The sequence below is a fragment of the Microtus pennsylvanicus genome, chromosome 5 (assembly GCF_037038515.1).
Source record: "Microtus pennsylvanicus isolate mMicPen1 chromosome 5, mMicPen1.hap1, whole genome shotgun sequence".
In the NCBI taxonomy this organism is placed as follows: Eukaryota; Metazoa; Chordata; class Mammalia; order Rodentia; family Cricetidae; genus Microtus; species Microtus pennsylvanicus.
In genome coordinates this window covers 50,713,120-50,849,981 of record NC_134583.1, presented here as the reverse complement: position 1 = coordinate 50,849,981, position 136,862 = coordinate 50,713,120, and the positions used below count along the sequence as shown (strand labels likewise).

The 136,862-nt window shown below is 42.3% G+C and overlaps 2 protein-coding genes, 1 non-coding gene and 1 pseudogene across 7 annotated transcripts; all 4 read right to left on the bottom strand.

Annotated features, from left to right (window-relative positions):
• Positions 1-26,865: 26,865 nt before the first annotated feature.
• On the bottom strand, positions 26,866-67,071 carry Znf143 (zinc finger protein 143). 5 transcript variants are annotated; one of them, XM_075971864.1, is made up of 16 exons: positions 66,982-67,069; positions 56,136-56,254; positions 55,732-55,824; positions 54,870-54,953; positions 54,157-54,237; positions 50,227-50,423; positions 48,298-48,372; positions 47,001-47,120; positions 43,259-43,334; positions 41,658-41,783; positions 40,036-40,215; positions 37,421-37,648; positions 34,667-34,815; positions 30,809-30,970; positions 28,861-29,007; positions 26,866-27,568 (listed from the first exon to the last, which is right to left on the bottom strand). In XM_075971864.1, the coding sequence occupies exons 2-16, from the start codon at positions 56,245-56,247 to the stop codon at positions 27,485-27,487; spliced, it is 1,914 nt and encodes a 637-aa protein (XP_075827979.1). In that variant the 5' UTR covers positions 56,248-56,254; positions 66,982-67,069; the 3' UTR covers positions 26,866-27,484. The 5 variants fall into 5 exon arrangements, with proteins under 5 accessions (XP_075827979.1, XP_075827978.1, XP_075827976.1 ...); XM_075971863.1 differs by having other exon boundaries at positions 27,347-27,568; positions 54,157-54,240; positions 66,982-67,071; XM_075971861.1 differs by having other exon boundaries at positions 27,347-27,568; positions 54,157-54,240; positions 56,136-56,250; positions 66,982-67,052.
• Positions 67,072-72,275: 5,204 nt separating this feature from the next.
• On the bottom strand, positions 72,276-114,210 carry Ipo7 (importin 7). Its single transcript, XM_075971859.1, has 25 exons — positions 113,973-114,210; positions 105,827-105,908; positions 102,856-103,009; positions 101,316-101,474; positions 96,298-96,454; positions 94,839-94,928; positions 92,878-92,972; positions 92,684-92,768; positions 89,977-90,111; positions 89,200-89,299; positions 88,620-88,696; positions 88,350-88,466; positions 86,122-86,211; positions 85,571-85,736; positions 85,255-85,415; positions 84,283-84,411; positions 82,472-82,538; positions 82,267-82,392; positions 81,678-81,775; positions 80,553-80,648; positions 79,851-80,071; positions 79,555-79,760; positions 77,364-77,570; positions 74,752-74,868; positions 72,276-74,145 (listed from the first exon to the last, which is right to left on the bottom strand). Exons 1-25 carry the CDS (start codon positions 114,054-114,056, stop codon positions 74,048-74,050), a joined length of 3,117 nt encoding a protein of 1,038 aa, XP_075827974.1. The 5' UTR covers positions 114,057-114,210; the 3' UTR covers positions 72,276-74,047.
• LOC142851456 (small nucleolar RNA SNORA23) lies at positions 85,821-86,004 on the bottom strand. Its single transcript, XR_012910775.1, has one exon. It is a non-coding gene; the product is annotated as a small nucleolar RNA SNORA23 (small nucleolar RNA).
• An 18,055-nt stretch (positions 114,211-132,265) lies between the features above and the next one.
• Positions 132,266-132,403, bottom strand: LOC142851487 (U1 spliceosomal RNA; annotated as a pseudogene).
• Positions 132,404-136,862: the final 4,459 nt, after the last annotated feature.

Below are 136,862 nucleotides of genomic sequence, written 5' to 3'. Positions count from 1 at the left end.
GCTCTGTAATGGTGCTGTAAAAATAATTGCAGGAAATACCGGGCGGTGATGGCGCACGCCTTTAATTCCGGCCCTGGGCAGGCTGAGGCAGGCGGATCTCTGCAACTTGGAGGCCAGCCTGGTCTACAGAGCAAGTTCCAGGAAAACGGGCTGTTACACAAAGAAACCCTATCTCTAAAAGCAAAAAAAATTCAGGAAAAATAAAATTTCCCACTATCTTGTCAAACCGTAATTTAATCTGTCTCTTAGTATAAATACACATACACACGTGTGTACTTAATTTGTATGCTCTCATTATTATGACTTATTTTAGGGCTTTTGTTATTTTGTTTTACCATTCATTGCTGGAGTGGGAATCATCAAGACCAGATTGTCCTACAGAAAAGTAATTTTCTTTTTTGCTAACAATTAGAGCTAGTAAAATTGAGGATATCTGTAGAAAATTTAATGTTTCCTGATTAGATTTACACTGTCTAGATAATAGCTGTTCATACTTATTTCTATTGTCTTTTATTGCATTATGAGAATTAGCTTTTGTGATATTGTGTATGCTGTTTTAACACTTCAGAGGCTGAAAACCCAACTGATTTAATTTGTTTTGTTTTTGAAGCCGGACTTTGCCTTGTAGCCCAGATTAATTGAACTCCTGGCAAGTCTCCTCCCTACCTCCACCTCCAGAGTGCTGGGATTCTAGCACACCCTGCCAGGCCACGGTGATTGGTTGGTTGGTTGACTGGCCATTTTTTACAAGATAAGAGTTTCATTGTGTAGCCCTGGCCTCTAACTCACAGGAATCCATCTGACTCCCAAGTGCTGGCTGGATCGGTTCTGTTAGATCAGGACTGATCAAGTGATCTGAAAATAATAAAGACGGACCTCAATAGAAGCAGATTGTCCTGTCTTCAGAACAACGAAGGCCAGCCGAGTCTCCTCAGGAGTGGAGACTGCATCCGTGGAGCAGGGGATTTTAGGGTTGCTTAGGACAGAAAAAGGAACTTCTGCGTGGAAGTTTCCATCTGCACATCTGTTCTGCTCAAATTGTCTCAAGGTTGTAAATACCAAAGGAGGTTGTTGGTATGTTGACCTTGTGGGCAAAATTTATCATCTTGTCAACTCCTCTGCTGCAGTATCTCAGCTCACATGAAGCTTTTGGGGCATTTTGTAATCCTTCAATTACAAGTGTGAGGCATCAGGCTCAGCTTCCAAGCTAAATTTTTAAATTATTATTATTGGCAGGTTGGGTGGCACGCACTTTTAATTCCAGCACTTAGGAGGTGGAGGCAGGCAGATCCCTGTGATTCCAGACCTATGCAGTAAGAGCCCATCTCAGAAATGAATTATCAGTGTGTATGTGCACATGAAAGCATGCTGTGGTGTGGACATGGGGGTCATGAACCTTTGCATGAATTATCAGTGTGTTTGTAAACATGCCACCATGCAAGTGTGTTGTGGTACATGAGGGTCATCAACCTTTGCATGAATTCCGGTGTGTTTGTACACATGCTACCATGCAAGTGTGTTGTGGTACATGAGGGTCATCGACCTTTGCATGAATTCCGGGGAACAAATTCAGGTTTGTCAGGTTTACATTACAAAGACCTTCGCCGGGCGGTGGTGGCGCACGCCTTTAATCCCAGCACTCGGGAGGCAGAGGCAGGCGGATCTCTGTGAGTTCGAGACCAGCCTGGTCTACAAGAGCTAGTTCCAGGACAGGCTCCAAAGCCACAGAGAAACCCTGTCTCGAAAAACAAAAAAAACAAAAACAAAAAAAAAAAAAAAAAAATACAAAGACCTTCACCCTCTGAGCCCTCTCAAGCCCTGATAGGCTGCATTTTTAATAGCAGCCCATTTTAACTAATACCCAGCATGGGGGACTTCCTGAGATCCCAGCTGGTGCTGTGAACCAGAGCTGTCTGATGTGTCTTCTCATATACTAGCCCAAACTGTAACTACACTGTGATAGCGGAGTGCGGTCCCCGTCCTTCTGCCTCTGCCTGTGGAGTATTGGGATTATGGCGTACACCACACCTGGATCACACACCTTTAGTTCTGCGTAGGATAAGAATTTTACACTGGTCTGTTTCAGTGAGAGGAATTATCCCATCTACCATGGCCAGAGCCCTGGAGGTGATTTCCATCACCCTCCTTTTCTTACCTCCCTTCCTCTATTTTTTGCTATGGATTGTAGCATGAATTCTAATTGGACTTAATAATAAAAAACTTGAGTCAGATGTAGGGGTTAAAGCTGAAAGATCAGAGAAGCAGAGCAGCCAGCCACTAGTTCTTACCTCTATTGAATCCTCAGACCAAGGCGATCCTTCCCCTTTGAATCCTCAGACTGAATGCTCTGAGCTCCTGCCTCCTCCGCCTTTTATTCCTCTCTCCACCCAGCTTTATCTCTCCTGTCACCGCCTCCCAAGAGCTGGGATTAAAGGTGTGGGATCCCAAGTGCTGGGATCACCTTTGTGTGAGCTGTTTTTTTAGACTGATTCAATTTCGCCTAGCCCAGGATGGTCTTGAACTCACCTGCCTCTGTCTCCCTAGTGCTGGGATTAAAGGTGTGTGCCACCCTGGCCTCTATGTCCTACTAGTGTGGTTAGCTCCACATCTGATCTTTAGCCAGCTTTATCTGTTACAGCACAAACAAATTATCACCACCGTGGAAGCTGATAGTTTCTCATTATGTGGTATATAAATAAAAGTAACTTTAGAAAACTGCTTTTAGGCCGGACAGTGGTGGCGCACGCCTTTAATCCCAGCACTTCAGGAGGCAGATGCAGGCAGATCTCTGTGAGTTCAAGACCAGCATGGTCTACATGAACTAGTTGCATGCACTGGCACAGGAGACCACTTCCTAGATATAATCCTAGCAGCACAGACGCTGAGAGAAACAATTAATAAATGGGACCTCCTGAAACTGAAAAGCTTCTGTAAAGCAAAAAACATGGTCAACAAGACAAAACGGCAGCCTATGGAATGGGAAAAGATCTTTACCAAACCCACATCGGACAGAGGGCTGATCTCCAAAATATACAAAGAACTCAAGAAATTGGTCATTAAAGGAACAAATAATCCAATAAAAAATGGGGTACAGACCTAAACAGAGAACTCTCAACAGAGGAATCTAGAATGGTTGAAAGACATTTAAGGAAATGTTCAACATCCTTAGTCATCAGAGAAATGCAAATCAAAACAACTCTGAGATTCCATCTTACACCTGTAAGAATGGCTAAGATCAAAAACACTGATGACAACTTATGCTGGAAAGATGTGAGTTAAAGGGAACACTTCTGCATTGCTGGTGGGAATGCAAACTTGTATAATCCCTCTGGATGTCAGTGTGGTGATTTCTCAGAGAATTAGGAAATAACCTTCCTCAAGACCCAGTAATACCATCGTGTCACAAGGACATGTGCTCAACTATGTTCATAGCAGCATTGTTTGTCATAGCCAGAGTCTGGAAACAACCTAAACGCTCCTTGACCAAAGAATGGATAAGGAAAATGTGGTACATTTACACAATGGAGTACTACACAGCAGAAAAAAAACAATGACTTCTTGAAATTTGTGAGCACATGGATGAGTCTATAAAACATTATATTGAGTGAGGCAACCCAGACACAAAAAGACAGATATCATATATACTCACTCATAAGTGACTTTCAGACATAAAACAAAGGAAAAATCAACCTACAGTTCATAATCCCAGAGAACCTAGACAACAAAGAGGCTCCTAAGAGAGACATACATAGATCCAATCTACATGGGAAGTAGAAAAAGACAAGATCTCCTGAGTAAATTGGGAGCATGGGAACCATGGGAGAGGGTAGGAGGGAAGTGGAGAAAAATATATAGCTCAATAAAAACAATAAAAAAAATCTTAATTTACTATTGCAGTAATAAAGCTGTGTAGAAAGAAATTTCAAATTGTAGACACTTTAGAGAAATCTGTTTTAGTTTTTTGTTCTTGTTTTTTTTTTTTTTTTGCTTATAAGCGTATGTTATTTGTTTATTTATTTATTTAAAGACAAGGTTTCTCTGTAGCTTTGGTGCCTGTCCTGGAACTAGCTCTTATAGACCAGGCTGGCCTCTAACTCACAGAGATCTGCCTGCCTCTGCCTCCCAAGTGCTGGGATTAAAGGCGTGCGCCACCACCGCCCGGCTAAGAAGAGTATGTCATTTAAACTACTGATGCTTGAAACGGTGATATCATTTTTCCTCTGATTAAAAAGCATGCTAATATTTGTTCAGTGAGTTGGAGTCAAATCCTGTTTAGAAGTGTGCCGTGGGAACTCCTTCAGCCAATAGCCTTTAAGATACCAGCCCACTTGGGCGTGGTCTGGTAAAGCGTGCCTCATTCTCTGCTGCTGAATTCGGTTGCTGTTCCCCTGTGATCTGTGAATCTACCCCTGAATAAGGAACACTTTATTAGAATAAATAAATAAATAAATAGTTCTAGGACAGGCTCCAAAGCCACAGAGAAACCCTGTCTCAAAAAACCAAAATAAGGAAACTGCTTTTAATTGAGCTTTGAGCTATATCTTAAATAGTGCTTTTCAGGTAAAGGGAGACATTAAAACTCCCTAACTTCCTGTTCGCAATTAAGCAGAAGCTTCTGAACCCCTTCTGTAGAAGAATTTTGTGCCCAGGCAGCAATGGCTCAACTGGTAAACCGAGGAACCTGCCACCAATCTGCCACCCTGAACCTGAGCTTGGTCCCCAGGACCCATGTGCTGGAAGGAGAGAACCAAGCTCCACAGGTTGTCCTTTGGCTTCCGCATGTACACTCTGGTACATGTATTTTAAATATATGAATACTAAATGTTCTGGAAACCCTGTCTTTAAAAAAATGAGGGCTTGGGGATTCAACTCTGGTGACAGCACTTACTTGCCAGCAAGCTCAAGGCCCTGGGTCCCATCCTCAGTTGGGGAGGGGAACAAAATAACAAAAAGAAAAAAGAAAGAACAGAACAGAACTCTGCTGTGCAAACTCACAGGCCCCACCCTCCACTTTAGCATACTGTTGTGTTTTTTTTTCTCCTGTTTCTGTTTTATTTTGTTTACAGTTACAGAGAGCTGACTCACAGCATGCAAAGACGCAGGGACATGCACAGAATCCAGGGACGGCCAGCCTCCCCCAGCACCAGGAAAGAGCAGGGAACAGAGTCCCCCTCAGAACCCTACAAAGCAACCAACCTGCCGACTTCTTCCTTTTCCATGTCCAGGCTCAGAACTGTGAGCTGGGAAGTTTCTGTTGTTTTAAGCCACCCAGCTTGTAGCAGCACACGTTTTATAGCCTCTGCGTGTTACTATCCCCCTCAGGGACTAAATGGTTTCTATCTAGTTTACTGCAATGTTCTCTTTGTGGCTTTGGTGTTCAATATCTTTTAACTGATAAAAGAGTCCTTAATTAAAATGTTTGATGGTTTGTTTCAAGTAAACTTGCCTATTTAGGATTTTGAAAAGAAGATTACTATAACAGACATTATCGTTAAGTCTGGAGCGCAGCCCCAGCTCCTGGCATCCATCCCAGCCCCCTGGCCTGGGGTTGCATTGCTCTGGACTCCAAATCCCAGCATACCAAGGAGGGGTCAGGACCACTCCCACGGGGTATTTAAGTGGGCTCCCAGCGGAGGAACACGTGGCTCCAGGTTTGCATTTGCTCCCTGCTTTCTGTCTTCCCGCCATGCGCTCAGCGCCGCATTTAATAAAACGATGGGCATTTTAATTCGGTTTGATCTGACCTATTGGATTTCTTTACGCCTGTGGAGCCGCCCATGTTAGGATTTTTTCCTAACAATTATACCATTTATCTTCCTCCACAGGCCCCTGCCCCTTCTTTCAAATAATAGAATTTTAAGTGGTTCAGAAATCTCCAAGCTCTCCCTTTCATTCCCAGCCCAATTTCCCTTCCTGAAGCTAATACTGTTAATGGTGTTTGTTTTGATTTGATTTCGTACTTTGCCACCTGCTTACTTCCCTAGGCTGGGAGACCCTCAAAGCAGGGCTTGATGGCCCAAAGAACATTGATTTCAAATAGAAAGAACTCTTGGTCCATAGACCTAGGATTTGGATTCTCAGGTCCTCAGGAAGAACAGGAGAGGTCAGTTCCCAAACCTTGTATGGCATGAGAGTAAGGAAGTTAAAAATACCTGCCTGTCTGGCAGTGACATGGATCAGCAGTTACAGAGGCTGGCAGTCAAGCCCAACCATCTGGGTTCTGTACCCAGAGCCTACATACGTGGTGGAAGAAAAGAACCAGCTCACAGAAGTTGTCCTCTAACTTCCCACATTGGCTCTCAGGCAAAATGAAAAACAAGACTCGGTGACTCGTACCTATCTGTCATCCTAGCCCTTGGGAGTCTGGAATGGGAGGAGAGGCCATCCTGGGCCAAGAGTGAGACCCTGTCTAAAAAAGCCAAAACAAGGGACTGGGGATGTAGCTCAGTTACGGAAATGCTTGTGTAACATGTATGTTGCTTTGGATCTACTCCCTGGTACCCCGGAACCTGAATGTGGGGGCATCTACCTGTATTCCCCGCACCTGGACCGCCAGCACTCGGGAGGCAGAGGCAGGGGGCGGATCTTTGTGAGTGCAGGCCAGCCTGGTCTAGAAAGCGAGCTAGTTCTCAGACAGCTAGGGTTCTCACACAGAGAAACCCTGTCTCAAAAAGCAAAAAAAATAAAAATAAAATAATTAAAAAAAAGAGAATATGAGACCAGCATGGGTTATATAAGAGTCTGTCTTTAAAAAAATAAATGTTGAGGCAGAGGCAGGTGGATCTTTGTGAGTTCGAGGCCAGCCTGGTCTACAAGAGCTAGTTCCAGGACAGGCTCCAAAGCTACAGAGAAACCCTGTCTCAAAAAACAAAAAATAATAATAATAATAATAATTAATTTAAAAAAGAGAATATGAGACCAGGGGATCTTTCCCTTTTGTCTACATATACTGCAAGCATTTATTTTGTTCACTTGTCTCTCTTCTCTCCTTCCCGGGGCTAAACCAAGTTTTGTTTCTGCAGTTCCATTGACCACCACCCTGCCTCTAATCCTTGGACGTTATTGAAGGAAAACTATCTTTGTGACAGAAGTCCCCAAACGACTAAGACACCCAGGCTCCACCCCCTCCGGCGAAGCACAAGGCATGATGTTATGGTTTAATTACTGCAGCGTCCTAACTGAAATTTTTGGTGACTATTCTGGTTTTTTTTAATTTCACGTTCTAAGTACGGTCTGTGCTGACCTAGACGGAAGGGTTCCACCCACTTGCTTTGGGACTGAAGAAGTCAAATTTCTAGTTCTTTCCCCACCCAGTGTTGTTCTTAATTGTACTGTTGCCTGGCAACTTCTGTAGAATCACTCCGGAGTACTGTTAGCCGAAGGGGGGGGAGAGGGAATCTTGTCTCTAGCAGTAGGGAGAACAACCTATTTATCCTCCTTAGTCCAGTGACTCAGCAAATGAGAGCCTCGAGTACCTGCTACTGGACCATTCTCCTTCCTTATCAGCAAAGCAGGATTTTAGTTGAGCCTCCTAAGACAGCCGAGGGTGCCAGAGTTCTCATTAACATCAACTCTGCTCTAGGCAAAGTTCTTCAGAACTAAGAACTATTTTTTCCTCAGAGGAACATTTCGGGAAGCCACTGGGGCTTTCCCAAAGCAGAGTCTTTTCTAGTTTGTGTTTAGAACTCTGAAGTTCACCTAAGGTAGATTTCTGGATTTTGGTTTGGTTTGGTTTTTAACTTTTCCTTAGGGACTGGGGAGATGGCTCAGCAGATTAAAGTGCTCTCAGGTCTAAGTTCAAGGCCCAGAACTCAGAGAAAGGAAAGAAGCAACTCCCAAAAGCTGTCCTCTGGCTCCACAGGGGCACTGTGCCCAGCCAAGTGCACACTCAACAAAACACAGCAGTGCAGGGCCTGCGAGCCGCTCAGCCCTCACAGGGGTGTACTTCCCAATCCAACGACCGGAGCTCCACCTTCAGTGCTGCTTGATGGAAGGAAAGAACTAACTCCGCAGCTTGTCTTGTAATGGTTTAAGGAAAATGCTGCAGGTCCCTGAGCCGTGGCAGTGGGCAGCTCGCCCTGAGACCACGGCAGGCCACGAAGGCAGCCGGGTCCCAGGCAAGAAGCTGCCTGGTGGGTGAGAGACCAAGACAGATAGGCACGCCATGCAGAGAAAGTGGGTATTTATTTAGTGGGTTATGGAAGGGAAGGAAAGGGGGGGAGAAGGGAGAAGAGCAGAGAGAGGCAGAGAGAGAGAAAAAAAAGAGAAAGGAGGGATGAAAGGGAGAAGTAGGAAGAAAGGAAAAAAGACAGAAACTGCCTCTGAGAGAGACACAGACAGACAGAAAAGGAGAAGACTCAGGCTGAAAGCTGAAAGTCAGCTGGGGGGGGGGTGGCTTGTCTCTTAAAGGGCCAGGACAGAACATTACGTGTCTGACTTTCACACACGCACCTTGGCTTGTGCCACACACATATACAAACAAATGAGAAAAAAATTAATTAATATGAATTTTCCTTAAAGAATCATTAGTCAAAACTCACACTGGCACAAATGTGCTGGACCTGGAGAGATGGCTCAGTAATTGAACACTGGCTGCCCTTCCAGAGGACCTAGGTTCATTTCCTAGCACCCTCACCGCAGCTCGCAGCCGTCTGTAACCCCAGTTCCTGGCCTCCATGTGGCTCACAGACATACATTCAGGCCAAACGCCTGCACGCATAGAGTAAAATAATAGTATTTTTTTGAGAAAATGTGTTAAGTAGTTCAACTCTCTTCCTTATCATCTGTATCTTTTGTCTTCTGCCATTCCTCCATCCCTTAACAAAACTTACATCACCTCAGCTCTAACTGCTACCAACTGCCACTCAGCCCCAGGAACTCGGATCCCAGGCTAGAGTGAGGCCAACCCTAGAGCTGTTCTGGGTCAACTCCCCAGGTAAATGAGATTTCTTCACTTCTCACCCCCTCGATACCCTCCACTGAATATGGGAGCAGCTCAGAGTATAATCAGATTAATTCTTCTGAAGTTATTCAGCATATTAAATGTAGCAGTTATCCTTTGCAAGGGACATTCCAGAAACACTATGTGCGCCTTAACTATAGCAATGTTGTTTGAGAACAATGTCTGTCTTAAAGTCACTTAAATACAACATGTGATTTCTGATGCCCCCCCCACAAAAGATATTTAATACTTACAAGCAGTTGAGTTGTGCACAACCAGCTGAGATAATGAGAACAAAGTATGCATACAATATGAACGGGAAGAGTCTAATGAGCAAGGGGAGAGCTTGTAGTTTAATACGTATTAGTTTTTATTGTCGTGTCTAGTTAGTCTCTAGGGGCTATTAGACACTGATGTCTGTTTACCTTTCTAATGTTTGAATAAGATCAGTCAAGGGCAGATGACAGCATATCCTTTAGATATGAACTTTTATGGATGCTATACAGAAGCTTTGAAGATCTAATATTCTTCATATTTTCTTAGGGTCTGAAGGTAGGAGAGCGACCACGCTAGGGTAGTCACAACAAGTGGTGTCTGTCCACGCACAAACCTTGGCAGAAGTGCCAGTGAGATGGCTCGATGGATCAGATACTTCTCCCACAACCCTGGAGGCCTGAGTTTGAGCACAGGCACCCAGCTAAGAGTGGAAAGACAGAAATGACTCTGCACAGCTGCCAGACCGTCACACACACCAAGGCATGAACATGCTCCAAGCTGCTTCGCTCTCATTGGTTTTTGAAATTATTACAGTGAGGGTCTTCTCTCTTGGTCTCTCTTTTCTCTCTCTCACGAATATCATGCATACACACAATAATAGTAAGTTAAAAACAAAATATCAGAATGGTCTCCAACAAATAATGACACATCTTAGGATCTTGGAAAAATAAGAAAAAACATGAAATTGGGTTTAGCACTTAAGAGCACTGGCTGCTCTTCCAGAGGACTTGGGTTCAGTTCCTGGCACCTATGTGCTGACTCCCAGTGTCTGTAACTCCAGTTCCAGAGGATCTGATGCCCTCTCCTGGCTTCCATTAGCACAAAACACATACATCGTGTGCAGACATACATGCAGGCAAAACACTCATAAAAGTAAAAAGAGGCCAAAATCGCTGGACGGTGGTGGCGCGCACCTTTAATCCTAGCACTCGGGAGGCAGAGGCAGAGGCAGGCTGATCTCTGTGAGTTCGAGGCCAGCCTGGTCTACAAGAGCTAGTTCCAGGACAGGCTCCAAAGCTACAGAAAAACCCTGTCTCGAAAAACAAACAAGCAGAAAAAAAAATCAGGATGTTGTAATGGGGAGGCGGAGGAGAAGGGGCAGGTGGGTGGGAGGGAAATGAGACCCCACCCAACATGGACATTGACAGTACCCTGGTCTAATAGGGGAAGGAGTCCTCCAATCTGTTCCCAGTTATCCCTGCAGTTCTCAGCTGTGTACAGGCCCCAGCCTAGGAAGACTTGACAGCCTCCTGCCACCAGTAAGGAAGTCCTTTCTCAAGGGAAAATGCAGATGCCCCAGCCCCCACCCCGCAAGTCACATCATCGCGACATAAGAGTAGTCTCAAGTAGCATATTTCAGACTCGCAACTCCGAGGCATCCAACCAAAGCAACACGGAGTGTTTCCTACTTGCTTTCTGCTTTTAGTTTTTCTCTTTTTTGGGGGCGGGAGGTACATTTCAAGACAGAGTTCCTCTGTGTAGTCTTGGCTGTTCAGGAACTCGCTCTGTAGACCACCAGGCTGGCTGGCCTCCAACTCACGGAGATCCTTCTGCTTCTGCCTTCTGAGTGCTGGGATTACAGGCATGCACTATCATCAACTGTGTTAATTTTCACTTTTTACTGCAGTCCTGGGGATGAGACTCAGAGCCTGCTAGGCAAATACTCTGTCTCTGTGTCTGTGCTTCCAGCCTGTTAGTTGGAATTGTGTAACCCCCTTCTCTGACTGACGATATAGTGCAGGAGAACGTGAGGCTGACATCAAAGCTCAGGGTTCAGTCCTGGAACTTCACTCTTTACAGAGGCCTAACGAGCTGCTTTTTGGTTTTTAAGTAAAAAGTCACTTCACTTCAGAAACAAAGAATCCCGGTCCGGAACAGAAGGCTAAACCACTGGGAAAGCAGGTGATTGAGTGGTTGCTAGTCCCCGGGGTTTGTGACACATACAGGAAATGATCCCGGTGACCACCAGGCTCAACAAGGACAACTCCTTGTTGGCTGATCACCCTGTAATGAGTTGAGCAGATTTTGTTGGAATCAGGGTGGAACAAAAGATGTGGTGACTTCTCCAGTGACTCAGAGAGGTTGTGGGGAGGGGGAGGGGAGAGAAGGCAGCCTCCCCACCTCCTATGCCGGTTTTTAGTCATCAACTGAACAGTGTTTAGGTGCTGATGACTCAGTGGAGAGTCAGTTTTAAAGTTCTGTAAAGGCCTGGCTTCACCTCAGATAGGATCAAAACAAACTCACCAGGACCTAGCTGAAGGACGCCCAGCTGTGTGACGTGATCAAACTGGGAGCACAGCTGCACACACAGAGGAAAAATGTCGCTTTCCAAGTGCAGCAAGCAAGTCCCCTTCTGTCGTGTTTAAACACCAGCCTACCAACCACACACTGTCCTAAGAGAGGCCAGAACAGGGACTCATCCCACACGCTACAGGAAGTGCTTTGGAGGAGCTGCGAGGGCAGAGAACATTCAAGGGGCAGCTAAGGAAAGGCAGTCCTCTTACCTCCGTGTGTGCTGTGGCATGCAGTCCCCGCCCACACAGAAAAGAAATACATTTAGTATTAAAAATATTTTTTATTGGGGCTGGAGAGATGGCTCAGCGGTTAAGAGCATTGCCTGCTCTTCCAAAGGTCCTGAGTTCAATTCCCGGCAACCACATGGTGGCTCACAACCATCTGTAATGAGGTCTGGTGCCCTCTTCTGGCCTGTAGGAATACACACAGACAGAATATTGTATACATAATAAATAAATAAATATTTAAAAAAATATTTTTTATTGAAAAATGTTGTTGTTGTTGTTTTTCCAAGATGGGTTTCTCTGTAGCTTTGGAGCCTCCCCTAGAGCTCGCTCTGTAGACCAGGCTGGCTTCGAACTCACAGAGATCCGCCTGTTTCTGCCTCCCCAATGTTGGGATTCAAGGCATGCGCCACCACCACCCAGCTGTTAAAAATGTTTTTAAAGACTGTTTTAGTAATTTATGAAGTAAGGTAAATATTTATCTTACTTTGCCCAGAGGACTTATTGAAACAGCTCTACAGATTTGCAAAACACAGGGTACATACAAAAGAAAGACTATCGCATTATTAGTTCTTTTAGTAAATCCATAATAAGATTTGTCTGCAGACCAGACACCCTGTGTTTGTTGAGAGAAAGGTTGGTGACAAGTGTCCTCTTGCCACAGCCTTCCGAGCACCAGGACTACAGGTGTGAGGCTCGAGACTCCATCTGCTGCGTCCCTTTCCACGTCATCACTGCTGCTCTCCTAGGAGCGGTCAGGTAACAGGCTCCCACACTGGGAGTCCAGCACTGCCTCTCTGTCTCCTTCCGTCTGCAGTCTCTTTTGCCATAGACACGAAGAATAAAAGCTTCGGTAAATTACACCCTGACTGCATTGAGAGAGTACTATTAGTCAGCTACTTCACAAGCAGTGGATCCTGCCTCTCCAGAGCCACCAGCCGATGGGATGAGATTTTGTTTGTGTTGTAACAAATAAAGCTGCCTGAAGATCAGAGTAGGGAGCTAACCTAAAAACAAAACAAAACAAAACAAAAAACAAACAAAAAAAAAACCAGTTAGAATTCACACTACAAGGCTGGAGAGATGGCTCGGAGGTTAAGAGCACTGACTGTTCTTCCAGAGGACCTGAGTTCAATTCCCAGTAACCACATGGTGGCTCATGGCCATCTATAATGAGATCTGATGCCAACATTGTATACATAATAAATAAATAAGTAAATTTTAAAAAATTATTTTATTTTGTTTTTAGTTTTTTGAGACAGGGTTTCTCTGTGGCTTTGGAGCCTGTCCTGGAACTAGCTCTGTAGACCAGGCTGGCCTTGAACTCACAGAGATCCGCGTGCCTCTGCCTCCCGAGTGCTGGGATTAAAAAGTGTGTGCTACCACTGCCTGGCCAAATCTTTAAAAATTATTAAAAAAGAAAAAAAGAATTCACACTACAAGCCAGGACCGTGGCACGAGGAAGGTTCTTCTCGGCCACCCGGCTAGCTTAGCCCCCGAAGTAAGCACACAGAAACTGTATTCATTAATGCTTGGCCATTAGCTCTAGCTTCTTATTGACTAACTCTTACATCTTAATTTAACCCATTTCTATTTATCTGTGTTAGGCCACGTGACTGTGGCTTACTGGCATGATTCTAACCAGTGTCCATCTCAGGCAGAGAAGATCCATGGCATCTCCCACTCTGCCCTTCTTCCCAGCATTCAGTTCTGTCTTCTCCGCCTACCTAAGTTCTGCCCTATCAGGCCAAGCAGTTTCTTTCACATGAACAGAAGAACTCCTACACCACAAGACCATCCCACATAGGCCTGCAGGAGTGTCAGGCAGCATGAATCCCACCGCTTCTGTGCAGAATTGTCTTTTAAGCTAGTTCCAAACTGCCACCGTTATCCTTGACATGATGCTTCCATGAGTGAGGGTATATCGTGAGGACATATAACTAGGAACACATGCAAAAACACAACAAACAGACACCAAGAAGAACTATTGACTCCTGACTTGTTGTTCAGTTCCTTTTCTGTCTCTGTAAGAGATTAACACAGTAACACAGACTAGGCCATTTATAGAGTAAGGTATTGCAACATATACCTGTAATCTAGGCTCTTGAAGGCAAGGCAGGAGGATCAAGGCCAGCCTTAGCTACGTTAGGCTGTTTAATATACACACACACACACACATACACATACACACACACACACACATATGCTGGGCAATGGTGGCACATGCCTTTAATCCCAGCACTCAGGAGGCAGAAGCAGGCAGATCTCTGTGAGTTCCAGGACAATCGAGGCTGTTATACAGAGAAACCTTGTATCACAAAACAAAAACAAAAAACAAAACAAAACAACAACAAAAATATGTGTGTGTGTGTCTCAAAAGGTAGCATTTGGGAGACAAAAGCTGGCAGATCTCTGATTTCGAGACCAACCTGGTCTACTGAGTAGATTTCAGGACAGCCAGGACTGCATGGAGAAACCCTTTCATGAACCCTCCCCTCAAAAGAAGGAAAGAAAGAAAGAAAGAAGGAAGGAAGAAAGAAAACAAACCATTGAGCCACACCCTAATTTGCATAATTAGTTTCAGGCCAGACAGGACTACATAGTGAGACACTGTTTAAAAAAAAATCTCATAGTTCTATATACTGGGATGTCCAATTTTATGCTAAAGATCTCATCTCTTTTAAAAACAACAAACAAAAAAACATAGCTCCTGTAGCCCTTCCTGCCTCGGTTTCCTGAGTGCTGGGGTTACAGGAATTAGTCGTCATATCCATATATCCTTTTATTTCCTCAGACTAAATTTTTCCAAAAAAGATTTATTTTTATTATTTTAAATTGTGTATACATGGGGCTGGAGAGATAGTTCACAGGGTAAGAGCACTGACTGCTCTTCCAGAAGTTTTGAGTTCAATTCCCAGCAACCACATGGTGGCTCACAACCATCTGTAATAAGATCTGGTGCCCTCTTCTGACCTGCAGGCATATATGAAGGCAGAACACTGTATACATAATAAATATATATTTTTAAATTATGTATACATGTCTGTGTCTTCATGTGCACAAAAGTGCAGAAGTCTGAGGAAGAGACCTCAGATCCCGTGGAGCTGGAGTTACAGGCAGCTGTGAGCCACTGGGAACCGAAATCAGAACCTCTGGAAGAGAAGCCAGTGATCATAATTGCTTAGCAGTATCTCCAGTCTCCAGACTCAGTGCTGAACCTTCAGGGAACACAGGGAAGTTTCTTTAGCTCTTAGAAAGGTTAGATGGACTCTATTCCTATCATGCCAAAGCCAAAAAAAAAAAAAAAAAAAAACCAAACCAAAAACACAAAACACAAAACACTTCCCAGCACTAGCGGGGCTGTAGAGTGCTGCCTGCTCCTCACAGTGCGTCCTGCAGCTCAGTGCGTCCTGCACCTCAGTGCGTCCTGCAGCTCAGTGCGTCGTGCACCTCAGTGCGTCCTGCAGCTCAGTGCGTCCTGCACCTCAGTGCGTCCTGCACCTCAGTGCGTCCTGCACCTCAGTGCGTCCTGCACCTCAGTGCGTCCTGCACCTCAGTGCGTCCTGCACCTCAGTGCGTCCTGCAGCTTACATAGTGTCCTGCAACTCACAAGGCATCCTGTACCTCTTCCTGCACCTTCCAGTGCGTCCTGCACCTCCCAGTGCCTCCTGCACCTTCCTGTGCCTCCTGCACCTCCCAGTGCCTTCTGAAGCTCCCAGTGTATCCTACAGCTCCCAGTGCATCCTGCAGTTCCCAGTGCGTCCTGCAGTTCCCAGTGCATCCTGCAGCTTCTAGTGCATCCTGCAGCTCCCAGTGCCTCCTGCAGCTCCCAGTGTCTCCTGGAGCTCCCAGTGTGTCCTGCGGCTCACAGGGCATCCTGCAGTTCCCAGTGCGTCCTGCAGCTCCCAGTGCCTCCTGCAGCTCCCAGTGTCTCCTGCAGCTTTCACTCTATCCTGCGGCTCACAGTGCCTCCTGCAGCTCCCAGTGCCTTCTGAAGAACACAGTGCGTCCTCCAGCTCCCAGTGTGTCCTGCAGCTCCCAGTGTCTTCTGAAGATCACAGTGCCTTCTGAAGCTCCCAGTGCATCCTGCACCTTCCAGTGTGTCCTGCAGCTCACATTGCCTCCCGCAGCTCCCAGTGTCTTCTGCACCTCCCAGTACGTCCTGCAGCTTCCAATGCCTTCTGAAGATCATCGTGCATCCTGCAGCTCCCAGTGCCTTCTGAAACTCCCAGTGCGTCCTGCAGCTCCCAGTGCCTTCTGAAGTTCCCAGTGCGTCCTGCAGCTCCCAGTGCATCCTGCACCTCACAGTGCTTTCTGAAGCTCCCAGTGCGTCCTGCAGCTCCCAGTGCCTTCTGAAGTTCCCAGTGCGTCCTGCAGCTCCCAGTGCATCCTGAACCTCACAGTGCTTTCTAAAGCTCCCAGTGCGTCCTGCAGCTGCCAGTGTGTCCTGAGGCTCCCAGTGCCTCCTGCAGCTTCCAGTGCCTTCTGAAGCTCCCAGTGCATCTTGTACCTCCCATTGTGTCCTGCAGCTTCCAGTGCCTTCTGAAGCTCCCACTGCATCCTACACCTCCCAGTGCGTCCTCCAGCTCCCAGTGTGTCCTCCAGCTCCCAGTGCCTTCTGAAGATCACAGTGTATCCTGCAGCTCCCAGTGTGTCCTGCACCTCCCAGTGCATACTGCAGCTCCAAGCGTGTCCTCAGCTCCCAGTGCGTCCTGCACCTCACAGTACGTCCTGCAGCTCCCAGTGCTTTCTGCAGCTCCCAGTGCCTTCTGAAGCCCCCAGTGCATCCTGCAGCTCCCAGTGTCTCCTGCAGCTCCCAGTGCCTCCTGCAGCTCCCAGTGCCTTCTGAAGATCACAGTGTATCCTGCAGCTCCCAGTGTGTCCTGCACCTCCCAGTGCATACTGCAGCTCCAAGCGTGTCCTCAGCTCCCAGTGCGTCCTGCACCTCACAGTACGTCCTGCAGCTCCCAGTGCTTTCTGCAGCTCCCAGTGCCTTCTGAAGCCCCCAGTGCATCCTGCAGCTCCCAGTGTCTCCTGCAGCTCCCAGTGCCTCCTGCAGCTCCCAGTGCCTTCTGAAGATCACAGTGCGTCCAACAGCTCCCAATGCGTCCCGAAGTTCCCAGTGCATGCTGCAGCCCCCAGTGCATCCTGCACCTCACAATAATTCTGCACTTCACGGTGCGTCCTGTAGCTTCAAGTGCGTCCTGTAGCTTCAAGTGCGTCCTGCAGCTCACAGTGTGTCCTGCAGCTCACAGTGCCTTCTTCAGCTCATAGTGCCTCCTGCACATCCCAGTGCATTCTGCAACTCCCAGCACGTCTTGCAGCTCCTAGTGCGTCCTGCAGCTCACAGTGCGTCCTGCAGCTCACAGTGCCTCCTGCAGCTCACAGTGCGTCCTGCAGCTCACAGTGCGTCCTGCAGCTCACAGTGCGTCCTGCAGCTCACAGTGCCTTCTTCAGCTGATAGTGCCTCCTGCACCTCCCAGTGCATTCTGCAACTCCCAGCACGTCTTGCAGCTCCTAGTGCGTCCTGCAGCTCACAGTACGTCCTGCACCTCATAGTGTGTCTTCTGATGGCTGGGGCAGCACCTGCCTGGCCTTTCTTTTCAGCTTTGAAGAACAGCTGGATTCCACTAGCTTACAACAGCAAAGCCCACTTATGCAGTAGAGGAAAGTCTTTTTTTTTTTTTTTTTTTTTTTGGTAGCTGCTGCTTTCTGGTTAAAAATAGCAACAGAGAAGCAGTTTGTGGCAGTTAGAAAAGCCTGGAGGAAGAGGGAAACCCGTCTGAGCAGTTTTACCGGGTGAGCTGTTACCTCTGTCCTCCAAGGGTCCTAGGGCACAAAAGTTACTGGTGTGAAGCAACGGTTTCCTGTTTTAAAAGATAAGATAGGCACAGAAACCTCCAGGACACCAAGATTTTAACTTATTCATTTTCCCTTAGAAACTGCTGAGATGGTTCTGCAGTTAAGAGCACTCACTGGCTGCTCTTCCAGAGGACAAGGGGTCAATTCCCAGCATCCACATGGTAGCTCACAACTGTTTGTAACTTCAGTCTGACACTCACACACAGGCAAAACACCAATGCATATAAAAATAAAAAATAAAAAGTTTTTTTTCTTCCCTGAAACAGGGTTTCTCTGTAGTTTGGAGTTCGTCCTGGAACTCACTCTGTAGACCAGGCTGACCTTAAACTCAAAGATTCACCTGCCTCTGCCTCATGAGTGCTGGGATTAAAGGTGTGCACCACCATCACAAGCACCCCCCCCCCCTTTTTAAAGAAAAGATTTATTATTATTTACAGTGTTCTGCCTGCATGTATGCCTGCAGGCCAGAAGAAGGCACCAGATCTCATTACAGATGGTTGTGAGCCACCTTGCGGTTGCTAGGAATTAAACTCAGGACCTCTGAAAGAGCAGTCAGTACTCTTAACTGTTGAGCCATCTCTCCAGACCCAATAAATAAATTATTTTAAAAAAGAAAAAAGAAAAGAAACTGCAGGGTTTCTGTGGCAGATTTGAGTCTGTAACTCACCGTGGAGCTGTTTACTTCTTTAGCACCTTGGGGCTTTGGGGCAGGGTTCTGGGTGCCCACAAGTTCTGGGATTATCAGAGAACCCTACAAAAGGTGAAACCATCAGGGACAAGTGTGAGGATTGAAACTAGGGTGGTGGAGCCTGACGGTGGTGGCGCACACCTTTAATTCCAGCACTTGGGAGGCAGAGGCAAGTGGATCTCTGGGAGTTCAAGGCCAGCCTGGTCTACAAGAGCTACTTCTAGGACAGGCTCCAAAGCTACAGAGAAACCCTGTCTTGAAAAACCAAAAAAAAAAAAAAAAAAAAAAACAAGAAAGAAAGAAAGAAAAAGAAAAAGAAACTAGGGCCGTGGTTCTCAACCTTCCTAATGTTGTGACCATTTAATCCACTTTCTCATGTTGTGATGACCCCCAACCATAAAATTATTTTTGTTGCTGCTCCATAACTGTAGATTTGCCTCTGTTATGAATTATAATGTAAATATTGAAGCATAATTAATAAAAACTCAGAGAGAGAAATTGGGGTTCAACCTGAAGATCTGAAACGCAAAGCAGCCAGCCGCCGGCTCTTACCTTGATGTTGGTCCAAAATGGCGATCTTGCCTCCAGGAATCTCAGACTGACTCTGTGTGCTGAGAGCTGTTTCCTCCTGTTTTATAACCTCTCTAGGGCTAGGACTAAAGGTGTGTACCACTGGAATTAAAGGCATGCACCACCCAATTTCTAGGGCAAAGTAGTGTGGCTTCTGGGATTCAGGGTGTGTGCTACCACTGCCTGGTCTGTAAGGCTGACCAGTGGGGCTGTTTTACTCTCAGATCTTCAGGCAAGCTTTATTTATTAGAATACAATTGAAATGCCCCTGCAGAATGTTTCTGGAGACAGAGGTTTGTCAAAGGGGTCACAACCCGCAGCCTGCAAAGCACTGATTTAGGGCCTTGAGGGTGGTGAACAAGCCCTGTGCCACTGAGTTACACCTCAGCTCTGAGATGACTTTCAAGACAGATCTTACATCCGTTTTTGTTCTCTTCACTTGAATGCAGAAAAGAGTTTAAAAATGCTTTTGTTAACCAGGTAGCGACGGCATATGACTTTAATCCCAGCTCCCAAAAGGCAGAGGCAGGCGGATCTCTGTGAGTCGAGGCCAGCCTGGTCTACAGAGTGAGTTCCAGGACAGTCAGAACTGCACAGAGAAACCCTGTCTTGAAAAACAAAATGAACAAAGAAAAAGCTTTTATTAGTTTTTATTAATAAGTGAGTTTAGAGTAGAGGGACCAACTAGAGACCACCCGTACACCTTCTCTAAGAAAGTCTGTGGAGATGGCTCGGTGTGTAAAGGCATTTGCCACCAAACATGATCATCTGAGTTCCATCCTGGGGACGGAAATGGGAGAGGAAGAGGATCAGCTTCCACACAAATACACAGGGACACACGCTCACACAATGAATAGGACAGAAACTGTCTTTAAAACCCCACAAAGATGAATAGATATGTTAAGTGAAATACAACGCGAGCAACACATATTTCCAAAACCCAGGCTGCACGTTCACAGCATGAACACAGGGACTGAGACAGGCGTACTCCTAGAGAAGCAGGACTAAAACGTGAGTCCTCTTTGTGTAAAGGGGGAAAAAGCAAAAAAGTCTGGTGTGAGTCGTCTACAGGAGTAGAATCCATAGAAGCGGAAAATGCGATTGCCGCAGCAGTGGAGAAGGGAGGAGCAGGGCGCTAACCTCCAATTTGGGGTGATGGGAGATGAGAGACTGATGCGGGTTACGTACCACATAAATATACTTCATCCTGGGGCTGGAGAGATGGCTCAGTGGTTAAGAGGAGATACTGCTGTTGCAGAGGACCCGAGTTGGAATCCCAGCACTCACATCAGGAGGCTCACAACTGCCTATAACTCCAGCTCCAGGGGATCGGACACACCTGGTCACCTAAGGCACCTACATTCATGTGCACACACCCTACACTAACAACTTTTTAAAAGAACGTTTTTATTATTTTATTTATTTGTTTGTTTGTTTATTTTTGAGACAGTATTTCTCTGTGTAGCCCTGGTTGTCCTGGAACTCACTTTGTAGATGAGATGGGCCTTGGACTCACAGAGATCTGCCTACTTCTATCTCCTGAGGATTGGGATTAAAGCTGTGCACCACTGCGCCTGGCTGCTAAAAACATCTCTAAAGATTATTTATATTTTAAAATTGTGTGTATGTGGATATGTGAGTGCTAGTGCCTAAACAGTCCAGAAGAGATCGTTAGACCTTTGGAAGAGCAGGCAATGCTCTTAACTGCTGAGCCATCTCTCCAGACCGCCAGTCAGTTTCTTTATTAAACAATCACAGTGACATATATTCTCACAGTGGAAAGGAATAATCTATAGCAGAAACCCTGTCTCAATAAAAACAAACGCCGGGCGATGGTGGCGCACACCTTTAATCCCAGCACTCGGGAGGCAGAGGCAGGCGGATCTCTGTGAGTTCGAGACCAGCCTGGTCTACCGAGCTAGCTCCAGGACAGGCTCCAAAGCCGCAGAGAAACCCTGTCTCAAAAAACCAAAAAAAAATAAAAAAATAAAAACAAACATCTTTAAAATTTTTTATGTGTATGAATCTCCATGTGTACCTCAAATGTCACTACTGCTAAAGAGGGCCGGAAAAGGGTTTCAGATCCAGTGGAACTGGAGTTACAGATGGTTAGGAGCCGACCATGTGAGTGCTGGGAATTGAATCTAGGTCCTCTGGAAGACAGTCAGTGCTCTTAATCACTCCAGCACCCAAGATTCCTTTTAGTATCTCCCCTAATTCTTTAACAAAACACACGCCTTTTGTATCCCAGACTGAAATGACAAGGTTAACATATAAAGACTCTGGACTGTTTCCTCTACCCTTGTTCACAATAGACTGCTTATTATCAGGGTCGTTTGGTTTTGTGCCCAGATCTGGTAGAACTGTAAGGCTATGTAATTCTTAGACTCTTAGGGGACTAACAAGAAGATGTGTAAAGACTCTTTAACTGGTCCAAGAACAGTCCAGGACGCCTGAGATCTCCCATAGGTCAAACTGTACAGCTTAATAATGTCAACAGGCAGTTTGAGCTTGTTACATTCTGCCATGATTATAACTTAGATTTAACTCTCTTTTAAGAAATTGGTAAATTTGTTTGTCATGTTGCTCTATGTTAGGACTTGAGAAAAAGGGAACCAGTAAGAAAGAAAAATGTGAACCTGGCATGGTAGTTCATGCCTTTAATCCCAAGGAGACAGAGGCAGGCAGATTTCTGTGAGTCTGGGCCAGCTAGCTTGCAAGCCAACCAGGGATACATAGTGAGACTCATCTCAAAAACGAAAAAATAAATAAATAAAAAGAAAGGAAGGAAGCAAAGTGTGAGGCTAGATGGCTTGGCGGTTGAGAGGGTGCTCTTCTGGCTGGGTTTCCAGAGCCATTAGTTCAGTTCCCAGCAATAACACGGTGCCTCATGACCCCCGGAACTCTAGGCCCAGCCACGGCACTGTCTTCTGGCTCCAGGCACACACGTGTTCTTGCCCCTGCGCCATCTCTATATCCGGAACTCTAGGTCCAGCCACTGCACTGTCTTCTGGCTCCAGGCACACACGTGTTCTTGCCCCTGAGCCATCTCTATAGTCTTCACTCTTAGTGTTCTTTGGCTGCAGCCAAAAAAGGCCCCAATCCATTTTGCGACATTTATTCTACACCTGATCCTCCAGAGAGGTTAATTTTTTTTTTTAGTTTCATTTTTTTTTCATTTTATGTGCATTAGTGTTCTGTCTGCATGCATGTCTGTGTGAGGGTGTTGGGTCCCCTGGAACTCTTTACTTATTTATTATGTATACAATATTCTGTCTGTGTGTATGCCTGCAGACCAGAGGAGAGCACTAGACCCCATTACAGATGGTTGTGAGCCACCATGTGGTTGCTGGGAATTGAACTCAGGATCTTTGGAAGAGCAGGCAATGCTCTTAACCTCTGAGCCATCTCTCCAGCACCTCCCTCCCCGGAACTCTTATAGACAGCTGTGAGCTGCCATGTGAGTGCTGGGAATTGAACCTAGGTCCTCAGGAAGGGCAGTCAGTGCTCCCAACCACTGAGCCCCCTGAGAGGCTTCTGAAACTATCTAGACTGAGGCCCTTAAGCTCCAATGGTATTGTTTCAGGTTTAGCTACATTACCATTGGCGTTTATGTCTGCCTCCACCTCTGAGGACCTTCTGATGATCTCTCAACAGACACCCCCCTTTTCTGGAGAACCCCTCCAGACTACGCTCTGTCACATGACAGAATGCCACCACTAAGCAATACTCCTTTTCCTCCAATATTCCCACTTAGCTCTGAACTAGCTAGAAGATCACCTCTGTCCTCTGAGGTGATTTGACCCTGTACTAATCTGTGTGGGGAGTGTGGATGCCACTCTGTGGTGAAGCAGCTAATCTAAGTGCTAAACTATACACCTCTCCCCAAGACTGCTTCGGCCTCAGGTCAGGCTGGGCTCGAGAGTAAGGCCCCTGCTGCCTCCAAGCAGGATCCAAAGGAGTTACTCTTTAACAAGGCCTGGCTGTAGTCTGTCTTCGGGCACCCTGACACTACTCTAGCAGATGAGCAGGCTTTGAGCCCTCCTGACCTTCGCTATGCACAATAAGCCCGCCCCGAGGAGAAACAATCCACACTGTATTTGTTCATCAGCAAATACCAAGGTGCTGCCCGATCATCCGGACATGAGCACCACACAGGTGTCTCAAAGAACTACAACCCTGGACCCCACCACATGGAATACTGCCTGGCTGACCACACAGACTTTACCCCTCCCAGCCAAAGGGGGGAAAGTTTGTGCAATTCCCCTCTACTGTCTTACCTGCTGGGGCTGTCGTGCAGTACATCTAATAAACCTAGTGCTTTATGTTCTTGTCTTGTTGAATTCTTTCACTGCCTGCACTTCACCAGCCTGTCATTGTGTTCCCGGACATGGTACCAAGTGCATGTCCCATTGTTGCATGGAACTTCATAGATAAGTTTGTAAGAACTTTAAAGGTGGGCTGGAGTGATGGCTCAGTGATTGTGTCTTCTAGAGGCCCCAAGTTCAGTTCCTAGCACCCACTCCAGCTGGGGGAATCCAATGTCTTCTTTTCTGCTAGGGCATGCACTACACTCATGTGCACAAACTCACGATAGGCACACACACACAATTTAAAACAATACAAACTCACATAAACATAATTTAAAACAATACAAATTTGGGATTGGGAAGTTAAGTGCACTGGCTTCTCTTCCAGAGGTCCTGAGTTCAATTCCCAGCAACCACATGATGGCTCATAACTATCTGTAATGAGGTCTGGTGCCCTTTTCTAACAGGGAGGTGTACATGCAGGAGAAACATTGTATACATAGTAAATAAACTCGCACTCAGACACACACATACACATAATTAAAACAGTACAAAGTTTGCCAGCAGCCGGGCGATGGTGGCGCACGCCTTTAATCCCAGCACTCGCGAGGCAGAGGCAGGCAGTTCTCTGGGAGTTCGAGGCCAGCCTGGTCTACAAGAGCTAGTTCCAAGATGGGCATGAAAGCTACAGAGAAACCTGTCTTGAAAAACCAAAAAAAAAAAAAAAAGTTTGCCAGGCAGTGGTGGTGCACACATTTAATTCTAGCACTCTGGAGGCAGAGGCAGGCAGAACTTTGAGTTGGAGGTCAGCCTGGTCTACAGAGCAAGTTCCAGGACAGACAACTAAGGCTACACAGAGAAACCCTGTCTTGAGAAACCAAACCAAACAAACAAACAAAAATCCAAACCAAACTAAACCAAAACCTAAAATAATGCGAAGTAAAAAAATAAAAAAAAAAAGAAAGCACTATGGGGACTGGAGAGACAGCTCAGTGGTTAAGAGCAGTGGTTGCTCTTCCAGAGACCTGGGTTCAATTCCCAGGACCCACATGACAGCTCACAACCGTCTGTCTGTAACTCTAGTTCCAGGGGATCCAATGCCCTCTCTGGCTTCTGGAGGCACCAAGCACACATGCAGTGCACATAACCCATTCATATAAAACAACAAAAAGAATCACAAGTATTTGTGTGCACACACATATGTGTGTGTGTGTGTGTGTGTGTGTGTGTGTGTGTGTGGTGCCTGTCAGAGGACAACTTTGCAGAGTTAGTTTTCTCCTTCCAGCTTCCAGGGTTTGCGAGATTGAGGTCAGGTTTCACAGTAGTGCTTTTACCCTCTGGGCTATCTTCCTGGGGCTTGCAACAGGTTTTATTGGGGCCTCAAGCCACTTCAGGGTAGAGCTGGCTGTTCTTCCTGGATCTTATCACACCGGCTGATAGTCAACCTGCTGTTTGCTGACATGAACTTGTTGATTTTTGGGAGGATTCCTTTGCACTACTTTTGCGGAGACCCACAGCACTATACCTTGAGGAGCACGCTAGCTTGCTAGACACTAGATGGGCTGGGGACAAAGAATGGCATCCTGTGTCCCATTTTCTCTGGGTACCAACAGGAAGGCCTTTTCTTTCTTGTTTTAAACCTCCGGATAACAGGGCTTACCAGAACTCTCTAGGTAAGTGCTGCCCTACCCTGCTGGCATGGGGCCTGGGCTGGCATGAAGCGCCCTAGAGTCTGAGCATAGGTGGATATAAAGGCTCAGAGAGGCCCCCGGCTTAGGTTTTCATGCTGGCCTACCCTGAAACCTCACATTTTCTCCAGTTTGCCCTCCACACCTCAGATGGGTACTCTACAGATGTGTACACAACACCATCGTGAATGACGGCTGGCTAGGGAATAACTAGCACCCTGACATGAAAGATAATCAACCAGCCCTGGAGGGCTCCTCTAAATGACTGGCCTCAGGAGATCAGAGAACTTGATAAAAAAAAAAAAACACATTAAATCAAACAGCGTTTCCCCTTCAAAGTATACAGCCCTACAGGAAAAACAGCCTAGGTAGCCACAGTAGGGCTCTGATACCCCAAGCTAGGTGAGAGGTAGTTTACGAGTATTGGCTGGAGGGCACCTTTCAGCCTTCTCTGTTTATTTTTGATTTTTCGAGACTGGGTTTCTCTGCAGCTTTTGGAGCCTGTCCTGGAACTAACTTTTGTAGACCAGGCTGGCCTCGAACTCAGAGAGATCCGCCTGCCTCTGCCTCCCGAGTGCTGGGATTAAAGGCGTGCGCCACCACCACCGGCTGCACCTTCTCCTTTTAAACTCTCAACATTAGACAATGGTATGGTGAATTTTGCCTGCAATCCTAGCACAGATGGAAGATGGAAGATGGAAGTTTCAGGTCAAGCAGGGCTATAGAGTGAGACCCTGTCTCAAAAAGACAAAACAGAACAAAAACCACGGGAGAGATGGTTTTGCTGTAAAGAGCTCTAGCTACTCTTGCAGAGGATCTGAGTTCAGCTCCCAGCACCCACATTAGTCCACAACCATCTGTAACTCCAATTTCAAGGGATCTGATGCCCTCTTCAGATCTCCATGGGTACTGCACACATACAGTACAGACATACATGTAAACAAAAGACCCATACAAAATAAAAATTTTTGTAATTTTTCTTTTTTTTATTCATTGGTGTTTTGTCTGCATGTACGTCCATGTGAGGGTGTCAGAAGCCCTGGAACTTTACAGACAGTTGTGAGTTACCATGTGGGTGTTGGAAATTGAACCTGGGTCCTCTGGAAGATCAGTTGAGTGCTCTTAATTGTGGAATCATCTCTCTGCCACCTCAAATATTTTTTAAAAAGGCTTTCAACTCTTGTTATTGAGCAAGCAGAAGTTATCAAACAAAAGCCATCTTGATGTCCCCTGCTACAGTGACTTTGTCATTCCAGGCTACAGTATAGTATAAATATACTATACTGTATACTTATATATATATATACTTTATACTGAAGTGCAGTATAAAACCCATACCAGACAAGGGGGTAGAAGGCCAGAGCTGTCCAATCTTGACCTGCCTTGCCTTTTAGGACTATCAGGCCTGAGTAATTTGGAGACAACAAGACTGTTGAGTAGACAGTAATACACAGGGAAGTGTTTGTTCTCTGCCTGTCCAGGATACACTCTTGGCCTGTGTATACAGGGTCATGCTGTTACACTGTGGATGCTTGTGCAACATTCCCCAACACCAGACCAATTTAATAAAGCAAACAAAAAGCATTGTTTTAAAAACTGCTGTATTCAAAAATCAATAATAATAAACTTTAGGTTAAATAAGCTTTGAAACAAAAGCTTGAGAGCAAAAATAAATAATTTTACACAACTCACTAACCCAGTTTCTTTTGGTAAATCTATCCCCAGCTGTAGGACTCTAAGCCTACGACAGACCTGTGGGAAATTCTCGTGTTGATTATCATAAAAAAAAACAGTAGAAAAACTGAGAAGCCTGAGTAGAACCTTAACAAGCCCAGCACTGTTTTCTTTGTTTTTGAGGAAGTATTTACTCTGTAGTCCAGAACGGCCTGGAATTCACCACATAGCCCAGGTCACTCTCAAGTTTACGGTAATCCTGACTCAACTTCCTCAACACTGGGATTTCAGGCACAGGCTACCATGCCTAGCTTCAAACACTGGACTTAATGTTTTACTTTAAAACAACCAAACTTTTTAATTTTATACACAATCCAATGTAATGCCAAAATAATTAGTATTTTAGTTTGAAAAAGTGTTATTTAACAGGGTGGGACACTATAAATGAGGTCTTCGATTCTTGAAATGAAAATGGGTGTGGAGTGGACAAAAAATCCAGACACTACTGGAGGAACATCTGAAGGCTTGCATCCTTTATTTTCTGTGATGGCTTTGAAGTTATGATTGTTTGACATGTAGAACCTTCGGCACATTAGATACAGCCTTTATTTTTTTTTTTCACAGTAAGTTAAAATCTCATCTTGACTCTGTATAGACCTGGATGGTCTTGTGGGCGGGTCCAGACGTCTGCTGTGTGGTAAGAGTGACGGAAGAATTGCTGCGGCGCTCTCATTTCATACTTCCTTGTACACAATGAATCACTTTGGGAATTTATTCCAGGGGCTATGTACACAAAAGTGTCAAGAAGAAAATGTTCTCCACTCTTGCATAAAAACGTGTACAGTGCTTCAGGATTGGAACCTCTGCTCTGCTGGGCCGGGCCTCAGGGAGTTCTGTAGCCAGAAGATGAAAGGCTCCTTTCCTTCCTCCTGCTTTATTGCTCCGTGGTTCTGGTATTAATCATCCAACCCTGGTGTTTCTCCTTGTTGGATCCTAGATGCTATCCTGATGGCTTCTTCCAGAGATGGCTGTTCTCCAAGCTGAAACCAGAACACACATCAGACATCAATAATCCAAAGCCCTGATTTAGGTAACGCCAGAGAATTGGTAAATGGTAGAGATGTAATTTCTCTCAGTAATTCTGATGGTTAGGGTTGCTAAAACATTAGTTAGCTTGATCACTAAAGCATAAAATCAAAACTTCTACACATCTAGTGACATGCTCACTTTGGGGCTGTATGGAGACTGTTAGAGAAATCACTGAGGGTCTGTTCACAGCAAGTTCACCTCCAAGGAGTAGCTCCAACGTGTTTTATTAAAACCCCACCTTGCTAGATTCCATCTTAACAATGAACACGGCTGTCTGGGTACACACAAGGACACACGCCTGACAATTTTTCTCTTGCTATGAATTCCCCAAGAACATGCAAAGCAAAGGTAGTAAAGAACACTCTTAGTTTATGTTTTGATTAAGGCCTCATATAGCTTAGGCCATTGGCCTTCATTCAACTTCTGATCTTCCTGTCTCCACTTCTTGAGTGCTCAGATCAGGTCTGGGCTACCATGCCTAGTTTATGTGGTCCTGGGGATAGACCCCAAGGTTTTATGAATTTTAAACAAGCACTCCACCAATTAAGCCACACAGGGATGGGGGTAAAGGTGTCTGAGAAAGGGTCTCTCTATATAGCCCTGGCTGTTCTGGAGCTATGTAAACCAAGCTGGCCTTGAACTCACAGACATCAGCTTGCCTATGCCTCCTGGGTGCTGGGACTAAAGGTGCATGCCTCCATTGTGTGGTTTCTGGTCATTTTCAGATCACCGCATTATATTAGTTGTCTTAAAGCAAGTTGGGCACCCAGATGATTTTGTGCACAGCATAGACACAGGAAAGTCACACATAGACCCAGAGTCCCAGGCTGAGAACTATGTACTGCTGCTGTTCACCTAACCTAGATGATGTGGGATTTCCTTCTGTACGCTGTGAATATGTTTTATTACCATTGGTTAATAAATAAGTTTAGGGCAGAATATAGCCAGGCAGGAAATCCAAAAAGAGATATGGAGAGAACAGGCAGAGTCAGGGAGACGCCATATAGCTGCTGAAGGAGAAAGAAGATAGAACTTTACTGGTAAGCCACAATCTAATGGCAATATACAGATTAACAGAAATGGGTTAATTTAAGATATAAGAAATACATCTACCCCACTGGCTAAGCAGTGTTATAGTTAATATAGTAATATAGTAATATAGTTAATATAGTAATCTGTGTGATTACTCGGGTCTGGGCGGCTGGGAAATGAATGAGCACTCTCCACCTATACCTGCACTCACCTGAACTGCAATCTGGGTGCCATTGGATGTTGCCACTAAGGTCAGAGGTCTGGTTTCCGTGGTTACTAAATGATGGCTATGTTGCTGGTGTCCCATTTCTGAAGAGGCTGTATGGAATGCTGCCAGATCTTGAGCCACAATTGCAACCTTAAGTGAAACAAAATGAATAAAACACACATGAAAAAAATTTATCTATGAGTCATTAGGTTAAAGTCTACTCTGTGGGAAGGACCAAAGATGTGTAAGCTGGACAGAGACTTTATGCACTGCCTAGGATGGACTCTTTCATTTGAGGAAATTAAGTCTCCCTCAGAAGGGATTCACCTATGACCGTGAAGTAAGTCGATGGCCAAACGGGTAGAGAGTACTGGAGAAATGGATGTGCCATGTCTAACTTCACTGGCTAGGGGGATGAGGCTGTCCCTAGGTTCTGCTGTCCTAAGGATGCTGATGTCTATTTACTCCAGTGTGTGGACTGGATTATTTTCTCCTTTTGTATTTATAATTAGACTTCCACTTAACTGAGGACCTGGAAGGACTGGTGACATGACTGATCAACAGCAACATCTCCTTAGATACCTGAGACTCATGATCCTTGCAGTATCTCCTGAAGCCTCTTGTTTGTTTATTTATTTATTTGTATGGGTGTTTTGCCTGTATGTGTACATCTGTGTACCACTTGTGTGCCAGGTGCTGGAAGAGGCCAGAAGAGGGCATCAGATCCCTTGGGACTGGAGTTACAGATGTTTATGAGCTGCCATGTGGGTGTTTGGACTTGAACCAGGTTCTCTTGAAGAACAGCCTGTGTTCTTTACTACTGAGTCACTTCTCTAGCTTTGTTCTGGTGATGTTTTTGTTTGTTTGTTTATTTTTTCCTTTTGGTTTTTTGAGACAGGGTATCTCTGTATAACAATAGCCCTAGCTGTCCTGGAACTAGCTCTTATAGACCAGGCTGGCATCAAACTCACAGAGATCCGCATGCCTCTGCCTCACAAGTGAAGGGATTAAAGGTGGTGCCACCACCACCCGGCTACTTATTTTTGAGACAGAGTCTCACTATGTAGCCTTGGCTGGCCTAGAAACTGCTCTGAACACCAGGTAAGACTCAAATTCAAAGATCTCCCAAGTGCTAGGACTAAAGGCATGTACTTGTATGCCTAGCTGTATGTGTTTTTTTTTTTATTGTTTTGTCCTCTTGTTGTTTTTTGAGATAGGGTTTCTCTGAATACCTTTAGAGTCTGTCCTAGAACTTGCTCTGTAGACCAGGCTGACCTTGAACTCACAGAGATCTACCTGCCTCTGCCTCCCAAGTGCTGGGATTAAAGGTGTGTGCCATCACTGCTTGGCACTGTGAAAACATGGGTGTTTTTAAATTTTAATTTTAATGTGTTTATGTCTATGGAAGTATATATGCTATGTGTGTGTACTACATATTTGGAGGCCGGCTGAAGTTACAGGCAGTAGTAAGACCCTTAATGTGGCTGGGGATGGTGGCACAACGCCTTTAATACCAGCATTTGGGAAGAGGAGGCAGGCAGATCTCTGTGAGTTCAAAGCCAACCTGGTTTACACAGCTAGTTCCAAGACAGCCAGGGTTACACAGAGAAACCCTGTCTTGAAAAAAAAAAAAAAGCCTAATATGGAAACTGGGAACTGAATTTGGGTCCTCTGGAAGAGTAGTAGGCGCTCTCTTTTAACCACTGAACTGTCTCTCCAGTTCCCTCATTTCTTTCAGCCTACCGTGAACTTTATGAGGCTGATGTAAATATCACTCCTATTTTACAGATAGAGAAAAAAAATCAGCTTCAAAGACTAATTGACTAAAAGATGTTATAAAACTGGGAAATAGCTTGAAGTTCATATGCCTAAATAGGAGCATACAGCACAGCTTCTGTGCAGGTTTTGACAGTGATGTATGTGTTGACTAACAGTGAACAAAAGTAGTTACCTGCTGCCCTTCTGTGCCCTCGGCGGTGACCATAGCAACAGAGTGTGTTCCTGCTGAGGAGATGACTGCATCATGAGTAGGGACCGTGATGGGTGTGCCATCCTGTGTTACCATGGTGATGGTGTTGCCAATGGCCTGCATGTCAGCTTGAGATATGTTGACCTGCAAACAGTGTATTTTACGAGTCAGTCAATATCTCTTGTTACATCTGGCAATCTTAACTAAGGAAAGAGCCTAATCCTTACTCTGTGGGAGCAAATAAACTTTTTACAATGATATAAACTCTAACTCATCAGACAAGTCAACGTTTTGTTTTTTGTTTGTTTTTTTGGGGGGGGGGTTTCGAGACAGGGTTTCTCTGTGGTTTTGGAGCCTGTCCTGGAACTAGCTCTGTAGACCAGGCTGGTCTCGAACTCACAGAGATCCGCCTGTCTCTGCCTCCCGAGTGCTGGGATCAAAGGTGTGCGCCACCATTAGTTTTTTTAGACAGGGTTTTGTTCCACTGCCTGGAATACTGCAGTTATCTTCCTGCCTCAGCTTTCTGCTTACTGGGATTATGTTTATGAGCTACCATGCCCAGTTTAGACCCTTACTTCTGCCATAATCTAATATTCTTACAGGTATTGGGCCCAACTCTTCCTGCTCTGGCCATCTCTACCTTGACACCTTCATCCTGCTCAAACCTCTATTTCCTAGGGTCTAGAATTCCTGCATGCACTTTTACCTGTTGACTTTTTCTTTCTTTTTTTTTTAAAATTTCATTTGCATTGGTGTTTTGTCTGCATGTTTGCGGGTGTCAGAACCCCTGGAACTGGAGTTATAGACAGTTGTGAGCTGCCATGTGGGTACTAGGAATTGAACCTGGATCTTTGGGAAGAGCAGTCAGTGCTCTCAACCACTGAGTCATCTCTCCAGCCCCACTTTTCAACTTCTTTACAAATGTTCTTATCCCCAATTTCTATCACCTCAAATCTGCATCTGACACCCCAGCCACTACTAACCATCTGTAGCCCCAGAAAGGGGCACACCTTGTCACATTTTCATGGCTTTGCCTGGCAAACTCATGAAAATCCTTCAATCCCCACTGAAGGATGTTCTATGAGAAGATCATTCTAAGATTTCTTGAAGGTCAATCATTTATTCTCTCCTAGTCTGTCAAAGTAGTTCATATATCCTTCACATATATACCCCGATCATGAGAAATTACCAACTGACTACGTTAGAAAGGCCTCTCTTTCTAGATTGTGACACCCACCACCTTTTTGCGCTAGCCAAACTACCTTAAAAAAAAAGTCTTCATGGGCCAGGCAGTAGTGGTGCACACCTTTAATCCCAGCACTCAGGAGGCAGAGGCAGGCCAGTCTCAGTGAGTCAAGGCCAGCCTGTTCTACAAACCAAGTTTTAGGATAGCCAGGACCCACACGAAAACCTGTCTTGAAAAACTAAAAAAGTCATCATGGAATAGAAACCCAAAAATATCTGAGTGACTCAGAGAATGAAATAAAATTCCTAAATAAAAATAAAATAAAAAAAGAAATGGAGAGACTAAGTTTAGAGAGAAAAACGTTGGGATGAGGATGACAGTTTTGGGATAGATAGCCGTACTCTGAAGGGTCTGAGAGAGCCATGAATGAACAGTACAGAGGTGGGTGCCCTATAAACCCTAGAGCTACTCAACACTGTTACTGGCTGTCCGAAAGAGAAACTTACATCATCACACCTCACTAGAGGCTGTTTTGAAGTTGCTTCAGAAGAAACCGCTCCTGAGAGGAGCAAAGCTAGGTCAGACAACTACCTGTGATAAACTACCTGTTTTACAAAGTGTCAGGACAGAAAATGAACAAACACTGGGTTAAGCAAATGTGGTCAATCTTGCCTGTTAGTCAGTGGACAGAGTCCTCTGTGGAACCACACGACAAAGGTAGGAGACGTGGGAGCATGGGACGGTATGAATGCTTTGGCATTTCTCAGTCCTGAATGTTCTGCCTCCTAGCTAGTATCAACAAGTTAACAGTTAAAAACCAGGACAGGAGTGGTGTGCACAATTGTCATCTCAACACTTGGAAGATGAAAAGCAGAAGACTGGGAGATCCAGGTCAGCCACATAGAGAATTCCAGGCCAACCTGAGTTACATGAAACCCTGTTTTAAAAACAAAAGTTATAAAAATAAATAAATAAAAAACAAAAGCTATCAAAAACAAAGAAAGGTGGGGTATGGTGGCACACAACTATAACCTCAGACCTTGGGTCGGGGGGTAAGACAGGGATTTCTGTAAATTCAAGTCCTGATCTACATAGAGTTCTAAGCCAGCGAGGGCTGCATAGTAAAACCCTGTGTCAAGCCACCAAACCAAACCATTCCCCAAAACAAACAAGCAAAACAAAACAAAAAGCAAAGGGTATACAGACTGCAGGAGGCAGATTCTAATACAGAAGGGCAGGAAGAGAGCTCTCCATGGAAGACAGAACACAGGAGAATAAAGAACCCCTATAGTCCATCTGCTTGTGTTTTGTTTCACCAAACTAAGACAACTCTAGCAGGCTCAGTGGTTAAGAGCATTGCCTGCTATTCCAAAGGTCCTGAGTTCAATTCCCAGCAACCACATGGTGGCTCACAACCATCTTTAATAAGGTCTGGTGCCCTCTTCTGGCCTGCAGGAATACATGTAGACAAAATATTGTATACATAATAAATAAATAAATATTTTTTAAAAAAAGACTTGTTTGGTTAAAAAAAAAAATCACATCAAGACAGGCAGGCTGTGGTGGAGTTCCAGGATAGCCAGGCTCCAAAGCTACAGAGAAACCCTGCCTCGACACCCCCTGCCCCCAAAACCATGGCAGGTTTGGCTCTCAGAGCACACCCATCTCATTACTCATATTTCCCCCTGGCTGTCTTGGAACTAGCACTGGGTTCCTAGGTGTTGGGATTAAAGGCATGCACTGTATCCACCCAGAACTTTTTTATTTTTCTTTTTTTTTAAAGAAAAGGATTTATTTACTTATGCATTTTGCATATTTGAGTACTTTGTCTATATATATGTCTGCACATCAGAAGACAGCATCAGATTCCATTATAGGCAGTTGTGAGCTGCATGTATGTTCTGAGAACTGAATTTAGAACCCCTGGAAGAGAAGCCAGTGCTCTGAGCCATCTCTTCAGCTCAGACCCACTAGTTTTGAAGCTCACAGTCTCCTTGTGATTCTGATCTTTGCCATTTCACTTTGAGCCACACCAGCCAACACTATTTGGATTCTACATATACTATTATTACTTAGTACTATCTTTTTAAAAAAAATATTTATTTATTATGTATACAATGTTCTGTCTCTGTGTATGCCTGAAGGCCAGAAGAGGGCACCAGATCTCATTACAGATGGTTATGAGCCACCATGTGGTTGCTGGGAATTGAACTCAGGACCTTTGGAAGAGCAGGCAATGATCTCAACCACTGAGCCATCTCTCCAGCCCCTCATACCACCTTTTCCAGCAGACTATGGAGATCTACAATGCCTAGAGTCGTGGTTCTTGACTCCTTGGGCAATCAAATAACTGTCTTACAGAGATCTCCTTAACACCACCAGAAAACATAGATACTTATATTATGATTCAAAACAACAACAAAATTACAGTTATGAAGTAGCAATAAAAACAAGTGTAGTTGAGGGTCACTACAACATGAGGAGTTGCATTAACGGGTCGTAGCATTAAAAAGGTTGAGAACCACTGGCCTACAGGCAGGAATCCAAACTTCATGCTTTGCTACTCAGGGATTTCCTCCACTGGGACTCAGCCTGCCTTTCAATCCCAGGTGCAGAGAAATACTTAACTTTCTTGGCTTTTAGTAGATACTTACATGTTGAGTCCCATCCTGGGATATAAGTGTAACTTGCTGACTCAACCCAGACTGGGTTACTGTGGCTACCTGTGTAGATACAATGTCCTCTCCTTCTACACCTGTAACATATGTGATCTGGGACCCTTTAAGAACATCATCACCTTGACCTGTTGAAAATAAATGAATAATTTATTTGACCAACAAACCAATTTATTTAGACAACATTAGAGATTCTAACTATGTAACTATGAAACAAAAAAACCGAATAGAGAGCCAGGCATGGTAGTGCCTGACTGTCATTCTAGCACTTAGGAAGTGGAGGCCGTTCAAGATAGTTCATTCAAGGCCAATCCGGGTCATATAAAACCTTGTCTAAAAACGAAACAAAACAAAAAGCCCAAAAAACTAAAGCTTACTTTTATATTTTAAACCATGAAAATAGTTTTCAAGACCTCTTCTTAATTCTTCTGTCTTCACTTCTGAGAGGCCAAGTCAAAGTGAACCCTATCCATGAACTTTAAGTGTTCTGATTTGAGGAGACCTCTCCTTTACACTTAGATGGAATGATTATGTGCCACTGTGCACAGCATACTGGGGACACAAAGGGAGGAATTATACACAAAGATAGACTTGCCGCTCCCAGAAGGGCAAGTCTATACCAAGTTCCTGAAGTCACTTAAGATTCATGAAGGTAATAAAAGGTCTCTATAAACATTAACCACAAAACCAGAACGGCTTGTACACACAATCTACTATCTTAGTCTTTTACACACGTGATTGACAGCAAGCTATTGGTACACAATGACATCACTGTGTAAAGACTATGCAATGGCATGTTATCTCGGCTGAGGTTAATCATTTAATAAGTAACAGAACAGGAACTCCAGTCCAGTTCTTTTTTCACAAAGAATCAGCAAAAGAACCATGCAGAAATCCTGTCTCAACAACCACCCTCCCCCCACTCCCCAAAAAGAATCAGAAAGCGAAGGATGATTTAACATCCAGAACTGCTAGACTGGGCAATCAGGATGACTGACCTTCCCTTCTCTCAGTATGGGCCAGCTCTCATGGAGCAAAAAGAAAGTCCCTCTTCAAAGAGAAACTTCATACTCTGCAGTACTAACCTAAGAATACTAGTATATCAAGGATTTTAGTATGCAAATCTATCTAGTGTGTGTTCAGATGGCGACAATGAGGTGTAATGTTCTCACATACATTACTTTGCGCCTTTTCTTTTCAGTTGTTTATTATTTTATTCCAAGTGTTACCCAGGGAAAGGAGCACAAATCTGTATTTTTTGAAAAGCAATCATAGTTGTTTTTGTTTGTTTGTTTTGAGACAGGGTTTCTCTGTATAGCCCTGGTTGTACTGGAACTCACTCTGGAGATCAGGCAGGCCTCAAACTCAGAGATTCACCTGCCTCTGCTTCCCAAGTGCTGGGATTAAAGGCGTGCACCACCACCACTTGTCCTACATTTAACATTACTAAAGCTTGCTTTCTTCCCAGGTGTATGTGGGTGGTGTGCATGCATGGAGGCTGGAGGCTGACATGAACTCCACTTTATTTATCAAGGTAGAATCTCTCAATCGAAGCCAGAGTTCACTGACATAGCTACCTACCTACCTATAGTATATACATCTCAGCAGCTCAGGGAGCCTGTCCTAACTTCTAGGCACTGGAATCACAGGCAGGACTCCACAGCACGTGTGTGGGTTCTGGGCCCTAACTCTGGTCCTCACACCAGCACAGCACTTTTAACAGCTGAGTCATCTCCCCATCCCACAAAGCCTTTTTTTTTTTAATTAAGAGGAATTAGCAGTTACATCTTTCTCGCTTCTTTCAAGTATAAAGTATGTTATTATTAACATTAGTCAGCACGCTGTACAATGTTTCCAAGACTTACAACTTCCATTGATCCTCCCATTAGCTAGGAGTGGTGGCTCATGCATATAAACCCAGCATGTGGGAAGCTGTAGCAGGCTAGCCTAGTAACAGTAAAACTCTGCTAGACGTGTGTTTGTGTGTGTGTAAGAAGGGAATGAGAGGAATAAATTGTACATACTCCTGGGTGTCAAAATATTCAACTATACACATGGGATTTTGGCTAGAAAGCAATATGGAAACATTTAAGTGATGAAGTTTTTCTATCAACTTTTGTTTTTATTTTTTGAGACAAGGTTTCTCTGTGTATCTCTGGCTGTACTGGAACTCACGCTATAGACCAGGCTGGCCTTGAACTCAAGCAATCTGCCTGCCTCTGTCTCCCGAATGCTGGGATTAAAGGTGTGCGTCACCACTGCCCAGTCCTATCTAACTTTTTAAACTTAAATGTTTCTGTACATTTCACTCCAGTGTTGAGAATGAGAGAAGAAGTCTCCGCTCTTCCCAGGCAGAACTGCCATACTGGTCAGGCTTCTTCCAAAGTCTCCAAGTTGCTTTCCTCTCACCAGTACTCAGCCTTTTCCTTTGCCATCTGTCTGCAAGTCCCCTTGCCTTACGTCTGTTCCCTTCCCTTTCCCCAGGCCTTGCTTCTTTGCTCCTTTAACCCCCTGCACCCTCAGAATCTTTCCAAGAACACTTCTTCAGGAAGCTTCTCTCCTCTTGGGAGATACCAAGTCCCCCTTCCACAACCTGGAGCCCCCATGTCCTTCCGCAGCACTAGCCACAGCTGGAAATCCGGTGTGTGAGTGATCACAGAAACGAAACAGAAGCATGGCTCATGCTCATAACTGATTCTCAAACTCAAAACATACAACTGTCAAAGTTCTCACCTGGGGGAGGCTCGAAGAAGGCTTCCTGCTCCTCCTCAATGGGCTCTGTGTCATTGTGAGCTGTCCGTTTGTGCATAGCCAGCGTGGAGATCTGTTTGTATGTCTTCCCACAGTGGTTACAGTTGTATGGTTTCGAGTGAGTATGAACGACATGGTGTTTATACAAACTGGAATATTCTGTAAACCTTTTGTCACAACCAGGAACTGTACAGACATATGGCTTTTCTCCTAAAAGAAGAAGATACACAAAAAGGTCATTTTTACAGAGATACTTACTCCACAACTGCAAAGTGGGACTTCTAAAATAAACAGCCAAGTTATCTGTCACTATATAACTCATTGTTAGAGCGCTTGAGTTCAATTTCCAGCACCAGGGAGGTATTTGTGAGGGGTGTCCCTCTTCATCTTGAAATGAAATAGCACACTAGAAAAAAATTCCCTATGGTTTGACTCAGCTCAAAAACAGCCATAGTCCCAGCACGTAGGAGGCAGAGGCAGGTGGATCTCTCTGAGTTCTAGGCCAGCCAGGTCTATATAGCAAATTCCAAGTCAGTGTGATATATGTACCACCAGGCCTGACTCCATTTCTTACTGAATCTGGAACTCAATGATTTGACCAGATTGGCTGAACTTCTGTCTTTGTCTCCCAGAGATAAAATACAGGTACATTGTGATGTTCAGCTTTTCTGCGGGTGCAGGGGATCAGAACTCAGATTCTCATGCTTGCATGGCAAGTGTTTATATCAAATGAGGTGTTTCTGCACCCCATTACAGAATCTGTACTGTAGCATTTGACTGTTGCTTTCGGTTTTGGGCTAGGTGCCAGGAAGGATTACAAACTAGTCCTTAACTCTTCTTTTTTTTTCTTTTTTTGGTTTTTCGAGACAGGGTTTCTCTGTGGCTTTGGAGCCTGTCCTGGAACTAGCTCTGTAGACCAGGCTGGTCTCGAACTCACAGAGATCCGCCTGCCTCTGCCTCCCGAGTGCTGGGATTAAAGGCGTGCGCCACCACCGCCCGGCTAACTCTTCTTATAAATTAAGAAAATAAGTGTATATGTGTGTCTCTGTGTGTGTGTGCACGCACAGGTACTCAAAGCAGTCAAGAGAGGCATCAGATCCCCTTGTGCTAGGTTGTCAGGCTGTCTGGTTAGAGAGATGGCTCGGCCTTTAGAGGCTAGGCTCACAACCCAAAACAGAAGAGTTACAGGCAGGTGTAAGCCACCTGACACCATGTGTGTTAGAAACCAAACTCAAATTCTCTGCAGGAGCAGTACTTGCTCTTAACTGCTGAGCCATATCTTCAGCCCTTTATAAATTAAAATAAAAAAAAAGCAACAAAGGTTTTGTTTGTGTGTGAGAGACAGGGTTTTTCTATGTAGCCCTGGCTGTCCTAGAACTTGGTATGTACACCAGACTAGCCTCTAATTCAGAGATCCACCTGCCTCTGCCTCCTGAGTGTTGGTATTAAAGGCATGTACCACCAAGCCCAGCTATTTATTTAATTTTATGTGTATGGGTATTTTTATTTTTCTTGCTCATCTATTGTGTTTTTCATACACACACACACGTCCATGTACCAATGGTGTGCAGTGCCCAAGGCGACCAAAGAGGGCATAATTTTCTCTAAAAGTGGAATTACAGATGGTTTTAAGCTCTCATGTAGGTTCTGGAAAGCAGCAGTGCTTTTAACTACTAAGCCATCTCTCCAGCCAATTTTTGTAAGCTTTTAAAAATTATATTCACAGACTGGAGAGATGGCTCAGAGGTTGAGAGCACTGGCAGATGACGCCTAACAGGAAATGGTTGCCAATCACCACTTGGCGTAGCAGTCCCGCTGTCTAGGCTGAAGCAGGAATACCAACACTAGGTGGCACCAAACAGTCAAAAAGGGAACAGACTGGACTGGAAGCTTTTTCTTTTTTTCAGGGGGGGTTGGGTGTGTGTCTTTGTTTTTAAGTGTCCATGTAGCTTAGGCTGGCCTCACACTCATTATATAGCCAAAGATGACGCTGAACTTCTGATCCTGCTCTCTCCCTCTGTCAAGTGCTGGGATTACGGGTGTGCAGCAGCATTCCTCCTTCACAAGCTTCTGAGTTCCTACTGTTGGCTGTACCAACTTACCTGATCAGCCCTCTTCCTTTGTGTAGTGCCTGGATCAAAAACAGACCCTTACACATGCAAGCACTCAAGCACTGAGACAGTTACATGCCTGCCTCTGGCTCTGCCTTCCCAGTACTGGGAAAAAAGGCATGTACCACCACCTATGTTGGCTCAATAAAGAAATTTTGAAGCTGCTAATCTCTTCTCACTACCTGAACTGGGAGTGATGGGGAAGTTCAGCCAATCATATTTTCTTTAGGGTGTGTCCCCCTGAGGCCAAGAAAAAAAGATAAAAACACCCAGGTGCCCTTGCCAGCTCTCTTTGTTCTCTGCGCTCCTGGTGTTCGCTGGATCCCTGGTTGTGTGCGTTTCCCTTTTTTCCGCTTATTAAAACTAAATCTATTATATTGAGCTGGTCTGGTTAATTTTAGCTTATCGATCGACCGCACACATCATGGGAGGAAGAGACTAGTTGGAAGCCTTGAAAGACAGGGCCAAGACATCAGCAATCATTACCTGTGTGTATCCTCACATGGTTTTTATAATTAGTTGCGCTAGCAAATGCCCTCCCACATCCTGGTTCTGTGCAATAGTATGGTCGTTCTCCTGTGTGCGTCCTGATGTGCACTTTTCTGATATTTGATGTTGTAAAGGACCGACCACAGCCTTCAATAGGACACTTAAAGGGCCTTTCTCCTGAAGATACAAAAGGAAATAAATTAAACGATGCAGGAAATAAAATACATAGAGAATGGAAATGTCTCATCATGTGGTTCTGCCCAGTGCCTTGTCGCAGTCTGCTTGCTCTGAATTTCCCTTCTAAGCTCTGTTGTGTCTCTGGAGTATGCTTCTTCCACTCCAAACTTGGGCTGACACAAGAAAACTGAATGGCATGCAACACTCATCAGTGACTGTGACTTTCCAAGCTATAACCATCAACTGAAAACTGAGCTGAGGAAAGCATAGACCAAAATGTCAGAGAAAGGTTAAAAGAAAAACAGAGTAAGGACTAAGATTCAGCAAGATGTCTCCATGGGCATAAATGCTTGTTGCCAAAACAAACTGCCTGAGTGGCATCCCTGGAACCTAAAGGATAGAAGAATAATCAATTCCTGAAAAACAATTCAGCCCGCATCGTGTGCTATGGTGCATATATATATAGTATATATATATAGTATATATATATAGTGTATATATATAGTATAATACAACTTAATTTAAAAAAAGAATTAAGTTCAAATTATAGGATTTCCTAATGCTTATTTCTTATTTATTCTATAATACCACAAAAAAAAATAATTTCTGGGGTTGTGAGATGGCTCGGTAGGTGGTAGCTAAAACACGTGCTACCAGCTTTACTAACAGCTTGACTTCTATCCCTGAGAACTACAGAGCAGAAAGTGAGAGCCAACTTCTGTAGGCTGTCTTCTAACCTCCACGTACACAGCATAGTGGATGCACCCATATTTGTTTAATAGCAATTAAAAGAAAATAATTTGCTATTTCTTTAATCTAGTACCTCCCACAAAACACATAAAAATATCTACATATGTATGTTTATTTATTTATTAGAGAGAATTGTTTTTTCTTTTTTGGTTTTTCCAGGCAGGGTTTCTCTGTGTAGCCCTGGCTATCCTGGAACTAGTTCTGTAGACCAGACTACTCTGTAACTCAGAGACCCGCCTGCCTCTGCCTCCACTTACTGGAACTACCATACTTGACATCGGATATTTCCTTTAGCAGCAGGAGAGGAATTCTGCACCTTAGGGTCTGTTTTCAATTCAGCTACTTATCAAATGTGCAATCTAGGAAAACAAGCTTGTCGTTCAGATAATTTCTGAAAGCCGAAAGGGCTGTGATCTAGGGCTACCACCGCATTTCTGGGACGCCACCTTGGAAAGAGGTACACATGCACAAACAGCAAACTGGATGGAATTTTACCAGTTTCCAATTTTTTCACAGACATCATCCTCACCCCCACAGATTAAGAATACCTAGTTTAGTCTAATAGTACTAGCTTGTAATTCCAGAACTGAAGAAACTGATGCAGAAGCATCATCACAAATTCAACATCAGCCTGAGCTACAGTCAAAAAAGCAATTCCTGGTCTAGCTGTGCTACTCTGTTTGTACTGGTACCTGTGTGGGTTCTGATGTGCTTCTGTAGATCTCCTGAAGTTTTGAAAGATTTTGTACAATTATCTTCTGAACACCGATATGGCTTTTCTCCAGTATGAGTTCTGAAATGACTTTTTAATCCATAACCTTTAAAAAAAAATTTAAAAGAAATTTAGTGCCAGGCAGTGGTGGCACACACCTTTAATACCAGCACTCAGGAGGCAGAGACAGGAGGATCTATGTGAGTTTTAGGTCAGCCTGGTCAACAGAGTGAGTTCCTGGACAACCAGGATTACTCAAAGAAATGTGGTCTCAAAAAAATAAAAAAAAGAGAGAAAAAGAAATTTATCAATACAATACTCTTCTAAACAAATATTAGGAGATTAACTTACGGAAATGTACAGCAAATAACCAGGATAAAATACTAGCTATATACAAGAGGATGACTATTAAATATACATGGGACAAGTTAGGGTGGTAGCTCACACCTGTAATTCCCAGAATGTGGGAAGCTGACACAGGAGGACTGTCATCAGTATGAGGCAAGTCTGGGATACCACGTGAGATGACGCCTCAAAACACAGACAAACTAGGGGCTGGAAAGATTGTTTAGCAGTTAAGAGCACTGGCTGCTCTCCCAGAGGTCCTGAGTTCAATTCTCAGCATGATGGCTTACAATCATCTATAATGAGATCTGGTGCCCTCTTCTGGCCTGTAGGCATACAGAACACTGTATAATAAATAAACAAACAAACAAACAAATAAATAAATATCAAAAAACAAAAGCTAATAAACTAATCAGCAAAACCCTAATGTTAAAAAAGGATGGGGCTTGAGAGTCGGCTCAGTGATTCAGGGCACTTGTTCTTGTAGAGGATCTGGGCTGGAGTCCCAGCACCTCCATGACAGACGGCTCAGTTCTGTGGATCTCTAGACCTGTACAATTACATCTTAAGTCAGCATTTTATGGTGGAGTGGGGGTGGGGGAGGGATAGGCAGGGTCTTACTACGTAGCTTTGGCTGGCCTGGAACACATTAGATAGACCAGTCTGGGCTCAAACTCAGAGATCTGCCTGCCTCTGCCTCCTCAGTGCTGGGATTAAAATTGTCTACTGGCATATCTGGCTTTTAACCCACGGCTTTTATTTTTCCTGGTAGAAGAAAATAGAGGATGGAATGAGTAACAGTAAATACGTAGTCAGAGCGAGATCTCTGGAGAAAAATGGTAACACAGAGGAGGTCCAAAGCGAGCAGGCCAAGAGGCAGTTAGGAAAGACGATGGAGGGTTGAACAGACGGCTCAGCAGTTCAGACTGCATACACACTGCTGGAGCAGAGGACAGAAGTTTGGGTTCCCAGCACCTGCATCATGTGGCTCACAACTGCCTCTAACTCCAGTTCCAGGGGATCTAATCACCTCTTTTGGCTTATAGGGGCACCTGCACATACATGGTACACATAAATTCATGCAGGAACACATATACACAAATATTTTAAAAAGCATAAAAGTAAAAAACTGATCATGTACTTCTGTGGTTTCAGAAAACAGAAGGGGTTCTGCCTCTGGCTTGCCCTGGGCAATATCCCATTGGACTAAGAAGCAAAGAAAATTTATGTTTTTACCTGTCGCAAATGCTTTCCCACAGCCTGAATGCTCACACTGATAAGGCCGGTCTCCTGTGTGCGAGCGCTCATGGACCTGTTATTAAAACACAAACAAGATTCTGTTCCTTTTACGTGTTCTATGAGTAAGATGTTCTCAAGCTCAATCTTACTTTTCCTCTATTTGTTTTATGCGTTTCCCTCCTTCTTCTCTTTTACAGTACTGGGCATTGAACTCTGGACCTCGGATATGAGATGCAACAGCTATCACTGAGCTATATCACTATTCTTATTGTGATATACTTTAAAAAACAAAACAAAAAAATAAAAAATAAAAACCTTTTCCACAAAAACTATACCCAGTAATTCTCAATGCACACCCATATGTTACATAGAAACAAGGCCTCTTAAAATGAGAAACGGTATCATTTGAGTGCTTTTGGAGTGGTCACAGGAACTCCTATGACACACATGCATGATGAGAATGAGGAAGAGAGCGTCAGGCTTCTCAAAGGGAACAGCGGCATGCAACCTGTGCTAGAAAGTCATGAATCTGAAATCGAAAGCAAGGCTACACTACAGCCTAGAGGAGTGGTCTTGGGTACCCGTTTTTCTCTCTGTCTCTCTCTCCCCAACTATTTACATATCTATTCTCTCTATCTGAGCTGGGGTCTCAGGCATTCCACAATGGTCTCACTCTACTTGTCTACTCTAAGTATACGAGGATGACCTGTGCTCTTGATCTTTCTGAGTCCTGGGATCACAGGTATGCACCACCATGCCTGGTTTATGGGTGCTAGAGATAGATCTTAGTCATGCTAGTCAAGCACCCTTCTATTGAGTGCAAAGACGTGTTATATTTGTTTCATTATGTAAAGGTGTGTCACTATTTTACCTTGCCTACTTAAGGCATCTGATTGGTCTAATTAAAAGCTGAATGGCCAATACCAAGGGAGGAGGTATAGGTAGAACTTCCAGGCAGGGAGAGTAAACAGGAATAGAAATTGAGGCTTGAGGAAGAAAAAAAAGGATACAACAGGGAGATTCCAGGGCCAGTGAGTAGCCAGATACAGAGGAAGCAGAAAAGTAGGGCATAAAAGAAAGGTAAAAAGCTCCAAGGGAGAGATAGTTCAGCGGTTAAGAGTACTGCCTGCTGTTCCAGAGGTCCTGCGTTCAATTCCCAGCAACCACATGGTGGCTCACACCCATCTGTAGTAAGATCTGGTGCCCTCTTCAGACCTGCAGAACACTGTATATATCATGAATAAATAAATCTTAAAAAAAAAAAGCCCCAAGGCAAAACATGGATGATTATAAACGGGTTAAACTAAGTTAAAGAGCTAGTGGGACAAGCCTAAGCTAAGGCGAGCATTCATAATTAATAATAAGTCTCTGTGCCTTTATTTGTGTGCTGGTTGGCAGTCCAAAGAAAATTCTAACTACACTCTATTAACTGAGCTACAATCTCCAACTCTGTGCCTGCCTTTCTAAGCCTCAAGATCCTCTCTGTAAAGTGAAATAAAATATGAGTACTTATGCTAATGCCCAACATGCCCCAAAACTTTAATGGACTCATTCTTTTTAGTGACTTATATGAACAGTATTAACTTATTTAATTTTCACATCATTTCTGTAAGACAATGATAAGTTATAAACAGGGTCTCATCAGTCCCATCCTGGATTTGCAGTGAGGGTGACCTTAATCTTCTGAGGCACCTGTCTCCACCTCTCGAGCATTGATTAAGAGCATGTGCCACCATGACCAGTTTATGTGGGGCTGGAGAATAAACCCAGGACCCAGCAAGTACTCTAGTGAGCGAGTGACATTCCCAGCCTGAGATAACCAGTTTTTGTTTTTGTTTCTTAAGACAGGGTTCTGGTTGTCCTGGAACTTTATTTATAGACCAGGTTGGCTTAATCCCAGCACTTAGGAGGCAGAGGCAGGCGAGTCTCTGTGAGTTCGAGACCAGCCTGGTCTACAAGAGCTAGTTCCAGGACAGGCTCCAAAACCACAGAGAAACCCTGTCTCGAAAAAAAAAAAAAGTAGACCAGGTTGGCCTCAAAGTCATAGAAGTCTGCCTAGCTCTGCCTTCTGAGTGCTGGGTTTAAAGGTATGTGCCACCATTGCCAGGCAAACAGCTTTACAGATAGGGAAAATTAGGTACCAAGAGGTCACTTAACATGCTAAAGTCACATTAATAAGTACAAGATCACTGCTCTAAGGCCACTGTTCCAAATATATACTTCCCTGTACAAGCTAAGTTATTCACTAAATCTGAATTGTTAAAAATCATGGCATAGTTTTTTGTGTTTTGTTGCAATTAAAATAAAAATATTGAGGCTTGGTGTAATGAGAGGGCCAGGGAGCCAGACCAGAACCATGACAGATTCTGCTAGCAGCCCTCCCAGAGACTAGGCCTTAGTTGAGCAAATAATTTTCAGGAAAACCACAACTCAAGAGCAACCAATCAGCAGGCACCCCACAGCCTTCTGCTAGCTCAGCAGATGCCCCATAGACTCTTGGTAGCTAAAGATAGATTTTCCTACCCTGTTGCTGGAAAGTCCTTAACCACTAGGGACACCCACCAATCAGCCCTCATACTAATCTCTCTTCACTGGGATTCCCCTAACCCAGCTTTAAAGGGGCCCAAGAGCCTCTCTTGTCACCGCCATTTGCCACCCAACATGTTGGCAGTTTGGGTTTTTAATAAACACTCTTGCTGACTGCAAATGTGACTAGTGGTCTTTTAGGGGACTTCTCACGGGCCCTGACAGTAGTAGCATACACCTTAAAAATAGCCCTCCAGTGAATTAATATTGCTGGGTGTGGTGGCACATGCCTACAACCCCAGAAATTAGAGGGCAGAGGAGGACGGACAGAACTTGAAGGTCAATCTGAGCCACACAGTGAGACACTGTCTCAAAAAAACAAGGGCTGGAGACATAGGACAATGGTAGAACACTGGCCTGGCAAATGTAAGACCTGGATTCTTTTTTTGTTTCATTGTGGGGACAGGGTTTCTCTGTGTAAAAGCCTAGCAATCCTGGAACTCACTTTGTAAACCTGGCTAGCTTTGAACTCACAGAGATCCACCTGCCTCTGCCGCACAAGGGCTGGGATTAAAGGTGTGCACCCCAACAGGCAAGATGTCAGATCCTCAGAGAAAAATAAGCGATGAGAGTGCTTGGGTCAATGTTTGTGAAGTCTTTTCCTCCCTCCATGCTGAGGACTGAACCCAATAGACAACTGCTCCATCACTGAGCCACATCACCAACCGCTGCCAGACTGCACTGAATCACTACCACTGTAGTGACGAAACAGACTCTGGAAGCAGAGGTAAACGGATCTCTGTGAGTTCGAGGCCAGCCTGATCTACATGGTGAGTTCAAGGACAGCCAGGGCTGTATAGAGAAACCCTATCTCAAAAATGAAAAGAAAGAAAGAAATAAAGAAAGAGAGAGAGAGAGAGAAAGAAAATTATGTAAGTTCCATAAATGAAATGTACTTATTATATTGAATTTAATATATAGTTTCTGCCAGGAAATATGCGGGAATTAGGGATATAGAGATAAATCATCCAAGTTATCAGAGAACAGACATTTGCTGAGTCTGTCCATGTTCTTGTGTGTGTTAGTGTGAGTGTGTGTCAATAACTTTTGAATGCAAGAGAACAGGGATGTCTAACATGTAACACGGATGACCGTGTCACTAGTCAGTGCAGGCCATAGTGTGCTTGTGACTAGCTACTTCTCTCTTATGTACCTTAAGATGATGAGCCGTTGTATAGAGTTTTCCACATCCATCGTATTTACACCGAAATGCCTTTTCTCCACTCTGTTGAGATTTAGGAGTTACTCTTGTAGCATGTCCTTGTAAGACAATCTAGAAAAAAAATACAACTTATGTACTTATACAGAAATATAGTAGATGAAATTACTGTTTTCACAATAAACGGAAAGAGAAACTGGGAGGAAGAATCTAGACTCATGGATTCTTCCAGGCAGACACGGAGAGGAAATGGGAGGCGCAAGATGGAAGAAAGAACACCACGTGGTAGAACGTAGATGTCGTATTCTGTGAGCTGGCAGCCCAAAGAAAAATCCGACTATATAACCGTAAACCATGTTATAAGCTATAAATCAGTATCATTTTTACTAGCTATAAATCAGTATCATTTTGCTAGCACCTAGCCCTTCAAACTCCAAAGACTCACTCCATCCAACGCTGAAGTCAGTGCTCTGGAACAGCCAAAAGGGGCCTCTCAGGGCACAGCTGGAGCTCAAGATCCATTTCCACCTAGAAAACCTCCAGGATGCTCGTCACTCTTGTGACACATGCCTGACGTCCCAGAAATTAGGATGCTGAGGCAGGAGGATCATGAGATTAACGCTGAGTTATATAGTGAGAATCTACCCAAAAATACCCAAAGTAAATAAGACTTCCATTCCATTGTACCTTGCTATTTCTTGACATACTCAACGGATCCATCTCAACAGTCATACTTTTTTTTTTTTAAAGGAAATGGAATCTTAAGACAATGTCAAGCAATGACAGGTCATTTGAATCCCTCTTAAGAGATAGAATCCATGTGATCCTAATCTACACTTAGATTCAGCAGAGAGTCATTTTTCTGGATGCCACACCATAAAAATTTAAACAATAGCACTTCCTTTAAGGTATTTCTTTGAAAGCTGACTATTTCAGAAACTATGACACCAAGGATTAGATCTTACCTAGCAAGTATGAGCCCTAAATTCAATCCTTAGTACTGCCAACAAAACAAAACAAACCCCAAAAATTCTAAAACCATAAAAATTGCAAATAGCGACCAGAGGAGCCAAGTTCAATTCCCATCATGTCAGGCAGTTCATAACCACCTTTAACTTCAACTCCAAAGAAACCACATACCCCTAAGCTACATGGGCACCAGTGCTCATAGGTACCTGCACACAGACATCTACATGTGCAAGTACATACACGCACGCACGCACACACACACACACACAACCAATTTAAAATAATAATTAAAAAACCTTTAACATGACTCAGCTCTACATACCTGCATCTTTTTGTCTTGCTCGTTTTCTCCAATCAGTCCTGTACTTGTTACACTTTCACTCCCATCAATGGACACCTAAAAGAATAAAAGAAAGCTTTAAAAGGCTTAATTTATTTATTTGCAGAGCTGGGGATTGAACCTAAGACCTCACATACATTAGACAAGCAATGTAGAGCCATACCTCCAGCCCCAGGTTTTATATTTTGATAATGGTTTAGGCTGGATCACATGCAGAGATTTCTCTGTGTAACAGTCCTAACTGTCCTGGAACTAGCTCTTGTAGAGTAGGCTGTTCTCGAACTCACAGAGATCTGCCTGCCTCTGCCTCCTGACTGCTAGGATTAAAGGTGTGCACAGCCTGTCTTAAACTTGTTTATTTTATGTGCACTGGTGTTTTGTCATGGATTTTGGGTCCCCTGGAACTACGGGCAGTGGTGAGCTACTATGTGGGTGCTGGGAATTGAACTGGAAAAGCAGTCAGTGTTCTTAACTGCTGAGTCATCTGTCAAGCCCTCCTTCACTTTTCTCTAATCTACAATTTCACTCTGCCTCCCGAGTGCTGGGATTAAAGGCATGCGCCACCATCGCCCGGCTTATTTATTTTTTAAAGCTTACATCATTGTTATTCTTCCTCAATTAGTTCTTTTTTCTAATTTTTAAATTTTATTTTATGGGTATGTTACCTTCATGTATTAGTATACCAAATGAATTGCAGTGCCTGGTGCTTGCAGAGTTCAGAAGAGGATTTTAGAGCCCCTAAAATTGGAATTTTGGATGGGTTTTAGGAGTCAAACCGGAGTCATATGCAAGAGCAGTAAATGTTTTTTTTTGTTGTTGTTGTTACTGGCTTTTGAGACAAAGTTTCTCTGTGGAGCACTGGCTGTCCTGGAACCCACTTGTGTAGACCACACTGGTCTCAAACTCGCCTACCCCTACCTCCCAAGTGCTGGGATTAAAGATGTACATGATCATTGCCTAACACAACAGTGTTTTGTTTTGTTTTTTTTTTCTTTCAGTTTTTTAAGACATGGTTTTTCTGTGTAGCTTTGGAGCTTGTCCTGAAACTCATTCTGTAGACCAGGCTGGCCTCGAACTCATAGAGATCTGCCTGCCTCTGCCTCCCAAGTACTGGGATTAAAGGCATGTGCCACCACTACCCGACCACAAGTGTTCTTAACTGAGCCATCTCACCAGCCCTCTTTCTGCATTTAATTGTCGTTGAGACAGGATCTCACTATGCAGCCCAAGTTTGTCTTTGAACCTGTGATCATCTATAAGCATGCACTATATTCCTGGCATTCACTTATTTGAAAATAAATGTTGAATTCTTTAGTACTGACACATATTTGTTTTAAATTGCTAGCTTTTGCTTTATTTTATTTTAAAATATTTTATTTATTATGTATATAGTATACTGTCTGTATGTCTGCAGGTCAGAAGAGGGCGCCAGATGCATTACAGATGGCTGTGAGCCACCACGTGGTTGCTGGGAATTAAACTCAGGACCTCAGGAGGAGCAGACAGTGCTCTTAACCTCTGAGCCATCTCTCCAGTCCGCTTCTTTTTTTTAACAATTTATTTATTTTTATTTTATGTGCATCGTGTCTTGCCTAAAAGTATGTCTCTTTGAGGGTATCAGATCTTGGGAGTTACAGATAGTTAGTTGTCATGTGGGTGCTGAGTCTTCTCCCCAGTACTGCTTCTTCTTTTTGGTGGTGTTTTATTGTTTGTTTTGTGTTTGAGACACGGTCTCACTATCCCAGGCTGGCCTTCAACTTGTTAGGTCAAGTGCTGGAGCTGTCGGTGAGCGCCGCCAGTGAGTGCCGCCAGTGCTAGTGCTGACTTAGGGTTCTGTGCATGTCACAGCAAACACTCTAACAACTAAATACACCGTGGCCAGGATGGTACTGAAGTTGCAAAATGCCATACCTTTGCTGCATACTGCTCCAAAGCACTAATGGTATCTGGATCAATTGTGGCATCCCCAGTGTGCAGCCCGGCCACTGTCCCATCAGCCTGAATTGCCAAGATGGTATCAGACTGTGGGACTTGCACTGCATGGTGAATGTAAGCTGTTGTGCCATCTTCCAGTTGAACTGCCTGAAGTGAGCTCTGGTCATAACTATCTGGGGGATGGGAAAGAGAGGCATTACATTAAAAGCATCACAGTAGTCCATCAACCCTCTCGGCTTTCCCTTATAGCTCATCTTCATTCCTCTGTGTCAGTCACTAATCCATAAAATCCTTTCTACCATGGACCCACAGTGGCCAAGAGTGGGCTAAGATGTAGGTAGGTGATTTTACTATACTTCCTGCCCCCCATTCTGATCTCTTACTCTTCCCTCTACTGCAGACTGCCTACAGGAGTCCCTCCTCCCCGCCATCTCCCTTCCCTGGGGATTCTGCCTCCTGGTGCAGATCTAGGGCCTCCCTAGCTCTTTCATTCTTATTTCTTTAGCCGTATTCTTTCTCCTATGTGCAGGAGCCCCTCTTCCCACTCTACCTTTACTCTCTAGGAACTCTGCCTCTTGGTGCAGGCCCTAGTCCCCCTTGCTCTTTCTCACGGCTGCATCAGTCTTTCTTCCTAGCCTATCTCCAATCCTTTTTGGCACTGGTCCACCCACAGAAGCACTCTCCACTAGGACCCCATCGCTATCACACTTGTATAAGACCTAGAGAGCGCAACAGCTATCAAAGAATGGAACACCCACCTAACAAAGACAAGACCAGATGTCCACACCAAAAACACCTCAAATATCATAGCTCCAGATGCCTAGATCCAGCACAAAAATACAAACAGCCAGAAGCCAATAACACCTATTGTAACAGACCCCAAGAAATGCAATTTAGCTGAAGCACACACAAAACAAAGACTTTGGCTAAGAGGTGGTGGCGCACGCCTTTAATCAGAGTACTTGGGAGGCAGAGGCAGGTGGATCTCTGTGAATTCAAAGCCAGCCTGGCCTACAGAGTGAATTCCAGGACAGCCAGGGTTACACAGGGAAATCTGTCTCGAAAACAAACAAACAAAAAAACCAAACAACAAAAAAAAATCAAAGACATCAAAACAGCAATTATGAATATGTTCAAGGACCTTAAAGAAGATATGAATAAATGCCTTAATAAAGACTCTGAAAACATAAACAGCTAAATGAAATAACGAAAACAGCTCAAGATATGAAAATACAAATAGAATTTATTTTTAATAAATCATAGAGTTGGGCAGTGGTGGTGAAGCCTTTAATCCCAGCACTTGGAAGGCAGAGGAAGGCACATCTCTGAGTTCAAGGCCAGCCTGGCCTTCAGAGCAAGTTTCAGGACAGCCAGGGCTACACAGAGAAACCCTGTCTCAAAGGGAGAAAAAGAAAAAGAAACTTCCCCAATCTAAAGAAGGATGCACCTATAAAGGTATAAGAAGCACACTGAACATCGGGCAGTGGTGGTGCACGCCTTTAATCCCAGCACTTGGGAGGTAGAGGCAGGTGGATTTCTGTTAGTTCGAGGCCAGCTGGTCTTTAAGAGCTAATTCCAGGATAGACCCCAAAGCTACAGAGAAACCCTGTCTAGAAAAACCAAAACAAACAAAAAAAGCAGTAAACACCAAATAGGACCAGAAAAGAAATTCCCTATGTCACATAATAAAACACTAAACATACAGAACAAAGAATATTAAAACCTGCAAGGGAAAAAGACCAAGTCAAATATAAAGACAGGCCTATTAGAATAACACCCGAACTAATGGAGACTCTAGAAGTCAGAAGGGCCCGGGCAGATGCTCTACAAACTCTGTGAGATCACAGGTGCCCAGAACTACTATACCCAGCAACACTACCAATCACAATTGGAGAAAAAATCCACAATAAAATAAAAATAAAGTAATATCCATCTACCAACCCAGTTTTACAGAAGGCACAAGAAGGGAAGGGAAGGGAAGGGAAGGGAAGGGAAGGGAAGGGAAGGGAAGGGAAAGGAAGGGAGGACAGGATCCATCTTTCCGCTACATCCAAGAAATATACTTCACCATCAAAGTCAAACAAACATTGTCTCGGGGTAAATGGATGGATGGATATTCCAAGCAATTAGACTAAGAAGCAAGCAGGTGTAGCCATCATTTAATAACAAAGTAGACTCCAAACCAAAACTAACCGGAAAAGATAGGGAAGTATAGAAGGACACACACTCAAAAAGGAAAAATCCACCAAGACGATATTGCAATTGTAAACACTTCTGCACCAAATACACAGGTGCCCAAGTTCATAAAAGAAACACTATGACACATATTGAACCCACAGAGAAATGCTGGCGTTAAATGTTATAAGTCAAACAGACCTAACAGAACATTCTACCGAAACACTTAAGAATACACTTTTCTGGGTATGGAGAGATGGCTCAGTGGCCTGCTCTTCCAAAGGTCCTGAATGCAATTCCCAGCAACCACATGGTGGCTCACAACCATCTGTAAGGAGTTCTGGCGCCCTCTTCTGGTCGTCGGGCATACACACAGACAGAATATTGTATACATAATAAAATAAATATTTTTTTAAAAAAGAATACACTTTTCTTCACAGCAGCCACTTTCTGCAAAATTGATCACACACTTGAACAAAAGCAAGTCTCAACACACATAAGAAAATTGAAATAACTCCCTGCGTTCTATCTGACAATCATGGATTAAAGCTGATTATCAACAACAGAAACAGTAGAAAGTATATAAATTTATGAAAATTGAGCAACTCACTACTGAATGAAAAACGGGTCAAGACATATCAAGAAGAAAATGAAAAACTTTTTAGAACTGAATGAGAATGAAAACACAACATATCCAAACTTATGGGACACAATGAAGGTGATTCTAAAAAGCAAGTTCACAGCACTAAGTGCCTACATAAAAAATGGGAGAGTTCTCATAGTCTTCTCCATCAGAAAGAAATGTGGTTTACAAAGGGAAAGGAGCAGAGCTGAAGTGAAAGACTCTTCAAATCAAGGGACTAGATTGTGACACACATACAGACACACACACACACAGAAGCATCATTTTATATTTAAAGCAAAAGAGAAATGAACTTTTTTTTTGAGTAGTTACTATGAGCATTGTACTATGCAATTTATTTACTTTTGTTTTGTCTGTAGCCTAGGCTGTCCTGGTACCCACTATGGAGGCAACACTATGTTTTGGTTTTTTGGGTTTTTTTCGAGACAGGGTTTCTCTGTGGTTTTGGAGCCTGTCCTGGAACTAGCTCTGTAGACCAGGCTGGTCTCGAACTCACAGAGATCCGCCTGCCTCTGCCTCTGAGTGCTGGGATTAAAGGCGTGCGCCACCACCGCCCAGCGAGAGGCTACACTATGTTTAAAGGTACAGTGATCTTCCTGTTGCTGTTTCCCAAATGCTCGGATTACAGGCACAGGCTCCCATATCTATACTGACTATATGTCTTATACTCATTTATTCTGTACAGAAGTATTGTGAGGCAGAATTCAATCTCTACTGTATAGATAGGAACCTGAGGTTTGGGACATTAAAGTCACTTTCCTTAGGAACATTTAAAAACAGGGGGAGGGGCTCAATATTTACTGTAACATTTAACCTAAAAGAATAACATACTCATTTTGAGTACAAACAGAGAAACCAAACTTTGGACTCATGTCAGTTCCTGGTACTCAAACAGCTGGCTCCAGTCTGCTCTCTGCTGTGATAAGCTGTTCCTGGACAGCTCAAACTGCCACACGGTTCTTCCTTAAACAACACCCCGACCAGCTGCTTTGTACTTCAAGGAATAAATAGTTGTTTCCCATGGACAACACTCACAGCCAAAGACAGTTAGTTCTTCTGTTCCCCACACACCCACGGAACTATCGTACCTTTAGAAGTATGGTGGATAAACGCAGTCGTTCCGTCTTCTAGCTGCACGGCTTGCCCGTCCTCCAGCCGCAAACTGTCCCCTGCTCAAGAGCAATGCTTACATTTAGCCCCCCATTTTCAGCATGTCCCAGCTAAGTCACACAGCAGCAGCAGAGTCAGACGAATGCATCTACCTGCTCTAGGAATCACTGGACATTTAGTAATCTCAGTAAAGCTGTTTCGAGAAACTATTTCAAGGAAAAGAGCATTTTGAGACTCCAGGGATGAGGAGAATTGAAAGAAGGAGAATAAAAGAAAATGAGTGATATGGGATTCAGCTCCAACATAGCCATGTTTCCTAGGGTTACTGTCTATCAATCTCCCAGGTTCAGCGCAGCAATGTCTCTGTCATTATCTTTTAGAGGAGTCTTGGTTAAGTTTGATCCTCAGTCTGGTATCTATTGACCTTTCTTCTGAAAAAGACTAGACATCAGACCAAATTTAGGTAGTAAGACAAGCTGGAGGCAGCAAGTTCTGAAGTCTGAGAGTCAGGGCAGGATTCTGTGTGCTTGCTTGCTTATTTATTTATTTATTTATTTATTTATTTATTTAACAAATGGTCTCATTGTGTAACCCTGGATAGCCTGCACTACACAGACCTGCCCGCCCACTCTGAGTGCTGGAATTAAAAGCATGTGCTACCATGCCTGGCTGTTGTGTCTTAAATACTTACTACTTTTAGGTATAGGGACATGTTGAACATAGGCAGCAGAACCATCTTCCAACTGAATGACCTGGCCATCAATGAGTCTCCCATCTAGAATAAAATATTCAAGCCCATAAATTAGCAGCAAAAAAATTAAAACTTTATACAATTTCAAAATAATATCAACTATAAAAACATACACTACTTAAGCTCATGTTCATCTTGGTTCTTCCCTCAATGTTCTGAGGCAATTCAATATCACATCCAGTGATCCTACAGAAAGCAGAAAATCCTCCCTCAGCCATCCTTCCTCCCTCCAATTTCCAATCAGATAAATTCAAGAGGAAGAGTGGCTCATCACAGTAAGCTACATGCATTAAATCTCTGCGTTCTTCTCAGAGCCATTTAGTACCAAAGACCCTGACCACAGAGAAGCTAAACAGACATGTCAGTGTATATGAATTCAGTTGACACTCTCACCCCTGGGAGCTGTGTATACCTTTGTCCACGTACACATGGCAGTTTTTCATACAAAAAAGGAGTTTTAGAACTGGGTTATTTCCTGAAGCAAACTAAATGTCAATTCAGAGACAATGTCATTTTAAGAAAACCAAATACATTCTTTACATGTTTTGTAAACACACTGAATTACAACCTAGACTAAAAAGTAAAAAATGTCTTACTCTTCATCCCCTTCCCTTTTAGTTCCCCAGAATATCTTTCAGCTATCTCAAAGGGTAGCCCAAAATGATCAAAGCCAAACTTCAGATAGGCTGGACCAACTTCCAGCATCATATGCAATGCAGCATCCTAAGGAGGCTGGGATGGAGGTCTAGTGGGTGAGGGCTCTGAGTCATCATTCACCAGTGGCCACACAGGATGCACATACCTTTAGAGTTGTGCTGTATGTAAGCAGTAGAGCCATCTGCAAGTGTTACAGCTTGCAAACTCACACCTTCCATATTCTCTAAATTGTCACCATCTATGAAAAAACAAAATTATTTTTCAGATAGCTACATATATTCATGCTAATGACATTAAATTATTTTCTATAAAATGAAAAACAAGGTAAAAAGCAAGTTAAACAACTTCTTAAAGAGACTCAAGTAGAATCTTTTTATAGAATTTCCAAAATATGATCTGGCCAAATTGAAGATGTCAGCGAATGAGAGGGGTCAAGGTATCATCAAGATACAGTGGATACATGTATGGGATTCTTTTCAAAAATTAAAAAAAAAGTTCATTAATTGCAACTTCCATACTTCCCTGATCCTTTCTAGCAAGACTGCTTACCTGCCACGGTTACTGCCTCTGTCAGGCATAGGGTAACATGCTGAGCCTCCATTCCTCCTCCAGGAAATTCTGTCATTCCCTGAGAATCCCGATTTATTTGCGCTAACAACATTTTCTACCTTGAAGAAAAATATGAACACTTGAGAACAAGAAAAGATGCACATAAAATAAATCTAAGGTGGTAAAGGCACTCACTTTTAAGTTTGATGACCTGAGTTGCATCCCCAGAATTCCCTTAGAGGAAAGAGAGAGCTGGCTTCTGCAGGTCCACCTACACACACACCAGTGAGCACACTAAATACTCCAATGTAAAGCCTTGGCCGGACATGGTGTAATTCCAGCACTCAGAAGGCGGAGGCAGCCTGGCACACAGTGAATTCTACAACAGTCAGAGCTACGCAGTGAGACCTTTCTCAAAAAGCGAAACAAACAAAAAAACCCTTTATTTGAAAAAAAGCTGCAAATAATCCTTGTGAATCACACACACACAAAAGTTAAAGATATGAATGGTGCTTAACAGAAGATAAAATTTCACTTAATATGCAGGGTAGGGTTATTAAAACTAACGTCTCTTAAAACTCCAGCAAGACATACGAATGGCATAGCTAAAGGGAACATCTATATAGCACAGTTTGGCAAACATACCCAGGCTTATTTTCTGCAGTTCTGAGAAACTTATTGGTAGGGTGTTAAGTGCACACCTTTAACCACAGCACTCCAGAAGTAGGGTCCCTGGGAATCTGAGGCTAGTCTGATCTATACAGTTCTAGGCCAGCAAGGGCTACACAGTGAGACCCTATCTCAAAACAATAACATAAACCACACCACCTCAAAATTACAGTGCCAATTGCACTTCATTTCTCCCGTTTGCTACACTTCTCAACCTCTCCTCCTCAAGTAGCTCAGGGGCCTTGTGTGAATGCTATAACTACCCCAATTCCTTAGCATCAGCATCCATCCATTTACCTGTATCCGAGAAAGTGTAAAGAAAGCAAGCCAAATACCACGCCTATCCCAGCTATTACATTCTCCTTGTCACAACTACTGTTCATTTTCAAGCCAAGAACACTTTCTGAAGACTGAGGGTGTAACTCATTGTTCAAGACCCACTACACACACACACACACACACACACAGACAAATGCGCACACACACACACACACACACACAGACAAATGCGCACACACACACACACACACACACACACACACACAGACAAATGCGCACACACACACACACACAGTGAGGGAGCATACTTAATGATTTCTCATTATCTGCTAGTGTGTACCTTTAATTTTTTTGTAAATCCTCTGTAGATACAGTGATCTTTAAAATGAAACTGAAACTATTCCTAGAATCTACCCAAAAGAAATAAAAACTACCTACCAAAGACTTCCTTTTTAAAAATTTATTTATTTATTTATTTCATGTGCATTGTTGTTTTGCCTGCATGTATATCAGTGCGAGGATGTCAGATTCCCTGGAACTAGAGTTACAGACAGCTGTGAACTGCCACATAGGTGCTGGGAACAGAATCTGGGTCCTCTGGAACAACAGCCAGTGCTAACTGCTAAGCCAACTCTCCAGCCCCACAAAAGACTTCTATAAGAATATTTATATGGAGGCTGGAGAGATTTAGAAAGGATTTAAATGTCCATTCATAAAAGAGAGGGTAAACAAGAGGCAATGAATCCTGGAGAGAAAATTACACAGCAACAGGGAAAGACCTACTATATATGCAAAAACACTGATGAAGCCTGCAATCCTAGCCATTAAGAGGCAGAGGTATCTTGGGTTAATTTGTTTTTCACCTGTAGTAAGTAAAATGTTTAACCATGCAAGGGAGATGGAAGACATGCTGTCTTTACTGTCTTCTATTCACTGCACTCATTCACTTGAAAAACCGAATGTAACCATGTTGTAATTCCTATATTGCCTGAAAAACTTGGAATATATAAGCTGTAGAAAAAAATATAAAGCAGAAAGAACACAAAAAGAGGAAGAACATAGAAAAAACACGAGAGAACAGAGAATAAAGAAGGAAGTCATCAGGGTTGGAAAGATGGCTCAGGAGCTGGGCGGTGGTGGCGCACGCCTTTAATCCCAGCACTCGGGAGGCAGAGGCAGGCGGATCTCTGTGAGTTCGAGACCAGCCTGGTCTACAAGAGCTAGTTCCAGGACAGGAACCAAAAGCTATAGAGAAACCCTGTCTCGAAAAATCAAAAAAAAAAAAAAAAAAAAAAAAAAAAAAAAAAAAAAAAAAAAAGATGGCTCAGCAGTTAAGAGCATTGGTTGCTATTCCAGGGGACCCTGGTTCAATTCCCAGCACCCACATGGCAGCTCACAACTGTCTATAATTCAAATATCTGACACCCTCATACAGGCAAAATACCAAATGCACAATAAAATAAATATAAAAAAATATTTTTTAAAAAAGGAAGCTCCCCCCTCCCCCCCAAAAAAGAGGCAGAGGTAGGGGAATCACTGCAAGTTAAAGACCAGCCTGGGCTACATAATGAGACTTTGCCTCTGGAGGTGGCTGCTATCTCTTACGCCATATTTTAAATGAATTCTGGTGAAGCCCAAGATGAATTTTATGCAGCATCAGTCAGATCCGTAGGGCAAAATTAAGCTTAACTGTCAAAAGCCCCAGAGGTTACTGGTGGGAGCATGTGTTGAAGATTCAAGGCCCGAACCCTGATGCCCAACACTGGTTGTGGGAGCCACAAGCACACAAGCACGTGCTGGTTCCTGATATGCAACCAACTTTACTGTGCTGAAACCTCTGACAGCAGAGGAAATGAACAGACAATTCACATGCACATTTCCTTCATGCTTAAATAAAACCACAAAAAAAAAAGGGAAGGAAAAAGGAAGAATAAATTAAAATATCCCTTGTCTTTTTAATGAAGCCTTTTGTGGTGCTGGGGAAGAATCTTATACAAAATGCTAGGCAAGAGCACAACCCCAGCCCTGTCCCTCAGCCTAAGATTCAAGAAAAAGCCCGAAAAACAGCTGGGTAGTCTCCTGGGAGTAGATTATCTTGCACTCCTTTGAAATCAAATATATTCTCAGGGGGCTGGAGAGATGGCTCAGAGGTTAAGAGCATTGCCTGCTCTTCCAAAGGTCCTGAGTTCAATTCCTGGCAACTACATGTTGGCTCACAACCATCTGTATTGAAGTCTGGTACCCTCTTCTGGCATTCAGGCATATACACAGGCAAAATATTGTATACATAATAAATAAATAAATATATTCTCAGAATAAACACCTCCCAATACACACACCCCACTAAGGCTGCCAATTCCTCTTTATGCTCTGATAGGTTTGTCATCTGTACTTGCCTATTTCCAGCACAGACAGTCACGGTAAAACTTCTCAAGGCCCCTGTGACTAAACTGTTTTCTTACAATTACAACAGTGTAGTCATGAATTGCCATGATTTTTACCCCTCTAAACTTTTCTTTTTCAAAGCTGGGTGTGGTGGTATACACCTTTAATCCCTTGGGAGGCAAAGGCAAAAAGATCTCTGTGACTTTGAGGCCAGGATGGTCTATAGACCTAGTGCCAGGGCAGGCACAAAGAAACCTTATCTCAAAACACCAACCAACCAAACAAAAAAAATTTCTTTTTCAGGGCTACAGAGACGGCTCATTCATTAAGAGTGCTTACTGCTCTTGTAGAAGACCTGGGTTTGGTTCCCAGCACCCACATGGCAGTTCACAACCACCTGTAGTTCCAGTTTTAGGGGATCCAACATGTTCTTCTGGCCTCTGCAATCACCAAGTACACAGTAGTACATGCAAGCAAACTCTGAATACACTGAACAAAACGTAAATAAAATCCCCTGGCAGTGGTGGTGCAAGCCTTTAATCTCAGCACTTGGGAGGCAGAGGCAGACAGAATCTCTTGAGTTTGAGGCCAGCCTGGCTAAATAGTGAGATTCAGTCCAGCCAGGGCAACATAGAGAAACCCTGTCCCAATATCCTCCAAAAATAATCTTTTTTTTTTTTTCCTTCAAGACAGGGTTCCTGTGTAGCCCTGGCTATCCTGAAACTTGCTATGTAGATCAGGCTGGCCTTAAACTCCCAGATCTCTGCCTGCTTCTACTTTCCAGTGCTGGGATTAGGAGTGCACCACATGCTCATGCCCAATTACTTTGTTTTCTACACTACTACATTTTTCTTATAATATTGTAATATAAAATTTAAAGTTAAGAAAAATTATTTTCCCCAGCACTCAAAAGGCAGAGGCAGGTAGATCTCTGAGTTTGAGGCCAGCCTGGTCTACAGAGCAAGTTCTAGGACAACCAGAGCCACAGAGAAACTGTCTTGAAGAAAAAAAAGAAAGGAAGAAAGAAAGGGAGGGAGGAAAAGAGAGAAAGAGATGATTCTTACTTAACAAATCAAATCCCTTCTCTTTTATTCTCTATTGCTTGCTGTCCATTTTCACACTTATATTTTAGTGGCGTTATTAGAGATAACACTGTATTCACTGAGGTTTTTCTTTTTTTTTTTTCTTTATATCAAGGCATCTTTTTGTGTGTATGGTGCTGAAGCTTTTCCAGGTCTTAGACATGCTAAGACAACTGCTCTTCCATTGAGCTAGATTCCCTAGCCCACTTTTCTTTCTTTTTTGGTTCTCTGAGACAGAAAGAATTTCTCTGTGTAGCCCCTGACTGTCCTGGAACTACTTTATAGACCAGCCTGGTCTTGATTTCAAACATCCACCTGCCTCTGTCTCCGGAGTGCTGGGATTAAAGGGGTGTGCCACCACTGCCTTGAAGCAGGCCCTGGTGCAGACGAAGACTTTAAAGCTGAGCTAGAGAGACGATGGATCAGTGGGAGAGTGCAGTCACCTACAGCATAACCGGCCCAGTTTCTAATAAACTATAGAAATGATCTCTAAAATTATACTCTACAGCATTTTTCACTTCTGTAAATTTTTATTAGGCCAAAATTTATTCATAGCAACTATTCTTCACTGACATAAAAGTTTGGGGAGGTGGGCTGTTACTTTTCTAGCAAATTATGAGCACAGGGTATTGAGTTCACATGACTAAATGCTTACTATACACACTACTCTGGGTTCAGTTCCTAACACCAAACAAGACAAATCTTTTGCTTCCACACCATTTACCATTTTTATTATGTACTAGGCATATATTGTTTTCTCATTAAAAACAATCACTCAGGCCAAGCAGTGATGGGGGTGCATGCCTTTAATTCCAGGGAGGCAGAGGCAGGTGAGTTCAAGGCCAGCATGGTCTACAGAGTTCCAGGACGGCCACAGCTGTTACACAGAAAAACCTGTCTCAAAAAACAAAAACAAAACAAACAAAAAAATCAAGGACCAGTATGATCACTATTGGGTATCTGCCATCAAACCCTACAATTTGAGTTTAATTCCTAAGACCCATATGATAGATAGGAAAGAACCAATTCCCCTGACCTTCACGTAAGTGCTATTGCCTCTCTCTCTCTCTCTCTCTTCCTCACACACACACAAACACACACACTGTTTCAAAAAACAAACAAAAAATAAATAAATAAAGTTTCGAGGATTAAAACTGTTGAACAAAAAAGTACAAAGGTTTCTCTGTGTAACAGTCCTGGCTCACAGAGATCCGCCTGTACAACATTTCATAGCTACCCCGTGCTGTCAGGATCCAAGAAGACACTCCTGGTTGTATAGTCCTTCTTGCCTGACTCCCAAGAGCTGAGACTATAGTCTGTCCTGCATCCTGTCCCCTACCCCATGTTTTCTTTAGACAGTATCTCATAGAGCCTATGCTGGTCTTGAACCTGTTACAGAGTCAATGACCTTGACTGAACTTCTGGTTCACCTGCTTCTACCTCTTCAGTGCTGGAATTACAGGTATGCAATGCCATATTGGATAAATAAAACCAGGGCCTCATCCATGTTAGGCAAACACTCTATTAACTCAGAAAAAAAAAAGTTAAAAAGATTCCTCAAAAATATTCTAGGGGAGCCGGGCTGTGGTGGCGCACGCCTTTAATCCCAGTACTCGGGAGGCAGAGGCAAGCGGATCTCTGTGAGTTCGAGGCCAGCCTGGTCTAGAAGAGCTAGTTCCAGGACAGGAACCAAAAAAGCTACGGAGAAACCCTGTCTCGAAAAAAAAAGAAAAAAAAATTCTAGAGGGAGCTGGAAAGATGGCTCAGTGGACTAAGAGAGCACTGGTTGTTCTTCCAGAGGACCCAGGCTCAGCTCCCAGCAACCATGTACGCGGCAGCTCACAACTGCCTGTAACTTAGTTCAAAGGGTCCTGGCACCTGCACACAGACATATACATATATGCAAAGCACCAATGCACATAAAAATAAATCTTTAAAAAAACATTCTTAGCTGGGTGGTGGTGGCACATGCCTTTAATCTCAGCACTAGGGGGAGTCAGAGGCAGGTGGAACTCTGTGAGTTCAAAGTCAGCCCTGTAGACAGAGCTGGTTCCAGGAAAATCCTGTCTTTAAAATAAAGGGGGGCCAGACGGTGGTGGCGCACGCCTTTAATCCCAGCACTCGGGAGGCAGAGGCAGAAGGATCTCTGTGAGTTTGAGGCCAGCCTGGTCTACAAAAGCTAGTTCCAGGACAGGCTCCAAAGCTACAGAGAAATCCTGTCTCAAAAAATGAGGGGGGCCCTCATTTCAGAGCTAAACATGATGAAAACTGGACACTGAATTACAGTGTGGAGGTTAAAAAAATTCACACTGTAATCGGACAACTTGGTACTAATTATTAAAAAGATATATGAAGGCCAAAGAGAAGGCTCAGCCATTAAGAAAAGTACAAAGTGCTCTTGGAAAATACCCAAGTTCAATTGTCAGCACCCACATCAGGCAGCTCACAATTGCTTGTAATTATAGCTCCAGAGGATCTGATGCCTCTGGCCTCCACAGGCATCCCTGGACAACACTCATATAAAGACCCATAGATATACACATAATTAAAACAACGAATCTTTTTGTTTGTTTCGCTTTTTTGAGATACAGCCTCACTATGCAACCCTGGCTGGCCTGAACTCAGATATCCCCCTTCCTCTGTCTCTCAAGTGCCAAAACTAAAGGCATGCGATATCACGTCCAACCACAGAATAAACAAACACAAAGATATCCAACCACTAATGACCTGATGACCTGAATCGGATCTCTGGGACCTACAGAGGGGACGGAGAAAGATCCCCTCAAGTTTTCCTCTGACCTCCACCCAGGCACTGCAACAAATGCATGGCCTTCCTCAAATAAATAACACTCAACATTATTTGCATTTTGAGAATTCTTTCATGAAAGGTAGTGTTGAAAGTAGTTAAGATTATTGTCCTATGGAACTGACATACATTCCAGAGAGGCAACTCAGCAATATAATATTATATATTAGTTATATGATCCCATACCTATTTATCAACAATCTAAAAGTCCATCAAAAAGACATGTTAAATATGCTACCAATAATGAAGCATGAGAGAGTAAAAGGAAACCACCTCTCATGGCACAGCTCTGCTCTAGAGCTCCTGGCTACCATCTGCAGGACTGCGGGCTTGATCTCTAGCCAGCAGTTAAAAAGAGAGATCTTCATAAAATGGTGAGAAATGTGTCCAAAGTATATAGGGAAGAAAAAAGCAAGTGGCTGCAGAGTATGCCTGGTATGTAATAACAAAGCAAGCATGTGTATAAAATCAAAATTTCTTCCTAGGAATAGGAAGGACTAAGATAATGTAGAAGAAGAGACTTTCAATATTCCATCCCATCACTGTCTCCCCCCACTCCACTGCAGAGGATCCATCCAGGATAAGCACATAAGTGTTCTACCATTGAGCTGTAGCCAAGTCTAACAACCTGAGTTCAAGTCCAGGCCTCACGCAGTGGAAGGAGAAAACTGATTATCACAACTTGTCCTTTAACAAACATGAGCACCCAAATTCATATTCTCTCTCTCTCTCTCTCTCTCTCTCTCTCTCTCTCTCTCTCTCTCTCTCACACATACACTAAACTTAAAAAAAAAGTACATAATCAAGCTTCATAACTCACCACATAATCTAACTTCTTAGTTGTGAGCCTTAGCCTTTAATATCTGAGCTATCTCTCTAGCCCTAACCCAATTTTTAAATAGGGAAAGGATACAGACATTTCTTCTAAGATCAACAAATGATCAACTTCACTAGCAATTGGAGAAATTCAAACCAAACCCACAGAGATGTCACTACTCCATACGCAATAGGTTGGTGATGATAAAACAGAATGTCATTGTGCATGTGGTGGCATACAGACGGTCAGGCAGGATGCTAAGTTTAAGTGCATCATGGACCACATAGCATAATTTGTCTCAGAAGAAAACATAACAAAAGACTGTAGTAATAAGAACTGGCAAAGAAGGCTGGGCATTAATTCAAGCACTTGGGAGGCAGAGGCAGGAGGATCTCTGCCTAGCCTACAAAACAGAATAGCTAGGACTAAATGAAACATCTCAAAAACAAAAACAAAAAAACCCCAAACAAAAGTTGCAAAAATGAAGAACTCAGAACCCCTATACCTGCAGTTAGCAGTGTAAATGTGCAAATGGTACAGGCAACCTCATTCTTTCCCCCTTTCTGGAGGAAAGGTCTTTCTATGTAGCCCTGCTAACTAGCCTGGAACTCATTATAAAACCCAGGCTGGCCTTGAGCCTGCAGCATTCTTCTGTTGCCCACTTGCTGAGATTATATATGGGTACCACCCAGCTGTGAACACAGTTCCATGACTAGGACATTACACCTGAGCCATAAAACCCTGTGACTGGAGGGCCAGCACAATGACTTATGGGAAAGGTGCCTGCTGCCAAGCCTTGGAGAGTTAACTCCCTGGGACCCACATGGTGGAGGGAGAGAACAGACTCCATCCAAATGTCCTCTAACCTCCACATGTACAGTGTGGCACACACACATGCACGGAGAAAATAGAAATGTCTATTTAGAGGGCTGGAAAGATGGCTCTGTGGTTAAGATCATTGGCTGTTATTCCAGAGGACCTGGGTTTGGTTCCCAGCACCCATGTGGAAGCAGACAATCACTATAACTCCAGCTCCAGGGGACCTGACACCTTCTTCTGGTCTCCTTGTTCTCCATGCCAGACAAGTTATTTATAATAATTTTCTTTCTGAGTCAGGGTTTCTCTGAGTAGCCCTGACTTTGAACTCAGAGATCCATCTGCCTCCTGAGTGTTGCTGGGATTAAAGGAATGCACTGCCTTTCCAGGCTAGCAGTTGGCTTTTTTTCCTTTTTTCCTCCCTGAGATAAGCTGTAGTGTAACCATGGCTGGCTATACTTGAACTCAATGTGTAGCCAAGAATGACCTCAAACTCCTGACCACCCTGTCTCTACTCTCAAGTATTGGCATGGCGACTTCATCTGCAGTCTCGGGGGCTAAGTTTAAGGCCTTCTACCTCGCAGATTAAGTATTCCACCACTGTGCTACATTCCCAACCCACTTTTTACTTTTCTGAGATAGGGCCTCACTATTGGGTTGCTCAGGGTGGCCTTAAACTCAGTCTGTAGTCAAGGAAGGCCTTGAATTTATAATTTTTCCTATCTCAGTTTTGGGAGTGAAGATTACAAAGTTTAACTTCTAGGCCTAGTTTTGATTATATTTTGGAAGGTGAATTTGAAGGTATGTGAATTGTCAAAAACTTCCTAATTCATTTGAGATAGTACCTTACAGTGTGTACCTAGCTGTAACTATGCAATAATGGATAGCCTTGAATTGGTGTACTCCTCCAGTCTCAGACTCCCTGAATGTTGGGATTATATACAAAGCCACTAAGTCCAGATAAAATTATTCAAAATAAAAGGAAAGAGAATATTTGTAGAGTTGATTAAACCTCCAAATAGTCAAAACGTCAGGATTAAATTTATGCTTCTTGATGATTTGTAGTCAACACTTCGCAATGAGTTTAACATATACTTAGAATAAACAAGTGTTACACAGGTTTTTTGTCTACTACAGAACACATCTTTCCTAGGAAAATTAAGAACCAAACTGAATACAATGAAACTTGCAATTTTTAGCATTTCCAACGGACTATGCCAGCTGATTTGGATATTTCAAAAGGGAAGGCAAAGCTTGATTCTAAACAAATAATAGGTGGACAGTGGTATTCTTTTCTATTCATTACGTGTAATGAAAGGGAAAAAGTTAATAAAAGAGTGAACAAAAGTCCTACTATAAACCATTTTTTCCTTTGGCCAAAAGAAAAGCAAACGGAAATGACAAATGGCTATTTTTGAATATTCGATGTTAGGTCTCAGACGCCTTTAAAGAAAAATTGTGAAAAAGAACAACTATGCCCACGATCAGAAAAGGAAGAAACCCGGGTACGATGTGCGGGCGGTGTCCCCAGCCGCGGGGCCCGCGTCCCTGCTGGTCCTTGCGGTGAACTGAGGCCCGGAGGCCCAGCCAGACAAGCTCCGCCGCGGCGCGCCTGGGGACGCTCTCCGCTCGGAAGGTCAGACCGAGCTAAGCCGCCCGGCTCCCGAGAGCTCCACCCTCCCCTCTCGCTCTCCCTCCCCTTAGTGGCCCCCGGAGGGGAGCAGGCGTGGCGCGGCGTGAGGGGGGGGGGAGGTGGCGTCCTCAGCGAGACGAGCTCCGCCGCCCCAGAGTGGCGGCCTTGGGTTATTAATAAACTCCGCTTTTGCCCAGGCTGCGCTCCGAAGGCGGCCGTGGGCTCGGCTGGGCCTCAGGCCCGGCGGGAGCAGAGCTGGAGGGAGAGCCGGGGCCCGAGTGGGCCCGCGCCGTCGCGCTGAGGGCGGCGGCCGGGCGGAGAATAATGCACACTGGGTAAAAACACATTTATATACGAACCTCCGAGAAAATTTTCCAACAATTCCTTCGTCCGACCACCATGCACCAGGACAGGAAACAGCCGCCCGGCCCCCAGGCCCCGCAACCCGCATAGCAATTCTGGAGCCCGCCCCTGGCCTCCATTGGGCTGTCATTACGTCACTCACCGGGAGACTCTTGCTCTCTATTGGTCCAAACGTCGTGACGGGCAGGAAGGCGCCACCGACCACGCCCACGGTCCGTGCGTCATCGCAGCCCGGTCTTCCGTCCCGCGCCGGAGTGGCTGGCGCCGAGGGCAGCAGCAGAGATTCCGTGTCTGAGTGGCTGGGGGAACCGCCCGTCCCCGACCACTCCACCCGGCCGACGAGGGAGTTATGCCGAGTCCGGGGCCCCAGCGGGAGGCGCCATTTTGTAGCGAGGGAGGGAGGCCGGTCCTTTTGATTGCCCGGGAGGGAAATGGGGTGATGGGCGCCATTTTCCCTACAGGACGGAGGTGGCGGCTGTGGATCCCGTGGGCTTTCGGAGCGCTCGCTGGGAGGCCGGATGGGCCTCGCCGTGCGATTGGCGACTGTGACTCCGTCGGGAGGGTGGGCGGCGGGGCCCACGCGTCCCCCTGGGGCTCTGGGCTGGCCGAAGCCTTCGCTCTTTGGTTCTTCTGTCCCTGTCGCCGATGGCGGCACCGGGCTCCGAACCTGCCTGCCCTTTCTCCGTCCCAGGGCGCGGCCGTGCGGGGGAAGTTTGCGCTTTCCGCTGCTTCTGCAATTCCGGCGGAGCCGCGCTTCCGCTGGGAGACTGTGTCCGTGAACTTGTCGACCTACTTGGCGTCCCTGTCGTGTCCGAACTGAAGGATAGAGAAAGCATCCGTCGTGCTCTAAGTCTATTGAGACATTAGTTGTGGCGTGTGTGGTATGATGTTTATTGGTGCTCTCGACCCAATCCTTTTAAAAATCATTTTAAATATGAGGAATTTCAGGCTGTGTTCGGTGAAGATGACGTGAGCTGCAGTGTACGTAGTTAAACCGAGGCGGCAGTTTTTATTCCAATAGGATAGGGAGGATAACCAGCAGCAGCAGATTTTATTCAGTTTGTTGCATTTCAGGTAAGGATGGAATAGATAAAAGAATAAGTAAAAATATGTTAAAGACAAGTAGAAACTATTTGCATTTGTAACTGAATCTAGTTGAAACTTGAGTGTTACATACTCTTACCAGACCCCGTTTTTGAGACTGAGCTCTGCAGTATAGGCCATGCTGTGAACTTGGTCATCCTGCTTCAGCACTCCAAGAGTGCTAGGAGTACAAGTCCACCAGACCCAACATCATTCCACTTGGATATGTCGTTTCAGTTAGGTAGGCATAATGACATAATTGATACGCAAATGCCATTTAGAAGGGAATAGAACTTGGAGCTTTTAAACATAACCTTTTTTTTTCTTTTTTGACTCGAGAGGTCTCCTGGCTCAGATTTGCTATGTAGTGGGTGATAGCGACCCTGAAAGAATGATCCACCAGGCACCAACTCCCAAATCCTGGCATGATAGGTGTATGTCACCTTTTTTGTCCTTAGATGGGTCACCATCTAATTATAGGCATGTGTCACCATCCTTGGTTCTGAACGATATTCTTGACAGCAGCGGTGCTCGGCCTTCCTAAGGCTGCAGTCCTTTAATAGTTTATGTTGTAGTGACCCCAACCATAAAATGATTCTCGTTACTACTTCATTACTGTAATTCTGCTAGTCGTGAATTGTCACATGAATACCCAATATGCAACCACTGGGAAAGGCAGTCCGACCCAATAAGGGGTCACGGCCCACAGGTTGAGAACCCTGCTTTAGAAGTACTTGGAATTGCAATATACCTGGGTTTTCTTCACAGGAATGCAAAGTAAAGTTGTGATTACTCGTTAGCCCTTGAGGAAAATGGTACATGACACTGGATTAGGCTACCTTATTTAAATTTATTAGATTTATCAGTCCTGTACTAAAAAATACACTTTCTGTACCTATAGATGGTATGATTTTTGAATCAAATCTTTCTGAACATGAAGTTTAGCGAATTCTATACTCTAGGTTACTAAAAAAAACCTAAGAATGGTGAGTCTGTACTATTTTAATATAAACGACTGTCCATTTTGACTCCTTGTGCATCCATGTGATACTAGAGATCAGATCCTCATACATAGATATGCCAGGCAAGTGCACCGCTATTAAGACATGTCTCCCTCCCCCTTGCCTGTTTAAAACTGGCTTGTACTGGTAAAGATTGGGTGATGCAAAAAAAAAAAAAAAAAGAAAGAAAAGGGCTGGAGAGATGGCTCAGCGGTTAAGAGCATTGCCTGCTCTTCCAAAGGTCCTGAGTTCAATTCCCAGCAACCACATGGTGGCTCACAACCATCTGTAATGAGGTCTGGGGTTCTCTTCTGGCCTGCAGGCATACACAGACAGAATATTGTATACTAAATAAATAAATTTAAAAAAAAATTGGGTGATGCTAGATTACATTTAGAGCCTCCCACTAGAGTTTTCCTGTTTTGGAGCCCATCAGATTTGTGATGTACCAGTATATTCTTGGTTAGCTTTTCAAAATAATGTTGGTATCAGACTTACTGGTACTATAAGAACAAAATTCTCTAAGGAATAAAATTAAGACAAAAAACTTGCTAAGCAGCTGAGGCTGTGCCAGATTTATAATCTTGTACATATATCACATGACTGGCAAACCCATAAAACTTTAGTTGTCTAATTGTTTCTGCTTTCTCAAATCTAAAATTATCTCTAGAGATTAGAGATCTTTGATTCGTTTAATTTTGGGATATGTGAGCTGAGAGACCTTTGCATATAAGTATTTGCATCATGGCTGTTTATTAATTCTTCTTTTGTGGCTCTTTTCTTTGACCAAAACCAGTACCACTATACTGTCATTAATAAATCTTTTTAAAGCTTGTTTCAGATATTCTGGTCCCTTGGTGGGGGGCAAAAAATGAATTTAAGGTGGTATCAGGAGTGCGTGTAGATCAACTTAGGAGTACATTGTAGTATTAACAGGTATAGGAAGTTCTTTTTTTTTTCCAGTTTGCTTGGTTTAAAAGAACCCAATTTTTAAGACATCCTGGTTGACATCTTTTGACATGGTGATACGAGAGTAAATTCTGGTCTTTTATGAACGTGTAGCTCTTTTGAAATACACCTCATCACATATGATTTATTCAGTGTATGAATATGAAGTTGCCTTGTTCACATACCATACTGCACTCAAATGTAAGGAGCCTCTTGTCACTAACTTATTACTTTTATCAGTTATTTAAGAATTTATGAACCTATGTTCTGCAGCTGGAGATGGATCAGTTTAAAAGCTGGCTTCAATTCTCAGCACCCACATTGTCAATTGAGTTCCTCTTTGGACACCCTCTTCTCATTTCTTTGGGCACTGTTGTAGGAGGGGCATAGACATATATATAGCCAACCCCCCCACAAATTTAAGAAAATCTTGAGGTGAGAGAAATGGCTTAGTTGGTAAGAACACAAATTGTTCTTCCAGGGAGCCAGAATTTGATTCCTGGCAACTACATCATGGAGCTCACAGCTGCCTGAACTCCAGCTTCATAGAGCTCAGAGCTGCCTGAACTCCAGCTTCAGGGAGCTGACACTTGTGGTATATTCCTTTATGCTGTGTGATGACGTGTCACTGACTGGCTTAATAAAGAGCCAAATGGCCAACAGCTAGGCAGAGAGATTGGATAGGACTTCTGGAGACAGGAAGAAAGGTGCAAACACAGCATGGGCAGCACAACAGAAAATAACTAAGTCAGGAAAGCTAGTGAGAGGTATAAGCTGAGGCCAACCTTTATAGTCTGGTCATTATTTGGGAGCAGGTACACCTCTCACTGACCTTGCTGGGTATATAGTTACACACATACAAGTAAATCATAAAAATTTAAGAGATTACTTCTAAAACCAAAAAACCTTTCTTTTTTGTAATATAATCTCTATAAGTTTTTAATTTGTTAGGATGTGCAATTATTTAAATAGTGTGCAAGTGATTTAAATTTCTAGGTGATCACCCCCCCATCATTAAAATCATGGGTGGGTATTTTTGTTTGAGACAGGGTCGATGTGTAACTCTTGCTTCCTGTAACTTACAGGCTGGCTTTGAACTCTATGCCTCCCTAGTAGGGCGTTAAACACATGTGTCTCCAAGCCCTGCAAAAGTATATTCCTTGTAAATTTCTTTTTTTTTTTTTTAAAAGATTTATTTATTTATTATGCATACAACATTCTGCCTCCATGTATGCCCACATGCCAGAGGAGGGCACCAGATCTCATTATAGATGGTTGTGAGCCACCATGTGGTTGCTGGGAATTGAACTCATGACCTCTGGAAGAGCAGCCAGTGCTCTTAACCTCTGAGCCATCTCTCCAGCCCCTCCTTGTAAATTTCTATTTGAGGCGTACATGTGGTTTTGCCTCCAAGTGCATGCAGTGCCCAATGGGGCCAGAAGAGGGAGCCAGATACCCTGGAACTGGAGTTAAGGTGCTTGTGAGTCGTGTGGCTTCTGAGAATTGAACCTGCCTGGGTCCTGTGGAAAAGCAGCCGATATACTTAACCTTCTTCAGAGACCCAGTTCTTGTAATTTGTGTATAAAGCACAGTATACATCATATTATACCAAGGGTGACCAATACTCTACCTTGTAGTATATCGCGGTTTAAGGCAGGACAGAAGACAACATTAGAGTCACCCTGAGACTGGAATGAGGGACGGCTGTGAGCCACCCTGGAGGTCCTCTGCAAGAACATGTACTTTTTTTCCGGGATGGGGGGGTAGGGAGGTGGAGACAGGTTTTCTCCATGTTAACAGTTCTGACCTTCAGCAAAAAGCTGTCTGGCTCTACTTTCAGAGTACTAACTTGATGGCTTGACAGCAAATGCCTCCCCCGCCCCTTGGCTTTTCGAGATAGGGTTTGTAGCTTGGAGCCTGTCGTGGAACTAACTCTTCTGGACCAGGCTGGCCTCGAACTCAGAGATCCACCTGCCTCTGCCTCCTGAGTGCTGGGATTAAAGGCGTGTGCCACCACCGCCTGGCCTGACAGTAAATGTTCTTTATATGCCAGTACATCTTCTTGAAATAAAAGCCTCGCCGAATGAGAATTTTCATTCTGTGTATGGGACTAACTAAAACCTTTATTAGATATGGTTTTCCGGTAACCTGGATCAATTCAAAGATCAGTGAAGTCTGAAAATTTAAAAAGAATAGATATTAGGGTGCAAAACATAAAAGACAATGTTAATATTCAGTATCTTCCCCTGTATTCAATGTTGCATAAATGTAACTACTCCATTTTTATTTTATTGATTTTATAGAATAGTGACATTTCTTTAAGCAACCTAGGGTATACACTTGGTGCCCAACTATGAGACAGTAATAGAAGCACACTTGAATAAGTTTGTACCGACACATTTAGACATCTTTTTCTGTTGGCCAAGACTTTAGTATTAAATTAAAAAATACATTCACTCCTTCAGAGTTAAAATAGAAAACCTAACAGTGCCAACGTTAGTGGCTTAAATATTGGTATACAAGAAAAACACAACACCAAAGGGTTTTCTTAATTATGCATTTTAAATATCAATATGTGCATTTCATTTGTACAGTTTATAAATTTTGTTTTAGACAACAGTATGTAGTAGTTTTGAATCCACTGAGATGTTGCTTTCAATTTGAAATATTGTGTATACATGTATATAAAAAATAATCCAATGTATGAGTCATCTGACAGATGTTTAAGATCAATAAAGGCTTATCTTTGAACATGCATTTAGGAAGAGAGGGGAGAAGCCCACCTCGCCACCCTGTTGTTGCTGGCTTGTTTCTGCAGTGGTATCAATAGTGGTTTTTAGAGGGAACCATGTGCCTTCTGTCTACAGTTAGGATAAAGATACCATAATCAAGACAGATAGAAGAGATGAGGAAAGGGGAATGGGCAGGTATTATTAGTATTAAGTACATTTTGCACTCTTTCTGGTGCAGGATAAAAACAGGTCAATGGGGACAGGATTAATTAGGAATAAATTGCAATCAGATCAAGACATAATTGCCGAATTAAGTTCTTTTAATAGATTGCATATATAGATGTTTAGCCATACTCTAGATCAACTCTTTAAGAGTAGAATTTTTATATCCAATTTACATGCTTCAGATATCACCTTTGTTACATAAGGTCTTGTGTCCAAATGTCCACTTGTACACTGAGAGCTTTAAGGAACAAAAAGGACAGAGGGAGTTGCCATTTTTAGCAGCAATGAAACATCACTAACCCCTTTTTACATACCGAATTCAAGTCACTACCAGAGGTGAGTGCACCACAAAGTCACCAGATACAAAATTGCTAGTTCATTTTTAAATTAATAATTAACCTGAAATCACCCGTTCCCCCCCCCCATTACATCCCTTTTTTATAAACAGCACAGTTTTGCTTTTATACATAGGCTAGCAGGCTTGTTTCAATATGAAAGTGCTAATTCATTTACAGATTTTAAAATCAGTTATGTAGTGCTACAATAAATGTCCAATCTACATAGGAACAATCTGATGAATGAAAATGATAAAGACTGAATAAGGCTATCTGATTACCTTATCTTATTTACACATAAAGGATACCCAATGGTAAGGAAGAGACAGAAATCAGACAAATACTTAGAGGTGTAAGAATTACATCTACCTTTGAACTTTATACTGTAAATGAGACATTTTAAATAGTCCTGTAGCCCATGCCTATTTTTTCCTCAGAAAAAGAAAAGCTGCCTTCATGACATCCCCTCGTTTCAGAATTCCACAGTGTCTCTTGAAGCTTCAGAGTCAGGATCTTTACTTTCTTCAAAAAATAAAGAAAATAGCCCCCCATGTTAACCCCTCCCCAGATCCCTCTAGTTTCTCGTCCAGCGCCAGGTTACATGATCAGCTCCCACCTCCTGGGGTTTCTGTCCATCTATTTATCAGTTAGTAGATAACATGAACCGGTTCTGGAACCACTACTAGGAGGAACACAAGCTCTTCACTACACTCACACAGCAGGAAAGAAAGTGGAAGCTCAATTCATCCCTGGTGCCGGGCCTCCAAAATTGAAAGAACTTGGCACAACTGGAGCGCTGAATTTGTATCCTCCATGTTTTTCGATCATTTTGGATTCTAGAAAAGAAGGAGGTGAAGCATTAATGGCCATCTGACCACTTACTGCTTTGGGGAAAAGAAACTGCCAACACCCAATATCAGATATGTGTACTATATGTAAGCTGTATCTAGACTTCTTAGCCAATTTTGATTTACTTAAAATAAAAAAAAGCTTTATATTATTTTTCATTGTGCAAACCATTAAATCTTAAAAAGAAATGTTTAAAGATGAAATGTCTGATTTCACTGACAACTCAAAATTTGAGATCAACAGGATACATTATCCATTGCTGGACAGTGGCAGCACACACCTTTAATCCCAGCAGAGGCAGGCGGATCTCTGTGAGTTTGAGGCCAAGCCTGGTCTACAAGAGCTAGTTCCAGGACAGGCTCCAAAGCCACAGAGAAGCCCTGTCTCGAACCACCCCCCAAAAAATTACCCCAAATTTAAGCAATTGTATTAAGCTACTACACACTAAGTGTAGACTAAAGTTATTCTTAAGACAATTCAGTGTGTACACCTGTAGCTGACATACCTTTATACAATGTTAAATCCCTTCACATGAATGTAAAGATATATGAAGTCATTGATTGCATCAGAGGAAGTTAGGTTAACTAACATACCATGGGCTGCTCTTCTTTGATCAGCCAGAGTTGCTATATCCTGCAACTGTTTCCTTTGTTCTTCATTAAGACCATGAGTCAAAGCCTGATACCAAACAGGATTACGATTTTGAATAGCTGTACAGGGAAGAAAAGAGGGTGAACGGAAGAACATTAGATGTGATAATAACCGATTTTATTTATCTCAAAGAATATAGGTCTAGATAACTTATCTAAGAAATAAGGTTTCCCTGGCATTATAGCCCAAGCTTTTAATCCCAGCATGGAGGCAGAGACAGGCAGATCTCTGAGTTCCAGACCAGACTGATTCCCAGGTGTAGTTTAAAAGTCTGAGTCTCATCAATTTTTAACAAGTAACAAATCTGATGGACTTCAGAAATAAAGCTAACCTAATTCCCACAAAAGATTTTAAAACCAGGGGCTGGAGAGATGGCTCAGTGGTTAAGAGCATTGCTGGTCTTCCAAAGGTCCTGAGTTCAATTCCCGGCAACCACATGGTGGCTCACAACCATCTGAGATCTGGTGCCCTCTTCTAGCCTGCAGGCAAACACTCAGAATATTGTATACATTATAAATAAATAAATATTTTTAAAAAAAGATTTTAAAACCATACGCATTAATCATGTATGATAAAACAGCCTTACAAATACATTCTGTATTTAATGCTTTCCTAACTCAAATCCTGGGATGGGATGTAACTTGGTAATAGTAACCCTTAACTAGCATAGAGACCTTGGATCCAAGCCCTAGGCATGTTATAAACAAACCACACAAATGGATGTATATGTGCAAGAAAGGTGACTTTTTCTTAATACATGATTAAATTATAGAAACCATAAATTTTTATTTTATAGACTAAACAGTAAATTTTTAATGTATAAAAAATTTCTCCAAAATTTCACAAAATATCAAGCTATATCACAGGGTTTACAATATATTTAACTCCAGTTCTAGGTGATCTGATGTCTACGGCCTCCACAGGCACGTGAATTCACATGTACATGCTCCTACACAAACACATCCACAAATAATTCACAACAAAATTAAATAAACTGTAACACAGAATCACCATTTCTTAATTTTGAGAAAAAAATACTGTGCCAAGACATAAAAAATAGAATGCTCATATTTTTTAAATATTTGGTTGTTGCAATCCCAAAACTTGTGAGGAAGAGGCAAATGAATCAAAAGTTGAGGGTATTCCTTAGCAATGTGTTAGGGTAAGGCTTAATTAACCACATAAAATGCTATCTCAAAAACAGTAATATATACATGGCAGTAGGGAAATGGGTCAGCATTGCTTGTGCAGAGGATCTGGATTAGGGAGGAAGAAGCAGGCAGATCAAGGTCAGTCAGGCAAGAGGTGTGGGGAGGGGAAGAGAAAGGGCTCTAAACTGATTCATGTATTTCAACCTCATGTTGTTATACATGTCTGCAGTCTACATTATGGAAGACTGAAGCAAGAGGACCAAAAGTTTAAAGCCAGCCTGTGTAATAGCAGTGGCTGTCTTAGAACTTGTAGAGGCTGGGAGGTATGAATCTACCTCCCATGAATCTAGGAGGTAAACCTACCTAAGTGCTGGGATTAAAGGCATGATTCACTAAGCCTATCCCCTTTAATTTTTTTTTTTCCTTCTTAAAGACCTGTTTTTTAAAGAGGTTGTGAAACCGTAAAGATGGCTGTGCAGTTAAAAGTGCTTTGAACTGTTCTGCCAGGACTTGGATCTATTCTCAGCACTCATGTAAGGTGGAACACGACCACTTCTAACCCCAATTTCAGGGGCTCCAGTGGCCATTTCTGTACTCTGAAGGCACCTGCATTCACATTCTCACACATATACTGAAGAAAACAAAAAACTAAGACAAAAGGGCAAAGAAACCCAAATCAATTATGGCAGTGCACACCTTTAACCCCTGCACCTGGGAGGTCAGAGGCAGGTAGATCTCTGATTTCAGGGCCAGCCTGGACTTGTAGAACTAGTTCCAGGATGGCTATGGTTCAAAAAACAAAAACAAAAAACAAACGAAATTTTGTTTTCTTGAGACAGGGTTTCTCTGAGTAACAGCTCTGGCTGTCTTGGAACTCGCTCTGTAGACCAGGCTTGTCTCAAACTCACTAAGATCTGCTTGCATCTGTCTCCCAGGTGCTGGGATTAAAGGTGTGCGCATCACTGCCTGAGGAAAAAAAAAAGATTTTTAACTCTGTAATTTATGAAACACACAATTTGCTGATACTATCTTCCAAATGTACATTAAATGTAGCAACAGAATGAATAAATAAAAGAAGCCAGCCGGTTGTGGTGGCGCACGCCAGTAGGATTTGCTGAAGGAGGCAGAGGCAGGAGGATCACGAGTTCGAGGCCAGCCCGGGCTACACATTTAAAAAATAAATAAATAAATGAAGCCAGACATGGTAGTACACACGAGAGGCACAGTGGTACATTTATATGGTCTGCCTAGTAAGTGTCCATCTCCAAAAAAGGAGGGAAAATACTCACTCAAAGAAAACAAGTATTTTCTACTGCTTTGCCAGGTGAGTGTCTCTTGTCTAAGGGTTAGACACCACAAGGACAGATCTGTTTAATGAAATATTCATTTAGAAGTTGGCTTACTTTGAAATATAGCTTTAAATATCTGATATTCATCAACAGGGTTGTCTTCATCATCGATGATTGTGGAATAGCCTTCCAGAGCAGTCTCCTCAGCATCATCTTCTTCCCAATCTTCATCATCTCCATCTTCACCTGCTTGCTTAGCAAGAATTTCCAAATATTCCTGCCCATCTTCATCAATATCATCTTCATCACTCCCTAGTTCTTCTGCCAAGACAATTATTTATACAATGAAACACTCTGTCACTCAGCAAAGTGACAACTACTTCAACATTTTTAGATGTCCAATAAAACCAACTGAAATCAACTGATAAGTAAAAGTATTGTTTTATTGAGATAGGGCCTCTCGAGAAGCTCAGCCTGGTCTCACAGTATGATGCTCCAACCTATTAACTGCTGAGATTGCAGGTGTGTGTGACAACACCTGGCTCTTTTCTATATCCAAATACAGGTGACAAAAGAAGGTAAATAACTGCCTCATCTCCCGGAGATTACTCTTCACACGTGCTATATGAGCATACTGAATGGTTTTCTCTTAAAATCCACCATGTTAAAAAGGCCTCCAAAGGCCAATCATGGTCAAGAAATCCCAACCCTGGGGAATGAAAGCAAGAAGCAGAATTCCAGGCCATCATAGGCTACAGAGTAAAAACTTGTCTCTAAGATAAATTATACTTAATAAAGCTCTTTATTCAACAGAAGAACACACTAGTCACATGATCAAACACTATAGAAAGCTTCAGGTAAATGGACCCCACCACTTTTCCTCCTAAGAATCTTTCACCTTCTACTCTTCAGGGAGCCTCAACTATGCTTTGTCATTTAAAAACTGGTTGCAAGGGACTGGAGAGATGGTGTAGCAATTAAGAGCACCGGCTTTTCTTCCATAGTACAGAAGTTCAATTCTCACCACCCACATGGCAGCTCACCAATGGCTAAACTCCAACTCCAGGGGAACTGACACCCTCACAGAGACATATATCCAAATAAACACCAACGCATATAAAATAAACCATAAAAACTGGTTGTGAGGCAGGCATGGTAGCAGACACCTTTAACCCCAGTCCTTGGGGTTAGAGGCAAGTGAGATCAAACCAGCTTGGTCACATCGTGAGTTCCAGGACAGGGCTCTATAGATTGTATGAGGGTGTCAATTTTTTAACGCTTTGTGCATTGGGGGTATAGGGATCACATATCTTGGAACTGGAGTTAAAGACAGTTGTGAGCTGCCTTGTAGGTGCTAGAAACTAAACTCCAGTGCTCTGGAAGAACAGCAAGTGCTGAGCCATACCTCCAGCCCCAATGGAACCTACCTTAAATAGTAAGAGAAAAAAAACAAAACAAAAACCCCGATGTGTTTCTTTGTTGAGAGCATGATTCCTACAGATAGAGTGACTAGTTTTGGTCAGTATGCTGAGATTTTCCGGTCTTTACTTTTTTTTTTTTTTTTTTTTTTGAGACAGGGTTTCTCTGTAGCTTTGGAGCCTGTCCTGGAACTCCCTTTGTAGACCAGGTTGGCCTCGAACTCAGAGATCCGCCTGCCTCTGCCTCCCGAGTGCTGGGATTACAGGCGTGCACCACCACCGCCCGGCTCCTGTCTAACTTTAAAGGTTTATATGGTGCTGGGATACAATTCTGGCTTTGTGCATGTTGGGCAAACACTCTACCAACTGACTTATATCCTCAGTTCATCTTCCTAAACTCTTAAGGGAACTAAATATACTCAGCTTCTTCATTCCATTTAGTACAATTTGGCTAAACAACACATGCCTTTCTGCCAAAGACAGAAGCTTTTAGGTTTATCTTTTTCAAAAAATATGGCCTATTCAGTATTTACAAAAAATATGGGCAGTGGCGGCACACGCCTTTAATCCCAGCACTTGGGAGGCAGAGGCAGGGGGATATATCAGTGAGTTTGAGACCAGCCTAGTCTACAAAGCAAGTTCCAGGACAGCCAGAGTTTTTACTCAAAGAAAAACTGTCTCAAAAAACCAAAGAGGTCTACTTAGCTCAGGCAGTCCTTCAGTGAGAGAACACAACAGCTGTTGCAGCCTATTAGGCACTGGGTACTATCTATACCTGGCTTTCCCATGAGTGAATCTAAAACCATTTGGTTATGATCCAATGGTGAAGAATTCTATGATGATTTTAAGCAGACACGTTTTGTTTCCACACACCCCAAATCCCTTACCGGTTTCATCATCGTCTTCGGCCTCATCGTCATCATCACTGTCATTTTCATGTTCTGCATGGCAGGCATATGCTCTTTTTAATCCATTAAATAAAAGGATAAATGCTGGCAAAATCTGTCCTGAAACCTGATTTAAAACCTGTGGTATTTGTTCCATATCAATAAGAGCACACAAGCCCAAAACGCACATCTTCCTGTCATGAAGCCTAAAAACATAAGTAAAAAAGGCAATTACACTATACTCTATTTTATTATAAGTAGAATCTGTGATGAAGTTATAATTTATTATCACTTACCCCAGAAAACAGTCAACATCATTAAGCCATTGTGTAATAAAATGATTTGTAACAGGTTCAACATTATTAGGGAAGCGAAGATTTTCTAAGGTATTAAGCAGTAGATGTGGATTATAATACAATGCTGCAATTGCAACCTGCAGGCACATTGTTCGGAGTTCACTTGTCTTGACCTCTCTCGTCAGTCTCTCTAAAGCTGCTTCCACGAATAATGGAATACACTGTAAAGAGAGATTACAAGATCTTCCAAGATTGTAATAGCATCCTCTCTAGCTTATTATATTAATTCATTCATTACTTAAACCGAATCTTCCTGACCTTAAGAGGGACATCTAAAGATGACGAGTTGAAGCACTTTGAATTGTTGAAGTATGTTCATGGAAAATCTAATTTTAAAGAAAAGGAAGTCTTCCCTGACCTGTGAGAACCTCACTAATTATTAATCCTGGATTCAGAGTCTTCCCACTTCAAGTGACAGGTAATGCAGTCACTGAACCAAACTATGACAGCCCTTTATCCTAAGCTAATTTACATGAAAATATACACATTAAATATACAGTAATTACATGTAACCTCAACATTTAACAATGTTGGCCATCCAGGTTATAACCATGTGCAGATTGTACATGCCCCAAAGGCATTTAAATATACCACAAGAACCAGCACTCCAAAGCCTCAGGCAGGAAAATCAGCACAACCAACCTGATCGATGCCACGCCCTTTGCACTGCAGAATGATGACCTCTAATAACTTTGCTGCATGACACTCTGCATCTTCTCCTGCAACTCCAGTAAGAACCTGCACAATACAAATGGCAAGAAGGCTTTGTGAAACATTTTAATCAGAGAAATAACTTCCCTCTATGTATCTACAATTCTACTTTTCATGAACAATTGCAATGTTCACCATAAAAGGAATAGATGCTATTTGTGTGTAACAGCCTACCCTTCTGGCACCCTATTTTTTAAGGTAAAAGCACATGTTCTGAATTCTTATCTTTTTGCATGTTAACCAACATTAAGGTCTCTTATAGAGGTATAAGCTAGAACACTAACTTTTCTCAAGGACATCTGGCTCTTCTATACAGAACAAACAAAACAAAACCGACCACACTCCAAAGTGTGGTAACACATGCCTGTTTTAAAAGTCCTGGAGAGACGAAGGCAGCAGGATGAGCAGTTTTAGTCTGGTCTGACACCAACTTTAAGCGCACACACGCACACACACACGCACACACACACGCGCACACACACACACACACACACACACACACACACACACACACACACACACACACAATAGCATAGTTTTGGTTAGTTTTTGGGGTTTTTGTTTGTTTGTCTGAAGGCAGTGCCTTACCATGGAACTCTGGCTAGCCTGGAATTCGCTTTAATGTGAGGGTAACCTCTAACAGTGCTAGAATTAAAGCAGTATGCTACCATTCTCAGTCTGCAATCACCAAGCATTCTTTTTTGTAAACATCTCTAAAGTCAGATGTTTAAGAAATCCCAGGTTCAAAATATTTTGTCTGTTTATCTACCCAGAATCAAGTGTTCTATAACCAAACTGTTATTTCAACACACCCAAAAAAATTTCATTCCAACTTTTTGGTCTCAAACTTACTATGTACCCCATAACCTTGAACTCCCAACCTTCTTCTATTAACCAACAACTTGAGTAATCATGCCCTTCTAGGAAAGAATTTGTTACTTTAATTAAAGCCTTTAATTGATCAATGTGTTCTGTGTTCAGCACAATCTAGGAGCATGTGTATCTTTATAATTTTAGTGTAACACAGTATTGTACCTAGTATTTTAAAAGGCTTACCTTTTTACACATACTATATATCATCTCAAGATACTTGGTATCCGATAGAAGCGTGTCTGTATCAACTGTTACATAGTTATGCAGAAGAGGCATCATGTCTATAGTTAAAAGAAAAAAAAGAAAATCAATTTGCACATCATTTACCTGTGGTAATACCCTCTGCTCACAAGGAAGAATCTCCTATATCACAGGCTAACCTCAAACTAGCTAGTTAGATAATGATGACTTTGAATCTGTATCTACCTGCACCCGTGTACTGGTACAGATAAATACCACGGCACCGGGCTTATACATATTTATAATAAAAATACTTAATCTTTAATTTAAAGGCAAACCTGGCACTATCAATTACTTTAAAAAGAATTCCTTTGCATTAAACAAAATACATACACATACTTATTTCCATTAATTTTGGCAAGTATGAGGAATGTGTTTTAAAAATCAAACATTAATAATAACACAACAATTAATACCCACATGCTATTATTCTTGGGCATTAATTGTTACTGACGTGTTCAAATTATAAATTATTAGGTAATCATAATGGGGTAGAGGAACAGTAAATATTTTCATGCTGATTTAACCTTACCTGTAAAGTAATCAAAGCCATCTTGCTGAAATACCTCAAATACAAGGGGCAGTAACTGCCACATCTGTGGAGACACTTGTTGACATGTCAGACTATGTGCCAAAGAGAAGATCTCCTCATAGAATTCTAGAAGAAAATTATCAAGTTGTCAAGACATGCTTACTCATTCTAAATAATGTAAAAATGGTGAAATCAGGTATAATACCTAAGACATGCTGTTGTAAAACAGTCCCAATGACTTGTAAGCAGATTCCCTCAAGCTGCTGGGTTATCTAAAAAAGAAAAAAAAATTTCTAAGCAATGTCACATTTTTCTAAGAAAGCACTTTGAATCTATTCTGAAACAACACACATAAAATTACGAACAAGTCTAACAACAAAGAGAAAATAGGAAACCACTTGCTTATTTATAAAAAATGGCATAATGGGAAAATACTATTAAATATTTTTGAGTATGTTGATTACACTCAGTCCAGACAAAACTAAAAAGTCACTGGTTAATTTATAATAACATTGTCTGAAAGAATGCAGTGTTCATCAATGCCAGTAATTCTGATTAGGCCATTTCCCCATTTTTTCCTTTGTTTTCTAAGAGTGGTCCTTACTTAAGTAAGACCCCAAACTGAGTAGCTTTGGCTGCATTAGAACTCACTATGTAGACTACACAAACCTCAAACTCAAACCTGTTTCTGCCAGGTTTAATGCATGTTAGCATGCCCTGTACCATTGATCAAATCATCAGATAGTGTGACCCATAAAATATAAACTTAAGTCTCAACTCCATCTAAGAATAATGCGAAATACCACCTCCTCAGCCCTTTTCCTATCTGTGAAGAGCATACGAACATTAAATATAGAAGAAAAATTTATTTACAAATTAGATACATTGAAATATTAATTTCAAACATATAGCATGTTAATAAATTCCACTTAAATTTCTCAAAGATTTTCATGTGCTAAATAAAAACAAAAGACAAGATTTTGCATAGATTCTGCCTATCTGTAATTATGATACAAAATGCAAAAATGTTCTAATGCCATTTATGCAACAGCTAACAGGCATCTGAAAATATTTTGTAGATGACCTATATCACCTGTATAAACATCCACAGTATAATTATCAACACCAAATTCATGACAGTGACTGTGGGAAAAGAAGCAGGGTTGAAATTATCGCTAGCTAAGCGTGGTGGTAGTGTATAGAGTCTAAGAAGATGCAAGGAATACGTAAAACCAGCACAGGCTCTATGTACAACGATTTTCAAGTCATTATCAGGTACACACACACACAGTAAGACCTTATCTCCAAAAAATGACGTAACCTTTGAGGGATTCTATTTCCTCTATTCGCTACCACTGTTTGTGCTAGGCTATAGCTCAATAGCACAGCAATTACTTAGCATAGAAGAAGCTCTGCCTTGATGCCAACACCAGAAAACTGATAAAATTTAAAAAATTGGTTTCTAATGGAAAATAAAATCCAAAGGAAACATGGTGAAAATGCTAAAACATAAATTTGGGTGAAATCAGTTAGATAAAGTTTTATGGTTTAAATAATTCAAGCTTTAATATTCACAATTATTTCTCCTTACAAGATAATATAAGATATCCTTTATCCTTGAAGATAATGGTAAAATCAGAAGAATGTTTTATACCTACGTGTTTATTCATACATTCATTTTTGTGTTTATCTATGTCCAGGAACTGCACTCAGGCCATCAGGCCTTGGAGACAAGGACTTTTCCTTGCTGAGTGATCTCTCCAGTCCAAAAACACCCCCAAGTGAAACTAGTATATGTTTTCAAAGAAATCACCATATGCTGACTTTAATAAAAATTATCTGCTTCAAAACACTCTGTGTGTAATCTATAACTTAATAACATTTGTATGGTACCAATTTTAACCTTGAAGCCAGAAGTAATTAAGTGATCAAATAAAAGCAGGTGAAACGGCTTTATAACATCCCATAAAAAATGTGCAGCATGAGTCTTTTTCTATTTACTTGTTTATTTTTTACCTCTTTATGATCTTCAACCACACTCAGAAGTGTGTCGATTGTATTTAGAATGCCCATAGCAGTGACGGCTTTGTCATCACTTCCTTCCTCATCTGGTCCAGTCTGGATTACTTGGTTAAATGTCATTGCCTAGAATAAAGAGAATGAAATGTATTCAATGTTTTGATTGGAATACTGGGAGAAGAGTGAGGACACAACAAAGAGAGTAGCAGGCAGGCTGCATATTCCAGGCAGGCCTCAAACTTTCTGCCATAGTACTTGGGGGTGGGATACTGACACTGTAAGGTTAATGACAAGATACACAATGTGCTTATCATTAATATTCTTAGTGCCAAAGGACTAAATGACACCGAGTCCAGTGCCAGCCCCTGGAACTTACGAGATCCTTTGTTTGACTATGACCAAATACAGGTAAATTAAATCACCAGGGTGCTGATTAGCCTAAAAACACAACTCAGTGTAGGAGTGTTTTGATTTCAAATACGTCTGTGGAACATCTGCATGCCTGGCGCCTGCTCACACAGACCAGAAGAGGGCGTCAATGCTGTGGAACTGGGGTTGTACACAGTTCTGAGGCAACATGGAAGTGCTGAAAGTTGAACCCAGGTTTCCTGGGAGGACAAAAATTGCTCTACCTGTTCTGAGTACTCAGGAAAGCCCAAAAGATCTGAGACAAACACACCTAAGAGGCTGCAGTGTGACAAAACAAGGATGAATCCCAGACACGCTACGTTTAGCTCTGGCAAGTAACTCGATATTTTTTAACTTCACAATCTTTCTTTATAAAGTAGAAGAGTTATTTCAACTAGAAACATGTGAGAAATAAATGAGGTAAGTATTTGTCAAGGGCTTTAGAACATGTGATATAGAACATTCGCATTTAGGAAAAGCAAGACCTTGTGACAAACTACAAGACTCATAGAGCAAGCTAAATTAACATCTTTGTAATAGGAACAGGTTCAAACAACATACCAGATGCTGTGTCATTTCTACAGCAATAGGAGTAACTTCTTCACTATATTCACAGATCATTTTCTGAATTACATTTGTAAGGTCATCATTTTCTGTTTCTCTTATAATATGAAGAAGAGCCTGCATTACAGGTCTGATAAATGGAGTGATGTATTCTTTAGCTGTAAGACAGAGGGGAAAGGAACTTAAACAGGTAAATAATAAGTTGGATACAAAAAGAGAAAACCCCAAGTGCTTTCACAGATTTTATCAAGCTAGTTCCTAGAATTCTGCTTTACAGTTATGTAACGGTATCTATGACATACAAACCACTTACCTTTTTCTTGATTGCTTATCAATACTTGCAGAGCAATGGCAGCTTCCACCTTCACAGGCATTTCACGGTCATCAATCAGACATCTTCTTGTCAGCTCTAAAGCTGTTTGGAGGTTCTGATCACTTTTGAACTTCACTTCACAAAAATAGTGAAGTACCCAGCAAGCCTTTAAATACAGGGGGAAAGGATGGATGCATATGTGTGACTATAAACATCTTAGATTTCCCAAAAACGAGCTCTTCTCAGAGTTTTGTGTCCGGGAATTTGGAGGCTGGCCAGTGGGAGATGTGTTCAAGCACACAACACTAAACCAGTACTATGATCCCATGTTACTCTTTGGCTGCACAATCTTTGTGTGGATAGCAAGATCTGAATGCAAAACACAGACAGACACTGCTACCAGACATAGATGACAACTATGCACACAGTACTACAGCAGCCAGGTAAGACTCACAGAACTGAGACATGTTTTCAAGACAAAGTTTCAATTTTTAATCATTCCTTACAAGACTTACAAATAAATACATCAAATATACAACTTTACAACTTACTCTTGCTCTCATGTAGCCTAGCTCACTGCTGAAGAGAGGAAATACATGATTCTGCAACATGTATTCCATTTGATCTTTGTAGATCTTTTTCTGTAAATACAAAAAAGTATTTCAAAAAGTTGTCTGAACACTGTTTCAAGTTGCAAACACACATATTATCAAAAAGTATTAAGAGACATAAATTTATTCTCCTCCCTAAATCTCATGATACACAACTTATTCATTTTTATACTGTGACTATTTTTTCCTCTGAGATAGGCCCTCAGTATATATCTAAGTCTGCCTCATGAGTCATCTTACTGCCTCCTTTTACTCTTTTCCCCCCACTCACAGCAAGTCCTAGCAATTGTACGTTTTAGAATTCCCTAATTAGAAAGCAACCACACCAAGTTTCAATGGAACCTTGTCTGCTAAGGAACTTAGGGGGCTAGAAAAATAGCTTAGTTGGCACAACACATTCAGTAAAACTATTAGGACAATTTTGAGCATAAAAAGGAAGGCAAAACGACTTATGCTTGAGACTCCAGTACACACACGCACGAACACACACACACAAACACACACACGAAACAGTTTATCTTCAATTCTAAAGAAAAAATGTTTAAGGAACACATGAAAAGATTTTCATTATCATTTTATCAGTCATACCATTCAAAAGAGAGATGCTTCATCACATAAGATGACTCTAGTCAAAAAGCCTGTTGTGGCAGCCTATACCTCTAAGACTGCCCCTGGGATGCTAAAGTTCACCACCACTGAACCTGGTTCGTGTTAGCCGGCGATGGCTATAATTATAAAGAAAGTGAGCACTGAAAACAATAGCGAGTAAACACTGGGAACCTCAGCATTTGAGGGGGCTGGGACTAAAGTGTCTCATATTTAAGGTTAACCTAAAAATCAAGAACATCAAAACCAAAAACTAATGATCACTGATAAATATGTGGTGGAAATTAAAGCTTTCATATGCTGCAGATGCTAAAATGCAGCAGCCATTTTGTATAACCCTCTTAAAACATAAGGAGCAATTTAGACTCCTAGAAAATGCAAAAAACTTTTTTTTTTTTGGATTTTTCGAGACAGGGTTTCTCTGTAGTTTTGTTGCTTGTCCCGGAACTAGCTCTTGTAGACCAGGCTGGCCTCGAACTCACAGAGATCCGCCTGCCTCTGCCTCCCGAGTGCTGGGATTAAAGGCGTGCGCCACCACCGCCCGGCCAAAACTAACTTGAAAAGGCATGTTTGCCAGCACCATAGTTCAGAATAGAAAGGTAGAACCATAAATAATGTATATCAATAGAAACATAGACAAAGAAAATGCAATATTAACATTCAACCCAGTATTTGGTGCCACGAAATAAGCATAGCCACATGCTAGATGAGAAACCATTAAAACATTACACTAAATCCAAATGCCAGTCAAAGAACACATAACAACCTTCAGTTTGTGTCAAAGGCCCAAAATAAACTCATAGAAATGTAGGCTCAGCACTAGGAGACTAGGCATGAAACAGGGAAAGACTTCTATTATAGATATGGGATTTCTTTCTTTTCTTTTATTCATTTCTTGCTTCTGTGAAAAAGGGTCCTGAGATTTATGTTGTAGACCTGGCTGGACTTGAACTCACAAAGATCTGCCTGCCTTTGCTTCCCACACGTGGGATTAAAGGCAAGACAGAATTTCTTTTGTGGTGATGAAAATGCCTCGAAATGAGCTAGATACAGTACTGACTATACCGTGAGTTACATGCTCTTAGAATTTTTAGTATTTATTTATTGTATGTTTGCTACGTGCTACGTGCATATCACATGACAATTTCCAGGATTTAATTCTCTACTACCATGTGAGCCCCAAAGATTGAACTGTCAGGTTTGGTGGTTACCAGCTGTAGTTAAATACTTTAAAATAGACAGACTACATGCTATACATATCGTACCTCAGGTTTAAATTAAAAAAAAAGGAAACTATTAAATTAGAAGCTGGCAAGATGGGCCAGCAGTTAAAACCATTCACTGCTCTTCTAGAAATCCAGAGTTCAGGTCCCATAACCCACATCAGCAGGTTCACAACAACTCTAACTCTAGCCTCAGTTATCCAACAATGACTTCTGGTCTCTGCAGGTGAGTACTGCACACATTTGTTACACAAGACAGGAAATCTATATTAATAGAGATGATTAATAATATATAAATGTATTATTATAAATATATCACTCTCGCACACAAAGGAATACCTTCAGAAGTATTTCAGCTAAAGAGCCAATCATATGCAAGGCTCCATCTTTTTTACGAGGATCAGCATTTGGTTCTGTAAGAATCTGGTAGCAAAATCCCATAGTCTTTTGCAGTACCTGAATAAAAGACATCAACACTTTATAGATTAACCTATGGTTTTTGATGAACACACTGACAAAAATAACACATGATTAACATTGAAAAAGGAAATATATTTGACAAAATTAAAATTAGTAAAGCAAATATTATCTATCTATCTGATAACTCACCTCTTTCCTTTTACTACAGGCAGTGAACAAAAGTGTCTGTGCAGCAGTAGTAGGAGAAATGAAATCTTCAAACACATCTAGAGAATAAATGTAAGAAGAAAATTTAGAGGAAATAATAGTTTTCACTTTGTTTTGTAATAGGTCCCTAAATCTTTCAGGAATCCCAGGATAGCCTTGAACTTCTTATCCTCCTTCCTCAAACTCCCAAGTATGAGGATTAATGACATGGAATATGGTGCCTAGCTTACTAATTTTCTTGGCAAAATACATATTCCCTAGTTTATGAATTGTGTTCTGTAAAAAACAAAGCCCTGGACTTAGATGTGGTGGTGCAAACCTCTAATTCCAGTACCAAAGAGGCTGAAGTAAGAGGCAAATGCATCTGAAGCCAGCAGGCATGTGGTGGTCATTAGAGGACGATATCCTGTGACCTGAGTCATCTTTGTGGACCCTCTTCTCTGTGAGTCAATATCAAACTGGCCTCAGATTTGTCATTCAACTAGGGGTAACCTTCCTTTTTCCTTCCTAATTGAGATTACAGGCCTGCACCAAACAAAGAAGACAAGATAAATTTTCTTACCAAACTTCATGCGTATATATTCATAAGGGTCTTCTTGCCAGAGTTCCTCATCAGCATCTGTATAGCACATCAATGGAAAAATAACATCTTGGATAATGCCCTGCAATTTAAAAGTTAAGAAAAGTAACAGCCTTCAGCTTTCACATTTAACCTGTCCAATCTGCTTAAGTAGCAAAACTAATTATATATAAAATTTTACAAGCTACAGCAATTTATTTAATGCATTTTTAAGCCAACAACCAAGCTACATTTACTTATAAAGATTACGTAGAGAGACATATGTCTACATAGATGGCAGTTATGTAGCACAGCGATGCTGAGCCTGACCAGCAAGCAGCGCAAGGCCAATCTATAGCACCCCAAAGGCAGAAAAAAAAAAAAACAAGGAAAGAAAAAGAAAAGCAAATTCTAAAACTCTAAAAGCTAATAAATTAACAAAATAGCAACGTGATGAAATAGTCTCTTGCTAAGTTCAAATCACATGACTTAAATATTAACTGAAATCCAATGGCCAAAGCTTAAATTTAAGCTTGAAGTATGAGTTTGAAACTGAAATGTAGCTGGAAATTCATAAACTATCTCTCATTACTTTGTCAGAGTTCTCTTCTTTTTCTGCTGCACTATCCAAATAATCACCAGACTCACACTAGGTAAAAAAAAACTCAGCAATTATCCAACCTTTATGGCAATTAATGTATGTCTATTACAACTGCTAAAAAAGCAAAACCAATCAATCAACAAAACAAAAAAGCCATTTCAGAGGAAAAAAATCATTACTTGTATATGAGGTTTCAGGTTCTTCCAGGTGAGAGCATGGGAAACTCCTTGATTAATATAATTCAATGTCTGCTGTAAAACTCGAGGAGCCATATATTGTTTCTCCTTGTACTGATATAACACTTTCAATAAAACCTTTATAAAAAAGAAAGTTCAATCAAAAACAAAAGTCAGATAAATTTTAACCAAAAGGTAATAAAAATACAGGCCTAGACATCTCTCTCTCTCTCTCTCTCTCTCTCTCTCTCTCTCTCTCTCTCTCTCACACACACACACACACACACACACACACACACACACACACACACACCACTTGGTCTTTTAAAAAGACACTTTAAAACTTGTGTGGAGAACTACATTAACTTGCCAGGCAGTGGTGGCATACCCAGCACTCGGGAGGCAGAGGCAGACAGATCTGTGAGTTTGAGCCCAGTCCGGTTACAAGAAGAGCTAGTTCCTAGACAAGCACCAAAGCTACACCAAGAAAGCCTGTCTTAAAAAACAATAGGTAGGTAAGCAGGTAGGTAGGTAGACAGATAGATAAATGCATGGCACAGTGAGATGGTTCTGAGTTAAAGAAACTTGTCACCAAGCCAGACAACCTTAATTATAACCTTGGAACTGGCAAATTGTCCTCTGACCTTCACATGCATACAATGTAATGCACACTCCTATACACAAGTACATGTCAAAACAAATATTTTAAATACAATAAAATAATAAACCGAAGTAAGACTGGGACAAAGGCCTGGTGTCTAGCTGAGAAAAGAAGACAAACCCTATGCTACCTACTCAACATACCAACCACACTACTGATAGTCCTAGGCCTAATTTCCTTTATTAAGCCTTACAAAGTTTGTCACCTACTATTTACAATTAATCAACAGTTCCAGTTCAGCCTGATATTTTAAAATACTGAATTGCAAAGTGAGAGACCCTTTCAGAGGCTCTGAAAGATAAAGGAAAGCTACTATAAAATATTATAATATTATTTTATCTATTTTACTAAGCCCTACTTTTTAGCCCTGCCTGTTACTAAATTATGTACAAAGGAGTAAGTCTATGTGTATCATAGACTCACAGATACATATACTTAAAGAGAAGCCTGAAGTTCGGGAATGATAAGGTCCCATGACAAGAAAGCTTAAATGGGAATGCAGGCCACAACACAAGACAGTTTCTGGTAGGTGTTGTTAGCCAATTTCATTCGATCCTTATATTTATTCTTTGACTTGGAAGCTTCACTGAGAGAACACTATGCTCTGACCCAAATTTCTTAATAGAATCTCTAGCTAATGTCATGAAAAGTCAGTTTCTGCTGAAGGCTTCAATTTGTCAATATTTCCTTCTTCCCCTTGTCCACCATTTGGTAAATTCATTCATTAAAAACTGAAAATAGCCTGGGTAGTGGTGGTGCAGCCTTTAATTCAAGTTCTCCAGGACAGTCACAATTGTTACAGAGAAATCCTGTCTTCAAAAACAAACAAAACAACACCAACCAAAAAAAAAAAGAACCCACAACACCAACACCCTAAGCTCTGAAAATACGGTATCTTAGATCATTTCCTGAAACAGTACAAAATAGCCAAACCCCTCAAATTCTTTAGGCCAAAAATGTTTGAAAACTGCTACAAGGGTCAAGCACATGGTCTTTAGAAGAATAACTTTCAAAGCCATACAAGTTTTGACAAACCTGTAAATCCCAGAATTAAGGAGATGGGGGAAAGAGGATTAGAATTTTCAAAAGCTTTTTGAAAAGTAGAGCTGGAGTCAAGCACAGTGACACACACCAATAGTCCTGGTACTCCAGAGACAGAAGCCAGTCTGGGTTACACGGTAAAACTGTCTTTAAAAGGAAAAGAAATTAAGGAAAGGAAAGAAAAGAAAAGAAAGGAAAGGAAAGGGAAAAAAGAAAGGGGAAAAAAAGGAAAGGAAACAAGAAAGGAAACAAGAAGCTTGAAATGGTGGTCCATGCTTTTAATTCCAAAACTCAGGAGGCAGAGCCAGGCAGATCACTTAATGGTCAGCCTGGTCTACAGAGAAAGAAGTTCAGGACAGTCAGGACAGAGAAACTACTTCGAGAAACAAAAAAGAAACAAACAAAAAATAAACAACAGCAGCAACAACAAACATGCGACTGGAGAGCCATGTTGGTTAAGAGCAACAGCTACTTAGACAAAGCACTCACATGTTGGCGCACAACCAGTTGCAGGGTATCTGACACTCTCTTCAAGCCTCTAAGGCAGTAGATCCACCTTCCTAATCTGCAGCCCTTTAATACAGTTCCTCATGTGTGGTAACCCCAACCATAAAGTTTTCATTGCTAGTTCTAAGTGTAATTTTGCTACTGTTATGGATCATAATGCAATTACCTGATATTCAAACCCTGTGGAAAGGTTATAACTCTAAAGGGATCTCAACCCACAAGGCACCAGGAATGTTCAAATGGTTCACAATGCATGCCAAATACCCAGTAACATAAAATGAATCTTTACAGCAACTCAAACAAAAGTGGCATGTTTCTACCGAAATGTTAAAACTTACTTGCAGGGCCAGGCGGTGGTGGCGCACGCCTTTAATCCCAGCACTTGGGAGGCAGATGCAGGCAGATCTCTATGAGTTCGAGACCAGCCTGGTCTACAAGAGCTAGTTCCGGACAGGCTCCAAAACCACAGAGAAACCCTGTCTCGAAAAACCAAAAACTTACTTGCTGGACGCCAACAGCAAATGCCTTCAGAAAGACTTCAGCAAATTCATTATACTCCTTAGAAACATTCCCAGGGCTTCCATATCTACATAAAGATAAATGTACCCATTATTTCCTTATAATGCTTTACATCTATATTCATTATAGCAAAAGCTTGGGAAAAAATAAATTGCTACATATGGACAAGGACATACCTTTCAAATAGTCTTGCTAGAATATGTAAGGCCCACTTCTTACATTTCCACCAGGGCAACTCTGGCCTATCATCTTCTTCAACTTGAAGTGTTTCCTTTAAAGAGACATTTATTTAATAATATTGAGAGACTATAATTTTGAAAGAACTTTATTTATCAAGCAAGAATAGACTCAATCATAAATGTAAAGAATCTAGCATTCAAACCGGGCGGTGGCGCACACCTTTAATCCCAGCACTCGGGAGGCAGAGGCAGGCGGATCTCTGTGAGTTCAAGGCCAGCCTGGTCTACAAGAGCTAGTGCCAGGACAGGAACCAAAAAAAGCTACAGAGAAACCCTGTCTCGAAAATCAAAAAAAAAAAAAAAAAAAAAATCTAGCATTCAAAATCAAATAATGATTAATAACATAATTTTTAAAAGAAAGAGCTAGATTAAGACATCCATGACATTTTTTTAAAGTTTACAACGTGAGAATACAGAACTGAAACCTTCATCCACTGCCACTGAGAATAATGCCAAATCAGGTGCAAGTCACTATGGAAGTTACTATTAGTAAAGTCAAATATTCAGCCATTCTATCATTCCATATTTATGCAAGAGTAAAAGCATGTGACTATGTGGGGATCATGGGAGAAGGTAGAAGGGAGAAGAGAGGGGAGCAGAGAAAAATATATAGCTCAATAAAAAAAAGCATGTAACTGAAAATACCGATTCATAAACACTTTCACGGACAATCTCAAAGCACACCATTTGAGTATCCTCATCAGCATGGTACAAAGGGTACTTACTATGTGGCAGAGAAAATATACAAATCACACAAAACATGAACAAATATCCTAACTATATTCGGCAAAAGAAATAATAAGCAAAATTATAAATTCTAAATTTAACCACAAGGTTAAATTTTTTAAACAAACTGAATATTTGAATTAGAGCAGATGTAGTTGCATTTGTGCTTAGTAAACTGAGTTCTATTCCTAGTACTTGGAAAAATACAAAATTAACCAAAATAAGAATGTGATCTCATTCATCCCATTAATAATAGTATTACTCTGTCATAATTACATACCCTAATGTAGAAGTTTAAAATAAAATTCAAGATTGTTAAAGGTAAGGTGCATGAATACTTAAATGTTACCAAGTATTTAACAAACTATTTAATCCCAACCTGCTAGAGAGATCAGTAGAAATATTATAACTGTAAAAATCGCCATGTTTAATAGTATAAAAATACAGTTGGATGGCTCTTAATGTATTAAAATATCAAAGTTATATACTTCAAAAGGGTAACTTCTTTGGTGTAAGAGTTGTGTATCAGGCTGGAGAGATGGCTCAGGGGTTAAGAGCACTTAAGGACCCAGGACCAATTCCAAGCACCCATATGATTTCTATAGTCTATAGCGTCCTCCTCTATTGGCATGAAGCATGCATGAGGTACAGAGACATAAACTCAAACAAAATAGTCATACATTAAATTTAAAAAATAAATAAAAATACACCAATAATAGTCTGCTTTTTAAGAATTATACAAACCACAACCTAGCAAATTACATTCTTCCTCTGTTCAAGGCCACCTGTCAGATTACTAGGTTACACTCTAATTAATGGGAAGAAAGAAATGGAGCCAGGAGTGTGGGAGCACTCCTTTAAACGCATCACTCGGCAGGCAGAGGAAGGCGGATCTCTTTTGAGTTCTGAGGCCAGCCTGATCTACTTCCAAAACAGTCAGGGCTACAAAAAGAAATCCTGTCTCAAAAAACTAAAGATAGAACTGAAAGCGGCTTATTTTTTCTAGAAATAGCCCTTTGAGCACACAAGGAAACAGAAGAGGTGGTTATGGTGGTACACTAGGGAGGTAGAGGAAGTCAGCCCGGTCGGTGTACAGAGTGAGTTCCAGGACAACCAGGACTCCAGAGAGAAGGAACACATAAGAAAAAGAGAAGCAACACAAAAGAACTTACATTAGGTACATCCCTATTCACAACCGTCTTCAAAATTTCCACCCATTCTGTCAGATTCTGTTGATTTATCAGCTCCAGTGGGAGTGTATACTAAAGAAAAACCAAGAATTAGTATTTTTAAAGTTCCAAGTGCCATTTCTTTGTTCTCTACAATACTTATATCAGTTCCCTCAGTCACCATTTCTACATCAGTACATAGACTAATTTCCTTAGGGAAAGCTCACCAATTCCTGGTTGGGTCAACCATAATTGTGCACCAACACGACTCACTGACTTATGAATAAAGACTATAAAAAAGCTTTACTAATTTAAGCAGGGAGTGGTGATATATATCCATAGACTCAAGAGACTGAGGCTAGCAGACCACGTGAAACTAAGTTCAAGACTAGCCTGGGCTCCATCTCTACAATAGAAAATCAGTGACACTGGACAGCTAGGAGAATTCTAACTGCCCATTTACAATATCACATCTATTAGAACTGCTAGTCTGTTGGAGGCATACTTGTTTAGGCTTTGGACTTGTAATACTAGCAACAAACCTTTTCCTAAGACAGCTCCTCACAGGCTGGCTTCAAATGTGCTTTTCCTAACTGTAACTTCTAGATGGTGGCATCCAGTCACACTCAAGTTCTTTTTCACTTTTTTTCTCTAAGACAAAGTTCTTCTGCTGTACTATCCAGACAAGACTATAATACACCATTATAGCACCTGCTGGCCTCAAACTCATGATTCTCCCGTCTTAGCATCCAGAGGCACATACTACCACATCCAAGTTAGACTGTCAAATTATTAACACAAATGCTAAAATTATTTTTCTAAATAAGGATAAATGACAATCAGCGTTTACATGTATGTGTATGCATGCATATTCCTTACAAGTAGCTACAATCGTACATGCTTCTAATTCTAGCGTTCAGAAATCAGAGGCAGGAGGATTAAAGCATTTAAGGCCAGCCTGGGCTACATGATAACGTTTCCAAACGTAAAAAAATTAAGGTGGAGTGTGGGAATGACCCTTGCTTTAAAAAGAACTGGAACAAGTCCACACCCATTGTCACTGTATATAAGCAGCACTAATTAGACTCTGTGTATTATTTTCTATTTTTAAAAAAAAGAAAAAGATATGAAGGTAGAAGAGAATATGTTAGGAGGAATCAGGCGAAGTGGAAATAGAGATAGATAAGATATACTGTACATATGTATGAAATTAAAAAAGAAATTAAAAATTTTAAAATGAACTAAAAACTGTTTAAAAAATAGTACCTTCAGGATGGTGAGATGGCTCAGTAGATAAAAATATCTACTATCAAGTCTGAGTTCAATCTCAGGGCCCAAATGATGGTAGAAGGAGAGAGACAACCCCATGCTGTCCTCTGACCTTCACAAGTGTGCCGTGACATACACTAAGCCCCTCCCTCCCACACACAAATAAATGTAATAAACATCAAAACAATAGTACCTGAACAAGAGCATAAAAGATCTTGAATATCTGCTTTTGGATTAGGACAGACTGGTCAGACTGATCAGAGAGCAGCTGGATAAAGCGGTCCTTCAGAACTGGCAGGAAGTGCTGCATTGCTGCCACTAATGGACTTCGCTCTTCTGGTTTCTTGTACCTGTGGATAGGAATACAAACTAATTCTGTAAGAATGTACTTCCGTAACTGATACATACAAAAATCTGCTTTCACAAGTACTAACAACAGTTTCTAACCAAACTGAAAACACATAAGAGATGGCTCAGTGGTTAACAGCGTTGTCTGTTCTTCCAAAGGTCCTGAGTTCAATTCCCAGCAACCACATGATGGCTCACAACCATCTGTAATGAGATCTGGTGCCCTCTTCTGGCCTTCAGGCATACAGGCAGAAAGAATATTGTATACATAATAAGTAAATAAATATTAAAAAAAAAAAGAAAAGCCAAATAAAAAATAAAAAAAAACGAACGTATGACCAGATGGTATTTCTGACTATATATTCAAGTATATAAAAAATTTTTCTTTTATAAAAAAAAAAGAAAGAAAAGAAAAAGAAAAGAAAAGCCTGCTAAGGAAAACAAAAACCACGCCCAGCAGTGAAGAGGTAAAGTAAGGCAGGCGCTCACTTCCAGAGCACACAGACTGAAACTGAAATGAGGCAAAGACAGCTGGCAGGACTCCTGTTTTAGGTTGGTAGATTTGTGAAGCATTCCATATTAAAGGGAGACAGGACAGGTTTTCTTTAAAAGTTGGATTACTGGGCTAAGTGTATTAGTTCACTTTTAATGCCAGCAATGGGAGGCAGACATAAGCAAGTATCAGTGCTCTATGACAGCAGTGGCTACAAACTGAGACCCTGGCTTTGTTTTGTTATATCCCAAGCAAAACAAAAGGATTTCCCAGTCAAGCACGGAAGTATACTTATGTAATCCCAGCATATGATGTTAAGGCAGAATGGTACAGCTAACTTGGGCCCCATTGAGGAGACCTTGTCTTAATAGCAAAAACTTGCATTCATTTATCTTAGAGTTTAGTGATAACCAAAGTAAATGGTCAAGAATAAAAAAAATACCAAGAGGACTAAAGAGGTGGTTCAGCCTGTACAATGCTTGCTGTGCAAGCATCAGGACCTGACTTCATTTGCAAAGCTATAGAGATGGCTCAACAGTTAAAAGCACTCACTGCTTTTGCAGAGACCAGGGTCAATTCCTAATACTCATAAGGACACAGTGACTCAACTGCCTGTAACTCCAGTTTCAGGGATCTGATGCCTTCTTCTGACCTCTGAGGGTTCCTGCACATATGGTGCACACACATATGCCCAGGCATACATACTTATAGAAATTAAGTAAAAAAAAAATTCTAGGAATAGAAAATTCATATAATTCTATTACTGGGGAGGTATAGACAGGAAGTTCACTGCATCTTTGCCAGCTAGCCAGTCTAGATGAATTAGCAAGCCCCATCTTTATTAAAAACTAAGGTGGCAGGATCATAGAATAGTTCAGGAAATTAGGGTGCTGTAATGACCTAAGTTTAGTTTCTGGCATCCCATGCAGTGGAAAGAAAACTAACATCTATAAGTTGTCCTATGGCCTACACATGCACACTGGTGTGCACATGCTTTTAAATAAATGTTATAAAGCAAACTAACAAACAAATCAGGCCATGGTGGTGCACACCTTTAATCCAGCACTCAGGAGGCAAAGGTAGTTAGATCTCTGAGTTCAAGGCCAGCCTGGTCTACAGAGTAAGTTTCAGTACAGCCAGGGCTACACAAAGAATCCCTGTCTCAAAAATCCCAAAGATAAAAAGACACTTGCTATATGGACCTAAGAACCTGAGTTCCATGTCCATAACCCTTGCTGGGAGGAAAGAATAGGTGTCCTCTAATTCACACGTGCCCTCCAACAACTACACATACATACTATGAACACACTTAAATAAGTTTAAGAGATTATCATACTTAAGTATGATAAAACAGTAATAACTTACAAAAGAAATTCCTATAATGTGGGCTAGTAACATGGCTCAGCACATGGTAAGAGACTGTGCTGCACAAGAGTTATCTAAATTTGAATCCCAGAATCCATAAAAAAGAGAGAGAGAGAGAGAGAGAGAGAGAGAGAGAGAGAGAGAGAGAGAGAGAGAGAGAGAAAGGAAAAAAGAAAGAAGAAAAAGGCAGTCATGGCCATACAAATGTAGCCAAGGTGCTATGGGGAGCCTTTTTTTTTTCAGCTAAGCTCCAGGTTGAGTGTCTCGTGGGAATAAGGCAATAGTGACAGAACAAGATAAGATGCCAGACTTATCCTCTGGCCTGTGTATTCCTCCCACTGACGATGTGCACGTGCACCCGCGGACCAGAGAGCTCATACTGAGGTACTCAATCAAATCACCACATACTCAAATACACCACCTGACACTCACGTACCTATAGAAAGGAAGAATACCACGTGAACTCTGCAGTTGAACTACACACTCTATTATATACTTGCCTCCTTCCAGCCTGGTTAGTCATCTACAACATGAAAACTTCCGTGGTAGAATTTCCTTTCCCTTACCTCACGAATCACACTAAATATTAGACAGGGAATTAGTTCGTAGTACCTAATCTAAGCTAGTAGCAATTAAAGTAATTTACAGCATAAAATACACTGCATACTGTTGAGATCCAAAAGCTTCTAAATGTGTGATATTACATTACAGCAGGCAGAGGCAGGTAGGTTTTGTAAATAAAAACAAAAAGCCTAGTACTACAAGTCTCCAGTGATGCAAACTAATGAACTACACTCACAGGCATCCATTAATTTCAATTCTTTGGCCTTTAAATTTTTTTCTTGTTTTAAGAAAGGGTTTCTCTTGTGCAGTCTTTGCTATTCTTGAACTCACAAAGATCTGTTTCCCAAGTGCTGGTATTACTGGCGTGCACCACCACACTTGGCTTCATTTTTTGTTTCTAAATAAAAAGCCAGAGGTTCTTTAATATCTAAAATTCCTACCCTGTCAAGCAAAACAATTCAACTGATAGAGTGCTGTCTAAAATATACAAGAACCCAACTTTGGACTCTTAGCAGCATACAAACCAAGTGTGACAACACCCAGAACTTGAGAAATCAAAGGCATGGGATCAAAAACTCAAGTCATCCTCTGCTGTGGAGGAATTGCAAGGCCAGCTCTGTCACAGTTACAGACCCTAGCATCTTACCAGGAGTTGCCTGAACTCCTAACATGTCATGACAAGTTAGCTGTACCCCTAAAATTTTCCCAAGGGTTGAATACCTGTACCAGTAGTGCTCCCCTGATTACCAGATTATGCTTCTGGCTCTCTACCCTTTTACTTGTTTGCCACTACTATTCAGTATGATGTGATAGAACTTCCTCAGAGGTTCCTTTCATCTCTTCGTACAAACAAGCATTTTCTGAGGATATAAGATGCTGCTGAAGACCAAAGAACAATTTCTTCATGAATTTTCTTAAAATTTCTCCAAGCCACATATCTCTTGTAAATACCTTATATTCTATAAACATTGCTTGAAAATAAACTGAAATTCCAATATTGTAGTTGCCTCCTCTATATTTCACTTAAAAATCCCTCAAATTCTTTCCTGCTAAGGTTATAAGAGAGACTCAAACCCTCTTAATGACATTGCCGACTTATTGTTATTCTCTCTAGCTTTGGTCACTCACTTACCAGAACTACAACTGGCACTCTGATAGAAGTTGGAGCGACAGCTGGAACATTCCTTAGCAGGAAGATGGGTAGCTGGTGGGGACACAAGAAAACACCAGTACCAAGGGTGTAAATGGTGTGTTTCACGCCTACTCAGGACAGCACAGTTCTTTGAAATGGGATCCCAAAAAAGGTGTCAGAGGTTGCCTAAAAGTCCCAGAACCAGAGGGCGCACAATGGCATCTATCTAGCTCTTAGGAATGGAGGTCAAGTCACCATTTCATACTAATTATTTTTTATAAATTTTCCACACCATACTTTCATACCTACCAATTTCACTGCTTTAACCAAATGCTTGACTGAAAAAAATCCTTCACTGTTTGATTTACTATTCTTTTTAAAGTCTTTTTTTATGTGTGTGAGTGTCTCACCTGCATATTTTATGTTCTGTGCACCATTTGCATACCTGGTGCTGCCAGAGGCAAGAAGAGGACTTCAGATTTCCTGGGACTGGAGTTACAGATGGTTTTAAGCCACCATGTGGATGCTGGAAATCAAACTCAGAGCTAAGACAACTCTTTGGTCTAAAACCTTACTAATTTATGAAAATTATTTATATGAACTATAATTCATTTAAATATTCAGGTTACTGAAAAAATAGATTACTGTGAATTTCTTAGATCAAGAGCTGGGCTGGTGTCCCACTATAATACTAGTTCTTGGCAGGGCAAATGCACAGGATCAGGAACTCACTGATAAAGTTCTCTGTTGCTCACTGCACTCCAATCACCTTCAAACAAGCACACACTCACAAATCTAAAAGCCTGCTATCAGTACTAAGGAGCCCCAATTTTAGAGACAATTTTTAAATAAGAGTCAATGATTTTAACAAAACATAAGGACAGTGGTCAGGGCAGAGCTTCTCAGTGGTATTGACAAAAAAAAAAAAAAAAGAAGAAGAAAGAAACATTATGGATTAGAATAAGTACCATGAGCTTGTGGGAAGGCTCAGCAGGATGGATACCCTGCACTGAGTCAGTCAGCTACGTTTTGGCACCTGCATGGTAGAGGGAGTGATGTCACCAGCTTATCTTCTGGCCTCCATTTGTGCACTGAACCACTTAAACACACATATGCACACACACAAAATAAATAAGTATAATGAAGAAAATTTCAGAATAAGATTCCTACTTCAATAGGAAAGTACTAAATTAACATAGATCACTAATTTTCTTATATTAAAAGCAATTTTTTATGTTGAGATTGGTTTAAATTTTCACAATTATCTCCATTTCTCAAAAACTTAACTGGAATTAGGAGGAACACTTACTCATAATTCTTCACAAGCTGATAAAGGCAAAGAAGAATTCCCAGCCAACAAGCACTGTTATCAGACTGAAGATAAAATCCAATCTTGTCCACAATGGCAGTCCAACGGCTCGGGTAGTCATGTTTGATGATATGATGAATGCATGTAGTAAGCTGTACCCTGAAAGTCAAAACTCAACAGTAAAGAAGAAGAAAAAACCTAGATAATACTTTGGTAACTCAGACAAAGAAAAATAGGTTGGTTCAACAAAGTCTAATTTCAAATAATCCATCAAGTATTTTGATGCACATAAAATGTAGACAATGCAATACTATCAACTCACTTAGCAACACTTTCTCTTCCTACCAATTTAAAAGAAACCCAGCCAGGTAGTGATGGCAAAAATCTTTAATACCAGCAGTCAGGAGGCAAAAGTAGGCGGATTTAGTTCGAAGCCAACTGGGCTACAGAGCTAGTTCCGGGAAAACCAAGGCCACAAAAACAAATAAAGAACTAAAAGCCACCCGAGCTTAACTGCACACACACATGCGGTAGAGGCAGAAGGATCATGTATTTGAGGTCGGTCTGATGTACACAAGACATAGTTTTAAAAAGCCTTTTTCGTTTTTATTATTTGTGCTACAGTACACCTGTACAATACTATGCTAGGAAGACAGACAGGATGAACTCTGGACCTTGTTGGCTAATCAGCCTAGTCAAATTAATAAACTCTGAGTTCAGTGAGAAACCTGAAATCTCAAAAATCTCAAAAAGTAAGCACAAAATAATTAAGACAGCCAGCAATTTGCAAAGTCCTATAAAATAATAGTGGTTGCCAGCCAGAAACACTATTAATCCAAGCATTTGGGAGGCAGGTGATCTCTTTGAGCTCAAGGCCAGTCTGACATAGTGTGTTCCAGGCAAGACAGGGCAGTGATAAGGGCCCTTGACTCCCCAGAGCAGACCTTATTTAAATGCCTGCTCTGCTGTACTGCACCAGACATTTGTCTGATCACATAAAGTTCAATCACAATACAATGAATCTAAGTACATTCATTCTATGACAACATGTGATGTAACTTTATGCTATAAAAATGTCAGGCTAAGTACTTTTAATTGTAGTACCAGTAGGCAGAGGTCGGTGGTTTTCTGTCAGTTCTATCTGTATCTGATAGATAGATAGATAGATAGATAGATAGATAGATAGATAGATAGATAGATAGATAGATAGATAGATAGATAGATGATAGATAGATACACAGGCAGAGAGATGACCAGCAGACAGTTCTGAGATAGATAGATGATAGACAGACAGATGTATATGTACCTATGAGGATGCAGAAAGGCTTTATTTCAGCACACATGCATCGCTGGTGGGAATGTAAAATAATTCAAAGTGAAAAGGCCAGTCTGGTCTACAAAGTAAGACCCTGTTTCCAAAAAAAGAAAAAAAGAAAAAGAAAAGAAAAGAAAAAAGAAGTGGGGGGGGGTCTGAAAAAAGAAAATTTAAATAGACATACGCAAACACATCTGCAATAATGGATAAATTTTAAAAACATACCTGATAAGCTCGGGTGAGTGGATAATGGCTTCTACAATGTTTTCTCGAATACAATGTCGGTCTTCTTCTGGAATTGTATATGGGGAGATGTCCCCGGGTGTTGCTTCCCGATCAGGCCAATACTGTGTTATCATATTCTTCAAATAAATAACACCTACAATACAGACCATTCATAAAGTAATGTTTACTGTAAAAACAGAATATCTCTTGGAAACATCAGTATTAGGAAGAGATTCTTTTGTAAGCAAAGTAATAAAAAATTATTTCAAGCCAATAATCAAAACACACATTTAACATTCACTTGTAAGCATTAGACACAAAATTATTAAACATACAGCCCAATCCAGAGATCCTGAGTTCAATTCCCAGCAACTACATGGTAGCTCACAACCTCCCTAATGAGATCTGGTGCTCTCTCTTTTTTTCTTTATTTTTTTTTGTTTATTTTTTTTTTTTGAGTTGTTGAAAAAAAAATTTCCGCCTCCTCTCTTCTGGCTTGCAGGCAAACATGCAGGCAGAACACTGTATACATAATAAATAAATAAATCTTAAGAGGGAAAGCATATAATAAAAAAAAATACAGTCCAAAAGAACACAAAATAAACAGTATACCAAAATCATTTTCTAAAGAAAACCCCTAAGCACCAAACCATACAAAAACAGTTCCAAAGTGGGGGGACACATGGTGGTGGTACAGGCGTTTAATCCCAGCACTCGGGAAACAGAGGCAGGTGGATCTCTGTGAGTTTGAGGCCAGCCTGGTTAAAAGAGCATGTTCTAGGACAGTTAGGGCTACACAGAAAGACCCTGTCTTGAAAAACCAAAATTACAGTTCCTACATAAACATAAACATGATCATAGGAAAAAACATAGTATATAAAGGTTGTCGGTGTCTAAATTGATTATTTTTAATCACACAGCACTTCAAATTCATATTATTTTATGAGAAAATTTGCTGTGCTCAAAAACCCTAGATTATAGTGACTGGGGAAGATGGTTCAGTAGTTAAGAGTACTGGGCTGTTCTTCCTGAGAACCTGGGTTAAATTCCCAGCACGTGCATGTTAGTTTCTACCTGTCTGTAACTTCAAGGGATCTCATGATACCTTCATACCAATGCACATGAAATAAATTATTAAAAAACCAAAAACCCCTAGATTATGATCTGCTGCCAGCCACCATACTGCTACCTTTGCACACTGCTGTCTGACAGTTAACAAGCTGATGATGCAGTGTGATGTATATCACTAACAAGGCTCTTTACTCAGCCATCTAGGGAATGTGGATAGAAATGCGTAACATGAAATCGATCCCTAAATTCTGTAGACTAGCTTTTTGATGGTAAATTCGACCTGAAGTCCAACACCCATTTAAATAAAGGTAACTGAATCTTAAGAATTTAATGAATACTTAATCTTAAGATATTAAAAAAACTAAACTATAACTACAGTAAAAGATATGGGACTGACATATTCCAGATTAACACTACTATATAATTAGCTTTATCACCCAAAACACAGCAAGAAGAAAAATAAGACCTGGTAATTCTCACTATAGCTAAATATTTCTTTCCATTATAACACAGGAATCAAATGTATACATATTTGATTTGGTAGTGTGAAAGTTTTTCATTTTGACAAAACATAAACAACTGAAAACTACAGTACAAGTATACAGTCTACCCCAAATGTACTACTATAAAACAAAATGAACTCATCATTCAAAGCTGGCAGATGGAAGTACCATAGTCATGCACTAGAATTTCAATCAGCTGAAGAATGTCACCCTAAAGTCAACTTTTATTTTTACTAAGTTTATGGGTGGTTACCTAATTGGCCCACATTTTCATCCATTTATTATAGTGCTTGGGATAAACACAGGGACTTAAACTTGATAACATGTGCTCTAATACTGAAGTGCACAAATCTCAATTTCATAGTTTATTTATGCTTCCATTTTATACACACTGAAATAATTTAAGTATAATTTAATCTTCTAAAATCCAATTCTAAAATAAAATTCAAGACTACAATGTATTAAGAACCAAACTTTTTATACGTTAAATACTTTCATTCTAGTAAAATTTGGGAATTAAAGGCTATGTAACCTTCATTTGAGCTGGAGTTACAGGCAATTGTGATAATAAAACTATTTTTCTTTTTAGGAAAGCTCAGAGCATCCAGAAGACCCAGTTCAATTATGAGCACCCACATGGTGGCTCACAAGCATCTTAACTCCTGTTCGAGGGGATGATACCCTTTACGGGCCTCCATAGACACACACATTAAACAAAAAACAAGTATATTGTGAGCACTGGGTTCTCTTCCAGGACCTGGGTTTGATTATCAGCACCCATAAAAGCAGCTCAAATTTCTCTAACACCCTCTGTTGACCTGAGAGGAACGGGTGCACAGACATACATGTATGTAATACCCATACACAAAATATGAAAATAAATAAATCTCAAATTTTCCTTTAAATTCTGCCAAATACCAGAAACTTGTTGTTGCTAAAAACACTAGAAATAAATGGATTCTCAGGTGTTGACCGAAGAAATATACAGAGGTCTATGTTAATTATAAACTGATTGCCCTATTAGCTCAGGCTTCTTATTAACTCTTATAAGTCACATCAGCCCATAATTCTTGTCTGTGTTAGCTACGTGGCTTGGTACCTTTTTCGGCGTGGCAGTCACGTCATGCTTCCTTTGTTTCTGGATGACAACTGCAGACTGACTCTTCCTCTTCCCAGAATTCTGTTCTCATGGCCCCACCTCTACTTCCTGCCCGGCTACCGGCCAATCAGCATTTTATTAAAATAATACAAGTGACAGGCTAAAAGACCACTGTCCCACTGCACTCAGGGAAGGAAATTACTGAAGGGCCAAGTCACAATACTTCGCTAGTTTATTAACATAACTTTCAATCAATATATTTTGTTTGTATATTCAAGAAATAATTCAAGAAACTTGCCTGCCTGTCTCACAGGTAAATCCAGTTGTTCTGACATAGTGATCTGGAGCAGTGTTGAAACAAAATTCAGAGACTTGTGTGCCTACAAACAAGCAAGCAAAACAAAGACTTTAAATTTCTGTAGATGAACATAATTTTATTTACTTAAGAACAGTCTCATTACATAATACAGGTAAGCCTTGAACTCACCATCCCCCTTCCTCAGTCTTCTTAGTGCTGGGATTGCTTGGGTATCAAAGACTTAACGTCTACTTTCTGCTATTTTATATAAGTGTATACTGGAATGATTGTATTCTGCTGGGTACAGTAGCTCACACTTTTAATCTCAGTTCACAAGGAAGTACTCAGAGGGTGGAAGCATAAAAATCATGAGTTTGAGTCTCATAACCATTCCCTAAAGAATTCCAGGGGATCACACATCCTCTTCTGGTCTCTAAGGACACTGCACACACATGATGTACTCATACACATAAAATTAAAACAATTTAAAAAGATAATATTGGAAGCAGGCACAGTCACTCATGTCTTTAATCCTAGCATACAGGAGGCAGAGCCAGACAACTCTTTGTGAGTTTGAGGCCAGCCTGGTCTACATAGCAAGTTCCAGGACAATCAGATTTGTTACAGCCGTTACAGAGAAACTCTCTCAAAATACAAAAATATGAGCCATAATGAGGTTAAGTATTAAGTCACCACAGTAGTAGGGCCAAGACCAGGCTGAGCCTTTTCACTGTACCCATCTTGCTTTCATCAAATAACAGTAGTATATACATGCTTCCAAACTAGGAAGATTTGCTTCTAAATTAAGAGACTAAAAAGCCCACTTTAGAGTTATCATAAAAGTGCCATTCACAGAAATTATATAAATATATAAAAAACATATAAATTAAATAAATATATTTACAGCCACCTACTACATTCGACAGATGATTTTCTTTTTAAATTGTTTTATGTATATGGCTATTTTACCTTCCTGCATTCTCTGTGCCCCTAGAGGCCAGGGAATGAGATTCCTTTGGAGCAGTCAGTGCTCTTAATTACTGAGCTTTCTCTCCAACCTGTTTTTATAATTTTTTCTTTATAATTTTTAAATGATGACTTTATAGCATTGGTTTAGCCTAAAGACCTCCTAAATCTTTACAAAGCTGCCACTAGTCTTGTTTCATAACCAAAGTAGTGAGGGATTTTCCCAAATTCTGAGTAGTATTCTTGGTAATAAATGTTTTTTTGTTTTGTTTTTGTTTTTCGAGACAGGGTTTCTCTGTAGCTTTGGTGCCAGTCCCGGAACTAGCTCTTGTAGACCAGGCTGGCCTCAAACTCAGAGAGATCCGCCTGCCTCTGCCTCCCGAGTGCTGGGATTAAAGGCGTGCACCACCATCACCCAGCTCTTGGTAATAAATGTTGTGAGGGCTGGAGAGATGGCTCAGCAGTTAAGCACACTGGCTGCTACTCTTCCAGAGGAACCAGATTCGATTCCTAGCATCCACATGGCAGCTTACACCTATCTATAACTTTGTATTCCAAGGGATCCAACTCCCTCAAATAGACACCCATTACGGCAGAATACAAATGTACATAAAATAAATTAAAAAAGAAAAAAAAAAAGGAAATGATATGAGCCGGGTGGTGGTGGTGCATCCTTTAATCTAACAGAGGCAGAGATAGGTGATCTCTGAATTAGAGGCCAACCTGGTCTAAAGAAGAAGTTCCAGGACAACCAGGGTTACACAGAAAAAAACCCTATCAGGAAAAATAAATCAAAACAAACAAACAAAAACAAATATTATAAATTTTCTGGGTGTGGTGGAGCATGAGCCAGAGAGAAAAGGCGAAGGAACAGGAGTTCAAGGTTCAAAACTAACCTAGGTTACTGTCTCAAAAACAAAAAACAAGATTGAAAGAACACACCTGCTATTCTAGCACTTGGGAAACTAACGAGAATTACTTCAAGGTAAGTCCAGGATTCATACACAAGCAAATAATGATGTTCAAAACATAGGCAACTTTGGTCTCTCAAAAATATACCAAAGATCCCAATTAATTTCTAGATACACCAAATTATTCTTGAGGAGAAGGTCTTAAGTCCAATTGAGTAACTGTTGGTTACTGTCAAGGTAAGTATGCCATTATTGTACCCTCAGGGTTACCATGTTATAATGGGCATTGTCATAGTTCATAGGCATCCTATGCTGAAAACAGAGATCCAGAAGACCCTGAGCTGGAACTGACCTTAAAAAGCCTCCTCCCTGAGAACCAGCTTTCATGGAACCAAAAGAAACCAAGCAAGCTTCCAAATGACCAACTAGGATGCCAGGAGGAGAGCATGAGGGAACAGAGTTGGGGGAGGGACAGAGAAGGAGAGCAAAGAAATATCTTAATAGAGGAAGTTGTTAAGGGTAAGGAGAAATCTGGTGCTAGGGAAATTCCCAGGAATCCACAAGGATGACCCCAACTCAGACTCTTAAAAATAGAGAGGATACCTAAGCGGACCTTCCCCTGTAACCAGATTGATGACTACCCTAATTGTCATCACAGAACCTTCATCCAGTAACTGATGGAAGCATATCCAGAGATCCACAACTAAGCACTGGGCCAAGCTCCCAGAGTCCAGTCAAAGAGAGGGAGAAGGGATTATATGAACAAAGGGGTCAAGATCATGATGGGGAAACCCACAGAGACAGCTGGCCTGAGCTAGTGGGAACTCACTGACTCTGGACTGATAGCAGGGGAACATGCACAGGACTGAACAAGAACCTCTGAATGTGGGTGACAGTTCTATGACTTGGACAGTCTGTGGGCCCCACTGGCAGTGGGCCCAGGATTTATCTCTAGTGTATGAACTGGCTTTTTGGAGCCCACTCCCTATGGAGATACCTTGCTCATCCTGAAAATGGGCTTTCCATTTTCCTCTGGCTTAGTCCAGCCTCAACTTCACAGGCCAGACTCTGCTGACTCTCCATGGGAGGCCTTACCCTTTCTGAGGAGTGGATGGGGATTGGGGGAGGGGTGGAGTGCAGGGGAGAAGGAAACGAGAGGAAAAAAATCTAAACAAAAGATTCAGCCTAAATTAAAGATGTTGTAAGAGAACAAAAAGTATTCTTAAAACAAAAAAAAACACAAGTATTCTAGACTGGAGAGATGGCTCAATGGTTAAGAATACCAGTTGCTCTTCTAGAGGATTCCAGGGTTCAACCCCCAACACCTCCATTGTAACTCACAACCATTCATAATTCTAGTTCTAGAGGACATAATGCCCTCTTCTGGCCTTCAAGGCTATCAGGAACATATGTATGCATACATACTGTCAAAACACCCATACACATAATTCTTTTTTTCTTTTTTCCCCCCAAACAGGCTTTCTTTTTGTAGACCTGGCTGTCCTCTAACTCAGAGGGATTAAAGGCATGTGCCAAAACCACCACACTCAAATAAATTTTTGAAGTGTTCTTTACAGTTTATTGTATATGTGCGTGAGTGTTCAGCCTGCATATATGTATACCATATGCTCCCTGTGACTGCAGGGTCAGAAGAATGCATCAGAGCCCCTGGGAACCAAACCCAGACCCTCTCAAAGATCAACATGGTAATCACTGAGACATCTCTCCAGCAAAAATGAATGCTCTTAACACTTCTATTTAGGTTCTTTTGTCTTAAATTCAACAAATACTTCCTGTGTCTATTATGTGCCAGTTATTATATACAGCCAGAACTGTGTTAATTTTCCTGTCAATGCTACTTCAGTGACCTCAGTGTCCAAAGAAGCATTCCAACCGAGAGTAGGAGGACTAAGACAGAAGTAGCAGGCTGTGGCAGGAAACAAACTCGAGACTTCTTGAACTTGTACAGCAAGTGGCACATGCAGTACAAATAACTTGGAGGATGTAGGATGTACTGATGCCACTTCCCTAGATTTTTACATACACCACTTCCTTAAACCATACAACACAAGGCAGATACTATTTCATTAGATACACAAAGAAATCAGCACTCAGGAGGTTCCACAAACAGGAACGCAACCTAATGTAGATAGAAATACTTAGGGAGAAAATGCACCTCTATTAATACATATAGACTTTTTATCATTTCTTTCTTTTTTTACTGAGACAGAGTTCCCCTTTGTACCCTTGGCTGTCCTGGAACTTGCTTTGCAGATCAGGCTGGCCTCAGAGATCCTCCTGCCTCTGTCTCCGAAGTGCTGGGATTAAAGACCTGCACCAAACTTCTGGCTGTTTCCTTAAACAGTACTGTATAATAACTGTTCTTACAATGCACTGGACATTACAGGTGACTAAATATTTAAAGTACAGGGGTGTAGTGATTTAACTCAGTAGTACATAGGCTAATATATAAATATTATTCCATCTTACATAGAGACTTGACCACTGTTGATATCCTTAGGGAGATATATTGTTGCCTAGGGAAAACTGCACAGAATTTTGAATTTTTAAATTACATGTATGTATACATGTTCACACATATTTTCCACAGCACACACGTGGACATCAGCAAGATTTGGTCCTCTGCCACTCGTGTGATTTAAAACACTTTCTATACTGGGCATAGTGGCGTTGATGCCTGTAATCCCAGTACTCAGGAATCTGAGGCTAGCCTAGACTACAAAGAAACCATGTTTCAAAAAGAAAAAAGTTTAAAAAAAAAAACCCAGTCACTAGTTGCTTAGTCTAATATCATTTTTATGTGATATAAAAAATAACTAAAATATCCTTTAAATACAGATGATATTTTGAGAGCTAAGCTTTATAGAACAAGAGAAGGAAAATACGTGAAATGTGGACTTCCTCCATGGCAAAAAGACATTTGAAAAGAGACAAAAGTTCCAAAGCTGAGCACACAAGCTCAGTACTGTCCTATTTCCAAATTGAAAACTTTGAAAAGCTGTGCATGGTGGGTACATGCCTTCAGTCCCAGGCAAAGGCAGGGAGATTTCTTGCATTCAAGGTCAGTCGGGTTGAGAGCAAATTCCAGGCTAGTTAGGAACTTAGTGAGGTTCAAATCCCCTCAAAAGCAAAAAAAATAAAAATTAGTAAGTTAAAATAAAAATGTTGAAAAAACATCTGCAGTTTTTAACCAATGATTACCTCACTGATGAGGGGGACTCATTCAAATACAAGGATCTTTTTTTTAAAAATATTTATTTATTATGTATACAATATTCTGTCCGTGTGTATGCCTGAAGGCCAGAAGAGGGCACCAAACCCCATTACAGATGGTTGTGAGCCACCATGTGGTTGCTGGGAATTGAACTCAGGACCTTTGGAAGAGCAGGCAATGCTCTTAACCTCTGAGCCATTTCTCCAGCCCCAATACAAGGATCTTATTTATTTATTTATTTATTTATTTAGTATACAATATTCTGTCTGTGTGCATGTCTGCAGGCCAGAAGAGGGCACCAGACCACTTTACAGATGGTTGTGAGCCACCATGTGGTTGTTGGGAATTGAACTCAGAACCTTTGGAAGAGCAGGCAATGCTCTTAACCACTGAGCCATCTCTCCAGCCCCAATACAAGGATCTTTTAACATGAGCAATTTTCAATGTCTAAGGAGCAAAAGCAGCTTTAATGAATGGATGATAAATCATGCACCTTACACCATACTAAAAGCAAAAGCCCCACAAAATCAAGATGCTCTGTTCTCATTTCTTCAAGACTTATCTGGAATGTTTCCTAAATCAGAGTAAATATCCTAAAAGCTACTTTAGGCAAATTACTTAAAATCTAAATGTAGTAACTGAAAGATTATAAGAAGTGAAGAGCTTAGAAAAAAAAAGAAAATCACAGAAATACACAGGCCAGATAATACATTTTCTTTGGCAGAAAAGATTATCAGTGTTTACTGTTCCATGGCATTCCAGAACAGATCAATGACTGAGTATACTTTCTCCAAGTCTCATGTGAGTGCACACGAGTAGAAGCGCAAAGCTGGATGTGCTGGTATATGGACTAGGAAGGCTGAGGCAAAAAGGTTACCCAGGAATCTGAGACAGCTTAGGCTAAAGAGTGAAAACCCTGTCTGAAAACAAAACAAAAAACCTAGAAATACCGTAACTGTTCACAAATCTGAAGAAAGCATTATTACCCAACCTTTACACAAAAGAAATCAAATCTGTGAAGAAACAATTTTATGAGCCACATGTATTCACGATAGAAATACCTAAGACAAAACTTTCAGGTGTTCTTGGTCTATTTTATTTTATAAAGCTATGGTCTCACTCCGTAGCCCAGGAAGGCCTCAAACATCTGGACAATCCTCCTGCCTCAGCCTTCTAAGTGCTGGGATTATCACACAAAGTTTGGTTTTCTAGGCTATTACACGCACTAACACTTCATAAGGAAAATAATATTCATTATAAGTAAGGTCGACCTAAAGCAGAACAAGTGACCCCTAACTTATTGTGTGGCTTAATAACATTTTAAGGAGAATATTTTCCCCCCGGTTTTTCAAGACAGGTTTCTCTGTAGCTTTGGAGCCTGTCCTGGAACTCAATCTGTAGACCAGGTTGGCTTCAACTCTCAGGGATGGGGCTGTCTCAGCCTCCAAAGTGCTAGGATTAAAGGCGTGGGCCAGCACCACCCGACCGGGACGACCTGTTTTCAACTCGCCATTTTAATGCCCCAGGTAAGTTCTTGCCAAGGTGACTTTGGGTCTACAAATTTGAGTGCACTCACTATCTTCCAGACTGTCTCATTCACATATTCGAGACTTAGCTTTTCATTCTGAAATAACTTGAGTTATCTGAACTGTGGGTAGTCTGGTGGAACTGTAAATTCCTTGAGGACAGGAATATCCAGCACAGCGCTGTAAACTTTGGAACCTCAATTAGTAGTTTTCCTGACGTTTTCTGTAAGTCAATGTTTTTAAATTTCTTTTCTTTTTTCTTTTTTTTTCCCGAGACAGGGTTTCTCTGTGGTTTTGAAGCCTGTCCTGGAACTTGCTCTTGTAGACCAGGCTGGTCTCGAACTCAGAGATCAGCCTGCCTCTGCCTCCCAAGTGCTAGGATTAAAGGCGTGCGCCACCACCGCCCGGCGAATTTCTTTAAACAGGTTTCTTTTCTCTCTCTCTCTCTCTCTCTCTCTCTCTCTCTCTCTCTCTCACACACACACACACACACACACACACACACACACACAAAACCTCACTGAGACTCAGTAGTATATATACCAAAATACAGTCGCTCTTACGAACCTCCTAAATTCTTACGTAAAACTGCAACGTTCAGAAACAAAGAACGACGATGAAATCAGTACTGTAAAATATCTATGTAAACTTTTCCAAGGGGCACTCCTCAAAACACGTGGGAGAGAGACCAACTCTCCGCAAATTATGAAAGATCTATAGGCGGACTTGCACTATCTCACTTGACCATCACAGCACCACTGTAGTCTAATTTTGTGAATGAGTACAACTCACGGCCAGGAGAGGTTACCGGTCTTGCCCAAGGTCATTCCAGAAATCTGTGAGGGAGAGACCTAGAAGGTCGCACCTTATCTGACCCTATCCACTACCTCAACCCGCCTCCCAACTGTAGCACTGTGACAGGACGAGAGCGGGGAGCGACTATGTAACACGCACTACCCCAGCCCTACCAAGGAGGCGCAGGCTTACATCTGAAATCTGTCCCTAGCAGCTCGCAGGCGAGAAGTTGTACCCGACAAGCAGATCACTGATTCGCCCAGTGCCGAGACAAGACTGACAGCGCAACCCCCAGCGGAGCAGCTAGCCTTCCCAGGAAGCCCGGCATCCCCGGCGCCGGCGAGACTGGTCTGGGACTCGTCTGTACACCCTCCCAGAGAGTTTCGCCCCCTCCTGGGAGCAAGGAACCAGCTGGGAGAGAGCCAGAGGGCGGCGGGCCACCAGAGCCGGCCATGTGTCCAGACCGTCACACCCGCCCAGCTCGGCCGGCTCCTCACATTCAGACCGCAGCCAGAGGCCCACTCGGGAGCCGACCGAGGCGGCTTGGGCGCCGGGGCCCACAGCGAGGCACCCGAGATTGGCACGGCGGGCAGATCTCCGCCCCACCCCTCCAAATGGACCCGTCGACGACGCGGTACGCGCTCCGGGCCAGGCCGGAAGGCTCGGCCTGCCGGTCCACCAGCCAGCAGCAGCCGCTACCCGGCCGTCCTTACTTCATTGAGCTGGCGCTCCGCGGCCTCGCGCAGGGCCGGGTCCATGGTGCCCCGAAGGGCCTCGATGATGGTGTTGGGATCCATCGCCGCGCGGTCGGTCAAACCCGGGACACCGGTGCTACTGAGCCAGAAATAGCGCCACTCACTGCGCACATGGACCGGCCGCGCTCCGCAGCGGCAACCGGCGCGAAAGGAAAGAGAAGCGCCAAGGCCCCGGATAGAACCTTCTCGCCTCGGCGTGGAGGCGGGAGATGCTCCGGCCACTTCCTGTCAGCGCACCCGCGGAGCACCTTGGGAAATGTAGTCCGCAAACTCAGGCACGACCCACGTGGCTGGCTCCAGCTGCTGAAAGAGAAAACGTTTAAATGCCACAGAAAGAAAAGCAAAACCGTTACAAAGATTTATATGATATCCCTAGAGGTTCTCAGTCAATGTGTGACACAATCCGTTGTTACTAACTGTATCAGTAAAAGAAAACTTCTGTTTTGTTTTTTGAGAGACAGGCTTGCTGTGTAGCCCAAGCTGACCGGAACTGATGCTATGCCACTACCTCGGCCTCCCAAATAGAACTTTCTAAACAAAAAAACCTTTAATCCCAGCACTCGGGAGGCAGAGGCAGGCGGATCTCTGTGAGTTCGAGACCAGCCTGGTCTACAGAGCTAATTCCAGGACAGGCTCCAAAGCCACAGAAAAACCCTGTCTCGAAAAACCAAACAACAACAACAACAACAACAAAAAACCAAAAAAAAAAAAAAAGCAAATCCCAGTTCCTAGAAATTTAATGTCCTGTTCTCTGTTCTCTCTTCTGTGGGCACCTGCACTCACTTGCACAAACATAACCAGGCACATTTATACACACATAATAAAACGAGAAAAGCTAAGGGGTTGGAGAGAAGGCTCAGTGATTAAGATCACTAGTCACTCTTCCAGAGGACCTTGGTTTGACTCCTGGCACCCACATGGCAGCTCACAACCACTTATGAATCCAGTCCCAAGGGATCTAACAGATCTCTTTTGGACTTGCAGGCATCAGGGATGCAGGTGGTGCACAGACATAACACTCAAAAACATAAAATAATAAAATATCTTTTTAAAAAGAATATAGTACAGCCATTATTTGTAATATCATATGGGGTATTAAAAGTAACCTAGAAAATATGACTATTGTATTACCTGAGCCCTAGAGCTGAAAATTAATTTACGTAATATAAACATATCTATTTATGAACTCTATCTAGTGTCATTGACCTCTTTATCTTCCTCTGCAATACTATGATATCTTCATTAAAGTGGTATTCTTCAAACTCTTGAAGCCAGTATGTGTAAATCCTCCAACTTTTTAAGTTAATTTTTCAAATGTTTAGATAGTTCAAAGTTATTTTCAAGTATGGAAAATAACACAAGTTAGTCTGTAAATAAAACTTGATGGGATTTTCATAATTACTAAATTTAATCCATAAATCAACTTGGGCAAAATTAACCCCTTAACATTATTAAGTATTCTGATCCATGAACATAATATAGCTCTATATTTAATTAGAACTTTAAAGTATTGATTCATTTTTACTTAATGATAATGTATGTTTTGCCTACTTATATGTCTGAGCACCGTGTTCGTGCAGAGCTGTCCAAGCCAGAAGAGGTTGTCCAATCTCCTGTAATTTCCTAAAACTAGAGTTACAGGTAGTTGCCAGCTATCATGTGGTCTCTGGGAACCCAACTTGGGTCTTCAGCAACAGTAACAAATACTCTTAAGTGTTGAATCATCTCTTTAACCACAATTTAGAACTTTTAAAGATTCTCAGCCGGGCAGTGGGGCTGCACACCTTTAATCCCAGCACTTAGGAAGCAGAGGCAGGTGGATCTCTGTAAATTCGATGCCAGCCTGGTCTACAGAAGGAGTTCTAGAACAGGCTCCAAAGCTACAAAACAAACAAACAAAACAAAAAACAAAAAAACAAAAAACCTGTCTCGAAAAACAACAACAAAAAAAGATTCTCTTAGCTATATTCCTATATTTCTAGGTGTGTTTAGATTGGGATTCTTGCTATTAGAAACAAAGTTTCCCCAGCTAATATAAACAGTCATTAAATCTGTAATTCTGCTCCACCTCCTAAATGCTGGGATCACCAGAGAACACCACTATTCTTGACTATAAGTTTAACTTCTGATGGAATAAAAATGTTTTGATTTTTCTGCTTTAATCTCAGCACTCAGGATGCAGAGGTAGTCAGATCTTTGTGAGTTTGAGAACCAGTCTGGTCTACCTATCAGGATCTGGGACTACATACAAGATCTATGGACATACATACATATTCTGTCTTAAAAACCAAATACACACACACACAAAGAGAGAGAGAGAGAGAGAGAGAGAGAGAGAGAGAGAGAGAGAGAGAGAGAGAGAGAGGTGCTCATAACTGCTGAGCCATATGTCCAACCCTGTTTTTGTTTGCTTTTGTCTTTTTTGTTTTCCTTTTTAATCCCCCCCCCCCCCCAAGGGTTTCCCCGAGTGGCTTTGGCTGTCCCGGAACTCACTCCGCAGATCAGTTAGGCTGACCTTGAACTCAGTGATCCACCTACCTCTGCCTCAGAGTACTAGGATTAAAGGTATGGGCCAAGGCTTCAAACCCGGGTTTTTGAGTCAGAGTCTCACGTACTCCAGGCTGACCTCAAAATCACTAAATAGTTCAGTACAGCGATATGATATTCTGAAAACATCTCTTTTACCCTAAAAGACTGGAATTTTTGCTGAAGTTTACATTCAGAGTTAATAATACACTTTGAAGTCATGTAAAATTTAAGACCGCTAGCCTACTGTGATGGTTATTCTTAGTTGTCAACTTGACTATGTCTGGAATTAACTAAAACCTGAATGACTGAGCACATCCATGGGGGATTTTGTTGTTGTTTTGTTTTGTTTTTTCAAGGCAGGGTTTCTTTGTGTAGCTTTGGAGCCTGTCTTGGTACTCACTCTGTAGCCCAGGCTGGCCTTCAACTCACAGAGATCTTCCCGCCTGTGCTGGGATTAAAGGCGTCCACCAACCAACTGGCAAGGGATTTCTTTTTCCTTAATTAAATAATTTGAAATGGGAAGACAGACTTCTGGTTTTTTTCTTTGCTTTTCTTTTTTTTTTCTTTTTTTGGTGGGGTGGGGGTTGAAACAAGGTTTCTCCGTAGCTTTGCAGCCTGTCCTAGAACTAGCTCTTGCAGACCTCAGATTTACAGCAATCTGCCTGCCTGTGCCTCCCAAGTGCTGAAATTGAAGGCACGTGTTGCTACTGCTAGGCAATTTCGTATTTTCTTTTCTTTCTTTCTTTCTTTCTTTCTTTCTTTCTTTATTAAAGATTTCTGCCTCCTCCCCGCCACCGCCTCCCATTTCCCTCCCCCTCCCCCCCAATTTCGTATTTTCTTATCAGAAGAGCCACCTTTAATCCAGACCTTTTGAGATGGAAAGACCCACCTGTAATTGGGACCATGTCCTCTGCTGGAAATCTATATAAAGGACATGGAAGAAGGAAGCTAGCTCTCTCTTGCCTGCTTGCTCCTGCTAGTAAATTCATTTCTTCACTGGTATTAGAGTTGGCTTTGGGATTGCAACATACCATGAAAAACAGTTGAGATATCCAGTGTAATGGTCTATCCTGTCCCTTTAAGAGACAAGCCCCACCCACTCCCTTCATCATCCACTAAAGCTTCTAGTCTGAGCTTTTCCTTTAGGTCTCTCTCCCAAAGAGGCAGCTTCTGCCTCACTCCCTTCTCCCCATGTCTCCCCCTTTCTCTTTCTTTCTCTCTGCCTCTCACTGTTCTTCCCCCTTCTTCCCTTCCCCTTCCCTTCTATAACAACACTAAATAAATATCCAACTTCAGTCTGCATAGAGTGCCTATCCGTTTTGGTCTCCCATCCACCATGAGGCTCCCTGCCTGGAACTTGGTGCTCTTGGTCTCTCACCTGCCACGCAGTTCCCTGCCTAGGACCCACTGGCCCTCATGGCTCATGGGCCACTCAGGGGGGTCCCTGCCTGGGACTGGCTGCCTTCGTGGCCTGCCATGGTCTCATGCCCGCTGCCCACTGCTGCCACTCGGGGACCTGCGGTGTTTTATTTTTACCATAACAGCCAGCATCATGGACTAAACAACTCCTGGATTCTTAGACCTTCTGTCAGTAGACAACCATTGTTGGAATAGTCAGACCATAAGCCATCCTAATAAATTACCTCCTCCCTTGTCTAAGAGAGAGAGAGAGAGATCAAGATCATTCTTTAAGTTTTGTTCCTCTAGAGAATCCTGACTAATACACCTTATACTCTCTTTAACCTGTCTTTAAGAGAACAGTGTAACAAGCAACCTTGCTCATCTTGGAATTCTCGTGTAATCAACTTTTACAACTTAAGCTAATGAGTAGCTTCAATCTCGAGTTTTGTACTCTACCATACCCCTGACCTAGTTAATACATTTGCTGAAAACAGCAAGTACAGAAGTTGAAAGAAACTGTAAAACCTAACATGAGGGTCTAAAACAACTATTTTGGGTATTGGTTTAAAAAACAATGGTATTCATTTGGTTAAAAAAAATGATATTCATTATCTGGTCAGTTGAGATTAGTTGGAGCCAATGACTTAACCCTTGTAAAATTCTGCTCAAGGCTTCTTCAAAGTTCCTCATTCCTTTTCCACGTGATGGTTTCAATGTTTAATAAATAGAGCCACACTCCTCCCAGACAGAAGCAGACACACTGGAACAGACACAGGGACAGAGACAAACAGATTCTAAAGACAGCCTTCACAATATACAGCAAGCCAACAGCCAACATTAAACCAAATGGAGAAACTCCCAGCGATTCCACTGAAATCAGGAACAAGACAAGGTTGTCCACTCTCTCCATATCTATTCAATATAGTTCTTGAGGTTATAGCTAGAGCAATAAGACACCAAAAGGAGATCAAGGCGATACAAATTGGAAAAGAAGAAGTCAAACTCTCACTGTTTGCTGATATGATAGTTTATATAAGCGATCCCAAAAATTATACCAAGAAACTTCTACAACTCATAAATACTTTCAGTAATGTACCAGGATACAAGATTAACTAAAAAAAATCAGTAGCCCTCCTGTACACAGATGATAAAAGGGCTGGGGAAGAAATCAGAGAATCAACACCCTTCACAATAGCCACAAATAGCATAAAATATCTTGGAGTAACTCTAACCAAACAACTGGAAGACTTGAATGACAAGAACTTTAAATCTTTGAAGAAAGAAATTGGGAGCTGGAGAGATGGCTCAGAGGTTAAGAACATTGCCTGCTCTTCCAAGGGTCCTGAATTCAATTCCCAGCAACCACATGGTGGCTTACAGCCATCTGTAATGGGGTCTGGTGCCCTCCTCTGGCCTGCCGGCAGACATACAAACCGAATATTGTATACATAATAAATAAATATTAAAAAAAAGAAGAAAGAAATTGAAGAAGACACCAGAAAGTGGAAAGATCTCCCATGCTCATGGGTAGGCAGAATTAACATAGTAAAAATTGCAAGCCTACCAAAAGCAATCCACAGATTCAATGCAATGCCCATCAAAATCCCAGCAAAATTCTTCCCAGATCTTGAAAGAATGATACTCAACTTCATATAAAAAAAGCAAAAAAAAAAAAAACAACAACAAAAAAACCCCAGAATACTCAAAACAATCCTGTAGAATAAAAGAACTTCTTGAGGCATCACAATCCCAGCTTCAAACTCTACTACAGATCTATAGTACCGAAAACAGCCTGGTATTGGCATAAGAACAGACAGGCATAAGAACAGACAGGAGGACCAATGGAACCAAAGAGAAGACCCGGATATTAATCCACACATCTTCAAAAACCTCATTTTTGACAAAGAAGCAAAATTATCAAATGGAAAAAAGAAAGCATATTTAACAAATGGTGCTGGCATAACTGGATGTCAACATGTATAAGAATAAAAATAAACTCACATCTATCACCATGCACAAAACTCAAGTCTAAATGGATCAAAGACCTCAACATAAAGTCAGCCACACCGAACCTTATAGAAGAGAGGTGGTGGCGCACGCCTTTAATCCCAGCATTTAGGAGGCAGAAGCAGGCGGATCTCTGTGAGTTCGAGGCCAGCCTGGTCTACAAGAGCTAGTGCCAGGACAGGCTCCAAAGCTACAGAGAAACCCTGTCTCGAAAAACTAAAAAAAAAAAAAGAAGAAGAAGAAGAAGAGAAAGTGGGAAATATACTTGAAAGCATTGTCACTGGAGACCACTTCCTAAATATAACCCTAGCAGCACAGACACTGGGAGAAACAATTAATAAATGGGACTTCCTGAAACTGAAAAGCTTCTGTAAAGCAAAGGACATGGTCAACAAGACAAAACGACAGCCTACAGAACAGGAAAAGATCATCACTAACACCACATCAGACAGAAGTCTGATCTCCAAAATATACAAAGAGCTTAAGAAATTGGTCACCAAAAGAACACATAATCTGATTAAAAAAAATGGAGTACAGACCTAAACAGAGAACTCTCAACAGAGGAATCTAAAATAGCTGAAAGACACTTAAGGAAATGTTCAACATCCTTAGTCATCAAAGAAATGCAAATCAAAACAACTCTGAGATTCCATCTTACACCTGAAAGAAAGGCCAAGATAAAAAACACTGATGATAACTTATGCTAGAGAGGTTGTGGGGTAAAGGGAACATTCTTTTTTTTTAAATTTATTTATTTATTTATTATGCATACAATATTCTGTCTGTATGCCTGCAGGCCAGAAGAGAGCACCAGACCTTATTACAGATGGTTGTGAGCCACCATGTGATTGCTGGGAATTGAACTCAGGACCTTTGGAAGAGCAGGCAAGGCTCTTAACCACTGAGCCATCTCTCCAGCCCCAGGGAACATTCTTGTATTGCTGGTGGGACTGCAAGCTGGTACAGCCCCTCTGTATGTCAGTGTGGCGATTTCTCAGAAAATTAGAAAACAACCTTCCTCAAGACCAAATAATACCATTTTTGAGTATATATCCAAAGGATGCTTAATAGTGCCACAAAAACATGTGCTCAACTATGTTCATAGCAGCTTTGTTTGTCATAGCCAGAACCCAGAAACAATGTAAATGACCCTCGACCGAAGAATGGATAAGGAAAATGTGGTACATTGACACAATGGAGTACTACACAGCAGAAAAAATAATGACATCTAGAATTTTGCAGTAAAATGGAAGGAGCAGCCGGGCGGTGGTGGCTCACACCTTTAATCACAGCACTCGCGGGAGGCAGAGGTGAGTGGATCTCTGTGAGTTCGAGGCCAGCCTGGTCTACAAGAGCTAGTTCAGGACAGGCTCCAAAGCTACAGAAAGACCCTGTTTCGGAAAACAAAACAAAAAGAAAGCCTTCAGGCAAGCACAGATTCAGATGCATAATGCAACAGACAGAGGACAGAAGACACAGGGAGCATGAAGTAGAAAATTCAAGTCTGAACTCACTCTTTGTTAAGGACTACAAGGAGGCCGGGCAGTGGTGGCGCATGCCTTTAATCCCAGCACTTGGGAGGCAGAGGCAGGCGGATCTCTGTGAGTTCGAGACCAGCCTGGTCTACGAGAGCTAGTGCCAGGACAGGCTCCAAAACTACAGAGAAACCGTGTCTCGAAAAACTAAAAAAAAAAAAAAAAAAAAAAAAAGACTTCAAGGGCAAGAGCATTTCTTTCTTTCCTGATGCATTATTCCTAATTTGGAGCTAATCACTAATGCATTATAATCCCTGAAGTCAAGCGTAACGTTGAACTTCTTCTCTTCCTGCCTCCACCATTTCCCAAGTACTGGAATTACAGGCATGTATCAACATATGAAGCCAAACACTGAACCAGGGTATTGTGTGCGCTACATTTTGAGTTACATTCCCCAGCCTCTTCCTCCCTCTCCCTCATCACACACACAAAATGTAAAACAAACATTAGAAAAATCATTTCTAGCAGGGTACTGGGGAACGGGGGGACGTTAGTTTTTTTGTTTTGTTTTGTTTTTTTGTTTTTTCGAGACAGGGTTTCTCTGTGGGTTTGGAGCCTGTCCTGGAACTAGCTCTTGTAGACTAGGCTGGCCTCAAACTCACAGAGATCCACCTGCCTCTGCCTCCCGAGTGCTGGGATTAAAGGCGGGCGCCACCACCGTCCGGCTTGGGAATGTTAGATTTTACAGAAGAGGATAACAGCTACAAATGCAAAGTGGTATTGCTTTGTTCTAAAATAGTGCACCGCAGCGGGGTGGTGGTGCACACCTTTAATTGCAGTACCTGGGAGGCAGAGACAGGAAGATCTCTGTGTAGAGTTTGAGGCCAGCCTGGTCTACAGAGCAAGTTCCAGGACAGGCTCCAAAACTATAGAGAAACCCTGTCTCAAAAAAGAAAAACAAAAACAAGTAACTAAATAAAATAGTGTCTCACTGTATAGCCCAAGATGGCCTTGAGTTCACCGCCCCTCTGCGGCTCCCTTCAAGTGCTGTGATGAGCATTCATTCGTTATTACCGTTTTCTTTATTTTTTTTTGTTTGTTTTTTCGAGACAGGGTTTCTCTGTGGTTTTGGAGCCTGTCCTGGAACTAGCTCTTGTAGACCAGGCTGGCCTTGAACTCACAGAGATCTGCCTGCCCCTGCCTCCCGAGTGTTGGGATTAAAGGCGTGTGCCACCACCGCCCGGCTACCGTTTTCTTTAAAACTGTATTTTGTATTTAAAACTACAAGAACTAGTCCTAAGAAACACGGTGGGTTTCTTAGGAAGCGTTTACCTACAGGAGTTTATGTGTATCACATGTGCACAGAGAATTGTGAGGCTAGAAGAAACTACTGGATCTCCTGGAACTGGAGTTAGAGGCAGTGTGAGCCACAGTGTGGGTACTGGGACCTGAATCCAGATTCACTGAAAGAGCATTCATCTCTCTCTCCTCTCCCCTGGCATGAAATATTTACTAGGCTCGTTATAAACAGGTGTGAAGTCCTCCTTACCATAGAAATGGTATTTCCAGAACGCTTTCTCGGTGTGTTTCCAATACCACTTTATGTAATGACACTTTCTTTCTATCTGAGATTCCTTCAACAGAAACTGAAACAAAGACTCAGAAAACAAGTGGAGAGGGGCTGGAGAGATGGCTCAGAGGTTAAGAGCACTGACTGCTCTTCCAGAGGTCCTGAGTTCAATTCCCAGCAACCCACATGGTGGTTCACAGCCATCTATAATGAGGTCTGGCGCCCTCTTCTGGCCTGCAGGCATACATGGAGGCTGAACACTGTGTACATAATAAATAAATAAATCTTTAAAAAAAAAAAAAAAAAAAGAAAACAAGTGGAGAGCCGGGCAGCGGTGGCGCACACCTTCAACCCAAGCACTGTCAAGGCAGAGGCAACTGGATGTCTTGTAAGTTCCAGGCCAGCCTGGTCTACAGAGAGGAATGGAGGACAAAAGTGAAGGACAATCTGGGGATGATCAAGGAAGATGGAGGAGATGATTAAATGTGGGCTCAGTGCTCAGCTGTGATAACTGAGTACTAGATTTTGTGAGATGCCCTTAGGAATTGTTGGAAATGCATCTCAAGACTTTCTATTTAAGGGAAGAGAGAGATAAGGAAATATTTATCTGTCTACTCCTGTTACATTGATAAGGGGTTGCCTCACTGGACTTAAAACTGCCGAGATACCTCTGGACTATTCCATATTGAGATTCCCGATCCAGTCACCAGAATCCAGAGATGTACAACACAGCCATCTTGGAGCAGGGTGGCAGATATACATCCAGGTGTGAAACGGGGTGCTACCAATCTGCGCCTGCAGGTAGGTAGGTAGGTAGTTGGCAGACTGCATAGATTAGTCAGTACAACTAGAGGCAAAGAACTTGCAGAGCTATCAAAATCTTTTGATTTTGAAAGACCCTTGAGGCCAGGCAAGAGCTAGTTCCAGGACAGGCTCCAAAACTACAGAGAACCCCTATTATGAAAAACAAAACAAAACAAAACATAAAAGACCCTTGAGGGCTAGGGAGTGACGCAGTAGGTAAAGTACCTACGAAGCAAGCATGAGGACCGGAGTTTGGATCCCCAGAAGCCACATAAAAGCAAGGGGGTGTGACAGCTTCCTGAACACTGGGCAAGCAGGCTAGCTAGAGCAGCTGCAATCCCAGAGGTCCAGATTCAGTGAGAGACTCTCTGCTGATAAATAAATGTAGAGAAAAGTTAAAGAGGACTCCCAACATCAACTTCAGTTTCATGCCCACAGAAGTGCATGCACGGGCCCACATACACAAGAACACACACACACATACTGAGAGCTTTACCTCCTGAAATACTGCCTTTGGTAATACCTGTGTGCTCATCTCTCCCCTGTACTACAAAGCCCTGTCATCTATCTAGTTTATCTACAAGTCCATCAATCCCTTCCAAGTCAACCCTCCTATTATCACTGGGGTCACTATTCCAAAATAACAGGTAGTAATCTAGTCCAAATAATAGCAATTATAATGATAAGGAATAATAATAAGGGCCAGTGAAATGACTTAGTAAAGGTGCATGTCACCAAACTGATGACCCAAGTTCAGTCTCTAGGCTCCACACTTTGGGAAAAAACCCAACTATTGCAAGCTATCCTCTGACTTATGAATGTCACACACATACACACACACACTCTCTCTCTCTCTCAATAAGTAAAATGCAATAAAATTTGAATGATATTAAATTGAAGGGAAGTAAATATTCAAACCACAGTACTACCCATAAGTATTTTTGGTAATTATCTGTTCAGATCCCAGCACCTCCATTTTTTTTTTTTGAGACAGGGTTTCTCTGTGGCTTTGGAGCCTGTCCTGGAACTAGCTCTTGTAGACCAGGCTGTCCTTGAACTCACAGAGATCTGCCTGCCTCTGCCTCCAGAGTGTTGGGATTAAAGGTGTGTGCCACCACTGCCACCTCCACTTTTTTTTTTAGGCAGAGTCTCAAGTAACCTAGGTGTGGTGCTTTGATTAAGAATGGCCCCCATAGGCTCATATATTTGAAGGTTTAGTCGCCAGGGAGTGGCACTATTTGAAAGGATTAGAAGGATTAGGAGGTGTGGCCTTGTTGGAGGAAGTGATTCACTGAAGGTGGGCTTTAAGGTTCTAAAAACGCAAGCAAGGCCCAGTACGTCTCTCTTCCTGCTGCCTGAAGATCTGAATGTAGAACTCTCAGCTACTTCTCCAGTACCATGTATACCTGTGTGCTGCCGTGCTCCCTACCACGATGATGATAATGGATTAAATCTCTAAAATTGTAAGTGAGCCTCACAAGAGGAAGTGTTTCCTCCTGGAAGAATGGCCTTGACCAGGTGGTGGTGTCTGACACCTTTAATCCCAGCACTTGGGAGGCAGAAACAGGTGACTTTTTGTGAGTTTGAGGCTAACCAGGACACCCAGGGCCACACAGAAAAACCCTGTCTAGAGAAACAAAACAAAACAAAAACAAAAAGAATGCCCTTGCTCATCTCATTTCTTCACAGCAATAGAACATTGACTGGGACACCAAGGTATCAGCTGGCTTCAAGTTTGCTCTATATCAGGGTCTAATCTTAAGACCCGTTCCTCTGTGTCTATCTCCTACATGCTGAGATTACAGGCATGTGCTACAATGCTACTTGACCCACCTTTCTTTGTTTTTCTTACTGTCGAATTTTAAGAATTCTTTGTATATTTTGGGTATCAATCTTTTTTTTTTCAGCATAGGGCTTGTTTTGTCTTAAAACCCACTGTCACCACCCCCAACACACACACGCATACACACAGGGTCTCACTACATAGTCCTGAAAGGCCAAGACTCACTAAGTAAACCAGGTTGGACTTGAACTCACAGAGATCCATCCACCTGCCTCTACTTTCTGAATGCTTGGATTAAAGACCAGCCTGGCTTCAAATCCATAGATATCTGCCTGCCTCTGCCTCCAAGCACTGGGTTAAAAGGCATGTGCTGCTACTTCAAAAGTATTGAACTTAGAAATGCTTCTTGCATTTAATAAGTTTGCTGATATATCTTACTTTTTCTAATGATGTCTACTGATGATTTCCAGGTAGATGATCATACAAAATTTGCAAATAATTACAACTTTGTCTCTTTTCTACAAATCATTTTCTTACTCTTTCTCTTCCTCCTTTATCCTTCTCTTCCTTCAATTATTCCTTTTTTTAATCTACTCTTATTTATTTGTGTACAGGAATACACACACGCCAAGGAACTTGGTAGAGGTCAGAGAACAGAGAAAATAAACTTCAAAATGAAAGCCTTGTAGGAGGACCTGGCTGATACATCTCCACAGACCCGGTAGGAATAAAGGTTGAGGCTGTTAAAGCAGAGTTGGAAGGCAAAGCTTCAGGAGTGGGAATTGATCGACATGCAATGATTCATCTCTGACTCAGATTCAACCACCTGCCAAGAGCACATCTAAAGCCTTTTTTGACACTGCTTCAATGAGTGTTTTGAAGTTTGAACACAGGCAGCACGTGAACACAGCTTCCAGCAATTGTACAACTATGTACAAAGTAAGAATCAAAGGCAACTTGTCAGTCGTGTATGGCAGCACGAGCCTACAGTCCCAGGACTCAGGAGGCTGAAGCATAAGCATCATTAGAAGTTCAGATCTATCTTGAGCTACCTGGAGAGACACTGTCTCTAAAACCAAAACTTAAACTAAATGGGCATTATTTTCTACTGTCCAGTGTCCGTTGCTATCTTGCCCCAAGTCTATTTTGCTTATTTAAATGCAGTACTGGGATTTCAATGTGCATGCTTAGACAAGAATGATACCATTGTGTTATCCCTCAGCCTCAAGGCTGTCTTAGCTTTCTTGCTCATGATTCATATGGTCTTCTGTAACCTTCATTTCTTTACATTGCACAGAGCATCATACTGGTTCAGTATACTGAAAACATCAGACAATAGGACCCGGAGCAGGCATGATGAGCCCCTAAATCCTCTAGTGTTTATGTAGACTACAGAGTGAGAGATGGGGCTAGGGCTATAATTCAGAGGCAGAGCGCCTGCCTACCACGCCCAGGTACTCTAGTTGCTTTGTCACTGATGTCCTAAGCTAAAGTCACAGTTCTGCTGGGTTCCAGTTATACAGCAGATATTTCTGAAAGAGCTACTCAAGAAAAGCGGGGTGGAGATGGTGCACACCTTTAATCCCAGTACTTGGGAAGCAGAAGAAGGTGGATTTCTTTGAGTTTGAGGCCAACCTGGTCTACAAAGTGAGTTCTAGGACAGCTAGATCTGTTACACAGAGAAATCCTGTCTCAAAACAAAACAAGACAAAATAAAAAGTTACTCAAGGGGGGGGGGCTGGAGAGATGGCTCAGCGGTTAAGAGCATTGCCTGCTCTTCCAAAGGTCCTGAGTTCAATTCCCAGCAACCACATGGTGGCTCACAACCATCTGTAATAGGGTCTGGTGCTCTCTTCTGGCCTTCAGACATACACACAGAAAGAATATTGTATACATAATAAATAAATATTAAAAAAAAAGTTACTCAAGGGATAAATAGCAAGTATTCTGTACATAAATAACACATGCAATTTCAAGTATACATGTCTAAAAAGGTTTTAAAAAAACAATCTTCGGCCAGGTGGTGTTGTCACATACCTTTTATCTGAGTATTTGGGAGGCAGAGACAGGTGGATCTGGGTGAGTTCGAGGCCAACCTGACCTACAGAGCAAGTTCCAGGCAGGCTCCAAAGCTACAGAGAAATTCTAACTTGAAAAACCAAAACTTAAAACAAAATAGTTCTAAACTTGTGGCTCTAAGAAGCAGGCAAAGAACAAAATTTAAAAGAATAAAAAAGAGGGGGCTGGAGAGTTGGCTCAGGGGTTAGGAGCATTTGTTGCTCTTGCAGAGGACCTGGGTTCAATTCCTAGTATGCATGTGATGGCTAACAACCATCTGTAATTCCAGTCACAAGAGGATCTAATGCCTTCTTCTGTCCTCCAAGGGTACTGCATGCACGTAGTTCATATATACGCAGGCAAAACAATCACACACATTTAAAAGAGAGAGAGAGAATAAAAAAGAAACCCAAAGCCCAACCAAACAACAGAAAGGAAGTTGTATTTGACTCATAGACCATGGTTTGTCAGCCTCTGGTCTAGAGCTAGGTATATGCTGTGGGTTGGTTCATCCTTCCTTCCCCCTCCCTCCCTCTCTCCCGTCCTTTCTACTTCCTTTTCTTTCTTTCTTTCTGTTTTTTTTTCAACTTCACAAAAGTTATAAAGTGGTTAAACCCACAGCTTCTTAAACCACAGGACATGACTAACACTCTATGTAATACAGTGTGAAGATCTCGAAATATTTGGAAACAGTAAAAGACTTCTGAATGTGTAACAAAGAACATTTCAAAATCAAACCTACGATGAATCTGAGTTCTTGCTAGCAGTGCTTACCCACATTGCTCCCAGGTATTTTTCACTGCACACTTGTTTCCGGACACAGTGTGTGCACTTTGCACACTGTATGTGCTATCACACCACAGAACAACAGGTGAATGCTGCCTGAAACACCCTGGCTCACACTGGATATTATGAACTGTGGTGCTTTTAATATGCATACATATTAAATACAGAAACATATGATTTAGTTATGAAAAACAAAGACTTTAACTATTTCCCTACCATCATTCCTTAGCAGGTATCAAACTGTATATCTTTAGATAGTATTGTGTTACAATGTTTGATTTTAAAAATTAAGCCAGCCGGGCGGTGGTGGCGCATGCCTTTAATCCCAGCACTAGGGAGGCAGAGGCAGGCGGATCTCTGTGAGTTCGAGGCCAGCCTGGTCTACAAGAGCTAGTTCCAGGACAGGAACCAAAAGCTACAGAGAAACCCTGTCTCGAAAAATCAAAAAAAAAAAATTAAGCCAGGCAGTGGTAGCACATACTTCTTGAGTTCGAGGTCAGCCTGGTCTACTTAGTGAGTTGCAGGAAAGCCAGGGCTACACAGGAAAACCCTGTCTTGGAGAACAAACAAACAAACAAAAATTATTAGCTGGCTGTAGTGATTTATGTCTATAATCCCAGCACTCAGACAGAGGAGGATCCAGAGTTCAAGGTGATTTTCAGGTACATAGCAATTTCTCTCCTTCCCACAACACTGATTTTCTTGAGTTTTATTTTAAAAAAATCATTCAATGAATTTTGGTTTATGATTAGAAAAGAATCTTCAATAATTTCTGAAATGGTCCTAGACATGTTACTGCTGTTTCTGAACTATGCATTATTCAAAGTCATATTCTCAGTATTGGTGATTATAAAATCAAAATATTGGTCATCTTTGAAAAATGTTAAAATGGGAGCTGGAGAGATGGCTCAGTGGTTAAGAGCACTGACTGCTCTTCCAGAGGACCCGGGTTCAATTCCCAGCACCCACATGGCAGCTCACAACTGTCTGAAGATCAGTTCCAGGGATCTGACACTTCATACCAATGCACATAAAATAAAGTTAAATAAACCATAAAAATGCTGGGCGATGGTGGCGCACGCCTTTAATCCCAGCACTTGGGAGGCAGAGGCAGGCGGATCTCTGTGAGTTCGAGACCAGCCTGGTCTACAGAGCCATAAAAATATTAAAAAAAAAGAAAAATGTTAAAATGCCGTTTGTCCTACAGTATCAGATATCCAAGCCAAAATGAATTTTTATGTACAAATAAATAAGTACATCCATATCATAACTATTCAAAATTGATTTTATCTTTAATGAAGGAAAAAGATTTATGTATGTCAAATGATTTTTTTTGTTTGTTTTCAAGACAAGGTTTTTTCTGTGTAGCTTTGACTGTCCTTGAACCTCGAACTCACAGAGATCCACCAGCCTCTGCCTCCAAGTGCTGAGATTAAAGATATGTGCTTTAGCCAAGGGTTCTGGTACAAGTTTTCAATCCCAGCACTTGGGAGGCAGAGACAGGCAAATGTTTATGAGTTCAAATTTGGCCTGATCTACATAGTAAGACTTTATCTCAATAATAACACTAAGAATAATAATTTAAAAAGGGTAAAAAGTGAGGTTCTGGGTTGTTCTGTAGTCAGCACCACCTGACCCCAGTTCTGTACACGTGTCTGTTTGTTCTTTCTTTATTCCCTGATTACCCCAATCAGATTTTTTGTGGTTTTGGCTTTTTGTTTGTTTCCTTGTGTTTGTTTTCAAGAAAAGTTTTCCGTGTTGCCCTGGCTGTCCTGAAATTCACTCTGTAGATCAAACTGGCCTCAAACTCATAGAGCTCTGCCTGCCTCTGCCTCCTGAGTGCTGGGATTAAAGACTTGTGCCACCACTGTCTGGCTCCAGTCAGGTTTCTAAGACCAAGCTGTGCAGGATGTGGGGCTTTGTCTTAAAGAGAGATAGCACATTTGATTCCCTGTAAAACTAGGCATGGTGGTCCACACCTGTAATTCAAACACTTGGGAGGGTAGAGGCAAAATGATCAGAAGTTCAAGATCATGGTCAGCTCAGATAGCAATGGTAAATTGGAGGAGTTAGAAGCCAGGCTGGGATACCAAAAACCCAGTCTGAGGGAGACAGTGTTCGTGTTGGGTGTAATGGTACATGCCTTTAGTGTTTGGACCCTAGAGGTTGAAGCAAGAGGATTATGAATTGGAATGAGTCCATCTCAAAAATAAGAAAGAGGAGAGAAGGAGGAATGTAATGGGGGGAGAAGAGGGAGACAAGGGAAGGAGGACCTCTGAGGAACAAGGGAGTCATTACTTGGAGCTACAGTGTCAGGGATGGCAGGGTGGAGGAGGAGGCCTCTGAGCTGGGCTCTGGACTCTGAAACATGACAGTACTGGGAGTCCTTCATGGGCAGAACAGTGCAAGTGGAGGAGATGATGAATGTGCAGGGAAAGCCTGATCTGGAGAATACAATAGCTAGTGTCTTTGGTTACGAAGATCACATTAGTTAAGATGACTTAAGTGACTTATTCCAAGGCTATGTGGGAAAAGGAAAAGAATTTCAGTCATGCAGATTAAGGCTTTGGAGGCTATTAAATTCAGTCTGGGATCTGAGGGGCTGTATTAGATCGCAGGCAGCCTAGAAAAGCAGGTATGCTGTCTGGATGCTTTTCTGGGCTCTGTCTGTATCTAATGGTTCTGCTGAACTTCTCTCTATGCTCCGGAATACTAGCGATTGCCGTCTGCCTCTGACTTCTGCTGTGTCATAGCTACTCGTCAGAGCATTTCCTCTGTGTACCTTCCAGCGTCTGACTCTGTTATTAGCGACTTATTATCTGGGTCTCAACTCCAATCTTTGGAAGAGGAAATTTGATTCTTCTGGTTAATTATTATCATTCCTATCGAACAACCCTCTGGGAGAGCCTGAAGAGGCTAGAGAAGGTCGGCTGAACGTCACAGTGAACAGCTTCTCTGCTTAGAGCAAAGATGGAGCTGAGTAGGCTGCATGCTTGCCTAGTGTGTCTGAAGCCTGGGGTTCTCGCACCAGAACTACAGAAAACTGGGAGTGGTGATGCATGGCTGTAGTCCTAGCATTTACGGGGTGAAGAGACTTGAACTTTGGGCCTCGGGAATGCTTGGGGAGAGCTCTGGTGTATGGGGAGCTATGCTCCCATCTGAGAAATGATTTCACGGCCCATGACAGGTCTAAGTCATAAAAGTTTTCAAAAGCCGGGCGATGGTGGCGCACGCCTTTAATCCCAGCACTCGGGAGGCAGAGGCAGGCGGATCTCTGTGAGTTCGAGACCAGCCTGGTCTACAGAGCTAGTTCCAGGACAGGCTCCAAAGCCACAGAGAAACCCTGTCTCGAAAAACCAACAACAACAAAAAAAATGTTTTCAAAAGATCATGTGACATCTTTTTTTCAGCTTTATCCATTTCCTTTTAATGAAGTCACTGATCTGATTAAGAAGGCCTGAACTTGGAGTTGATTTTTACAAAAGAGGAGGGTTTGCAAAGAAGCATTTGCATCATCTCGTCTAGGACAGCCATGTCAGACTCAACTGTCATTCTTCCCAGCGAACTGGGCACAGTGCTTCAATGCCTGTGATTCCAGCACTTGGGAGTTAGAGCTGGGAGTACCTGTGGCAAATCTCCTGCCTAGGCCTTCCAGATACTGAATTTACGGGATTTTTTTTTTAATTAAACAAAGAAACTTGTGTTTGTGTGCTTGCTTTATTATTATCATATTATTATTATTTTATTTATTGCATGTAGGAACCGAATGAGGCAAATCACTTTGTTTGGCCCTAGGCAAGTGTCTTTTTCTTTATTTATTTTGTTGTTTTTTTATTCAGGAGGCAGTGCCCCACTATCACAAATTATGCAGTCGAGTTTCCTGCATTTGGGATCAGCACATCAGAGCACAATGAATAAACCTCACTCTGAGAAAACTACCTTCTTGATCATGGTATATCCCCTGCTAGTTAAGAATCTTTGGTCTTCATCTAACCAGTTTTGGAAGCTTTCTGATTTTGAAATCAGTGTCTCTCAGCACAGAGTTGGTCTTAAATAGTTTCCTCCTCTGCCACATTCCAGGTGCTAGGTAGGATCTCAGGGGTTCTGCACCTGGCCCAGTAGCCAGACCACAGTGCGATTTTTTGTTTTCCTTTGGTTTAGTTTTTCTCTTTCTTTTCTTTCTTTCTTTCTTTCTTTCTTTCCTTTCTTTCTTCTCTCTCTCTCTCTCTCTCTCTCTCTCTCTCTCTCTCTCTCTCTCTCTCTCTCTCTCTCTTCTTTCTTTCTTGGTTTTTCGAGACAGGGTTTCTCTGTGGCTTTGGAGCCTGTCCTGGAACTAGCTCTGTAGACCAGTCTGGCCTCGAACTCACAGAGATCCGCCTACACAAGACACTAAGCCTGCATACAGTGTTTGAAGCTTGGGCCACTTCATGACTTTAGATTCGGATCTCAGCTCCTGTAATGAGGCGCAGGGACAGCGGAATTCTAGAAACACCAGATGCCAGAGCGGTGCGTGGCCCCGGGCGGTTCCCAGGCGCGTCGCGGCGCAGAATCAGTCCTTCCATTTAGCCAGCTGCAGATGCGTCACCTGGAGTCCTCCTCTGGGGCCAGCCGGGAGGTGCGGACGCCCGAGTCACTGCCATGCTTGGCCCCTGACTCAGCCACTTCCGGAGCATCGGAGCATCGTAAGCGTGGCGGCCTCCGGCACCGGGACATCTCCTAGATCCTCTGCCCCACGTGCTCTTCTCTCGCTGGGGAATGGGATCTAGAGCGTAGCAAGGTTCTCCGCAGTGCACTGAGGTTGCAGCTCAGGGACTTAGGAGCAGAGACCTTCGCTCCCACTTTATGCGGCAAGAGTTTTGTGCCCTTGCTCCCTCACTAGCCAGGCTAAGCCACCTGTTCTTAATAAACTAATTAAAAGAGTAAATTACTATTGGAAAGCAGAAAAAGATTCATCCCATGTGGCCACCTTTGGAAGGGGACAGAGTTAAAAATAAGAGACACCACCCCTAAACCCCTTCCCAAGTTCATCTTCCTGCATGGGATTTAGGTTGAAATAGAGGGTCAGTGTTAACATGGCTAACCAGTTATGGGCAAGGAGTGGCCCCACTCATCAGTAACCATCGTGTTATCTGTTCCAGTGGTTCTGCAAAGTGATCGACAAAATTGCCAGTCTCTTTTCCGGATTCAATCGCCCCCCTCTGACTGGCCCGGGCTTCAGCCTGTTTCTTCTAGCATGGGACTCCTGGGGGGAAGGGAGGGAGAATTCCAATTTCTTGGTGTTCACTCTTTTAATAATCTGATAGACAAAGTGAGGGGCTCAAATGTCCTTTAAAACGTCCTTCCTCCTGTTAGGACGGCTACACCTAGAGTCATTTAATCTGGCTGAATTTCACCTGACACATGGATGCAATAGGAGTGACTCTGCTCATCTTGGTGCCCCTGGCACAGCATAGAGGAATTTGGTAGACCCTAGCTTTGTCACTACTCCTCCAGTAACAGTTTTTTCATTAAAGTTATTTGTGTGTGCATTTACATGAACACAAGTGCATGTATTAGACATGTGTGTTATGGTCAGAATACAACTTGGAGAAGTTGGATCTCTTCTACCAGGGATCAAACTCAACTTGTCAGTCTTGGTTGCAAGGGCCTTTCCTGGCTGAACCATCTCAACAGCCTTCAAGTGACGTTTAGATTTACCACAACCTTCTTAGTGCCAGCCCTGAGCATGCCACCACGGGGTGACCTCAACGACTTCCTAAGTGTCTCTGCCACTTCCCCACCCAACCTACACACAGTAGCCACATTCGTTTTTGCGTCACACTATACTTTCAAGCTATTTCTCTGTACAGGAAAATTGAATATTCCTTTGTTTCGAATAGAAAGCTATTTTCCGGCCGGGCGGTGGTAGCACACGCCTTTAATCCCAGCACTAGGGAGGCAGAGGCTGGTGGATCTCTGTGAGTTCGAGACCAGCCTGGTCTACAGAGCTAGTTCCAGGACAGGCTCCAAAAAGCCACAGAGAAACCCTGTCTCAAAAAAACCAAAAAAAACCCACAAAAAACAGAAAGCTATTTTCCTACTTTATTACAACATGGTCTACTCATTCCCAAACCCATCCCTTCCATCACGGTGTACAGATTGCTGCTGTCTGGGAGCTCTAGTGGGGGGCACACATTTACATAATTGCGGTGCTGGGGATATATATGCCACAGTGCCCAAGTGGAGGTCAGACAGTCACTTGCACAAGTGACTTCTTTCCTTCTACCATGTGGATCCTGTGGACTGAATTTTGGTGGTCGGGCTTGATGTAGGTTAGGTGCCTGTAGTGGCTGAGCCATCTCAGCAGCACTGGGGAGATCTTAGAGATATCAGCTTTCTCTCTTGGTTGCTTAGAGACCCTAGAAGCTATCTGAGATTACGCTATCCTTGGTGTTCCAGAATGCATGAAATATCTAGTCCTATTCCTTTGATATTCCCAATCTTCCTCTCTGGGTCTCTGTAGTAATAAGGGCGGCGGGGCTGCGTCTTCAACACCCCAGCCGCCTGCTCGGCTAGCTTAACCCGAAATAATTACACACAAACTGTATTCATTTAAACACTGCTTTGGCCCACTTCTATCTAGCCTCTTCTAGGCTAATTCTCACATATTAATTTAGCCCATTTCTAATCATCTGTGTAGCGCCCCTAGGTGCGCTTACCGGGAAGATTCTAGCCTATGTCCATCCTGGGTCAGAGCTTCATTGCTTGCGTCTGCCTGGGAGCTGGGAGCATGGTGTCTCTCTGAGGCGTCTGCTCCCGAGAGGCGAGCTGTGGAGTCTGACCTCACTTCCTCTTCCTCCCAGCGTTTTGTTCTGTTTACTCCTCCCACCTATCTTCTAACCAATGAAATGGGCCAAGGCAGTTCCTTTATTAGCCAATGACCTTCCTCCATCAGGTCTCATTTATGTGATTCACTTATGTAGCCAACAGTGACCTAAAGCTTCTGTTCCTCCTGCCTCTACCTCCTGAGTGCTAGAATCACAGGCCTGCGCCCCATCTCTCATTTGTGCAAACCCAGGACTTCACCCATGCTTGCTAAGCACTCTAATGCCTGAGCTAAATCCCCAAATTTATTATTTAACCAAAGGGTTGCCTCCTTTGGCTTCAATCAGTTACAGAGTCTGAGAGGTATTGAAGATTGTGAAAAATTCCTTTACACTGTGTTAATATATGTCACTGTGATTGGTTTAATAAAGAAGCTGACTGACCAATAGCTGGACATGTAGAGGTTAGGTGGGACTTGCAGACAAAGAGAGCACATAAAGAAGGGGAGGAGTTGGGCTGGAGAGATGGCTCAGAGGTTAAGAGCACTGACTGTTCTTCCGGAGGTCCTGAGTTTGATTCCCAGCAAACCACGACCTGACACACTATCAACTGTATCTTGAGTGTTTCTTTCTATACATGACAACCTTCCATGGATTTGCCTAACTGCAATTGTTAGCACACACTCCTCTTTGTCCTTACAGGACCTTTGTATGGTAAGCTATGAACCACTACACTGAAGGCTTGGGGTGTTTCTACTCTTTGTATAGTTTAAGTAAAGAGTATGCTGCTGTTGATAGTACAGAACTCCTTTGTGGTTGCCTCACTTCCTCCTAAGTCTTTATGGTATCTGATATTGTAAACTACACAGCATCTAGAATCACTTAGGATACATGCCTCTGGGCATGCCTGTGAGGGTTGTCTATGTGAGGTAAACTGAGGTGTGATGATCCATCTTAACTGTGAGTGGGTGAGTGGTACCTTTCCAAGAGCTGGGGCCTTGAAATGAATTAAACAGAGAAAGTGAGCTAAACACCACTTGTCATGACTCTGCTTCCTGTCTGAGAAAGCAGTATGACTGGCTGCTGACACCATGCTTTGCCCTGATGGATCTTTGAATGATGGGACAAGGAAACCTTTTCTCCCTTGCATTGCTCCTTGTCAGGGATTTTGTCACATTCATGAGAACATACCAAAAATTGGTACAGAGAAGGAGGGCTTTTATAATATTTTTTAAAATGCTGCAAGATCCTCGGTGGCAGTAGGCAGCAGAAATGTTGTAGGTCCCAAATGGTGGTAGCGGGCCATGTGGCAGCAGACAATGGGCCCAGGGAGCAGCCAGTCCCAGGCCGAGATGGCTGCAGGTCCCAGAGCAGTGGGCCAAGCAGTGGTGGCAGGCCATGTGGTGGTGGGCCATGTGGCAGCAGGCAGTGGGCTCTGGGAGCAGCCAGTCCCAGGCAGAGACGGCTGCTGGTCCCCGAGCAGTGGCTGGTCCCAGGCAGGGAGACACATGGTGGGTGGGCAGAAGACAGAAACATGGATAGACACGACATGCAGAGTGAGGTTAAATGTTTATTCAGGGGGTTATGGAGGGGGAAAGGGGAAGGGGGGCAGAGAGAGAGAGAGAGAAGAGG

Bases quoted from the DNA above. Each gene is read 5' to 3' on its own strand.
- Znf143 (XM_075971861.1), bottom strand. From the start codon at position 67,023: ATGGTGGTCGGACGAAGGAATTGTTGGAAAATTTTCTCGGAG. The intron at 56,251-66,981 runs GTTCGTATATAA...TCTTCAAGGTAG, and splicing joins GTTGGAAAATTTTCTCGGAG to AAAATGTTGTTAGCGCAAAT. The intron at 34,816-37,420 runs GTGAGAACTTTG...TATTTTCAACAG, and splicing joins CTTCTTCGAGCCTCCCCCAG to GTCAAGGTGATGATGTTCTT.
- Ipo7 (XM_075971859.1), bottom strand. From the start codon at position 114,056: ATGGATCCCAACACCATCATCGAGGCCCTTCGGGGCACCATGGACCCG. The intron at 88,697-89,199 runs GTAAGAAAATTT...TTTATTCTCTAG, and splicing joins ATATATACGCATGAAGTTTG to ATGTGTTTGAAGATTTCATT. The intron at 88,467-88,619 runs GTGAGTTATCAG...TCTTTTATTCAG, and splicing joins CCTGTAGTAAAAGGAAAGAG to GTACTGCAAAAGACTATGGG.